The sequence below is a fragment of the Gymnogyps californianus genome, chromosome 21 (assembly GCF_018139145.2).
Source record: "Gymnogyps californianus isolate 813 chromosome 21, ASM1813914v2, whole genome shotgun sequence".
In the NCBI taxonomy this organism is placed as follows: domain Eukaryota; kingdom Metazoa; phylum Chordata; class Aves; order Accipitriformes; family Cathartidae; genus Gymnogyps; species Gymnogyps californianus.
The window spans coordinates 9,132,025-9,254,506 of NC_059491.1; the positions used below are offsets into that span (position 1 = coordinate 9,132,025).

At 54.2% G+C, this 122,482-nt stretch overlaps 1 protein-coding gene across 1 annotated transcript; it reads left to right on the plus strand.

The window, feature by feature from the left end:
- Positions 1–43,287: 43,287 nt before the first annotated feature.
- Positions 43,288–94,693, plus strand: EPHA8 (EPH receptor A8). Its single transcript, XM_050909280.1, has 17 exons — positions 43,288–43,408; positions 55,610–55,674; positions 65,414–66,077; positions 79,942–80,097; positions 81,186–81,521; positions 83,854–83,978; positions 84,162–84,324; positions 84,802–84,898; positions 85,559–85,626; positions 86,169–86,294; positions 87,158–87,343; positions 87,965–88,026; positions 88,421–88,630; positions 91,054–91,203; positions 92,398–92,588; positions 92,991–93,146; positions 94,579–94,693. The coding sequence occupies exons 1-17, from the start codon at positions 43,324–43,326 to the stop codon at positions 94,691–94,693; spliced, it is 2,955 nt and encodes a 984-aa protein (XP_050765237.1). The 5' UTR covers positions 43,288–43,323.
- The last annotated feature ends 27,789 nt before the right edge of the window (positions 94,694–122,482 follow it).

The following is a 122,482-nucleotide window of genomic DNA, read 5'->3' on the forward strand; positions in this document are numbered from 1 at the left end:
CACAAGAGCGTGCCAAGGTGGTTGTGCCAGTGAGATAGTTTGTCGTTCCTGTTACAACTTGGAGAGAAGTGAACAGCAAGAGGTGCTCCCAAGAGAGGGGCTTGGTGGAGCTAATGTTCTGCATGGCGTTTTGCGTGTGTGTGTGGCAGCAAGCGTATGACCCTGTTGAAGTGTTGCACATGTCTTGAAGGGCTCCCACCTTTCTCTTCCTCGGTTGCATGCACGGTTTGTCCCCCAGGCTTTGCTGTGATGGTGAAATGGAGGAAGCATGAGGTTAAGTTGCCACTGAATCCAGGAGTGACCAGGAGATGGTGCTCAAGGTCTTGAGGATTAGTGCTAATGGCCAGGTGCCTCTGCACCTTTGCTGAAGCTCCTCTTAGCCTTCCCAGGCCTTCCCCAGCTCCTGGGCTGGCAGATGTGGAGAGCCCTTGAGCCATCGCAAAGCTGAAGCACAACTCCAAGCCCTGGACAGGACACCTCCAAACCCTGGATATCGCTGCTTAAAGAAGAGCCTGAAACTGGGCCGTGGCCACCTGTGGAGAGGGTAAAATACATCTGTTACTGAGGTGAAGCGGTGAAAAAGCCTGGGACCCCCCTTGGCCAGGAGGAGAGCAGAGGGGGAACTGCTGGAGACCATCTCATGCCTTCCTGGACACAGAAGAGCTGTGCATGGTGCTTAGGATGAGCACGGGGATAATGACAGAACAACCAAGTACGTCTTGATGGTCTCAGAGCAGATGTGTTGGGAGGTAAGCGGTGGATTTTGTCCCACAGGCTGGTGGAGATGGAAACTGTTCCCCCTTTTCTCACTCCGTGGCGGCTGGGAGCTGTGGAGATCCTGCACAGGCTGCGTGAGTGCTCTGGAGCAGGGGATGAATTGTCTAGGCGATGCTTTGCGGATGTCCTAGCCTTTGTTTGGGAGCCAATATCTGCAGGGATCGCTAGGTGAAGCTGATCTCCCTTTGTTCCTGAAAAACTCTGGAGGAAGAGTAAAGGTTTAGCAGGGTTTGGGGAGAAGTTACCTTATTTATAGCCCTCTCTTAAGGCAGAGGGAGCTTAGCTAGGGAAGGGCGTGCAAGCGATGCGTTTTGGCTTTGATCTGTTTGGTCCCCGTTGACTGAGTATTGTCACAGTTGAAGGGGGACGGTGTAGATCACACATCAGGTGCAGTTCAGGCTCACGTCTCCTGTTTAGGAGGAGCCTAAACTCCTGCCTTTGTGCCCTGCAAGAGCCTGCATGGACGTATCCTCGGCAGAGTCCTGCCAACAGTATACACCCAGTAAGAGCTCTGCAGCTGTGCAGAGACCATCAAGCATCTCCCGTATCATTATGAGGAGATGATAACTCAGATCCCCCCTTTCCACTTCCTTCTTGATGAATGAAATATGCACATCAGAGCAAACTGCAGTGTTAGCAACACCTATGTCCTACCCAGAAGGAAGATGCGTTTCCTAGGGTGCGTCCTGGGCTGGTGTGCACAACGCTGAAGATGCTGATCACTAGTGATTTCTTGTTATGCTGCATATTCTTTTTTTCTCTGTAAAAATAAAACATGGAGAATGAAAGATGTAGCTACAGAGTGTCATGTGAAGCAATTGATTGGAAGGAAAAATCCTTGTTTCTGAAAATGTGATTTTTGCAGGTCTTCTCCCGGGTGCTGGGTGACCCAGTGGGTTTTGTGGGGTCCTGTGCCTGTCTTGACCTTGGTGCCGTCCTCCATAAGGAAGCGGAGGAGCTATTGTCAGGTCAGGCTGGAGCACGGGACAGTCCTGCCCTTTGCTGTGTCCTCCTGTTGCAGGTGCCAGATGCTTTTGGAAAAAGGGCAGAGTTCCCTGTAACAGAAGCCTGGGGAGTAACATCCCATGGAGGATGTTAGATCAGTTAATGATTTCTATGTCTCCATGCATTAATTGGTGCTATTTAGGGTGCAGGACTAAACTTGTGACTGTGAGGAAATGCCTGTTTTCTGCACAACTTTCATTCTGACCTGGTGCCTGGTCCTGTTCACTGAAGGATCCTTCGGAAAAAGGCAGGGTGCCGCTGGGTAGGGCAACGGCTGTGAGCAGCCCTCACTTGGCATTTCCCAATGCAAAGTGTAGTTTTGCAGCCCCAAGGTGTTATTTTAACACAGTATATGCAAATTCTGTGCTCTGGGCTTTGTTTTTGGTTTGTTTTTTGGTTGGGTTTTTTTTTAGGTTTTTTTTTTAAATCCAACCCATCTGGGATTAGGTGCAAAGATGCTGCTGCCTTGCCCAGGAGCAAGGGATGGAGGTGGCAGGAGCACGGAGGGAGCTCAGACCTTGCTTGAAGCCTGTCCTGGGGGAGAGGAGGAGGAGAGCAGGTACCAGCAGTCTGCAAACCCTCCGTGTGAGTTGGGCAAGCCCTGGCAGCCTCTACGCCCCGGCTGATGCTGATGTCTTGGCAGATTTCATTATCTGTCTGGCAGGCTGCCAGCACGTCCCCAGCGAATTCAAGCCCTGGAAAAGGGAAGCGATGCTTTCGACGGCCTCCAGCTCGGCAAACGCCAAGCGGCGTTTCGCAGGGCAGAGATGAGATGCTTCGGCAGCCAGAGGGAATTCCCTCTCCCGAATATCGGTGGTTTGCTGCAGACGGTGCGAGCCGAGGCGCTTCCCCGGGAGATGGGCTTAGTAACCTTTTGTAATGGGGAGGAGCAGGGCTGGCTAATGGAGGGGGCTCGGCTGCCTCTCCGGCATCAGTTAATGCATCTAATCCCCCAGCAGAGTCAGCTGTACGGTGCCTCGTTGCAGTAAGTCACCACGATTCCTCATTTCCTGCGTTAAAACAGTAATTCCTTTTATCGGGTCTCCAGCCAGCCTTTCGCACACGATGCGAGCACAAGCAGAAGCTCTCGCTTTGCCTTTCCTGCACCATTTATGATCACTCAAAGCAGGAAATCTGCCCAGATTTCTAATCATATTTAAGCAAACCTGATAAAGTGTAGCTCTTAGTCCATTTAATACGAGACACATGGATGCTGTGTAGCGCCTGCTGTTGCTATATATAGCTCTCGTCTACAAAAGGGAGTGCGGCTGGGAAGCACCCATGGGTCGGACCATGGCACCCGTTTCTGTCACCTGCAAGGAAACAAAGTCCTTGCCGGCAAAGCGCGTGGGCAAGACAGAGGCTGGAGGAGCAATAAGGAGCAGTGGGGATCCAAATTGCCTGGCACACGGGCGCAGTCGAGCTGCGTGCATCTTACACAGCCTGACATTTAGCAATGTTATCTGGGAAGAGGTGATGCTGGCCGTGCGGAGAGAGGAGGGGACTGTGGTCAGGATGTCTGAAAGCATCCTGAGGTCTGCCGGTTGTAACCGGAGGCGTGCGGAGCCGTGAGCGATGTTTGGGGGCTTTGGTAGCTGGTTTTGGCAGAAGTCGGGAGGTGTTTACTGCTGCCCCCTGCTCTGAGCATTGCTGCAACTAGATGTCATTCCCATGCAGCTGCTCAGCCACAGCAGCGTATGACAAGTAAATGACAAATTGAAGGCTCTGCAGGAAACAACTACCGGCACAAGTCAAGAGCTGGAAAATCTGCCTTATTGCACGCGAGCGAAGGAGCTCTAATTGCTCGGTGTGGCTAAGGAGTGACCGGGTGGCAGCCTTCCCCCCCCTCTATGCTGGGGGACTGTGTTCACTCCCGTCTCTGTACTCTAGCAAAGGGAAAGTGCTGAAGGGCATCAATGCTAGTAACGGTCCATCTGTACAGAGCACAAATGTTTAGATTTGCCTTATTTCCCTTCCCCTCTTGGACACCCTTGAGATGCTCAGCGTTGAGGGCAGTCCAGACAGTGACCTTTTCACTTTGAACAGGAGCAGTCAGTCCCTGTCTTGTTCCTGGGGAGCTGAGGGTCAAGTTTTTTGGCCGGTATTTCCTTCATCCCCCGGATCAGGGATACTTAGAGCCCTGCAGCATATGGGAAGCCTGGTCTGGGCAGGCTCTCTGCTTGTGTTTTTTCTCTGCGCTTCCCAGACCTTCTCCCACTGGCCCCAGAGCCTCTTGCAGATGGGGAGGGCTGGCCAGGATGGGTCTGTTGTACACATCCTCGCTTGGAGCGCACAGTAGCTGCCAACAAATGGGTCTGTCCAGATAGATTAGATCTAGCTTGGTGCCGTGCAAAATCATCTTGGCCCACAGGTCTTCCGGCCACTGGAGGCTTCCTGCCAGAGATGGAGTTTGTTCTCCTCTTGGCTGTAATAAGGTGAGCAGAGCCCTGCCTCAGGTTTCAGACTGCCTGTGGAGATAATCCGTGCCCCTCCAGCTGTGCTGAACCTGCTAACGGGCATGATGATGGCTTTCCCTGACGTGTGAATCTGGCTTTGTCTGCCCAAGGAGGCCAAGGCCATATGCCACCTACTCCATGGCATTGGCCTTCTTGGCGAGCACTTTGGTAGGGACAAGTTGAGCTCCAGTCCTTGCCAGCCACCCTCATCCCTCCACTCTGCTGTGCTTCACCTGGACAAGGTCTCTCTGCAGGTTCACCCCAGCCCTCCACCCACCTTCACCTGGTCTGTCATCACCCAGAGCATCTTCCCCAAAGCTCATCCCATGGAGATGGTGCATCTCAACATACGCTTGCTGTGAGCTGAGCCCCGTACAGGGCTTTGCTGTCTGTAGAGACTACACATGGATGCACATCTGGAAAGTCTCCAGTTGCTGGTAAATAACTCCCATTCTGGCCTTCTGCAGGAGTCGCAAGGAGGGCTCTGTGCTGAGCGGAAGATGGGTGGGATGGCTGGAAGGACCCCTTGGCAATTACAGACATGTGGGTCGTTGCCTTTATCCAACTTGTGTTGTTTTCATTTCTTCCAGCTCAGAGGCTACAATTGAGACAGTATTTAGAGCAGGGCTGCCCTGTCAGTTGATACTTAATGCCGTAATAATATTACATTTGTTTAGCCCATTGCACTTCAAACCTTAAGTTGTTTCTTTTGTCTCTGAGCATTTAATAGCTGTTGTTATTGAGCTGTCCAGTGACACGCAGGGCTTTTTCTAGCGTGGTTATAGATGATAGTGAATTTGGCGATACGCAGGAGTAGGTCAGATGATCCCTATGGCATGCGTGAACTTCCATTTATCAACACTACGTTTCCCTTGCAGCGAAACTGGTCTCTGTTAGCAGTGAATTCCCTCTGCAGCTCCCTACAGCCTCTCTCATCGACTAACCCAGATAATCCTCTGCTATCTGCCACATCTCAGTAGATCTATTAAACACACAAAAGTTCTGGTGTCCTTGTGCGTAACCAGGGTAGGTTGCAAGATTTTAAATCCCCCAGTGCAGGATACTGTCAAAGTCTTATTGAAAGTCTAAATAAATAAACCACTTTTACTCATCCATTTCTGAGTGGTTCGAGTGGGCTTTTCTTTTTTAGAGGTGAGGCATTGCTGTTCGCTTGATGGGCTAGTTCAGATTATCGGTGATACAGCTGACCAGGAGTTGATGCAGCTGATGGGACCCTGTGGTAGGCGATTGGATGTGGGATCCCAGGAGCTTTGCACAGTTGGGGTTGGGTCTGCCTACAGCTCTAGTGGAGGATGAGGACAGGTAGGACTTGCTTCGGGGCTTCACAGTGACTTACTTTCACGCTGAAGAAACCAAACCATCAGCCCTGCTGTGTGTCCAAACTCTCTTTGCCTGTGTCCCTCTGGGACATGCGCAGGCGACTGCCAAGCTTTTGCAGGCTCTGTCCCCACCTCCGCTTAGTCTTAGGAGGGCCAGCAGAGCAGGCAGCACAGAGGCAGCGTTACTGCTGGTACTTCTCGTTGCTTGTGTGTCGGTACCTGTCCCCCGCTTCCCGTTTCTCACTGCAAAAGGCTCTACTGCTCCTGCATGCCTAATGCAAACATTGCAGAAGGATGATTCAGCACTTGGCGGAGGATTGCAAATGCCTGAGAGGTTATTTTGAGCATCTTGGAGCAGCTCTGGGAAGCGACGGGGTGATCGGGGTCCCTGCGCTCCTCCATGTGTCAGCCACGTCCCCAGGCGGCCGCATGCCCGAGCAGACACGGGACGCAGCCCTGGGACAGCCTGGCACGCTGCCGACTGCTACGTTCCTGCCTCTGCAGCCTGCCTGGCTGCTTTCCCCCTGCCAAAGCTCTGCAGCTCCGGCAGGGACTCTGAGCTCCCCTTTCCCCTCCGGGGAGCAGGCAGCTCACCTTGCCAAAGCGATCGAACACAATTTCCTTTTTCCGTGTCACGAGCCCATTCCTGGGGCTGTGCTCATGCCAGGTGCTTGCAGGGAGAGGTCTCCTGTTGGGAACAATCCCTTCCCCTGGGCTGGGGAGGGGGATTACTCAGACCTGTAATTTGAGGGGGGACTAATTGGTGTTGGTTTAACCGTGAAAGCAGGCGGGCTGTCTCCTGTGATGGGAAGCAGAAAGAATCTGAAAGCAGCTGGGATCAGTGGCTGCAGGTCAGGGGGCTGAATGCAGCCCCTAGCTGGTGATGGGCTTCAGCAGGGGCTGTAGGACCTGCCTGACCCTTGGGGCCGCTGGCTGGGCCCTTGGGGCTCGGACATAGGCATCTCCAGTGCTCCCTGATTCCCCCAGAGCACCTCTGCTGGCTTGGCCCTTTGCCCTCCCTGAGCCTGCTGCACCGTACTGCGGGGCCGACGGGTAGTGTCTTGGGGGAAAAACATGCTGCTGGTGCTCTGGAGACCCCAAACAAGCCTTTGGGGGCTGGAGCCTGGCAGTTTAACCTCCAGAAGCTGTTTGGCTTGGGGTCCCTGTGATGAGGGCTGAGGGGAGTCTCCCTCCCTGCACTGCGAGGAGCCGTCCCCATCCTCTGGTCTCGTTTGTTTGGGGCAGGTCTCTGCTCATCGGTGGGTTGCTCCTTTTTCTTCTGGCCCTGCCTGCCGTGCCGTGTCCCTCCCTGCCTTCAGTGAGCTCTCTTTTTGTGGGTCTTCCTCCATGCTCTGTACACGAGGCTGCATGGGCTGGGCAGACCTGGACTAGGTTTCCCCTCCCAACCCTGTGCAAGCGTGGCCAGAAGAATTGTCTGCTGAGACCCAGTGCCTCCTGCCTTGTCCTGGCATCGCCGGCCAGCCCCGTTGGTGCCGAGCACAGGGGAACCAGCCTGGAAACTCTCCCCTGGAGGCAACAGGGAGGTGGTGGTGGGGGACCAGGGTCTTCCAGCTGCCTGCCCAAGGGATGGTCTAGAAGGGCATCTCACAGGCATGCATGGGTGCCCTGGTCCACCCACCTGCTCTGCTCTAGATGGCTCCAGGAGGAAAGGGGGAGTGCAGGGGGGTGCTCACATGAGGCTGCATCGGTGCCTGGTCTTGTAGGAGGAGCAGTGGCAGAGCAGAGCGGCTGTTGCTGGGCAGGATGATGGAAGAAGAGGATTATGACAAACAGTATTACCAGGGAGCGCTTTCCCCCCTGCTTTTTTTTTTTCTCCCAAGCTCAGATAATGCAGAACACATCCACGGAGATTTCGTCTCAGTTTTCCCCAAAAAACCTTTTGTCTGTGATGAAGGCTGAGACATCTCCAGCACAGAGAATTCTTTTTTTTTTTTTTAAGTTGTTAACGCCTGGAAAGAGGGGTTTAGGAGAGAACGACCTTCGGTGTTGGTTATAATCTCACTGCACGAGTCTCTAATATCCCTTGCTCACACGAATATATACACCCAGCTTCCTCCAGAGCATCCTTCAAGAAAATCGATGAGGAAACAGGATTTGCCACGCTGGTCTGGCTCGCTCAGGGTCCTCTCTTCAGAAGCGACCGGTCTCATGCTCCAAAGGTGAAAATCCTCTGCCACCCACACAAACACTTCTGCAGCAGCCTGATGGGGAAAGAAACCCCTTTGGAGCACTGCAGCCCCCTCAGCTTTTAAGTCAATGTTTTGGTCATCCCTGTTGGAGTGCCAAACCCCGTTACACTACTGCAAAGCCTATGAGTGTTGTCCAGGTTGAAATTAATTTAGGGATCAGTTGGCAGGACTTGCTCCAGGCCCCTCGTGTCCAGGGGACCAGCACTGGACATATATTCTCCAGGATGCTCCACCTGTGAAGTCATGGCCTCGAACATGGTGAAGCAGAAGTCATATCTGACGGGCATTGTTGATGGTCACCCATAGAAGGATGCTGGCTGAGTGTCCTGCGGTGCCTCTGTGTGCTGTTAAACCCTGCGGTGTGAACCATCTACACCAGCGTGGCATCTCCAAGTGCTTTGTGCTGTTGCCAGGAAAAAGGCACAGCAAGGATTTGAGCAGGGGGGGTTGAACTAGATGCTCTCCAGAGGTCCTGTCCAACCTCAGCTACTCTGCGATTCCGTGATTGCAATTTTTTTGCAGATCTCTCCAATTTTTCCCCCAAGGATTGAGTCCATGGCTTTGGCTGGGCTTCCCTACTGCAGCACAGAGCAGTATCAAGCAAACCCTAAACTCAAGAGTGCTGCGTCCATTTTCCTGCTAGAGAAAAAACGGACCAAACCCAAGACACCTTTGGTGTGGGCTTCAGTGCAATCCTAGTGCCAAGATGGGATGGAGCAGGACAACTCAGGGTGGAAAATTTGTCTCACCTGGCTCCTGGGGGAAGAATATCTGACTCCCAGTTATGCCGTGGACCCAGAAAGACTGGTGCATGGTACTTTGACCTGCTCTTTCCAGAGCCAGGGAGGTTTCCTGTGGTTCAGGTGGCCGTTTGGCAGCTCTGTGCCCACTGCGATAGCCCCATGGCAGAACTGTTACAACTGCTCCTACTTTTGTGAAGAAATGAAGGGGCAATTTCTGACCTCTGCCACTTCCTACAGGTCCCATCAGCTGTATCTTACTGTGAATGTGATTTTGACCCAGCTCTGGAAGTACCAAAATGATAGGTCCCTCCGTCCTGGACCACACTGCTCTCTTGGCCCTGTGATATTAATCAGACCTTGCCCTTTCCATGAGTACCCAGACATCTGGCTGGATGGCAGCCCCATCCTGCCAGTATTGCAGTTTTGGAGCCTCAGGCTTGTTGTCACAGTGCAAGACACCCCAAGGTAGGTCCTACAAGCAGTGGGACCACGCACCTGAGCAGCGCATCACGGTGAACACCCTAACTGGGGGCAGGCAGAGATACCAGCACCTCTCTCTTTGTGTCCAGCCTCCGTGCTGGCCGTGGCTGTTTGCCAGCCTGATGCTGTCCTTCCAGGGGTTTCCTTTCTTTGAGGAAGCTGGTCTTACTTGGTAACGCTTGACGCCTGTCCCCGTTTCCCCTGGCAGCGCCAACCATCCTCCCCCTCGTGCTGTTGCTGCGGCTCCAAGCCACATGCTCCATCTGTGCCGGGGACACGGTGTCTCTTGCTGCCTGCAGGCACGTCCCAGCATTTGCAGAGTTGTTTTAACTTTGCCCTTCTGCCTTCTGTTCACCAGCTTCCAGATCTGCCCTTTCTGATTTTCTCCACGCTGCTGTCTCCAGGGCCTCTCCAGCTCCAGGATGGTATCTGGCCTCGTAGACAGGACATTCCCGCTCTGGGCTAGCTCCAGTCTGTCCTCAGCAGGGCTGGAGAAAACTCTCGTGGTACCAGGGCAAGCAGCCTGGTGGTGTTCACTTTGAAAACCCCTCGCTCGTCCAAGCTGTAATGCGCTCAGGTCACCGTTATTCCTACCCAGGAACCATGCAGCGGGTTAGCTTGACTTTATTTCTTTTAGCAATCACTCTGCTTAAAGCGCAGGAACCACCAAGGGTGCTGACTCATTGTCCATCACAAAACAGGGCTGCAAAAACCAGCCCCTCGTGTCCCACCGCTGCTGCGGTACTCATGGCCGCACCTCCAGTGGGCAAATCCAGTCCACTTGCAAGATTTCCTCTCCCGCTGAGCACACAGAGACATGCAGATCTTTTAATGACAGCTGAGATTTGTGAGTATTGACTTCATTATTCAGCGATTAAAATATTCCAACTTCATGGCGACGCAGGGGTGCATTAATGATTTATAATATTGCATTTTGATTCGACACCTTAGCAAACTTTAAAAGCGGCTCATGCCATGGATTCTGCTGAAATCTGGAAATTAAATCTGAACATTTAGTAGTTCATTGGCTTGAAAGATAGGAAAATGAGCTAGATGCACCATGGAGAAAAAAATTCTTAAAAAGTCTTTGAAAAGTGATGGTAGCCCAGACCGGCGCATAGAAGCACCCGCTGCCCGAGGAGGTGGCGCTGGCCCTGGGGGGGGACGGCATCCATCTCTACACATGACAGGAGGCTGGTGCGTGGCTTGGCTGCTCTGACCCTCTGTCATTCTTCTCGAGGCAGCTTTTGCAGCGTTTTAAGTCTCTTACAATGTGATGGGTCCTGGGAGCAGGGGGGCTTCCAGGAGCGTTTCTGGGCCATGGGGGCTCCTTGCCCAGCACCTCTCTTCATGCCGCTGTCCCACCTCCCCGTGGGACACTGCCCTGTGACCATCTGTCCCAGCAGACCATCCCAACCCTTTCTCTTGCTCCTCTGGTGTAGGAGGCTGGGAGTGAGACACAGTCGTGTCTTTGCTGTCCCTGCAGGGAATCCAGCATCACTGAGCATCCGTCTCCATCCTCTGCCTCACCTGCTATTATCAGCAAACACTCTGAGACCTGTTTGTCTGAATATCTTGTACACGGTGGGGTTCCCCATCGATCGCTTTATTTCTTACCTCTGCTCTTAGGAGACCCCTGGGGCTGTGTCTTTTCATCTTGCCTGCGTCCTGAGACAAGCAGGAGGGACAGCGAGGCGGGGAGCGTGACCTGCTCTGGATAAAGGGTGTTTCAGAGGTATGAAGGAGAGGAGGGATGTTTCACTCCAGACATTCCTGTTGCAGGATTTGCCCCTTGAACTGATGGCTACGGCAGCCTCAGCCCCTGGGGACCCCCAGGTCCCCTTTGGGTGTGTTGTCCCCATCCCCTTTTATCCCCACTCCCTTCACAGCCCAATTAGCTGTTTGCTTAAGGTACTGCAAACCTCACTTGATAAGTTTACCTAATTGCTTCACTTAAGTTAATTACTTCTTGGCTGAACAAGAAAGCAACATAATTGATGTCAAGGCATATTTGTCACTTCGATTAATGTCCCGGGAGCGGGGAACTTGGCACTCCCCCCCTGCACTCTTCTTTCCCGGCTGCTGCCACGGAGGTGGCCGGCACCGCTCTGCTCCCTGCGGCTCCCGACTGTTGCAGGAGAGCGGAGGTGGGTGCTGCACATCAGGCAGCCCTGCCACGCATGTGTGCCCTCCTGGGGCAGGCTACAGTATGCTAGCGACGCTGCCTCCTGCCCCCACCTCTTGCTGGACCCTGGGAGCAGGCAGCAGCTTCCAGGCACTGGCGATAAATCCCGTTATATGGCACTGCCTGCCTGATGCCCGAGCAGGGGAGGTGAAGACAGGGAGGCTGCCAGTGCATCGGTAATCAGAGCAATTACCCGTGGTCCGGGCAGCAAGCACCTTTTGCATTAACCTATCGATGGGGAAAGAGATGACCCTCATGGCTCCAGCCTGCCCTGCGTGGGGAGCGGCTTCGTGGGGACAGCCAGCGGCCAGAGCCAAACCATACCCCGCACGAGACTAAATTCAGCCCGTGCTCTGGCTGCGTGCAGGCTGGGGCTGGGGTCAGGACACAGCCCCGGGTGACTTCTTCGAGTCCTGGCTGTTTGCTGAGAGTTAGGATAGCTGGCGGGATGCTGGGCTGAGGTCTCTCCTGCTAAATGAGGCTGGCAGCGATTGTCAGGGAGTTTGCACCCGCTTCTTTCTTTCAGAGGGTTTTTTTTTCTCTTCCCTTTGCATCTGAAAGGATTTGAGGCAGTAGGTTAGCTCATAAAAAGCTTTCCCTGGGAGCGGCTGCCTGCCGGACTTGGGGTGAATGCCCCGGAGAAAACGCCTCCCACTCCAGTGAAATCTTCCTCCCGTGACCTGCACCAGGAGGTGAACTTTTGTGCAAGAGAAAGATAATCCCCTTTGCTCACCGGGACTGAAGGCTCTGTGATAAAAGCTTTATTCAAGATCAAAGACATATGCTGCCTTTTTTTTTTTTTTTTTTTTTTAACTACTACCTTAAACAAAAAGTTTGGTTTATGCCGCATTGAAGCTCCAAGCGGTGACAGCTCCAGAGCTCATCTTCCCAGCCGGTGCCGGCGGGGAGCGGGACAGCGCAGGGATGTAAGACACCGTGACCATTATCCCGGCACAAAGAGGGTTCGGGGGCTCAGCTCCGTTTCCCGTTGCACGAAACCACTCAGGGTTCAGGTTCCCTTTCAGTCTGGGGGATTATCCAGGCAGCTGGAGGAGGCGGGGGGGAGCCTGGGGAATGGTTCACGTTTGATCTTGCTCAGCAGTTTCGTCTGCACGAGTGTCCGGCGGGGGCTTTGCTCAGGGGTCCGGGAAACCTCCTGCGATGGAGGTGACACAAAGGGCTGTGGGCTTTTCTCGGCAGTGAGCTGGTCAATGGGGGGTGTTGTGCTGGTTTGCACTTCAAAAGCCATGAGATGGGCTTCCAAAACTGTGAGCTCAGCTACAAATTGCAGGGTTGTTTCTTCATTATCGGAGCCCCAGCGCTGGGACCCTTTTTGTTGCTTTCTTCCCAGCTGCAGACTTTTCCCTGCAGCCAGCCAGGCTGGTACCTAATAAAAATCAAGCTACAGTGCCTCTTTTCAGGGTGCTGGGTGTCCTCTATCAACACCCACATCCTCAGGACGTCCCACGCTGTGGGGTAGCCTGTATCTGAGGACACCTTGTGTCATTGGGTATATCACAGGGCACCCAACTGCAGGACTCCCCACATCATGGGACACCCCCAACACCTGCACCCTGTGTCTCCGGACACCCTTTTGTGTAAGACACCCCATACCCCGTCCTGCAGTACAGAAGGGCAGCTATAACATGAGAAGCTCAATTGCCAGGACCACACATTTCAGACAGTGAAACAACTCCCACATAACCCTGCTTTCACCCCCGGTACTTATTTTCACATCACAGCCAAGTCCTCCTGTGTGTAAAATGGCAGAGGGTCTCTCACTTCCACTGCTACATCCTTTCCGTGTTCAGCCCTTTGTAAAATGAGGGATCACAGGTCGAACTGTGTGCTCAGGATAACTCCTCTGAAGCTAATGGACTTATTATGGTCCCTCATTTCAGAGCTAAGCTCAGCAAACCTGGTCTCAGTGGAGGGAAAAAAAAAATCTCTCCAGGAATGAAATTCACTCTGTCAAGTGCGACACATTTTGCATAGAGATAAACCTCACTGCTCTGTGTGGCTTCTGCATGGACCGGTCCCTCAGCTGTCCTCCTCGGCTCTCCAGGCACTGCTGGGCAGGCAGCCCACGAGCCCAGTCCCGGCTCTGCTGCACCCAGACCTGGAGCAAAGTGGGTCCCACTTGTGCTGAGCGAGGGATGTCAGATGATGTTTGCCAGCTTGTTCTGGTGAAAATCTGTCAGTCCACAGGCCAGGGCATTGGGAAAGACCAACTTGCCTTACACTGTTAGAGAAATAAAACCATTTAGAGAATCAGGTTTGACCCTGATGTATCTGCTCTCCAGCATCCCTCCAGCTGGCTCGGGCGCAACTGCCTCACCAGATCAGCATTAGGCTGGGAGAAAATCATTCCCGGCAGGACCAAGGAGCCAGGAAGGGTGGAAAAGCAGCTGTATGGCTGATAAGATGTCACCACCTGCAGTCTGAAGCCTCCTTTACCTTCTGCTCCAGCTACACAACCTTCCCCTGCACCCACAAGCAGATGCCAACTTGGATGTGTCACTGAGAAGATGGCTACTGAGGTTGAAATGAGGGAAGGAGGAAGCCCAGGGGACTGGCTGAGTTTGGGATCTCATGGTCCAAGCAGAGAGAAGGGGTTAGCCCACACAGATTTAGGAAAGGGGGACAACTTTCCCTGTGCAGCCCATGAAGACCATGGCCATATCGTAGGCTGCTACCAACAAATGAGTTTGGAGAGGCTGAGATAGGGATTGCTCCTGATCCCTGGTGGGCACAGGTCAGCAAACTCTTCACTGAGACTCACCACAGAGCGGAGTGGAATATCAGTACAACATCCTTATACATCTCTCCAGAGCCAGGGGTGATACGGACACTTGGTCCCACTGAGGTGTTGCAGGGCTCTACCTTGCAGCTTGAGGTCTGTTTTTAATTAAAGGAGGGCAATGGAGTTGGGATAGTTCCCAGAGCTTGGGGAGGATTTTCCTTCCCTGGAAAGAAGATGCAGGAGGTTTGTAAGGTGGGGAAGAGCTTCCCCTGAGGGCTGGGCCAACACCGAGCTCTTCTGCTCTGTCTTCTGTGGTGGAGCAATGTCCCCCTCCATGCTGTGCAGCAGCTTGTACCAGTGTGGCTGCCAAGGATGTGGCCACGAGCCATGCAGAGCTGTCTGAGAACAGTCAGGGAAGAGGTGGGCAGAGGAGAGGGGCACAGCCCAGACCTCTTCCAAGGGAAATTGTCCTTTTCTTTAGAGTCAAAGCTCCACCGTTGAAGGGGTCATTCTGGACACGGGGGAACCAGCAGCACAGCAGCTGATGGAAGTGCACTCTCACTGGGTAATCCAAGAACTCTAATGATCTGCCTTTGATCTCCTGTTCAACGGGGAGATTTATTACAGCTTTCATTTCAAGTCAGAACTGATGAATTTCAGTGGACCTGTCGAGTGGCTACAATCTGGAGGCATTTATCTTTCAGGAGGAAGAGACAGTCTCCTCTCTTTGTCTCTTTGAAATGATGGGGGGACACATGGTACCCAGCTAGTGAGGGTCAAATAATACCTGCTGCATGGTAGCAAGGTCCGCCTTGCTCAGGACAGGCTCCCTGCTCCAGCTGTGGCACAGCAGTTGCTTCAGTGGCCTTTCTACTCTGGCACAAAATTAATCTGCTTAATACATGTTGCTCTCCCTCTTCCCAGCTTTTGCAGACAGCTCAGAGGGGCTGAGATCCAGCATCACAGGACAGGGCTCCAGGGCTCTTTCCTTGGAGCCAAGCACTGCTCTGGATCTGGAAGATGCCTCTGCTTCTTGAGCAGAAGGTGGCCTGGAAACGTGGTGTCCAAAACCGTCTCTTCTCACTTGGGTTGTGCAAGGGACCTCTGTTGCATTTAAACTATTTTCTGCAATTTCACCAGAATCAACACATTTTGCTTCTGACTGCTCAAGGATGCTGGGGGGAGCCTGTTTCAGACTTTCCTGTGTAGGTGCAGTTTAGCTGTCCCGTCTAACAGTATTTTCACTTGATACCTCTCCACTGAAGCAGGTTTGCAGCAGCAGATCCCTTATACGAACACCGGGATGGCCTGTGCCATCCTGTGGCACATGGAAAAGCTGGGGATCTTTGCTAAATAATAACAATTTTATGATTGCTAAGAGCCACAGAAGAGCTCTCAGGCATTATTTGCAGCCTCTTATCAGTTTGAAGGCTGCTCCTCGGCAGGGCCTGCTCTGGGCACCTCTTTGTGCTGTCGCTGCTGCTCCCTGCCTGCACCCACCAGCAGCAATGGCAGGAGTGTATTTTCTGTTACATATTGGTACTGGTTTGGGATTTGGCTTGGACTGAGACATGCGTCCCAACATTTAGCATCTGCAGCTATTTCTTCCAGTCTCCAGAGCTGGTCCCATTGCTTTGGTTCACCCTCTACCCCATCTTGTCCTCATCTCTCCCACCGAGGAAGAGGCTTTCACTTGGTCAGAGACTGCACCTTCCCGACGCTCTGTCTCAGTGCTGCAACGTTTGTCCTGGGAGCACTGCACCGGTGAGAACAGCATCTTTGCAAGCTCCCACCACTGTCCTGACCATACCAGTCATCTTGGCCCTGCACCGTGCCAGTGTGGTCCCACTGTGCAGCTCTGCATCATATCCCGGCAAGCTCTGCACTGGCAGTGGCACCTCCACGGGGCCGTCATGCTCCCTCCCATCAGCAGACAACAAAGAGGCTCCGACGTGCTTCTGCTCTTGAGCAGGGATGGGCTCTCCTGGGACAGGCTTGGCTGCCTTCCCTGGCTCATCTCCGCTTCACGCGCGGTTGTCTGAGTACGCTGCCAGCCCTGCGGACTCTGTGTCAAGCCCTTGGTCCTTTGCTCCAGCGGGACCTGTGGTGACAGCGGGAGATCTTTTTTTTTGCATGGAGAAGAGCTGGGTACCAAGCACTGGTGCAGCCAGGGGCAGGAGAGATGCGTGTGGTCCATGCAAACAAAGTGCAAGTGCTGTGGAGAGGTGGCACCATCCCAAAGGGCCTTTTGAGGAACCAGGGTGCATCTAGAGTGCTGGAGTTACCCAGATCCATTGCGCAATGGGATGGACATGGGACTTTCTGGGGACAATGCCTGGCCCAGCTGGCTGCATCTGTGTAGCTTTGGTTTGTTGTAAGGGGTTCGTTGGTTTGGGCTCTGCAGCAAGACAAGTTAAGCCAATTTAAACCCAGGGTGCTGAGCTAAAACCTTTTCTGGCTCCTGACCACGATGCCTGCTTCCTGGTGTTCATCTGCCTCCCGCTGACAGTGGGATTGCACATGACTTGCGTGGATGGATGCTGGTGGCATCATGCCGTGAGCCCTCTGCCATGTGCCCAGGGCTGCTCTGCTGGCCCAGCATGGCAGCGGTTGTGGGTTGTCCCGCTGTGCCGTGCAGTGTCCAGGGAGCACGTGGTGCCCCGTGGGGCCTTGGGATCAGGGGGGCCCTGTGAAAGCCCACGCTGTCCTCCAGCACATCCCCGAGCCGCACACGTGCGGGTGTAAAGCTGCGTGCACGGGATGTGTGACCTGGTCCCTGTGCCTCATCCCCATCTATTTCCAGGCTGCCCTGCTGCAGCCGTGCAGCACAGCTGCAATTTGTATGTGTGGGTGGCAGCGGCGGGGGGAAGAGCCTCCCGTTGTCAGTCTGTCCTCTAATCCATCCTGCAGACGAGTGGCTGCCTGCCTGCCTGGCAGATAACGCTGGGAGGGCTGTTGCTCCCTGCCAGGGATTGCTAAAGAGCAGCCACCGTATTGATTGGCCCTGTCACCGCTTGAGGGATGTATTCTTGTGAACAGCCTCCAGCATTAGGCAGTCTGCTCGCATGTTGGCTACATCAAGGGCCACCAAGGTCTCCATCCCCAGCAGGTGCAGCAGGGACAGGGCTAGGGCTCGTGGCCGCACTCGGCAACTCCTGCCCCAGAAGGCCAGACCACGAGGATGGCTTGAGGTAGCCCTCAGCAGTGCAGGAGGGGGGAAGGAGAAGGCCAAGATGGTTTTGTGTCCAGGGATTCAGGAGATGAGGAGATGCTTGGTGAGCACATCTGGTGAGCTCACCATGGGCACACAGTAGAGGTGTGGATCCTTCCAGCTCGTGCTTTGTGCCTGCTGGATTTGATAGGCTTCAACATCTTCAGTGGGATCAAGGATGCAGGAGGATGACTGGGGCTGGACATCGCTTTTTTTTTTCCCCACAGAAAATGCTCATTTGCTAATCTCAAAGCCATTAGTATGAAATGGCTGGCTTGGGCAAAAATACCTCTTTGGAAAAAATAGGATTCAGGAGTCTCCAAATTTCTAAAGTGACCCCTTTTGGATGCTGTCAGATTGGAGAAGCTCAGGATCTCTTCGTTCAGAACTGGTCTGTGCTTTGACAGGTAAATGGTGATTCCTCTTCTCTTGGCTGGAGATGCAAAACTCGTTCACAGTCCTCAATGTGCTTGTGGGAACTGGGGCGTGTTTGCTGGGCCCGTGCTGTTTGCAGATGTTATTTCTGCTTCTGGAAGGAAAACAGTGACCCCGTATATGCAAGAAGAGTTGTGATGTGCTGCACCAGCCTATCTATATGGCATCAGGCTCTGCACCAGCCTTTCCGAACTCTGCTTGCTTGCGTTAGTGGGTTGTTTATTTATCTCTTGAATGGGCAAATAAGATATATGTAGTTTTCTTTTTCATCTGCCCCCTCATTAACATAATGCTGAGCAGGAGAGCAGGTCTGAGTGGTGCTGTCAGACTTCATTACAGGGATCCAGCCCAAAGAGACACGTAGCTCCGGGAGCTTGCTGCAAGGCCATCCGTCAAGCCAGACCCAACTGTCCCTAGGCAGACAAAATGTCAGACCCCCAGCAGAGAGAGGCGAAGCACGTGATTCCCTCTGCCCAGCACAGACTGAGCTACTCTTGCCATTAATCCTTCCGGAGAACGTGGCTCCTTTCCTGGGTAGCATTAAAGAGACCTTTGTTTTCTAGTTACATATCTGCATTCGTGGTGCAGTCACCCAATTTCTGCCTCTCAAGCTGCCCCAGTGGACCCTGGGTTATTCACCACCAGACACCAAGGCTGATGCCAGACACGAATGGATGATAAAGCTTTTCATGAACACTATGAAACTATGTTTGCCTCTCCGACAAATCCTTTCTTTGAGCAAGATGTTGAAGGGATGCTCTCTACAGGTTGTGCGTGTTGGTTTGAAGGCCCCCGTTGGAGCAGCAGATGGTAAATCCTCCCCAGCCTGCAGAAATTCGGACTAGTTTTTCCTTCCCCACGGGGCACAGACCAGACCCCCCCAGCAAACAGCCCATGACCTGGGCTTCTCCCTCCATACCCGTCCTGCAAAACCGGCCCTTCTGCCCTGCCCTGGGGAACAGCCCCAGCAGAGGAGGTTAGTTGAGCTAGTCCTGGGGAAGACCTCCAGAAGGAAGGCTGTAGCTGTAGACATGCAGAACGAGGACACAAAGAAGCACAAATGAAGAAATGGGCAGCAGCCTGGCCCACGATCTGCGAGGGCTGAAGTAAGCAAGATCCTGAGGGGAGACATCACCCTGTAATCACCGTTGCCTCCCAAAGGGTGTTAAAGCCAGTTTGTTATCACTAGTACTGGAGATATAGGATCATTGACTGACGTCCTGTGTCCCCTGTGTCACGAAAAGTGATCCTGGCCAGACCACTTGGACACTCGTGTGGGTGCTGGGGGTGAGTGGACGAGGTCATCTTGGAAATGGCACTAAATAAAATCCCCTTCCCATTCATGCAGTATCCCACTGAGGTTTTTACATCAATTTCCTGCATTTTGAGCTTATCAATGGGATCTTTTCTGGTAAAAACAAGTATGTTTAAATGGAGAAGTCTCAAGATTACTTCCTGTTGAGTGTGACGTTGTGGCCATCGCACTGGTCCCTGGACTGACACCGTGTCCGTGCCTGGGACGTGCAGTCCCTGCTCCCTCCTCCAGCCCACTTCTTGACCCCATGTGTTCCCACGGGGAAACGATCCCACCTTTCTCACGAGCTTGCCAAATCACTGAGGAAAGGTCCTGAAAAGGGACTCCCACCACATGCAAGGCTCTTTGGGCTCAGTGAAAGGGGATATTTGGGGAGCTGACACCCTGGCTGGTGGGAGCCTGTGCATTTTTGCAATCCGCACGTGCAAGGGCTGAGCTGGAAACCTCCCCAGGCTTGGGCTTGCAATGCAAGGACTACTTGGCACGTGGCTGCCTCTTAGGTCATTAAAGCAGAAAATGGTGACGTTTAAAGCCTTTCTCCCTAAGAGGAAGTGGCAGACGCAATGAAAAGTTAATGACGGTTGCTGTGCCTTGCCGAGTCCAGGCTCTTCCCTTCCCTGCCATCCTCTCCACTCTCCAATTAACACCCCGGCTGGATGGCCGGGCCAGGGCACGTTTGCCAAGACAGGAGGTGGCGGGGCAGGGATGGATCGGAGGAGGCACCAGCTGCTTCTCTCATCGCATGGAGCAGATGAAAGGAGCAATCCTCCGTGTGTTTGATACGGGAACAGAGGCCCCTGCACTGCCTCCTCCTCTCCTGTTGCAGCCGGTGTCTCGGGAGCCGAGCATTACAATGGCAGCAATAAGGAGCACAGCAGCTATTGTTTTTCATGCCTGGTGGGTTTTGGTGCTCGGGGTGAGTGATGGAGATGTCTGCCCCAGTTGGGGCAGGATGCTGCTGCCCTTGCCCCAGGTGCACACTCGCTGGCACTGCTGGTGCCTGCAGAGGGACGGTGAGCTGCTGTGGGAAAAGCAAAGCAATCGGAGCCTGCAGCATCCCAGCCTCTGGCATCATCTTAGAGACGGGGAAATTAACAGTCCCGAGCTGCAAGAAATTTGTTTCTGGCATGGCTTTCTGGCCGTCCTACTGCTTTCCTGTCCAGGCTGCTGGCAGCCAAAGCGACAGGGTTTCTGGGGGAATGCAAGGGGATGAGGTGAGACACTGAAAACCAGGATCGGACATTTGAACCTCCAGCTCAGGCAGCACCTTGCCCAAGGTGACCAGGATGTGATAGCACCAGTTGCAGACCAGCTGGCCACCTGCTTGCCAAAAGCAACAGTGGTGGACGTGCCCAGTGATCCCTGGGCACTGCTCCTGCTTCCAAGTTGGAGGCTGATGATCCTCGGCAAACTGCAGTTGCTGCTTCAAGCCCCTCTCTCGCCCAGTGGATTTTGAGTGGCACGGCAGAACCACATGCTCGTAACCCTGGCACCGGCTTCCCTGCTTGCTGCTCTTGCCTGGGAGACTGGGGTGGTGGGCTATACACAGCACAGTCTGCATGACCCCCAGAGAGTCCCCACCCCATCCAGACAATTTGGTGTTGGACCCAACCAAGGCTGGGAAATGCAGCTAAACGCCACGAACTAACCGAGATGGTGGAGAAAAAAAACTTCTCACTATGCACCCTGATGATGTATTTGTTAGCTTGGATCCGTGTCTCCTTGTGCCCCTTTGTCAGAAATCCAGGGCAAATCCACAGTAAGCAGCTAACAGTTTGGAAGAGATATTCAGCCCTGGACTGTAGCGACCTTTCTAACAAAACCTGCAGCAAAAGCCTCTGCTCAGCAAGTGCCATGTGTGGTCGCGATGGCTGGAGCTCATCTCTCCGTCTGTGTTGGTGCAATTTGCATTAGCCCAGGAAAATATCACAGGTTACACGCTCTGGGGCAAATTCTGCTCTGTCTTCTCCTGCAGTTCAGGGGGGAATTGGCCACACTTCCCGCCTCTGACCCTCTCCCAACCCCTCTCAGAGCCGCATGAAATCTGCAGCCGATAGGTCTTGGCTCGAAGACATTATGTGCAAAGACGCAGGAGTGTAACTAGTGCCACTCAAAATCCCATCACATCAGCTCGGTAATGAAAGAAACAGCTCTATCCAAAAGCAGCTGACATCTCAAGGTTTCGGGCTGACAGGGAAACCTCTGCTTAGAGATTCAGGGCAGGCGGAGGAAACTGGATGCCCTGGGCTAGCGGGGCTGGGGAAAGAGACAACAGTGGCTGTCTGCCTCCTGGGTGGGCAGCAATGCTGTGCCCAGCCCCTCGGGAGAGGGGAGGATGGTGTGGTGCAAAGAGGGTGCAAAGAGAAGAGGGTTGGTACTCATCCTAAGGGCCATTATTTCTGGGCAAATGCCTGGGTTGGACTGAACTGGAGCTGGATGTCAACCCAATTTTGTCCGTGTTGAGAAATACTCACTAATGGGAGATGCTACAGCTGTTCTCGGGGCCATTGGCCACCGCCTCACTGTGGCCAGCCACTGGTTTCCAGTGTCTCGGTGTGCTTCCCTTAGCTCTTTGGCTCATGAGGACCTTGGAGGCCATGAACACCTGCGCTTATCTCCGACAGGCACTTTTGAGATGCAAGGCACGTGGGTTTCGGGTTAGGAGGAGCCACTACCAGGACTGACCTTCTTTTTCAGAGCAGTGCCAAATGATCAGAGGTTGTCTGTCCTGGGCTCCCACTGGCTCTGCTGCAGCTTCCCAGGGATGGTCTGGGGGTCTCCAGGACCCTTCCTTGGGGCTCAGCTACCTCTGAGACAGTGGGATGCTGACTCCGGTCTGTCTGGAAGGTGCTGGAAGAAAGCACAGTGTGGAAAAAGCCAGCATTCAGGGGACCAGACCTGCTTTCATGGGACTGATCCTGGCTCTGCATCCCTCCCCGAGGAGTGCTGTGATGAGCCGCACATCCTGAACATCACATCACCTCTGGGAACTGCTGGTCCCTGGATTGGGACTGGAGATGGCCCCTCTCCCCTTGTCACTAAGCTGGCTCTGCTAACAAGACAGCTCCTTATTTGCATGGGCTTGCCATGCTGCGGCCGGGAGGTTGGCTCCGAGGGCACGAACGCGGGGACAGCACTGACCTGTCTTTGCCGTCTTCTCTCTGAGTGCCAGCCCGTCCCCCTTAATGGGGAGCTTTGAAATGACTCGTTCATTTATCCTAATGCAATAAGAGCCCGATTTGAGTGCGGTCTTTGTGCAGGAGCAAACTGTCTCTGCTCCCTGGAAAGGCAGTATTATGCTGTCTCTCGCACTCCAATATGCTAATACACCAACTCCCTGCAATTTCATTTTCAACAGGGACTAATTTAAAAGAAATGACCAGCCTGCCAGTGGACTTCAAAGATATCTTTTGATGAGTTTTAGCAGCTTCAGCAAAACTCTAATTTGAATTTCAGTGGCTGCCGTGTGATTTTCTCGGTGACAGTTAAGAGAGATGATAGCGCCAGCTCCATCTGTCATTGGAGCCTCTTCTCTTCCCTCTTTTCACTGATTTGTTACAGAGGGGGGGAAAGGAGAGAGAGGAAAAGTTGAAAGAGAGGGTGGCTAAATTCTGGCGCCCTTGTGCAGAGGCGCACAAAGGGGAAATGTGGAGCTGGGAGGTGGGAGGAGGCGATGGGGGGCTGCCGGGCAGCATCCCTGCCAGCACAGGCAGTGCGCTCGGCAGCTCCGGGGGTTTTGACAAAACGGTGTGATGGCTCAGGCAATCGGGGTTAAACTGATAACGGCACAGAAAACGCTTTCACCGGGAAATTAGCAAGTGTTTTCTGTCCGAGTTGGCTGCCCAGGCTGGCAGCCCAGGGAAGATGAGCTCTTGCAGCAGGGGAAAATGGCAGGCAGGTTTTGGGCTCGTCTCTCAACAACTGCCCCCCTGCAATCCTGCACCCTGGGTGCTGCGATCCCCTTCGTGGTTCAGTGCATTTCATTCGGGGTCGCAGCAATAGATGGCAAGCTCCAGCAGCTGGAGTCTGCAAGTTGCAGCACGGCCAGGACTGGGGCAACACGTCACCCCGTCCCGGTGCCGGTGAAAGACAGGGGACAGAGCACCACCAGGCAGTGGGGCCAATGCAGGGACTGTCTCCATCTCATATGCTGGTCCTCTTCCCCACCACCGCATCCACTGCTTTCTACAAAGGCGGCAGAGCCTCCTGGGTGGATGCAGCACAGCTCCTGCTCCCCCTCTCACGTCTGGAGCTGCCCCTGTTATGGTTGTCACCCGTGATTTCATGCTCCCTCTTACATCTTTAGTTTCCCTTGTCAGAGACAGCTTCATCGCTGGCTCCCCTGCGCCTTGGGGAGTCCTCTCACGCTGAGCTGGCAGCTTTGGGGGCAGAGGCGCCGCAGCCTTTTGTTCCTAGAGACCCAGATTTACATCCTCCATCTGATGCCCGTGGACAGAGCCACGGCCGGGCACGTCTAAGCACCAGTCCCAGCATCCGAGCTTGCCCTCTTCTCGCAGGGAAGCCCTGGCCCGGATGACAGGAGCCACTCAGGACTGCTCTGGCTGGCCGGGGCATCCGGGTGGTGTGGGAGCGGCTGTCAATCCCACCGTAAGCCCCAGGCAAGCTGATCAGGACCTGTTTAGCTCATGTAAAATCTGGGATTAGAGACTGGTGTGAGTGCCCCATGTTCCCGATTACAGCTGCTCCCAGAGACCTAGGCCAGGAGTCACACTGGCAAAGCCTTGTTTCATGCATGCTGTCTGGCACCCTGCATTGCTAGCTCGTCCCTGGGAATGGGATTCTCCCAGTTCAGGTTTCTTAGTGGTGAGCATCCCGCTAGTGCTCTGCCCCACACTGATGCCAGGCTGGGCCCCTGCCCTGGCAGAAGAGCCCGGAGAAGGAAAGTACGTGCCCCATGCACACACACACATCCCAGCAAAGTACTGCCCGTGCACCCTGGAGCTGTGCACTCCCAAATCTCTGGGAGCCCAGCACTGCAGGGGTCAGTGCCAGGAGGTGCTCGTGTGGGGCATGCCATGCTGCCAGAGCGGGCAACAGGACCCCGAGAGCTGGAAGTGGTATCTCTCTGCGGGGCCTGGATGCAGAATGTCCTGGGGATGAGATGGGGAGCATCCTTGGCTGGAATGGGCTGCACGGATGCCCTGCCAGCTTTGCAGGGGTCTTTGCACCATATGAGAAAATGACACAGCAAGGAATTAGACAGGAGCAGCGAGGAAACCCTGAAAAAAAGACAAGGAGAGCAGGCAGGTGAGAGCATCCTGGAAGGCAGCTGTGAGGCAAAGGAAGGGTCGTACCCTGTGCCTGCTGAGCCCAGGAGCTATTGGGGCCAGGGCTGCCAGAACTGATGGTAGAGGCAATGACGCTGGCCCATGTTTCCAAGCATGCCCCTCTTTTCAGGTTAGCGAAGCTGATCCTACTACTAAGGACGGCTAATGAATACAGCGCTCGCCCATCCCACCCCTCAGGTGACACCCCAGGAGTACGCGCGGGCTGGCGACCCCCTGCAAAGCATCCCTGCTGCTTCCATTGTCTCCTGCAGCAAAAAGCCGGGGTCAGTTGCCGTCTGAGCCTGTCTGACAGTGCTGCCGAGGCTCCACGGTAGAGACCTCAGCTCCCGGAGTCAGCCTGCCGCTCTGAGATCTGCCGTGAAATCGCTCCGACATTAGGCACTTCCTAATAAAGCTGTCACAGACACCCCCATTATCTCTCGGCTCAGCCCCCTGCCCTCTGTTTAACCAGATAATCTGCTTTTTAAAAATACATTTTCCTCTGGCTCAGTGGAAGCTCAGGTCTGTCCCAGTTCCTTGTCACTGAGGCGCGCTGAGGAATTATCAGCACGCAGGCCTTTTTTATTTTTCTTTGTCATTGTGTGATACTGAAAAGTCTATTTTGTGGCTAATTATGCTGGCATCTGCGTGCCTCCCTCGGTGTGCATTTGAGTTTGTCCCCGCTGCAGTGGAACAGCCTGTGTGGGGAGGCATCTCTTTCCATTAGACATGCAGAGATCAGACCTGAAATTTGCCCCAGCCCTATGCACAATGCTGATGTTCGGGGTCCTCATCCATCCTTTTGTCCTCGACCCTGGGAAATTCCCATTTCTCTACCACAGCCTGGGGGATGAGTGGGTTTTCCCTCCAGCAGCAAGGTCTGCCACCCGACGGTGGCTGTGGGATGTGTCAGGATTTGAGAAGGTTCCTGGGATCAGTCTGCAAATGTTGAACATGGGACCATGGTCATCCCTTCCTTTCCTTCAGTCTGGGCATGTCCCACTCTGCCCCTGCCAGGACCCGGTGCCTCAGTGGCCGTGGGTCTGCGGGTAGAGCCAGCGTGGCCCCATGCTGCTCCCCTGCCCATGGCCCCGAGCGGGCTGGCCAAGTGGGGCAACGCTACTGCAGATGTCACTGCCCCTTACACTCACCCCAAGGACCACGGTGTGAATCTGTTCACCTTCTCCACTGTGCCCAGCCCAGGTACTTGCCCATGACGCTTGTAGGGTTAGGCATGGGGGGACTGATGGGGACAAAGAGCACAGCTGTCTAGGTTGTTTCCACAGCCGTTAGGCATGGGGGGACTGATGGGGACAAAGAGCACAGCTGTCTAGGTTGTTTCCACAGCCGTCTAGGTTGTTTCCAAAGCCGTCTAGGTTGTTTGTTTCCACCATGTGGAGACATGGGGCAAGCATTAGGCTCGTTTATCACCCGTGAATCACCCCACTGTAAGGTCTGCCCTTCAGAAAGGCTCCCCGAGCCCAGCAAGCGTTCGGGCAGAGCAGCATCTCCCTGGACTGTCCTCAAGGCTGGCACTTTCTCTCTGCTTTGGTCAGCTAGCGGTGGCCCTTTTGTTACCTGACCTGGCTCTACAGGAAAGGGACAGGGTGGAAAGGGTTAATCAGTCCTTCAGTTCTGGTTTCAGTAAGGGTTAATCAATCCTTAATCATTCTTCAGTTTTGCTGAGAGGTAGGGGAGTGGCAGGGGGAGCCACCGTGAGCCCCAGCATTTCCAGGCTCTGCTGGTGATGCTGGTCAGGCTTGGTGTGACACGTGGTCCTAATCTGGAGACCACACTCAATAATCATTTGGCCACGAACTGGAAGGCCCCAAAGACCAGCTGCGATTGCTCATGCTTTGGTTAGTCACAGGGGAAACGTGGTGTAAAGCCTTGCACCATGCTCTGGGGGTCATGTGAAAAAGGTGACATATCAGCCTAGAGAAGAGGCTGATTTATATTCCAGGACTGAGCTGCCATCTCACGGGAGGATGATGTGTCTAATCCCACTAACCTTGCTGAGACAGAGCACCTGTAACACCTACAGACCTCGCGGAGCTGGAGGCAGCTCCGGATATAATTACTGAAGTTCACACCAACGTGTCCGGGGTTAAATTACTGCTTTGGAGAACCACTGGAGCAACACTTCGGATTTGTGTCAGATAAGAAGTGTGGCATTGTTTTGCAGAATAAAAAAGAGCCTTATCAGGAACGTGCCAGCCCGAGTGTTTGTTCAGCTCTGCAAGCAGCTGACTCTGCAAGCGGTCAGGTTGGCTGTGGCTGGGGAAGGCTGCCTGCTGTATCGCAGATGGGAGAGCTGCTGCCTTGCAGTGGAGATGATGGGTCCCAACACTGCTCCGTTGAGTGTAATGGAGAGGCTGATCCAGGCAGCGTGAGCCTGGCCTGAAGAAAGTACTATTAGCATGATGCTGTCAGTTCTCTGATGGCTGAGACGGGAGCACGCCATGCGTGACCCACAGGTGGAAATGCCTCTGAGCTGCTGCGCTCAGCCTTGATATACAGGAGCAAATTGGTGGGGAACCATGGAGAGACACGTGGTGCATCTTCTTATACTGGCATGAGGGGATGAAAAGAAGGAAATTAAAGAGGGCAATGCAACAGCTAAGAAGAGGATCATCTGAAGCTGGGAACAAGAGCCTCACAATGTGTTTCTGGTGCCCCTGCATCAACACAGGGCCTGGGAATCGCAGCAATGAGCTCTCACTGGGGGATGGTATCGCCACTAAAAGGGAAGAAATGAGTTTTTCCACATGCATTAAGACAAGACACGCCAGCGTGAAGGAAGATGTTCCACGTGCCCAGAAATGCACGGGGAACTGCTGCGTCCTGGTGTCTCATCACAGAGGATACAGCAAAAAGTGAAATCATGAAAATGATAATGGGTGGAGAACGATTTCCACATGAGAAGAGAGAAGAAAGGAGCTATTTAGTTTGAGAGGGGATGAATGAGAGAGAACACTGAGAGATAGAGATAATAATGAATGGGACAGGGACGATGGATCCACCAGTCAGCCTCGATAAAGCAAGAGGTGCCTGGGGAACTGAAAGGGTCCTTCTTGCAAATGGATGCATGAAAGTGCTTTCTGGCAGAGTTCAAGTGATCTGTCCATGGGATCCAGGGCAGCAGGAAGCAGAGGGCAAAGTACCAGCTCATTTCTGCTGGAGCTGCCTGCATCTGCCTCCATCTCCCTCCACCTTCCTGCCAGCATCAAGCAGGGCAGGATCTCTGATCTGCTCTGTTTGCTCCCTGAAATGGCAGTGATCCCCAGGAGCTTGCAAGTGTGGTGTTTCCCTCTGGTGTCGCGCCAAGCAGCTTGCGGCTGTGGCTGCTCGTGGGCACAAAGGCCATGGTGATGGCCACAGGGCTCTGACACGCTGCAGGTGAGTTGGCCAGGTATGAAATGCCTGGATTCCCTCTGGCAGCAGCTCTCAGACAGTGTGGGGCATCAAATGCCTTCTGAAATGACTCCATGCCCAAGACACGGTGGACACAGCCACGGGGACTGGAGTGCCCCCACCCCAGCTGCACGTGCCCACCTTATCATGTTGCACGCCAAGGCAGTGAATGCAAGTTGGGCTGAGTTCAGAGGTAGTCCCCTGCTGAGTCCTGGCCACTCAGTGCATGTGTGACTGGGCAAGGGGCTCTGGAAATTGGAAAGTACTGCCTCAGATGGTGTTGGGTACTCCAAATTAAAAGTGGTGGGTGATGGGGAGCCGGCTGTGGGGGAACTGCATTGCATGGAGGCTCAGAGGAGGGCATGATGTGGGCATCGATATCCAGAGGAACCCCGTAGGATTTAGGAGTGGTCAGAAGGGAGTTACCCACCCAGAGCGAACGGGGAAGGAAAGCAGTGTTAACACCATCTTTTTGCATGTCCCTTCTGTCACCTTTCCCCAGTGTCAGAAAGCAATGTGGCTCCTGGGGCTTCACGGTGGGATGGGGGATTCGCTCTGTCCTGTCCCTGCGGAGAGGGGAGCCACCAGGTCTCTGCGCCCTGTCCCTGGGGCGCTGCTCTGCTGGGCACACTGGGCATACTGGAAGCTGGTCTCAGGCTGCTGGAAGAGCCAGTCCACAGCCCTGTACCCCCAAACCTGCACGGTGACAGTGACAGTAGCAGTGGCTGGTGATGCTGTGGACAGTGCCGTGGTGCGTATGCGATGCGTGCTGCTCCCACAGAGCTTCGTTGGGATCATTTTGTTTTTTTTTCCTGGGGCCGCTGGCGTGACACTCCAAAAGGCTCTGCCACCGCGGGGAGGTGCTTTGCAGCGCATTTCCATCCCAATTCGTGTCCCCTGCCTCGCCATCCACGGTTGGGCCAGACGGAGCAGGTAGGGACGGAAAAGACCTGAGGGCTGCTTCTCCTCGCTGCATCCCCATGGCATCCCCTAAGGTTTTCCTAGCCACGCTCAGCTAAACAACACTGCCTTGTTGTCTCACCTCGCTGCAAAGCATCTTCCCTGCCCCATGGCCTGGCTGGGGCACGGGCAGTGGGGCCGGGTGGCTGTGGACGGTGGCAGGGGCAGGTCCCTGCCAGCAGCCCGTCAGCACCGAGGAGCGAGGCTTGCAGAGAGCTCAGGGTGAGCTGTGGGGAAGCCTCACTTGCTGCTGCCTTCAAAGCTGTGTCTCCCCAGGATGAAGCGGGTGGATCAGAGTTCAGCTTTTCTGCCAGGTCTGAAAACAGTGCTTTTAAACCAACACCTGGGACCAATCCAGAATAATACTGGCTTTTTTTTGTCTTTTTTTTTTTTCTTTCTCCCCCCCCAGCGTTTCCCACAAATCAAAAAGTCAGAAAGAAGTTGCTTTTAGGGTGAAGTGAGTGATTTTTGGGCTTCAGCATCATTTAAGGCTCAGGGGCCACAGGAAAAAGGATGCACAAGGAGGGAGCTGGGGTTGAGTTTTAAAGGCTATGGACTTTGCAGGTGCCTTGCCAGAGGGAAGGAGAGCACACACTCAGAAAGTTTCATGTAGCAGGCGATGCAAGGGGATGCGTTGCATTTGCTTGCCAGCCGCAGCCTGCTGCATGTCATCTCTTTAACCAAGGAGATCTGCACTGGTGCTCCTCTCTGGTGACTCCCAAGTGCTCCTCTGGATCCACCACCAGGCTGGGGCTTGGCCAGCACATGGCTCGGAGGACTCTTGCCAGCCCCTCATATGCATCGATCGGGAGGGCAGGACTCTGCGGTCCGGCGCATCCCTGTGCTTTCCAGCCTGGAGCGCCTCCACATCCCGACACTGACGGGGTAATTGCAATATTGTCATGACATATAGAAGATCAAAGGCTGGGTGCAGGGGAGGTGGCAGTGGTGGTAAGAATGACATGCAGTTTGCATTTAGAAAGCACTTAAGAAGCAATTATCCAGTGCTGGGAGCCCTGGCCAGAGAGTGTGGCTCATGTATTTTAATGCATATTTCAAAGAGTTGAAGATTGGTGCCCAGCGGGAGGCCTGGCAGTCGTGGAGCAGCTGTGTGCAGCTTGCTCCGGGCCAGGCTGCACTGCAGTGGCCTCACGCGAAGCTGCGGGCTGCCTGCACACGGGCAGGCGCACAGGCAGCTTGCCCTCATCCTCTGCCCCTTGCCGCTCTGCTGCATCGAGCCGTCTCTCCCTCTCCCTGCAGTGCTGTCCTGCGGGCGGGTGGACAAGGGGTGAGGAGGAGAAGGGAGTCTTGGCATTGCCGCTCCGGGGCGGCTCCTTGTTCCTGGAGAGGGAGGTAGGTGCTGTTTTGGATGGGATGCTGGGCTCATGCTCTGGTTGCAGCAGCCAGCTGCAGCAATGCCAGCTTTGCTGCTCTGGCACGGGGGCTCAGGACCTCCCTGGCATGCTTGCGCCAGCCGCCGACCGTGTCGGTGATGGGATGGGCCTGTCTCAGCCTCTCCTGTTTGCAAATCCCAAAGCAGCTGCGCATCCCTTTGCAATGAAATTCGGTACCTCCTGTGCACCCCTCCGATGCAGTGCACAGTCCTGCTGATGGCTTCCCTCAGCCAGAATCCCCCTGCCGCCTCCCCAGCTCATCAGCACTGCATCGCTGGGCTGTGGGATGACAGTAGTCCTGCCGGCTCCCTTTCTGCTTAGCAGCGGGCATTGCTAATGGAAAAGCCTCTTTAGGGAAAGAGACCACCTAGGAGAGGTGGTCTGCTCCTTGTTTTCTAATTAGGAGCAGGCTTAGACAGACTAAACGGGTTAACCAGTAATGAATAAATTATCGCTTGTAATTATCTTCTTCATTGCTGGCTGGAGCAGCAAAGAGCACAAGGGATAACCCCCTAACCTGAGCTGGAGACCTGTCGTCTTTGAGGGAGCATCCCACGAAGACCTCCCAGCTCCTGGGCTGCCCCAGGATGGGCAGCCAGCAACGCCCTGGGGCAAACCCATCGGTGGGTTGACGCTGAGCTGGACCTTCAGCATCTGTGTGTGAGGAGGTGAAGGACAGCGAGAGGGCAAGCGGGTGCAGCTGGCATCACACCACGGATGGGGTTGGGAGCATCCCCGGTGCCTGGGCACCCCTCTGCGAGGCACCTCATCCCCTCTGTGGGACCAGATGGAGCTTGTCTTTCAGTGAGTGCAGGCGTGTCCGGACGGGGCTGCCGGCATCACCCCCAGCCCGTGCTACGGCTTGATGGGCTGCTGACAGCCCTGGGCGGGCGTTCCCCAGCCATGGGGCCGGCAAAGGCAGGCTTGCAGCCCCGGAACGATGCTGGCGCACACCCCGGGAGGTCTGCCCCCCGCATCCACACCAGCGCCTGTCCGTCAGGCCATCCCCGGGGGGCTTCGCCGCCCTGACCTGCCGCCGGAGCCCGCTGCCTTTGACAAGCCTCTCCAGTGGAGGTCTGACAGCCCGTTTCAGGGGAAGGGGTTGCGGGGGGGGCCACGGCATCTCACCGCAGTGCTTGAAATACTTGTCCGCATCCCACTTGGGCCCCCGACCCCCCACCTTGCTGAGTCCAAGGGGGTGCTGTGAGCTGAGCTCAGCACCCACAGCACGACTCGGCGGACCCCGAGCAAACCCCCAGCGAGGCCAGCCTGCCTGGTGTGCTGCTTTCTCCTCCCATCATCACCTCCTCCGCTCACCAGGGACCTCGGGTTTCTGGAAACACTTTGCTCTGAGCGCTGGGGGTGCTGCTCTGCTTTCCCGGGGGGCTCAGAAGAGCTGGAGGGGTGTCTCCAGAGAGCCCCAGCAGCCCCTGTCCTTGCTCGCCTCCGCCTGTCGGAGCGGGGAATGCCTTTGTGGGAAGGTCAACGGATTTGTGCCAAAGTGGAACAGGCTGAAGATAATCCCAGAGCTACAGGGATATTCATACTGATTCCAAATCACAATTCTGACTTCAGTCTAAAGCTGTTTGCTTTCTGTTGCTGTTCCCATGCACAGTAACAGCCACTGCAGTGCCTTCACGCTGCCCCAGGATGATAACGGGGGGGGATGCTGGCATCAGCTCTGCTGGCGGGAAGGAAATGTGATCAGTGGATCCATCAGGCTCATGCATATCATTCCTGGCCCAGTCCTTGACTTCACCCATTGATTTCTGAGCGTTTTCCTTGACGATGTGTACGTCTTATCCACATTTACTAAATGATTTAGACAGGAGAAATGTTCCTGCTTAGGTTTAGGACCTATCTCCTCAGGCATGGCCATTCAGGAGGTTGTCCCCTGCGTGGGAGACCCTGGTGCAATTCCCCCTGTGCCAGGCTGGAGCCCAGGCTTTAGGACATCTGCCATCCCCAGACATGGGTTGTCCTCAGCTCCTCTCTTCTGCTGCATGTAAAGTACTTGCAAAGTCTTTGGAAGCATGTAAGATGATTTTCCAAACCCATGGGTCAGATGTCGCCCAAAGGGCAGGACAAGGGCATTGCATTTAATGTGCACGTGGAAGAACTTGAGAGATGGTAGCCCGGCCAGGAAATCTGCCTGCCTGGGCTTTAAGGCAAGGCAAGACTTGGGGTGTAAACCTGCAAGCAAAGGAGAGAACAGGACCCAGGTCTCCATCTGCTGTGCAAAGGCAGTCCTGTCCTCTCTGTCCTGTTCCCTCCTCTTTGGTGCACTTAGATCTTCAATCACTTTATTTAATAGCTTCTGGAGCAGCAGGATTTTCTTCTGGGTAGAGGAGAAAAATGGTCTGGAAATCCTGAGCCTTGGTCATGTTGCGGATGCTCTGCTGTGAAAGACTGAGCTTCCCAAATAAGCAGGGAGATACAATTTTTACTTGGCTGGTTAGAGCCTATTACACTTCACTTCGAAGCACCTCAGCCATGTAGGCAACATCTTTAGTGGGATTTTGGCACCACAAAACCAGCCTTCTTGGTGCAATCCACCTTCCCAGTCCAAGGCACCTGATATAATGCTGAGACAGACTGGAGACTTCTGGAGCTTGGGAAAAGCTGAGGAGCCAAAATTTCCACTCTCTGTAAGGTTGGGGCGCACCTCTCAGATACGATCCCAACTCCAGAGCCATCTTCTGAGTTTGGTCTCCATGCCTGACCTCTCAGGGACCTCACTGGGATAAAATCTGTCTCTCCAAGCCCTGCAGGAGGCTGATCTGCTGCAAGAGGCTCTGTATTCAGGGCTCACATCTGTACATGCAAGCACTGACCAAGGGGTGCCCAGCCATGCACCCTGGGAGAAAGATCTCCTGCCGAAGGTTGGGGCACAATCTGGAGAGGCAAAAGGTGAGGTTTTAATCCTCTTGGGAAGAGGGAGGTGTGGTGCTTCTGTCCCATACCACGGGTGAGTTTGCTGGTCGCTTGTGCTGCTGTATAACAGGAGTGTTTCTCCTCTTGCCCTGCTCCTCCAGCTGCTCGGGTGCAGACTGGTCCATGGGAGGATGCTAGAGCTCCTCTGGAGCTGGACTTCCCCAGCATGGTGAAGGAGCTTCAAGAAGCTTTTCTCACAGCCACTGTAAGCAATAGGTTGCAATAAAAAGGAAGGTGTCAAGGCAGCAGCCTTATGTTTGACACTGGCTGGTTTTGAAGCATTTGATTTCTCTGGTAGCTTTCAGTTGACTGAGGCCGAGGAAGCTAATTACGGAAGTGCGGCACAGAAATCCGAGGCACGTGGGAACACCATGGAAAGAAATGGAACATATAAAAGACATGGTTTAATCAGAGAGGATTGAAAGAAAGAGAAATCTCAGAAGAGGTAGTGACTGATCTGTGGCTGCAGAACAGGCAACTGAGAGAGAGACAGAGGCAGCGAGAGAGGTCTGGTTGCAGGGCTAACTCCAGGCAGTGCAATTAGAATTTGCCAGGCAGCAGAAGTCACTCTGTCCAGAGTGACAACTTTGAAGGGTGAGTAGCGTGTAGCCTTCATACGCACGGTTGAAAACACTTGACACCACCAGAGTGACCCGCAGCAGAGATGAGAGCAGATCTGAAAGCAGGAATGGAGCCAGCACAGCACCTGGATGCTGCATGTACTGTGATAAGCGGTGAAAGCAAAGCGCCCTGCGTATTGGGGAGAGGCAGCAAATGCAGGAGTCTGCAAGCACTGGCAGATGCACGGGAAGGATAAAGAAGAAGGTGACCATGCTATTAGCTCAGATGATTTCTTCAAAGGAGCGAAGACCAGTGCTGCAGCAGAAGGCAAATGGACTCTAAATCGCCAGGCCAAGGCAACTTGCTTTACTTTGAATATATTTATTTGAGAGAAAGCCAGAAAGTATCTCTACAAAAGGAGCAGCCTCTGACAGTGGTGAAGAGACTTCTATCTGCTACATGTGGACATCACCTGAGTGTACTACTGACCAGATAAGAACCTATTTCTGCTAATGTCATCACCCAGTCAAATGTTCCGAGACATGAGTGCTGTAACTGGAGGACCAAGATATTAGGGGATGTCCTCCTGCGTGGCCAGATGAGAGGAACAAGGGGCATGGACTCTACCGCAAAGCTTTTAGTGGCTAGATTAGGATGGGGATGAGAGACCCCCAGGGCATGGCACGGTCAGGACAAGTGCAACTGGCAGCAGAGCTGCCTTCAAAGGGAGCCTATTGCCTAAATAGTCTCTTAGGGCACCTCGAGACCCCAGCCACCGTGTTACGAAGGTAATGACTAGCTTGTTGAGAAGGGTTTCTAAAGATAGCTTGGAAAGAAGATACAGTCCTAGGGGTGGTGCCTTGGCGGGCTGAGATGCCCAAGCAGGAGACAGTGTCTTGCTTTGCAGGCAGACCAAAGCCCTGGACGGTCTCTTGCCAGTGCCTGGTGCCCCATGGGACCTCAGACAACACAACAGGGCCCGTGCGGGGGCTGCTAGCAATGGGTGAGGAGCTTTGCTGCAGTGTCCTCAGGATGGGGTACTGGAGAGGAGAACAACCCATGGGGAAGCTGGAGTGATTAAATCAGCTCCACTTGGGGCTCTTTTTACTTTGCCTTATGGAGACACTGTTTCCAAAGAGAGAATGGGAAAAACTGTATATATTTAAAAATTAGAGACAGCTTGCTGTCAGTCGGAGCAAGAGGAAGATGATTGTCTGTCCTGTCAATTCCTGGGCACTTGTCTCAGGCCCTGTAATATCTGGGGTTTGATGAAGCTCCCTTCTGAAGCCGCTTCACTTCAATTTAGCCCAAATTCCGCAAACCAGAGGACAAAAAAACTTCACCCATGCTGGGGGCTAGGTAAATCTCATGATGTTTGAAAAAGTGGCGTAGGGAAAAGTGATGCCAGAATCTGGCAACGTGACCTCTTGCCCCTGACTTGCCTGCTGGTGCCCCTGTCTTCAGATGAGCAGGCAGCAGCATAACACATTTTGGGCAAGCCCTTGAAGACTATCCAGGGGCAAAGCTGAGATTTAAACCCAGAGCTGTGAGATGACACAGCAGCATCGTGGCTGGTTTAGCTGTAAAGAGGCTGTGGGTTGGCAGCCAGAGCTGTTCGGTGATGCTGTATGCTGCCAGCCTTGGCTTCTCTGAAGAACAGCGGCTGTGTTAAACAGCTCCTTGCTCCTCTGTGCGGCTTGGACTTGCACGCACTGACCTTTGGGAGCAGCAAACAGCCTCCTGCTGACCCTGAGCAAGCGAGGCTCTGGAAGAGAGATGTGGCTTCTCCGCTGCCTCCGGCTGCAATGAGGACATGGTCATGCGTGGTCCTTCCTGCAGCGATGCCTCAGCTCCCGGCGAAAGGCTGGGTTTTGTCTACATCTGGTTCCCAGATCTCAGTCCTTCTCTCCGCGTGAAACACATAATGTGTCCTCCCTGACCCTTCACCACCTACCCTTGAAACATAGATTATATTCCTGACAATTTCCAAGTGAATCTGTTAATTAGTTCCTGAGACAGTGTTAATTAAATACACACTCTTTACAAATTTTCAATTTGTTTGTTCATCTTCTGCTGACCCTTGAACTAATGAAGGGCTTTTCACTGACCCCTCACACCCCACAGGGAGTTAAATCTCAGTGAAATAAGGTGGAGAGGTGGATGTTTGGAGAAATTAGGCTGCAATTCTACAAGGTTACCCAAGGTAACCAAGTTATTTATAACTTTGTATAATAGCCAGGGCAGGGTGGGTAGCTCCAGTTCTTCCTAAATAGTCCTACGTCCAACATCCCACACGAAGGAACACGGCTCCTGGGCAGGAGGCAGGCTCCAAACTGTGTACACAGAGAGCTATGCTGGGTAATAAATAGTCCCAGCTGGTGGCATGGTCACTGATACAGCTGGACTTCATCATCAAAAAGAGCAAATATTAAACCTGAAACTGCAGCTGGGGATCCTGGGATGTGTGACCGAAACTGGAAGGGAAGATTTTGGCTTGGGACCGTCCTTTGCCGTTGCCAACCCCACCTTTGCATGCTGGTGGCCTGTTCCCAGATTTCCTAAGGTGATAAATGATAAAGGCAGAGCCCAGCTCTGTGAAAGCATAGCCCAAGCCAGCGGGACCCGGGTACCGCTGGCAGGGAGCCGATATGCTGGCAGCTCATGCCTGACCGGTGCCCCTCTCTGCAAAGGGGCACCCCTGGCTGAGCTCTGAAGTGGCTGCGGGTGTTCCCATTTGTTTCACTATTGTTCCCCAATCACTCACCCCATTTTAAATGGAGCTTTGTTTGGTTATTTTTACAGCATCAAAATTAATTTTGAAAAGCATCTCATTGTAAGCTTTCAAAAGGATTACGACTGTGTCTGCCCAGCTCTATAATTAAGTCTCTTTGAGATTTCCACTTCCAGCAGAAACAATGCGCTTGAAATAAAGCCGGCAGTTTGGGCAGCTATCAGTGCTTTTTGTAGGCAGTGGAAAGGGTGCCTGAGATGGGGCTGGAGGTATTTTCTGCCCGTCTTGTGGCTATGCCGTTAGCACCAGCGGTTTGGGGCCACGCAGAGATCTTTTGCTTGGGATGGCAGAGGCTGGGGATGCTGGAGGGTGCTGTAATGTACTTCCAAGGCAGGCTGCAGGACTCTGGAGGTGGCTGGTGTGCGTTGTTCTGCTTTCCATCTCGTTGCCAGTGTCCGGAGACAGGCTTGACTTTTGTTCTGGGAATTGCAAGAAGAAACAACCATGGAAGTGCTCCCTCTGATCCTGTGGAGGGTTTGTATCCCATAGCACAACTAATGTGGGTTTTGGGTGCCTTGGACAGCACTCGACTTGTTGCTACTGGAGAAGCCTGATGGTGCAGGCAGGGTAAAGATGAAGCTGGTATCAGGGAGCAAAGCAGTGACCGGCTGTGCAAACAGAGGAGGTGGCGGTGGGTGGCAGGGGATGGGGACTGAGGTGCCACCGCCATCTGGCAGACACAAAGCAGTTCATCTGTCCATGCGGGATAAAGCCCCGGAGACAGGAGAGAACAAGCCATGCACAAGAAAAGAGAGACCGAGGACAGAGGGGAGTGAAGAAAAAGGCGTGGAATAAACTGGGAGGAAAGAAGAACAGGCTGGGTTCAAGAAATGCAAGGGATGCCCCAGAGCAGGATGATGCCAGGATCCTGTGTGGCGGAGGGGTAGCGAATTGCGTTGCAGGCTCAGCTGTCCTGCAGGGACCCTGTGTTTTCCCAAAGTCTAAGCATTTCAAACCACTTGCTTAGCCCACAAAGCCATTCCCTTCGGCAATATCAGAGCTGCTGTGCTCTGGAGACTGGGATTAAATACACGCAGCACTGCCTGGGCTAGTGGCGGCCCCTGTTTTATTAGCTCCAGCTAATTTCTGTTTGTTTGTACCAGCCTTTCCTGAGAGAGCACCGGGGCTGTCCCTGTGTCCCTTCCTTTTCCAAATGCATGTACATTGGATGGGGAGAGGGGACTGCCTTCCTCCGTGGTTGCTGACTCTCACAATACCATGGGCAGCCTTGTGTTATTTTTGGATGCTTTCAAGCCCCAGCTCCTGGAGGTGTATGGTTATAACAGCAAAGCCTTTGGCCTCTGTGACTGTGCAGAACAGAGCCACATGCATGCCAAGGTTAGAAACTGGAAGGCAAAGGAGAGATACTAAGAGTGGTGAGATATATTTGTGGCTCTCGTGCCATTTTAGCACCTGATTCATGGATTTTGTTTCCTGAGGTGTCTTTGAAGTGCTTGGACTTGACTGTGTTGCATCTCTGCTTCTTCAGCCAGCAAAGCATCACTGCTTGGGCTGTCTGCAGAGAAATCCAGAGGCTGTCACAGCTTGTCTGGGTGTCAGAGCTGCGAGTGTGGGCTGGAGCTCCTGCAAGCGTTCAGCTGGCCACGCCAGCACTGCAGCCAGGCTGGAGGCCCTCTGCAGAGCACCCCAAAGCCTCTGCTGTGGACCCTGTGTGGCCCCAGCCCTGCTGTGTCCTCATACTGTGGCAGTATGTGCTATGATGGCTTTCCTCCAATGCTCCCCATAGCAACATCCCCATTTGGGAAGCTGAGGGATGGTCCCTGAGTTCATTACAGCACTGGATGCAGAGTGGGGCAGAGATGTTCCCCAGACCTCCCTTCAAACAGGGCACAGAAGCATTTTTTGAGATGCCTGGAGATGCCTGGGGATCACCAGGACTTACTGCCATATCCATTTCAAAGGGGCAGCCCATCCCTCACCATCCCTTGCGATAAGGGCTGCGCTATTGCCAGGCTTGCAGGTGATGCTTCCAGCCTGGGCCTGGGGCTATTGTGGTGATTTCGCTTGGGCTAAACTTCTTCTGACTGCTCATCCCCTCTTCTTCTCAGGGCCAGACTGCCCCGTCAAGCCATGAGCTTGTATCTCCTTTTGGGCAGCATGGATGTGGTGGGGCTTGGAGATGCGGGTACCAAAAAAATGGTCCCTGGGAGACTCTTGCTGTGCATCTCTATACAATCCTGGTCCCTAACAGCTTCACAGCAATGGTGCACCCACCTTAGGGAGCAGAGACTTAGTTCCACTTCAGCAAGACAGAAAATAGGCAAGAAGGCAAGCACAACCCCAGCACTCTTGGATAAAAGAACATTAATGTCGTTAATATCCAGCAATCAGAATTTCTCAGAGAGAGAACAGTGCTGCATCCCCTTCCCTCCTGCTCATCCCCTGCTTGTTTAATGAAAATCAGAGACAGCCATTAAAGAGCTGCTTAGCATTTCAATACGTTTAATATCCTCACTGATAAGGGAACGATGGATATTACCAAAAGGCCTTTCTTAAACTCTCCCCTTCTGCAGTCGGTGCTCCTGGCTTGTGTTTGTCTCAATTCCAATTCCGAACCATCTCCTTCAACAAGGAAAAATTATGATGAGATTATTTTTTTTAATATAAAGGATATTGATACACAGCATTTCTGATAATGACAAGGAGGAAAGGCATGCCAGGCCTCCCCAGCCTTGACCTGAATTAATCGGGTGCTGATTCCTCAGCTGGCCAAGGGCCTCCCACACTCATACCTCGTCACAACTGATGCCAAGGGCTGACCATCTCCACTGGCATTAATGGAAGAAACTGGGCACCCGCCTGCGGTAACGAGGAGGGAAGCAGCATCCTCCACCTGGCCATGGTGAAGGGCTAGGCGAGACTTTTGGCCGTGGCATCTCGTGAAAGATGCTGGCTCGATGGACGCTCTGCCGAGGAAGAGGCCAGGTGGTGATGGGGATACTGGTGAGTATTGGGGCAAGCAGGGAAGGCACCACTCCGCCTGCTCCTCAGGGCAGGCACCTTGCCAAAAAAGGGACAAGACACATTAGGAAAAGAAAAACCCCAGGGCGCTGGAGAGGGAAAAGAGCCTGGTGCAGGCTGTCCAGGAGGCAGGGAAGAGGTGAGATGTGGTCCCTGTGATGCTCGACCTTGCTGCCGAGCAATCTGTCCCAGCCCCGATATAGCACGAGGAATTACAGTGATACTGATGTAGCACCCGTATTGCTCCAGATGAATGGTTATATTGATGCAGCTAACTTGTCGGCATGTTTATATATTAGATGCCAGTTTAAAGGGCTGTCCACATGCATCGTTACATGGGGTACGCTGAAGTTCACTGGGAATTACTGCTAACAGCTCAGGCTGGGGCACCAAATGCAAGTTTTTCTGATGGATGCCACAGCCATGTGAAAGTGCGGGGGGGGGATGTACAACCTGCATGGGTCCAGCACCCCCCTCCTGTCCTGCTACCCCCAGGGCTTTGCTGGGGAGGCCAGGGCAGAAGGGTCAGGGAAGGGTGGGGAAGGCAGTAGGAGCCCGACTTGCTTAATCCCAGTTTTAAAAGATCCTTGGATTCAGGGCTGTTGCCTGTGCAAGAGATGGAGGGGGCACTGTGCATGGCCATTTGTGTGGGGAAAGCCCCCTCAGAACTCCTGTCCCCGCACCCGCAGGGGGGTACTCCTTCGCCAGGAGGATCCCGGACCTCTGTGCAGCGTTGTCTGTGCTTGGGGACCCGCTCAGCTCATCCTCCTCCTCCTCCCCCAGACACCTTCTGAGTGGGACAGGGATGCACACTGGGCTTGGGAGAGGGCACCCACACCCCATCATCTCTTGGCACTCCTCCTCCTGGGAAAGGGATGTACAGCGGGGGACAGACGGATGGACAGGTGTCAGGGGGTTACAGGGACCTGCAGCATGGCTCTGCTCCTTGCCCTCAGCATCCCTTCCTCCACAGGGGTTGGAGTGGGGGTCCTGGGTCTGCTGGTGGCCTGACACGGAGTAGCATGGGTCCTGGAGATGGTGCTGCTCCCTTAATGACTGCCACCCATGCTGCCTGCACCAGCCCTGACCCGGAGGTGCCTGGCCCTGCAAATGCTGCAGGAGAGCAGAAGTGCCTGGACGTTGCTATCCTGACCCAGGAGGAGCAGGGGCACCGGAGGCAGGCAGGGCTGCCCTCCCCGCTAGCCCAGGCACAGATTCGTTCTTGCAGGGCTGTGATGGGCAATCCTTGGGTGCAAAGCTGGGTGAAAAGGGCAACAGCTACTCAGGTCTGAGCTGCTGAGTTAGCGAGGAGGTTGTGGTCTCCCTGGTAAATGCACAATGACCTGGGTTGTGCTAAAAGGGGATATAGCCAGGCCTGGCTCCCCTCCTTTGCTGATCCTCCCTGTCTGAGCTGCGCTCTCCTCTCTCCGCAGCTTCTATAAATATCCTCCCCATCTCTGTGACAGCCAGGTGCGGGACCACGTCTGAGGGACGTGGCGACGGCAAGAGACTCGCCGAGGAGCGGAGGCAGCAGCACGCAGTGAAATGGGGGAGGCAGCCGGCAGGCACGCGTCGTGCCCCATCCAGATCAAGCCAGGGAGAGGTGATTGGGAGCCTGGGGAGGGATGCGGGTGGGGAGAAGGGCCGGGGATCCTGGCATGATGCCGCCCATGTGTCTGGTTCCTGGGCTGTTTGGGGTTCCTGGGATGCCTTGTGACCGTGTCCGCGGCTGCATGTGGATCCTGGTATGAAAAGGGTCTGCATTTCCAGACAGAAGCATCCCAGGCTCTTTCTCAAGTGTTTGCATCCTGTACCAGCTCGCACACTCCTGACAGTGCCCAGCCTCCAGGCACATGCACTGATTATGCACATGAGGCACATCCTGACCGCAAAACCAAGGTGCAATATCTGGCAGCCCTGGGCACCACTGCAAGACCTGGAGGACCCACATTCCTGGGACACGTGGGGCTGGGATGGCACCAGGGGACTGGAGAGCCCACGTGGGTGCCTGGGTTGTGTTGGAGGTCTGCAGGGTTAACCCCCTGCGTTAGAGCATCACACTGGGAGCAGGCATCACTCAGTACTGCAAGGCCAAAGCTGGCTTCTGCTTCCCCAGAGGTTCATTTCCAGAGCTTGGGGCTGAGATGGTGGCGGTGTGGATGGTGTCCCTCTGGCATGCCTGGCTTCTACTTGGGCACTGGGTGACAGAGTTGAGGAATTCAGCACAGAGCTGTGACATGCCCTTTCAGAACAAGGAGATTGCTGGGTTGGAGTAGCAATGCGATAGCTGGCAGAAAACCAGCTCTCCCACCAGCTGCAGGGGTGCAACCGTCACGGCACCAGCACTGCTCTGGGGCTTCCTGGTGGCTTGGTGCTATTCAGGAAACCATCAGCCCTGACCCCTTTGCTCCAAGGTCCACTGCAAAGACCACTGCTTAGCTGCACCCCGGGCCTGACAGCACTGCTCAGCCTCTGCCAGCTGCCTTGGGAACTGCTGGAGTCCTCCCTGAGCCGTGGCTGTGTCCCTGCCTGAGCCACTCTGCAAGCCCATCTCGTGATACCACTGATGACAGGATCTCTCCAGCGCTGTCTCCGGATGGATGGCTTCCCAGGCAGGCAGAGCAAATAACCTGGAGGGACCTGACACCCTGGGCCGTTCCCAGGTCCTGGTGATGAGTGGTGCAGACATGTCCCTGCAGGCACAATCCTCATCCGTTCTGAATGGGGAATTGTTGCCACCACGTGCTGTGAGACGGGCAGGGAGCCCCTCTCACCCCAGCACGTAGGAAGCTGCTGGCAGCACCGTGGGGTGCCCCCGCATGGGGTCCAGCATCTCCAGGGAACACGCTGGGATCCAGGGTGGGATGGAGGGTGTGTGACACTCCCCCCGCTGCCCCGAGCCCACTGAGCAAGTCTGGGATGAGCTTTATCCAAGGGATGGCCTGACAGTCAACAGAGAGAGATGCCCGTCCTCCCTCATGTGCCTTTTCCTGGGGTGAGTTGCTGGGGGCAGGGGAGGGCTGCAACCGCACATCGATCGCCTGGCCACGAGCGCATGGAAGAGTGAATAACCCCACCGCACATGGCATAGGTGGGAGTCAGCATCTGTGGTTACCATGGGCAGGTATTAGTGATTGTTCAGCATTTAGATGGGGAAACAGTCGTGGCCGCTGTAGGGGGTCTGTTGACAGATGCTGAGTGTTTAATGCTGAGCAAGGTACTCACCCGACTCGGCAATTCTGGCAGCTCCAAGCAAGAGGGATGCAGAGGCTTCCTTGGCAGGGCTGTGGGGAAGATGCTCTGTGCTCCCAAGGCAGCCCTGACCCCTGTCACAGGGTACCCTTGCCCAGCGCCTGGCCTTGCCCGCCCCGGGACAACTGCTGCATCCTCCCAAACTCTGCTTTTGAAGGAGTTGGCCCTCTCTCAGGCAGCCAACGGACTGGGTGTTGTCAGCCCTGGCTGTGTTGTCCCCTGCTCCTGCTGCCCCAGCTCAAGGGTGAGCGGAGAGTGTCTACCCCAGGACAATGTGGCATGAAAAGCATCAAGGTCTGTGGGTTCTACCTGTCTTCCCCGGCCCTAGACATGCAAGGGGAGCATGTGCAAGGGGTTTTCCTCTCCGTGCACACCAGGACTGAAGGGCAACCCCATCCCCTTCACGCCTGACCCCGACTGAGTGCAGAGCTCCCTGCCGGGCCACGGCTCAGGCTGCAAGTTTGGCTCTCGCAGCAGCCGGACGAGAACAGCGGAGAGGGATGGGGAGCGCGAGAAACAGTGGGGGCTGCTCGAGCATCACGAGGGAGGGAGGACGGACGGCAGCGGGGAGCGGGAGCCTGCCGTCCGGATGCTCGGGCTGGGTACAGCGTGCGCGTGTGGCGCGGGAAGGGGGGCTCGCTGCAGAGCCCACCCACCCCATTGGCTTGCGAGCGGTGACAGGCAGGCTGCTCCCTCCCTGCCGAGCCGCTCGCCTGTGTGGATGCGAGCAATGTGCGCAAAGTGCCTTTGCATTAGCCGGCGTGTGCCGTAGCTCCGGGCGCTCGCTCGCAGAGGTGCTGGGACGACTGAGGTGGCCCTGTCCCGTGCCTGGTGGCCCCGCCGGACCATGGCATGGGCACAGGGGGATCTGACATCCTCGCTCTCCATCATCATCGCTTTGGCTGCCTGCCTCTCTGCCACCACCAGTGAAGGTAGGAACCGGGGTGGCCCTGGCGTGATGGGTCAGTATTGGGGGGACCTGCAGGATCTCTGCGGCTGTTTGGATGCGTCCGCATGGGCTTGCTCGCTCTGCCGGGCTTAGCTTCTCCCTCCTCCCAGGGGAGCGCAGCTCCGGGTTCCTGCCTGCCTGAGTTTGCTGATCCTGGAGCTTTTGCACTGGAGGCTAAACTTCTGAGCTGGGCAGGAGGACTTGATTTCTGCAGCAATGCCTGCCAGCTCTGCCCAGCCTCCCCTGCAAGGGCTCCGCTGCAGCATGCAGGGGTGGCTGCAGAGGGGACAGGGACACAGCCACCAGCTCAGCCATGGCAATCCCCATCACCAGAGCTGGCTGGGCAGCGTGGGCTGCGATGGAGCGAGCGGGTGGGCACGGGAAGACGTGCAGAGGATGCGGGGAGCTGGAAGGGCACTCAGGTAGGAAACTTGTGGCGAGGGAAAGGGCTGGAAACTTCTGAAGGGGAAAGAAGGGTGCAGCCAGGGACCCTCTCCCAACATCTCGGTGTCAGCCACGTCAGGCCTGCTCCCTCCGCCTGGCCTCTCTACCCTGCTGCCGGCTGCACTCATCCCCGGCCCTTGTTGGCAGTGCAACCCTGCTCCGGCGTCTCGGGCCCCCCTCGGCTTCGGCAGCGCTGCTTCCGCTGCCTGCCACCCACCCGCTTGCCTGCCTCCTTCCGCACTGGCAGTGGCGGCACGGCTGCTTCCCAGGTCTACTGATCTTCATCATCCGGAGATCTGCCGTTCCCGCTCCCGAGCATGTCCTTGGCACTGGCAGCAGCATCCTTCCTCCCTTCTGCTATGCTTGAGAGCCGCGGCCAGCATGGCGCAGCCCTCTGCAGCGAGCCCCGGTGCCGGTGTCCCTACCCGGTGGCGGCAGTGGCATCCCTCCCTTCTCCTGCCCCTGCATCCCTGCCATCCTTCCGGCATGCCGAGGCCCACGGGCTGGCACCGCGATGCCTCGTGCACTTTGCGGCACCCCGCCAGGCCGGATCCTTGTGCCTACTGCCATCTTCCAACACCCACCCGCACCTCCCCTCCCACCCAGCCTGTCTTCCTCACCTGTATTACCCATTTCCAGCTATTTGCTGGTCCTAAACCTGTTTTCTGCCAGCTGTCCGCTTCCTGGCACTCCTTCTGCTCCTTTCCCCACCAGCTTTCCTGCCCTTGCAGGGGGGATGCATTGGGCTCTCACTGATGGGGACGGGCTGTGTGGGTGCAGGATGGGACCCCAGCACCCCAATACCCTCAGCCCTTGCTCGCCCTCCACTCCGTGGTGCAGCAGCTGCCCCATTCCCCGAGCCCTGGGCGGAGTGCAGTGCAGGGTGCTGCCCGCGCTGCCCCGGGCTCTCAGCGCTGCAGCCCTGCAAAGCCAAGCAGCCCTGCCTGAACTCGGCCAACCCTGGGCATGGACAAGTGAGGCTGGGGCCTCTTTGCTTTCCTCTGCGGAGGAGATCGCTGGCTGCTGGGGTGGGTTTTGTGGCATCTGGATGGACAGCCAGGCCCTGGACTGCTGTCTGCCTGTCCCCGGCTGGGAAAGACCTGGGTTTCCCACAAGACTTTTTGGAAAGGGAAGCTAGTCTCAATATCAGCCTTGGCCAGGGGGATGTGTGGGGCTGGGGATGAGCCAGGCTCTGAGGAAGACCAGGCGGGCTGGATCTGGGTTAGACGGGTCAGAAGGTGCTGGGTGGCATCATGACAAAATGTGGGACCCTGCAGAAAGCTGGTGGTGCTCCGTCCACTGCCCCCAAGGATGCTCGTGCCTCCGCGGGTACTGGGGCACTGCTCTGCAGTGGCACGGGGCAGCTCAGTGCCAGCCGGGCCCCGTGATACGGGCAGTGGAGCTGGGGATGTGGCTGCAGGCTCCTGCCAGCACCCGGCATCTCAGGGTGCTGGGATGGGCTGGTGGCAGCATCCGTGCCAGGGCGGTTGCAGTGCTGGTCGTTGAGCGCCCTGGCATGGGGATGGGACTAGAAACGTGGAGAGATGTTGCAAAGTGCAGCCCAGCCCTGGTGTCTCCTGCACTCCGGTTGTGCTGGGCTTTGCTACCCCATTTCTACAGCGTGTGGCACGTGCGGGCACGGTGTGAGGGTGTAGCCGTGGTGCACAAAGGTGCCCCGCTGCTGCTGACTGTGACCTCTCCCTGCTGCCACCGCCACAGTCTGCTTCTTGCTGTGCCTCTCTGGCCATGCTACCCAGCAAAGCCAATCCTCGTTTAAGAGCTGCAGGGTAGAAAATTACAGCCACAAAGCAAATTTGAGGCCAGTGTGTGCTGCACTCTGTGTGTGCGTATTGGGAGGCAATTGGTATATAAAGACGTGTATTAACCTGAAGAAACGGCTTCAGTCTGATTTTCTTCCCCTTCCAAGAGCTCCCAGTGCCTTTCGCTTTCCTGAAAGATTCATTCCAAGAAGTTTTGAGCTTATATTTTTTATTTCTTTCAGTCTTGTGTGCAGTGGGTGCTCTGGAAATGGGAGGAAAAGGGAATCGCCGTTCCCTGGGAAATCCCCACTTTTCAGCGCGGCAGCCATTGCAAAATGCACTGAAAGCCAAAATTCAGATTTTTTCTAGATGGGTGAAAATTTGCAGGATGTGGAAGATTTTCATTTGGAGCACTGAAAAAATTTTGTCTGAAATTGTTAAATTGCTTTAGAGCAGGGAGGTAGAAAAGTTATTTTCAATAGTATGAAGATAGTGTGATAGACTAAAATATTTACACTATTACACACCGAGTTGCATAGGCAAAAATATTAAAGCGGATATTTTATATGACACCATGAACTGAAGTTAAATAATAAAATATGAAATATCTTTGTTGTATTGAAAGAAAATCAGATGAGCAGAAATTACCACATTTGGGGCTTGGGCAGGGGGTGACAAAATTGTATTTTCTGCCAGAAAATGGCACTTCAAATGCTGCTGCTGGGGTCTAGTCCCTCCCAGGTGATGCCTCCGGCTCAGCTCTGCCCTCCGTCCGTGAGGTGGGCGACCTTCCTCCCCATCACAGCATGGACCCCATGGCCCGTGGGTGAGCTTGGGTGGTACCTTGGTGGGGAACAGGGTGCAGCAGGGAAGGGGGACCTGGGGACATCTCCCCCAGCATTTCAGGGCATGTACGGATGGCCGAGGCAAACAGCAGGTGACGGGGATAGGGTGATGTACAGGGAGCGTACTGGGGAGGATGCAGAGCGGATGACACAGGGATGCTCGCCTTTTCCCCGCACCATGGGGTTGGTGATGGAGACGTTTTGTTCCTCCCCGCAACAGGGATGGGGTGCGGGAGAGTACCAGGGTCCTTGGGAAAACCCAGCAGCTTGCTGCACTGCCGAAACAGGGGCCAGAGGAAGGGTTTGTGGCAATCTCCCCCGCTAATCTCTCGATTGTAATCTCATTAATTGCCCCTCTGCTCAAACAGAAAAAGAGGTAAAAACTCATCTGCGCGTTTATTCAACGCTACTTCTGCAGCAATGCCAAAGTCGGGGCTGCGGGAGAAGCAAAGCTCTGAAAGGGAGAGGAAATAGCTTTTTCAGTTGTAAAAAGGCTGTGAGAATGCCGTGTTCCTCCGTAAGAATAGGAAACGAGGTTTTAGGTATACAGACTTTTGGTGAAGGGGGGATGGAGAGGCATTAGTTTAAAACAGGGAGTCGATTTGGGCTACATTTGCAAAAAAAAAAAATCAATTTTGAGATGTGTAATTTTTTGATTGCTCACAAAATGCTGATATAAAGCAAATACTTGCATGATTTTAGGTAGGTTCATGGGGATATGCTTCTGGTCTCATCTTCATTTCCATCCTTCTTGTATTAATAGCTTATAAAACTTCTGGAAAATCAACCCCCCAAATTTGCAGAAAAATAACACAACGGCACACACAATGCACCTACTCTGTGGGCTTTTTTTCATTCTCCTTGAATTCTTGTTTCCTGAAATTGTGAGGGGTTTATTTGCAGTGAAAATAAATGGGCACCCATTTTGGTGATGGTGGAAATAGATCTGATGAATCCAAATTTAAGTACAACTGAAAACCCGATGAATTGTTACAGGGAAGAAGGAATTCCCTATTTTTTTCGATTGCTGAGAAATGATTAGAAAAATATTTTACCCAAAAGAAAAAAAAAACAAAACCCAAACCAACGAACCCCAGCCCCAAAAGATGCTCAGCCAGGGAGGGAGGGAGAGCGGCTTATCCCACGCATCCCACCGGGGTCGGCGCGCGTGGGTCCTGGCGGGCAAGACTCCGAGGAGTACCGGTTTCATCAAGACATCCTGACACCTCCGCTCTTTGTTTCGGTTGGGTCCTGTGTTTTGTACGTCCCCGCTTGCCTTGCTGGCAGCCTTCGGTGCTGCCTTTATCTCCAGGGGCAAATCCATTCATGTGATAACTCTATTCATACCCTGACAGTTCTTGATAGTTCATTCTCCTAACCCTAGCATGTTTGCATGACCAACACTCAAAATTATTCCTCTGTCACAGAGGAACGATTAACCCCTTCGGCCCTGGTAGTTCAAAAGTGAGTGGCAGGATCATGCAGCTGTATTTCCTTCAAAAAGAAACAAAAAAACACCGTGTCCTGCCCGTGTAGATATGCGGTACTCGGGGTCATAAATAACCGCATAAAGGATGTAACTCTTTTATGGATCAGTTCCAGCCACACCAATAAAGCCTAATGAACTGTGTTTGGCCCAGGGATACCATCCAGAAAGGTATTCAACATTTATCTGAAGACATCGGCAAAGGCAGACCCATCCCTGCCTTTAATAATTCGTTCCAATGGCTCATCAGCCTCAGCCTTAAAAAATTGGACCCCTCTTTTCCCTAATACAAATTTGCCTGGCTTCACCTTCCAGCCATTTGTTCTTGTTAGGCTTTTCTTGCTAGGTTAAAGAGCCTATATTTTTCTGCCGTGAAAGTACGCTGAGTGCAACCGAGTGCCTCGCACCCCTCGTGGGCACAAGCAGATTGGGCTCTGCAGGTTCCTCTCACTCATAGTTTTTTTCCTCCAGCCCTGGTATCATGGTTGTGCCTGTGGTATCTTCTGCTCTATCTACAATTTCTCATATTTAAAATGCCTTAACCAAGTGAGTGAGTGGCAACAGCGCTGGCTGCAGCTGGATAGACCAGCTTCATCCCAGCATCAAGGGCGCGCACAAGTCGCTGGATCCTTCCTTGGATGAAATATCTTTTCTGTTATGTGCCTCCCATACAATTTTTAAGGACTCTCGTGGTATTTCATTACCGGTGGCATGAGATATTCAGCCTGTCCCCTCAAACGTTTTTAGTATTGGTATTTTTGTCCGTGAAAACGTTCCGTTTTTGAAAGCTATTTTTAAGAGAGCAAAGTAATTGCCTTTAAAAGAAATTAACTTGCTTTAAAAATGTCACTGGGGTACAAACAGCTAAGCATGGTTTAGGGTGGCCAACTGGTGTGAGAGCAAAAGACGTCCTCAGAGAAATTAGGGAAAAAGCATCCGACAGCCTGAAAAACTGCCATCCAAAGCCCCTTCAGATAATCCAGATAAGTGAGTGGAATAATCCAGTGGAAGCGCTGAGATGCTCCTGGATAAGGACCTGGGATGGCGTTAGGGGCTTGCCTGGTGTAAGCTTCGAATCCCAAAAAAGGCAGCCGAAGTTGGAAACCTCAGCGGCTAATGCTGAAAATGCGTTCATGTCTATTTTGCTATACCCAACAAATGTGAGAAAATAGAAGAGGGAGTCAGGACTGGTGTGAGGACACTGGCACAAACCCCTCTGGAGAGGGCTCCCGTTTCTCCGAGTCTGTACCACGCAGGTTTTGCTTACCGCAAGCAGAAGAGATGTGTTTTGTGTTAGAAAACTCTCCTGTATAATTTTTAAAGACTGTTACAATATTGCATTACTGGTGACATGAGACATTCCGCCTGTCCCTGAACCTGGGACTGCAGCTTGGTGGTAAGTGGAAGTCCTGGTCCGGGTGCAGGTCCATTGCCTGTTCTTCGAGCTTCTGGGTTTGGGGACGCTGGTCAGGGATGCAAGATCTTTTGATGGTGTGTGGGTTGAACGGATTAGCTCTCGCAGGGCTTTAGCCAAACGAGATGCTAAGGGGTGGCTGTAGGAGATGCACGGGCTTCTCTCTGCTGATGGACAGGTCCATGTCAGCTCGCCGTCCCTTAGGCTGGGGACATTGTGATAGAAGGGACTTGCATGACTCCCAGATGGCCAAATCCAGACCTGGGGATACCAGGTCTGCAGAGCCCTCCTTCCGGGGCTGCAGGGACCCCTGAGCTGCCCTCGATGCTCCCCAGTGCCTGGCTGCCCCCTCCCCAGCCTCGCCGCGGTCCTGCTCCTTCCCCTGCTCACATCGGATGTTTCCATGGAATTTCTTGCCTCCCTGACCTTTCTCACCCCCCCCATCCCCAGAGCCTTCCCACCTCCTCCTCTGGCTTCTGCCCTGAATTACAACGAGCCCAGCGGCCCCTTGAGCCCGAAATAGCTCCTTCCCCACCGGCAGGAGCTCCTGGACCGGGGACGTGGAAACGTGTGCTCACCCTCACTCTCAGCCTTGGGTCTGGCCCCATACATCCCGTCCCCAAGCCCTTGGACAGCTCGTGGTTTTTTAACATTTCCAGTCAGTTATTTATGTCCAGCTCTGACCATGCACTGTTTGCACCAAAACCTGTGTGTGCCACGATGCGGGGATGCACACCAGTACTATAACACCCTGCCCGGCGGTGGGGAGTGTGTGTGCTTTAATTTGGGTCGCCGAAGGCAGCATGCCCAATTTGCCCTGGCTGTCCCACCGCACATGAGCATCAGGAGTCTCAAAAAGGGTAGGAAACACGAGCATTTTACATCTATATTTTCTCACCTATATTTCTGAAAGGGAACATTTTTTTTTTGTTTGGCTTTTGATGTGGTTTTTTTTCTGGGGAAAAAACATACTGCCCGGTAATTTCAAGGTTTTTAGCCTTGGAAATACTTTATTCAGCGTGTTTTATTTTGTTTTGTTTCATTTTTTACATTATTTCACGACACCTCAGTCCTACCACAGGTTATGCTCTTGCGCTGCCCATTATCTTACATGATATCATGCAGGGTCTGGAAGGATCAGGTTGATCATTTTATTTTTAAAACCTGAACTGCGGGTTTTTGTTAGCACTGATTGAACAAACAAGCTTTCTTCCTACATCAAAGTATCTTCTGCTTCTGGTATACTGAAAAGGAGTGACCCTCTGGGCAGTCCTTATGGGCATTACCGCTCCTGATGCATTACAAAACGATATAAAATTAAATACAGAAAGTTCACAGCAACAATCTGGAGGTCTGAGAAGAAATCCTGAAATGGGAATTAGGGCACGCAAAAAAAGCAGCACTGCTTTTTCACGGCAATTGTTTGAAAATGTTTCTTTTTAATAGTCTTTTTTTTTTTCAGCCTGATTCTGGCATTTCCAGAAATGTGGAAATCCCACATCCTGCCGGATTTGGTGACAGCTTTTATACCTACCCGCAATGCTTTCCTAAATTTCCGCTCTGGGCAGCCGAGGCCAGCGGGTGCCGATGCGAGCACCATCCCCGCTGTGTCCTTAGTACGTGCAGCCTCGTGGACAGGCAGCTGCTCGACAAAGCCTGCCTGGATCCGGCCGCTCGTGCAGCAGAGCACTGGTGTGCAGTACCCCACTGCTGCGGTGCTGACCGGGATCCGTGGGGCACATCCCCTGCGTGCAGCTCCCGAATGGGAAGAGCTGACCTACCCTCCAGGCTTGCTGCTTTTACCTCGAAGCCCCAACGGTTGGCCTCGTGTGTCGGTGAATAAATGACTATTTTTCTTTCTTTAAAGATAAATATTGTCCCGGGGAGGGGGAAGCTGAAAACGAAGCATCCCGTCCTGTCCCCCTGCGATGCTCCGAGGCCAGTAAGACACAGCTTTGTTGCTCGGCTTTGCCTCCCGAGTTGGAAAGGTCGCGGCTGGCTATTCAGCATGCCCCTGGATTAAACGGTGGGACACAAATAGCTGACCCACCCCGGCCCCACCTGCCCCTTCAAAGTCCTGCCTGAGCTTACGGGAAATGAATGGCACTGGCTCTTGTTCCCCTCCTCTCAGGGAGCCTCTCCCTGCCCCTTTCCCATATGCCGACGCTCTCTTCCCGCTGCGGATAACCCTCCCCGTGTTGTTCCCCCACCAAGTGGGGCTGGGGCTGTGGGGCCAGCATGGGGTGTGCAGACCCGCATGGGGCTGCAGGGGCTGCGCCTACTGGTCTTTGGGTAGCAAGGAGCAGGAGCGCCTAACCATGCAGATAAGAGTTTAATTATCGATGCAAAGGGCGTTTTTGCATGGGGGGGAGCCTTGCTGTGAATCTTGGGAGGCCTTTGAAGTTGTGATGGAGAGGAACTGAAGCCCAAGGGAACAGGGCTGCTCCCACTGACCCTTCCTCCCGACGCCTGTGCTACAAAGCCCCTGCCTGGGAGGGAGACAGCGGAGTAATTAGAGTGAGGACCGCAGTGGGTTAACAATTAGCGAGGGAGCTCAGAGCCCTCTTTGGTCCCCCACTGCTCTTCTAGAGGCTGGGGCTCAAGCGCATCCCCCAGCGTGTCACCCCCGGGCTTGTCCCACCACCCCACCATGCACCCCTAGGCAGGCTGAGGGTCCACAGGCTCCCCTGAGCTGGGCAGCCGTGGCTCCCATGGCACTGTTCCTGAGCCTGGGATGCTTGGATGTGGGACTCCAAGGCGCCCGCGCCTCTGTTTGTAGGGATGTAATACATCCCTGCAGCAGCTGCGGCCACCAGCACAAGTGTTGGGAAGGGTTTCTGAGCGCTCACTGTTTATAGATACAGATACATGGCAAGAGATATATGGACCCAGGCAAAACGCACATCCTCTCGATGCTAGTCCCTGCCTCGGCTTCCTCACTCATCCCAAGTGGTGTTTAGAATTTGGTAGATGTGGGTATGGATACGGATACGGGTATGGATACAGATATAGATATAGATATAGATATAGATATAGATATAAAAATAAAGATGTAGGTATAAATAAATGATACATATACATACAGCTAGTCTTCGACTCCTGCATAATCTGCATCTATGAGATTGCAATGTGCACTACTCGCGCAACATTACGTGATGCAACTTTATAAAGGAGCAAGTAGGTCTGCCTTGCATGAGACTCCGTCTCAAGACCCCAGTTGGTGCTGGGGAAGCGACCTGCTCACTCCTAGGTGCTTCCATTTGAATGGGCAATCAGGCTTGACAGCTTTTCCACCAGTGCGAGAATTTCCCCTGACACCTCCTGGTGTTTTGGCTCAATACGCCGAGTCAAGGCCAAGGCACAGAATAGGGAAAATACAAAATGGTGCTCAGGAAAACAAAATGGAGCTCGCAGTTTGAGACTGATACGTGCAGACAGTCCATAACATCAAACAGAATTGTCCAGCTGTAGGAGAGAGTTCTCCCAAACCAGCATGTTTTCTGAGAAACGTTTCAGCTGAAAGGGGTCCTTTGTGGCGGTCTCGCTTGCCCTCTGGCATCAAGGGTGGGCTCTTTCTGAGCATCACCCCCTGAGAAGCGACGCAGCTGGGAGATCACCTGCAAGGGGCCGGACGGGGCACTTGCTGCATGCGATGCGGCGGGTTCCCTTTGGTGTTGGTCTGTAGCCTTTCCGTGAAATGGACAGTTGGGTTTCGGGAGAGTATTGGTCTCCCCATATCCCAGCACAGCATGTAATAGTGCTGCTAGATGGATGCTCATGTCCACAGACATGTGTGCTATACCATGAGTTAACGCAAGAGCTCTTGGATACGCAACGCCTTTGTGTTTGTGCAATGTCCATTGCAGCGGGCTTAATGTGTAGGGCTCCTATGCACTTGGCTGAAATGCTTGCTAAGGAATAAAAGAAATAACTTGGCCCTCTTCCTGCAAAGAGGCACGAGCAACCTGCTCCACAGGCGTGTTGCAGGGAATGCAAGCTTGTGTACTTGTTTGTGCACCGAAGCACCTGCAAGGAGACGGCTCCTTCATCTATATGAGGTTGGGTGACAACCATATGGTCCACATGGTGGGATGGGGTGTAGCAAACTGGCTCCAGGTCCCACACATCGCTGTGCGGACAAGCCTGGGGTACGTTCCACCATGCCTGCTCTGATCTCAGCATCGTTCCCCACGGCGCGATGCTCCAGCTGGACCCCAGTCCATGCAGGCTCCTCATGCTGCCTGGAGAGCAGCGAGAGGCAGCCATATCCATCTCTGAACATCTCACCGTGGGAAAGAGGGTGCAGAGACCACGGTGGGGGGCAGAGAGGGTCTGCGAAAGTGGTCCCCTCTCCACAGCCTGCCTGCTGAGGGTCACCGGGACTGTGCTCCTGCACTGTGAGTGGGGAAACTCCTGAGCCCGGGCTCCTGCTGGGTGAATTACCCAGGGAAAATAGGCAGAAAATCTTCAGATTAACAATAACAAATAAAAATGGATTTGAGATCTCCGAGGTAATTACTCCGTGCTGAGGGCAAGGGGCCTCTTTAGCAGTGGGAGCAGCACCGTGCGGGGAGTGGAGGGGCTCGGCCTGCTGTTGGGCCAATGGAGTCACACAAGAAACCCTGGAAATTCTTTCAAATTGTTCTGCTAACATTAATAAACGCCTCAAAAGCTCCTAATCTGCTCTGTCAGGAGCATGACGTCCGGGCGTTTCACAGCCAGCTCACGTCTCTGCTCCTCTCTCCCCCCCCCCCCCACTCCTTCCCTGCCTGGTAATAGTAAATGAAAGTGGCACCCGTTCCTCTGGCTGCTGGGACCGGCATCATGCTGAGCCCAGCCTCTGCCAGGGCTGGAGCTGCTGTCCTGACATGCCCCATTCCCGCCGTGACAAGCTGGTGCCTTGCGCCGAGACCACCACCCCTCCAGAGCCCAGGGACCAGCCGAGACCCGGTGCTGCAGCAGGGATGCTGTGCCAAGTTGCCTCGAGGTCCAGTTTGATGCTGCTCGAGGGTGAGGAAAAGCAGCCAGCATGGACGCAGCATCCAGCGTGAGCTTGACCTTACTGGGTGGCTGCAGGGCAAAGCGGGCTGGGGAAAGCTGGAGACGCTGGAGGTCCCTGAGGGAGCCTGGTGCTGATGAGGGGTGACGAGGCATGGGTGTGCTGGTGCCGGTGGCCGCTGCACTCACTCTTGAGGGCCAGGGCACCTTCCTGACGCCCTCTCCCAAGCCTCCATCCCTCTGGATCTGTACCCTGGAGCTGGGGCTTGGGCTCCTTCCCCAGGTGCTGAGCAAGTCGGGGGATTTGCTGCCTGATGCTGTGGGATCTGGGTGTGGGGCTCACGGGCAGCGGATGACACTCAGGGGCAGCTCACCCTGTGCACGCAGCAATGCTGTGGCATCCGGCTTTCCGCTGCCTGCTGATACTGCACAGGTTTCCACGGGAAGCTCCTGAGCACGTTCAAAGGCGTCCTCGCCTCTCCCCCTGCAGAAGCTGCCCCCCGTCTCCTTGCAGATTTGCCTGTGTCTCCTCGTTAAGCCAGGCTCCCGGTGGTGGCAGGGCTTTTGAAGGGTTGGCTTTGATGGGCCTCCTCATGCAGCCTGTCCCCCACGGTCTGGCCACTCCAGTGGGGTGTCAGCCAGGACCATGGGGGGTCACTTTGTGCTGGAGCTGGGCACCGCGGTGTGTAATTACAGCGGCTGCTGGAGCGCAGACTTCAAACCGGTGATGCTGGGAGGGATGTGAGCCTGAAGGGCTCAGCGGAGCCTCCGGAGGACAAGTGTCCAAGCAAGGAACGATGTTCCGGTTGCGTCAGTGTTGGCCCAGGGTGGGACTGGTGGACAACCTGATGCTTGGAGTTTGTTTCCCCAGCTCCCCCTTGCTTTGCAACTCCTCTGACCTGCTCTGCATCCCCTCCGACCTGCTGTTTGCAGCCCCCTCTCCTCCAGAAGGACATGTTGCTCTCAGTCCTATGGCCAGGACTGGTATGGCCCCACCCCAACTCTACCCTGAACCAACATCTCTGGGGAGCATCATTTGTTGCCATCCCCTTGCTCCATATCTGCCTCAGCTGCAGCCAGGCAGGTCCCTGGCAGCAGCCCCATGGACTGATGGGCACAGGGGACAATCAAGCGAGTGGGGCGCGAGGAGGGGTTGTTTTGTGGTGGCTCGGTTCCTCGCCCCTCGGGGACGGGGAGAAAGCTTTCTAACTCAGTGTTTTGCTCCTGTGTTTTCCAGTGAACTTGCTAGACACCTCGACAATCCCGGGGGACTGGGGCTGGATGACTTATCCTTCGCACGGGGTAAGTATGAAGCGGCTGTTGGCACGTGGGGGACCCCAGTGGGCCGGGTCACCATGGGTCCCCGTGGGCAGGGTGGATGGACATCTCAGCCCCAGGTTGGTGCCTTGGTCAGTGCTGATGGGGCAAAGAGACCATGTCTGTTGGGAAAATACCAGCCTGAAACACTAGCAGTGGGATGCGGCCAGTTTGGAAATGCTGTTTAACTTTCCGTGTCCCCTGGTAGGGACCAGGTTGTCACCAGGTCCTGAGCTTTGAGGGAATTTAAGAGCTGGGTCGCCCCATGGGCACTCATGCTCAGAAGCATCTCATTCCTCACTGCACTGGGGGAGCGTCAGGAGGAACAGCCCAAAATGACTGGGAAGCTCTCAACTGCCTGTAATCAGAGGAATTTGCTGTGGGAACTGGGCAATCCCCTGCGGATGGTTTCTTACGGGGAATGGGGATGTAAATGCACAGCCCTGCGGCGTGGCTGGGAGGAATGTAGGGGTGGTGGCCCCTATGTGAGCCTGCCATCTCTACTGGCTGGATCCTCTCCGCACGCTCCCTTCACTTGCATTTCCACGTCCAGGTTTTCCTGCCGCAGCAGCTTTCTGGAAATTGTGAGTTTCAGATGGCAGCGGTGACCTGGCTGTAAGGATTTTGCTCATTCATTTAGTGAACAGAAACAATCCCATAAATACACACAGGACCTACTGCAAGGCACAGTGGGGCTTGCTGCATGCACAAAATGTGCAAAATTGGGGTGCCTACCTGGCTTTCGGTGCTGTGTTGATTTTTCATGTCCACTCTTTTTCATCCCCTCTCTGAACTAAACGGTCCTAATCTTTTCAATTCTGCCTCCTACAGAAATCTTCCCAGGCCTCTAATCATTTTCATTGATCTGTTGCTTGAGACTTTCAGTCCCCACGCTGTTTGAGCAGGAGTGATCAGAACTGTGAATTCATAATAATAACAATGATCAGATTTATATCAGACATTATCATATATGTAAATATATTAAATCATTAACTCAGCTCTAATTTTAGCAGTTAGCTGTTGCAATGATGACTCTCCTGGAAATGTAATACATCCAGAGGTCAGAGGGGACTGCAGAGCTAATGTGATGTGATCTCCTGCATAAATACAGGCCTTCAGACCTGTCAATTCACTTGCATCTCAGAAAAGCCCAGCTTTTAGAAAAAAACATCCTTGACAATTTTGTAAAATTGCCAGTGGTGGTAAATCTTCCAGGTCCTTGTAGTGACGTTGTTAACAGGTCACTGTTAAAAACCCATTGCTACGTGGGTTTGCCTGGCTTTGGTTTCCAGCCACCGGCCCTTCTTCTGCCATTGCCTGGATAAGGGAGATGTTGTCCTCTTCATGGTCGTGCACAGGCTGCCCTTGGTTGTGTGGATCCCTGTCCTGTCACCCTGCTGCTGCCATCTCATCCTGGCTCTGCTGCCAAATCCTGGCATCCTGGAGGGGCCCCATGCACGTTCAGGGGATCAGGGACCAGGGCTTCCTCTGCTCCCCTGGGAGGGAGGATGTTTCTGGGAGTGAGGTCTGTTTTCCTTTGTCCACTTCCACTGCTCTGCCCTTCACCGCATCCTAAGCAATTCCTCCCCATAGTCAGACCCACCACCGCCTGCAGACTGCCCAAGACCCTCCTTCTTCTGGGTCCTCCACCATGAGTCCAGCTCTCCAGACGCCTGTGTGACCACATCCCCAGGCCCATTGCTAGCTGTCAGACATGCAGATGGGATCCATCACATCACCTAGGTGACCTGGATGAAGATGAATCCACCTGAGCTGGCTGTCCTGGGAACACATGGGCATGACTGGGCAGGACCTTGCACTCCCAAAGCAGACAAGGGATTGAGCGTACAGGTGCCTCTTTCTCACCACATCAGGCACTTCCAAGACCGGTTAAGGTGCAGCATCCTGTATTGTACATCTGCAAATCCAGGGGATGAATCCTGGGTCCCGATCCATTAGGGCTGTCAAGTGTAATGCGTTACATGACCATAGGGTGCTGGGGCTGGCTCGCAGGGCAGTCACTGCTGTGCTGCTCTCTTGCACTACAGCAGATGCCCAGCAGCCTTTCACCAGCAGACCAGGAACTCCTGAACCCTAATACATGTCTGAAGTCTCCACCTTATGAGTGGTGTTTATTAAGAATATTTAATACTGGATGCCAAAAAAGAAAAAGGAAAACAAAAAGACTTGTATAACACCAAACACCAAAGCCACCTCTTGGACATGCTGCTGTGTCCTCCTACAAGACCTAGGTAAGTCATGGAGTAACACCACTCTTCGCTTACCCTGTGCTTTTGCCCAACTCGTGGCCTTGTTACCGAGAGGACGACCATACAGCTGTGTGAAAACTGCCTTGAACACCTTCAAGGAGTGTGCCTGGGTTTCGATGTGATGTTCTTGCACAAACAACTTTGCATATCTTTTTCCAGCTGGATGTTTTAATGCCTCCTCTGAACACTTGTCTGGACTGCGGTTCTTCCTCCATGGGCCATTGCACTGCATCATCCTGAAAGAGCATCTCATTCCTTTACCCTCATTCCTTTACCCTCCTGCTGATCCTTCAGCTCCAGGTGCTTTTTGACTAGTAAATTTGCACTTGGATCCAGTTGCCATCAATGGAAAGGAGGTGGGATAGGGTGCTGGTGCCTCAGAGAAGCTGCTGTAGGATACTTGCTCTCAGTGCCAATGGTTTGGCACCGAGCAGATGCCTCCTGAGCAGCCCCTACAGCAAAGTTCAGATACAGGTGGAAGAGATCACACCAGGCTTGGTAGCTTGGGTCCACATAGCTCCAAGCCTGATGTGATCTCTGCTCCGGGAAAGGGACTGAGTTTGCTGGTCACCATCTCAGGAGAACTGCTGGTGTCCCTGGGACTGTCCCTGCCCACTGTGGCATGCTGTGACTCTGGCAGCCTGGGGCTGGGTGGAGCCCAGTTGCTGGTGTAGTATGGAGGTGGTGTACTGTGAAGCCAGATTTTATTTGAGGCCCCTTATTTTTGCTGCTGTTTCCTTAATTCAGATAGTCTCGCTGGAAAAAAGGTGGCAGTGCCCCCCGCCCTGTGCCATCCTCCCTTGCTGCCTGCTGGCTGTCCTGCCTGAGCTGCGGCTGGACCGTGCGCTGGGTGCCAGAGGGTGCAGGATTTCCCCGCAGCGTCTCTGCTCTGTCCATGGACAGACACATCCATCACAGCATCCTCCTGCCAAGGGACAGCGTTGCTGACCCTGGCTCCCCAGCTGCAGTCACGTTTGTTTTTGCTTTACCCACGTCTCCATTCCCCTGCCCTGCGTGAGCTCGGGGCCACTGCATGGGTGACAGTGGGGAGGTGGGTAGCTCTGGCTGGGTCTTTGCATGGCACTAAACAGCACACAGCTCCAGTCTCTAGCCTGAAGAGCTTAAGAAGGGGACTTGTGTCCGCTAGCTTAGTCCCTAGTGCCCTACGGCTTGCTTTTCCAACACCTGCAGAGCCTGTCCCACCTCGCTGGGGCTCCTGGGGATGCCAGAGGAAAGGCAGCAGTCTCAGAGGTTTCCTCTTCTGGACTGGGAGATCCCAGAGCTGCCCGCACAGCCAGGACAATAGTCCAAGGCATCAGCAGTGCAAAACTGGAAGGGTATCACTTTCGAAGTCCTGATGTTATCATCACACCTGTGGGCAAGGTGAACTTGCCTCACAGGAAGGTTTTTTTCCTCTCTGGGTTTGCTGTGGCCAGCAAGAGCAGAGGAGCAGGGGGCTGGGAGCAATGGGCACAGTGGGGGTCAGCAGCACCATCAGCCCTGGGGAGTGTCAAGCCATCAGGGAGGCATGTGTGGCCTGTTTTGACATTTCCTCTTGCCAGACAATTAACTGAGGGGTAATTGGCTGTAATTGCCGCTCAGGGGTTTAATTGCATTCCCCCCTCACCTCCACCCCGGGGACACGGAGACACGTGCAGGAAGCGGAAGGGTCACTGGGAGCATCCCTGTCCCGCAGGCTGCGGCTCCTCTCAATTATAACTTCAAAGGGCTCCCAGGAGCTTTGCAGCTCGCTCCATCCCCAGAACAATTCCCTTTGCATTGAAAATTAAACTCTTATCAGTGCCGTCAAAGAGGCTGCCCCTTCCCCTTCTGTGCCTCTGGTTTCCCAGCTCTCCCCAGCAAAATGCCCCAGTGCCCCAGTGCCCTTCTCTCCCCTCTCCTTGCTCAGCATGTGACCTGCTGGATCAGAGGGAGCCTGATCGGCCCCTTTGCAAATTGCTTTTCTACTGACTAATTAAAACGCTGATGAGATAAGTCAACATATTATTAATAATTATTGTATCGTCTACTTTGATTTACAAAGTCAAACAGGAAATGATTTTGTTCAGACACAGGGTATCTAAGGAGCTTGAATGACGCCTTGCAAAAGCTAATTATAATGGGAGCACCTTGAGTGCCGGAGAAAGGCCCCCCATGCTGCCCACGACCTCCTGGTCTGCCCCCCCCCAGCACCTCCGTGGTCTGGCCCCACAGCATCCACCACGCTGCATGGGCTGACCCCAGCCCAGAGAGCTGGTGGGCATCTGCCACCCAGGCAGCTGCCCCAATGCCTGGCATGCTCCATGTTGGCTTTGCTGGTGGGAGCACCAGGAAAGACCTTCAGAGGTGGTTTGCACCTCCCCATCTCTGCGCCTTCGCTCCTGGTAAAGGGATGTATCCTGAGGCCCCTGGGCACGATTAGCCAAGAGTGCTCTTCCTTCCTTCTGCAGTAGCTCAGAGAGAAAACTGGCAGAAAGGCACCAGATTTGCTTAAACAACCAGCTGAGAGCACAGACGACACATTTCTGCCCATAGGACGGCCTCTCAGCAGTGTTTGTGCATCAGGGATGGGGATTTCATGCTGATGTACGGTGCTGCTGTAAACGCCCCGGGACTGAACTGTTTGCAGAGCAAAGCCTATGCAGCAGGGGACTTTTTTTGCCTGGCTCTGGTCCTGCAGCCGACAACCAGTTCATGGTTTGGATGAACCCCGTCTGACATGCCAGCTCTTTTACAGAGCAGAGTGTCCCTTTGCCCCAAGCCCACCCTGCAAAAACCCTGTCCCCAGTCTGAGCTGTGCTGTGTGCTGGCCATTTCAACCCCCTTCAGGGTCATGCCTTTCTCCTCGGAGCACCAAAAGATATTGGGGCTCTCCCATCTGCCCAGGCCATGTCTTATGCCCTCCATCACTTTGATGTCCTTGTGCCATTTCTTGGGTTTCTCTTCCAATCCGGAGTCTCTGCCTGGATCCAGGAATACCAGCAAGTTACAGGGCAAGCTGCGGCAAAACTGATTTTCTTTGAAAAAAAGAGATGGGTAGGAATGGAGCATTGGAAAATAAAGATTTAGACTAGTAATTGAGATAAAAGCTCATCTTCCAGTGCTTGTTCAGTAAATGCTGGGTTATTGCTAATTCCCCAGACACTGGTCACTACCAGGAGTTAATCACCTGCAGTGAAGCTCAGGGTAGTTAACTGCCTGACAAATCCCTCCTTAGCCACAGCAGTGACTGATTTCTTGGGGATTATCTCCATTAATGCCTCCCATCTAATGATTTATAGCTGCAATAACATCCCTCTCTTTTTTTTTCTCTCCCAGTGACAGTGGTGTGAGGGACCTGGTAGCTCATGAGGAGGTGCCGTAGCTCGGTGCTTGCTCTTGGGAGGAAGGAAAGTGCTGGATATCTCAGTGGCAGCAAAAGCTTTGCTATGCCAGGCAGACCTGGCATCCCTCCTGGAAGCCATACCAGGGCTGGGGAGACCTCGTCCCTTGGCTCCCTCCGTGGGCACCGCAAGGGTGGTGGGAGGCTGAGCTGCTGCTCCAGGGGGATGTGGTCTCTCCTTGTGTGTTCGCCCCCTCCGCGCCTCCTCCTCCTCCTTCTCCCCGCTCTGCTGAGCCACACAGGCCCTGGGAGACTTCTAAGACCTTGCTCAGCCGCCCAGATATCTGGTGTTTGCATCTTTCGCCTTTCATAATCTGGCAAATTTTTTTATAACTGGTGTTGACTTTAATTTAAACTATTAGGCAAGCCCCTGAATACAGATGCAATCATGTCCCCCCCCCAACGCGTGCGCTCACCACGTTAATTATGATGTCCTCATTTCCGTCTCACTAGGGGATCTTATCGCAATGACGGGGGCCGGGCTGAGCTTCGTTTAATAAAAGCCACTTCAAACCGTCAGCCGAGAGCAGGCGATGCTGGGAGGCTGGGTGCGTGCACAGTGCCTGTGCTCTTGAACTGATGCTACCCAGCGTCAGAGGCTTCTCTCCCTGGCCATAAGAGCCTGTAATTAAGGTGAAACAGAAAACCCCTTCAAGTCATGGGGATTCCTGAAGCAGGTCCCTCCATCCCAAATGCCCAGCACGTCCTGGGACCTGGCAGAGCTCGTGGGATGTGTGTTGCCTTGTGGCACACTGGGAATATGCACCTGCGGCATCTGAGCCACCGGTTCAGGTGGCTTGCCTTCCCTCCATGCATTTCCACCGATGGCAGAGCACTTGCCCTGTAGGCCAGCGGTACAGGTGTGGTGTTTTGGGCTAGTCTCAGACTGGGATCCCAAGGCGCTGTGTATGACCCTGGGAAAGAGCTGACAGTCCAGCCGCTGTGCAAAAAAGCACCAGGTTTGAAAGAGTGATGCTGCAAATGCAAACCCTCCAAGTTCTCCCCTGTGGTTGATGTCGACCATTGCTGGTGCTTGGAGATGGGCATTTAGCTCCCTGCCCGCTGCCAGCGGTGAGGACGCTGCCAGCTCTGGCAGTACCACAGGGGTGTGGGGACACCGCAGTCATGAGCACCATCTCCTCTGCCAGATTTGGGAGAGAAGTGAATGTCTGGAGACCTAAAGCAACTGCACTAGCTGGAGGCCAAGGCATTTTGGTGCACAAAATAACCCCGTATTTCCCTTGCTGGACACTCGTGGAGAGCCCCGAGCCCCAAGCCCCGCAGACAGTGCAGAGGCGAGCTGGCTGAGCATTGCGGGGAGCATCCCTGCTCGCCACCCTCAGCTCTGCCCTTGCCCTGCGTGTCTCCTCCCGTGCGCAGCTCTGCCTCACTTCCCCCTGGGGAACTCAGCAGGGAAAAGACAGGAAACAGATGTTGTGTTAATTTGTGCTCGATTAATTTCGACAACGACTTCCACACCCTCCGCAGCACCGCAGTGCATGCACATGTTGATGGAGGAGTGGGGAGCTGGCTGGCTCCTGCCAGCCCCGGTGCAGGGGTGTGTAGGGAACTGTGCTGTGCCTGCTGCTGCACACACTTCAGGGCACCCCTGTATCCCTTGGCCAAGCAGCAGGAGTGTATCCTGGGTGTCACAGCACTTTCTACAGGCTCATCTCTGTGGTTGGGGAAGCTGAGGCATAATAAGAGGGGTGCTGCCGCTCACCCCTCCAGCAAAACACACAGGTAGCCTGGCCCCTTTCCATGTTGTCTACCTGAGTGCCGGGGTGCAGAGCAGGTCCTCAGTGATCCTAGGAACTAGGACAAACCTCAGCATTTCTGGAATTCAAAGGACAATTTTTTTAAAAGAACCAGAAATATTTTTCTCTCCTGGAAGTGCCTTGACTTTCACACCCTTTGCCAGCATATTCCTCCCTGAATAAGCTTTTGTTGAAGTCTGCACCTGGAGCTGCTGCCTTTTCCAGGTTGCTTTGAGCTCTTTAGGAGTGAGGAGCAGAGTTTTCTAAAGGCAAGATGCTGGGGGAGTTTTGAAGATGTACATCATCGAACTGACTGCTCTGACCACCCTAGCACTAGCAGAAGGCGCAGGAACGCCTCCTCCACAGGAGCTGCAGGTTGAGGACGTTAAATGAGGAAGGACTTTCCCATCTGAGAGGGGAGAAGGCAGCAGGCTGTTTTACAGGTATCACTGGTAACCTCTCTTACGGTCTGGAGGTGGGATGCCCTCCCCGAGCTGTGTCCTGTCGCTGCAGTGCTGGCAGCCACATAGTGAGGCTCTCGGGTGCCTGTCCTGGCAGACCTGCATCCTCGCCAACTCCCACAGTCACTGGGGTGAAGTCTTCAGGCTCACACCCTACTCTGAGATGAGCATCAGGCTCCTTCTCTCTGGGCTGCTGTCGGTTTTGCATCTGTAATGAACCACGGGTCACTACTCGCATAAGAAAACACCATTTTTGCCCCGTCAGAGCAAGCCCAGAGGTTTATTTTAATGTCCTTGCAATGCCACTTAAAAGACTTCTTTTCCTGCTCTGTACACCACTGCTGGAGCTTTGCTTGGCTCCCCCAGCCCTCTCCAGACAGCACAAAGACCGCCAAGGTGGGGGGCTGCTCCCCGCTGGCTGCCTTCGGTGGTGCAGGCAGAGCCGGCAGCCCGAGGGAGGGGGGATGCTGAGGCTGTGGGGGCAAAGGTTTGTCAGGCAGGGCAGCGAGTGCTGCAGGAATGCCAGTACCTTCCCCAGCTTCTGCAGGGCTGCTGGAGAGGTGCCGCGTCTGGGGCTGCCCCTCAGAGCTGGGCTCGGTCACAGTGGTGGGACTCAGGCATCTTCAAAGCCTGTTGCTGAGACCAGGGAAAAGTCAGAAGGTCTGAAGTCCTCCTCTGCTGCTCTTCCTCCTCCTCCTCCTTCTCCTCTAAGAAGAATTCAGGTGTCCCAGACCCCTCCGTGGGGGATGTGATGGGGGTGCCTGGTTTGGACAGGGACGTGGGCTGAAGAGGTGGTGGGAAGCCCCCAGAGAAGGGAAGGCCTGTGGGTCCTGGTGAGGGGTTGGGGGGGTTGGAGAGGGTGGAGAGGCAGACATGTGAGGCAAGAGTGAGCCCCTAGAAGTGCCTGTAGCCCTCAACACCTAAGTTCAACTTGTCCCTCAACTACTGAGCTCATTTGTATCCAAAATCTCATTCCTTCTCACTTCAAGTCGGTCAAAACACTTAGCACCCCTTCCTTGGATGACACAAATGTCCCTCTCCCTTCCTAACTCACCCAGTGACTCCCCAGACCACCCCTCCATCACAGTCCTGCTCACTGCAGCCTGCTTTTGCCCAGCATCCCCTCCCCAAGCTCACCCTGCTGCTACATGGAATTTTAACCCCAGAGCTGTCAAGCTGTAAGCCCCCCAGGTTCCCAGAGCCAGCCCCCCAGTCCAGCCTCTCAGCTGGGCTCACACCGAGGAGCCACACTGACCTCACCTTGCCTGGGAAGAAGGGGGCTCTGAGCCCCCGTGGACCCCCGTTTCTTGCTGGAAGTCCTGTGTTCACTGCATGCTTCCTGTTCACCCTGTGGTGTGCACCCCGAAACTCATTCTCCAGCTGGAAAGCGGCTTGTTTAGTTTGTGCGTGGAGATTGCATGAGCCAGAAGAGACCCAGGTGAGCGCCACGCAGGTGCCTTCCTGCTGCTGCTGCGAATGGCAGGCTGAGCACCAAGAAAAGGGACTTGCAGACATGGTCTGGAGGGTTTGGAGCCCTCCCAAACACACACTGCCATCAGTTTCTGCCGTCAGATCAGACTCGTGCAAGCACTCCTGTCTGCGAACAGGGGTGCACTTCACCCAGCTCTGCATCAGGGTGGGCTGTGAGAGTTACTGCCCAAATTAGTCCTGGGTAAAGTCTGCTTATCCTCATTTTCCTTTGGCCTGTGGCAGCAGTGATCTTTCGTCCAGACACAGCTGCAGGAGCAGAGGGAGTTCATCCCGGGGTGGGTGATGGCACAGACTCCTGCATGCCCCATGCTCGCCTGGTGTTCGGGGATATCTGGAATGACCCGTTCTCTCTCTGTCCCACAGTGGGATTCGATCAATGAAATGGATGAGTTTTTCAGCCCCATCCACACCTACCAGGTCTGTAATGTCATGACCCCCAACCAGAACAACTGGCTACGGACCAACTGGGTTCAACGGGACGGCGCGCGGCGGGTCTATGCAGAGATTAAATTCACGCTGCGGGACTGTAACAGCATGCCGGGTGTGCTGGGCACCTGCAAGGAGACTTTCAACCTCTACTACTTGGAGTCCGACCGGGACCTGGGCTCCAGCACCCGGGAGAGCCAGTTTATGAAGATCGACACCATCGCAGCTGATGAGAGCTTCACCAACGTGGACCTGGGGGTGAGGCGCCTGAAGCTGAACACGGAGGTGCGGGGCGTGGGGCCACTGAGCAAGAGGGGTTTCTACTTGGCCTTCCAGGACATAGGCGCTTGCATCGCCATCGTTTCGGTGCGGGTGTACTACAAGAAGTGCCCGGCAATGGTGAGGAACTTGGCGTCCTTCTCCGAGGCTGTGACTGGGGCGGACTCGTCCTCCTTGGTGGAAGTGCGGGGAGAGTGCGTGGGCCATTCAGAGGAGAGGGACACCCCCAAAATGTACTGCAGTGCTGAGGGAGAATGGTTGGTGCCCATCGGGAAGTGTGTGTGCAGTGCTGGCTACGAAGAGCGGCGGGATTCCTGCATGGGTGAGTCCCTGCTTCTTGCTAGTGGTGCCTGCAAGGGGAGGGATGGCTGCAAAGGGGCTCTTGCCTCTTTGGGGAAGGGTTGAGGGCAGAAGCCTGCTTGCAAAAACTTGGAAAGCCAGCCTCTGTGAAGGCCAAGGGCTGCCCAAGCCTTTGCTGGCTGGCTTCGTGCTTCCAAAATGTGTCGCTGGTACCACTGGCAAGCTCCTTGGGAGCTCCCGTGAGCCTGACATTGACAGGTCCTGCTGCACAGGGCATGGCTTTGGGATGGGGACTGGCATCGGGACAGGGGCTGCCCTGGCTCCATGTTTCCCTACCATGGAGTGTGTGGCCCGGGGATCCCAGCCCGGTGCCCCCAGCAGCTCTGGTTGGTGCTGAGATCTCTGCTGGTGCATTCCAGCAAAGCACAACTTGGCCTCTCCAAAATGCCCCACTGCTCGCTTCCCTTTGGCAGGGGGTTTGAAAGCGAGGAAAGCAAAAAGAAAAACAGCAAGCGTTTATGAAACAAGGTTATTGCATCCATCCATCACCCCTCCCCGGGGCTGCTGCAGAGCCCTCTCGTCCGGGGGTGCGGAGCGCCTTCCCGGGGGCCCTCTGTGCCGCTGGGCAGACTTCAAGCTGCCGACTGTACAAACTGTGATAAGGAAGCGGGATGACCAGCAGCAGCTGTGCACCAGGCACGGGGATGTGTGTGTACAGAGCACGGCGCTCGGGGCTCCCTGTGAGAGCCCTCTGCACAGATTTGTTTGCTCTCGGTTTCTTTATGGGATGTGTTTAGGGGAGCAGCACAAATAAGAGTGTGGGGCCTTTGTTTGAGTTTCGTGGAAACGTCAAGTGGAGCATTTGTCTTAGGGAGACTTGACACAAGGTTAGGACGTCCGACGCCGGACTGGAACAGATCCAAGTGCTGCTGGGACCCGCGCCGGCCCCGGAGGGTCCCCAGCTACGCAGAATGGGAAGGACGGGCAGAATAAATGCTTATATCCGAAACTCCTCCTGTCTGCGACCATTGATTTGAAAGTCATCCTGGGATAGATCTGATAATTCAGAAAGGGTCGTCTTCTCCCACGTTAAAGAGTGGGTGCAAAGTGTGCATGGGGCCAGGCACATGCTACCATGGGAGGGGGCACTGGCATGGGCTGCCTGGACGGCTGGGTCCCAGCCCCACGACTGCAAGGAGCTGCGAGTTGGAGGTTTGGTTCAGAAGGGCCAAACACCCCTTCCCTGTAATCCCCTCCTGCAGTCCCGTACAGCAGACTCTGCCCCAGGAGATCACCACCCCAAAGCCTGGAGGCAGAAGGAAGCCCCAGGGTCTGTGTTGTGCTCAGCCCGCCTCATTTTCCTGTGTTTCCTTGGACATGTTTGTCTCTGTCCTGGGAGCAAAGCTGTGGGAGAGCTCCTTCTCTGCCCTCCTGCCCTTTTCTGGTGGGATTGCCCCTACACATAGGCACGGCACAGGAGGAAGCGTGGTCCAGCTTGCCTCCCCAGATGGGGTGGACACAGGCAGAAGCTGGCCCTTCTGCATGCAGACGGACTCAGAGCCATGCTGCTCAACCAGCAATGCTCTCTGCTGAAGCTCTCCAGGGTTTGTGGCATCAGAAACAGGACAAAAATGTCACTGGACTCTCTCCGACCTCAGTGTCATCTCGCCCTCCTGCCTTCCCTGTCCCATTTATCCAGCTCCTAGCACGGAGAGTTTGATAGCCCAGCATCAAGCGAGCAGGGGCAGCACCTCCTTCCCAGCATCTCCTTTGGTGGGTGGGTGTGGAGCAGGAGTACATATATTTACACACAAAAGCAAACAGATGCAAATCTCTGATCTAAGCTTCTTGTGTTTGATCGGGGCAGAGTTCATTTTTCACGGTGAAAAGTGCCTTTCCGGAATGATTTATAACCCCAGCAGATCTGTCAGAGTTGGAAATTAGCCGTTTTAATTGTCAGGCGGACAAAAGCAGGATTCCAGTGGCTGTCGCCCCAGCAATTTTTCATTCTCCATCACAGGGATGAAATGGTATAAATCACTCCTTGTGGCCCTAATAATCTTTCTATAAATATCAGGGAAATTCATTTTTTGCTTGGGGGGAAAAAAATTAGAGAGAAGATACTTTGCCTCTATGGCAGTGTTTAAAATGTGATTCCAAATTAATTTCCTTTCGCCTTTCACAGCTGGACGCCTTATTTGTCAAAGCTAAAGATGTTTGAACAGTGGAGGTTTCTCCCCCTCCTCTTTAACGTTCATTTTTCTAAGGACCTGCCAGAGTGATGGAAGACAGCTCAGGAAACCAGATCATGGCCAGAGCTGTTCCCAGCCCTTCGGAGGAGAAGGAAGGCTGTACCACAGAGCTGGGAAGGACGGGGTGAGGTGGGACGTGGTGGAGGATGCGTAGGAACCTGGGCAACTTCTCTGCCTCTCGTCCCCTTTACTGTCAGCCATCACCTTGGATGCCCCTTTGTTTGGGCAGGAGGGTGGTGGCTGGGATCTCTGACTCCTTGCACTTACCCCGGCGGGATCCACACGTTTCATCTTCTTGTGATGTCCTGGTGTTTGCCATAAGGATGTGAGGGGCAGTTTCCATGGGATTGGGGGGCAGATCTCAGCCCAGGGACACTGGGGTCAGGACCACGCTAAGGATGCCAGCCAGCCTGGCATCAGATGTGTCACAGCCCTGCATCGCACGAGACATTTGTCCCCCATGTCTGTGCCTCATGCATCTGCCTGATTTATCGTCAGAGGCACAGGACCCTCTTTTCCAGCTGTGGCTGGGCACGGGTGCTGCAGTGCCTTACTGGGCAGAAACCAGGTTGGAGCATGAATTGCCACAGCTGCTGATGGGGTCCTGGGGTCTGCCAGCTCCTAAAATTCCCAGCTTCTAGTCCTGTGGCATCTTGTGCCACAGCCTCCTCAAGGATGAAACCCCTCGGGGTCTCTCTCCCAGGGTAGCACAGCCCTGCTGCTCCACTTGCTTTTCGCCTCCATTTTCAAGGCTCTGAAGGACTTTGATTCCCTCACCCCCGTCATCCACAGCCAGCCTCGGATGTGCTGCTCTTTCCTCCTTGAAATGCATCAGTCCACAGCAAGACACGTTAGTATCTCTTACACACAGCAAATAGCAACTGCTCTGCCTAAATAGCAGAATAAGCAATAGCATAAGTGAAAAGGATCTGTCCCAGCAATTTATCAGAGAAGACAATGTCATGGTTTAATGCCAGCCGGCAACTAAGCACCACGCAGCCGCTCACTCGTTCCCCCCACCCAGTGGGAGCGGGGAGAGAATCGAAAAAAAGTAAAACTCGTGGGTTGAGATAAAGACAGTTTAATAGGACAGAAAAGAAGAAAATAATAAGAATGCTAATAATGACAATAATAATACTAAAAGAATTAGAATATACAAAACAAGTGATGCACAATGCACTTGCTCACCACTCGCTGACCGATGCCCAGTCAGTTCCCGAGCAGCGATCCACCGTGCCCAGCCAGCTCCCCCCAGTTTATATACTGGGCATGATGGCGTCATATGGTATGGAATATCCCTTTGGCCAGTTTGGGTCAGCTGTCCTGGCTGTGTCCCCTCCCAGCTTCTTGTGCCCCTCCAGCCTTCTTGCTGGCTGGGCATGAGAAGCTGAAAAATCCTTGACTTAGTATAAACACTACTTAGCAACAACTAAAAACATCAGTGTGTTATCAAGATTATTCTCCTACTAAATCCAAACATAACACTATACCAGCTACTGGGAAGAAAATTAGCTCTATCCCAGCTGAAACCAGGACAGACAATCAGCATAATTCACCTTATTTATATGTAGCTGCTGTGCAGGACAAATAGAGACCCATTTCAATAAGGTCAGTGCAATTAGAGAAATGAGAAAGGGGAGCACTTTAACCCCAGTTCTGCTTCTGTGGGAAGGGAAGAAACCCATAAGCCACCTCCTCAAACAGCCGTGAGGCTGAGAGCCAGGACATGCGTACCACGTCCTGTGGACGGATGGAGAGGTGGACAGGGAGGCTCAGGCAGGCGAGGACAGTGGCTCTCCACCCACACCCCTCCTACCAGCCCCGTCCAGGCTCTCTTTGGGGAGGGCTGCCAGGCTCCTGAGCCACCAAGGCTTTGAGTCCATGGTCCTTGCATCAGGGTCAGCCTTTTGAGGCGGATCTGAATTATTCCTTGGGCTGCATCTGTCACCGGCTATCAGTGAGAAAAACTGGAAAGCTGGGCTAAAATCTGTTTAGCTGATTGCAAATTGTACACGCGCAGAGAGTCGGTTTGGAGCATCAGTAGCAGTGCCACGGCTACAGATCACAGTCCTGCTCTCTGGGAGCTGACACAAACCCATCCATCCATCCAGCTGCCAGCCACGGAGATCTCCAGGAGCGCAGAATCTCCCAGGAAGCGTTTTCTTTAACGAACAAATGAAAAAGGGTAAAACAGAAGGGACAGGCCTTCTTCCCTGTTGTCAGAGCGGGTGGATGAGCCTTTGGCAGAAATGCCATTCCCAAAGAGCGTCTTTGTAGTATATCCGACAGACATTTTTGTCTAAAGTTTGGGACCAGGCATCTTAGCCTCCGGGTGTCCTGATTGCTATGGCTGCTTTCCCTCTGCTGTGCTTGGGGGCTTCAGCTTGGCTGTTGCTGTTGGCTGGAAAACAGTGATGAGGGAGCAACAATTAAGCAATTGCTGCTCCATCAGCCTATTTGCACACGAGGACGCGTGTTTGTAGCCTGCCAGGGCTGAGAGAGAACAGCTACCAAAGAGGGGTCTGATGTGTGTGGCTGAACGATGATCTGGCCCTGGGGTAGATTTTACCCAGCTCTGCTTAAGCCAAAAAAATGGCCTGTGTCCTCCAGACAAGAAGAGAGGGAGGCTTTCACTGCCAGGACCCTTTCCCTTCCAGCTCCCAAACTGAAGGAGAGATGGGAATAGAAGAGGGACTGCTGGCCCCTTATGGACAAAATCCTCTGCTGCTGGGCTCTCTCGTGCCTCCTGTGGCACACAGCTGGTGGAAATGGATCTGGAGAGTCTGGTTAGCAATCTGGAAGCCAGTTAATTTTTTCCAGTTGGTGGGATTCATGCTGATGAACCAATCAGCAAATTTAATGTACCTTAAACCTTCCTTGTGGGCAACTTTAATTGAGCAATTAAAGCACCACGGCATTGCTAATTAAGAGGAGAAAATACCCAGCTTGGTAATTATGTGCTTGTGAATACAGTTTTGCATCCATGGACCTTTATGAAGAAAGTCAGTGGAGACTGACTTTCCAGCTGGTGGGGCAAGGGGGGAACAGAGCTATACGGTGTGAGAGGAGGGGAAACCCCATCCAGCTGCACCCCATCACCCATGTACCATGCTGGTGGGCACAGCCCAGGCCATGCAGGGTCAGGGTAAGCCCTAGAAACACCAGGGGACAAAATGACACAGGTGAAGCCATTGGCAGGGGAAGCCAGGTCAGAGACACGGACTCCAGCTGTGCTGGGCTGGGCAATGACCTGCGGCCACAGCAGCAAACCTTTGCAGCTGTGTGAACAGATGTGGTCCAGATGCGGTCCAGATGCTGATGTGGGAAGGGGAGGAAAGGTGGAGGCATGCGACCTGCTCTCCTTGGTCTTGGGCGCGAGGGGATGGGCCCCTTTGCCCAGTGCACTGCAGGGGGGATGCTGCTTGCCCGTGGATACCTACCCTGGGAGACCATGGCCTGTGTTCCCTTCCTTCAGTGCAGAAAGGGTGGAGAACCATGCAGGGGGGAGGAAAGATATGGTAATGGGTTAAGGGAGCCCACCAGAGCCTTGCTCCATTCCCTTCTTTCCCCAGCTCCTTATCCCTTTCTCACTCAGAGTTGTTCTGAGAAGCCTCAGGCTTCTCTTTCCTTTTTCTGCCAACAGTGATTTTTTTTCCACCTGTATAAGAACATCACGCAGCAATGGTGAGCTCCTTGTGTTGTGTCTTCATGTGAAACAGCCGATACAGGCTGCTCTGTTGGAAACAGGACACTGGTCTTGCTGGGCTGACTCCAAGCAAAACCCCTTTTTCCTGGCTCTGAGCTACATGGGGCCCCCAGAAGTGTGTGCAGGGGTCACACGTGCTTCTGTCAACCAGCAAACCTGGGATTTCAGGACACCCGTTACCAGGCTGGGCTCCACCTCCCTTAGGTCCTGCCTGGAAGCATATGTGCTATATATCCAGGCAACAGATAAATGTGCATCAAAATACCCTGTCACTGCAACTCCAAACAAACACGTTGGAATATGTTTCACGTTTCTTTGCAAATCGGTGTGGATTTCAAGGAGACTTTCTGTGCAAGTCCCAGCGCACACATGCCAGCTCCGAGCCGCAGGCTTGGTGGCTGTGTTGCACCTCAGTGACGCCCGCTCAGAGTCTCCCGTGCCTGCTGGCAGAGTACCAGGCTGCCGTACCCAGAGCCAGACTGCACCAATGCCCTGGGTGCCCACCGCAGAGAGCTTCTGCCATGAGTGTACCAAAGTAAACCTTTCAAGGGCAGGAGCAGTGACAGTTTCGAAGATGCGCTATGGGAGTTATGCAAACGTCCTTTCCATGATGCCAGGCAAGAAAATCAAAGAAACTTAGTGACTCACAAGATTTTCATTGTTGGTTTGCAAGCCAGTCAGCTGCTTTGTAAAATAGAGGCAATACCAGCTGGTAAGATTATATCGCCTTCTGTTTATCCCATGCAAAGCCCTGTATCCAAAAAAAAAAAAAAAGAAAAAGAAAACAGTTTGTTTTCCAAACCACATAAGCTAGGACTGTTCAGGATCCAGGTATCAGACTTCAGATGGGAACAGACTGCAAAGAAGATGTGTCAGAGACACAAATTGCTTGCAAGGTTTGGGCTGGACATTAGGAAAAACTTCTTCCCCCAGAGAATTATCCAGCCCTGGATGGGATCCTTGGATTCACATTTGCCTTGTACCAGGACTTCCACCTTATAGTCCCAGACCCGGCTGCTAAACAGACCCTGTCTGTTTGGGTCTCAGGTCTGCTGGGCTGTGTGCGCATGGCTAATTCAGCTCAGCGAGCATGCTGGAAAAGGCAGGGTGCAGGACAAGGTGATCTCAGTATCTCCAGCACCTTCACTCCCTCCTGTAAAACTCCAGCAAGTGGCCAATTGCATTTCCTAGGAAAAAAAACCAAAGCAGCCCCCCCAACACCTAAAACGATTTTTTTTTTTTTTTCTGGTTAAGAACAAACAAAAAGGGCAGAGATGACTGCAGAGCTGCCCTTTCCCCACCAACAGAACAATGTTTTTTGTCCCTGGCTGAATATTTTATTGTTTGCCACTTTTCCTCTGAGTTTGCTGTGTTTAGCCACTGACATAGATGAAGGGTGAGAATGATGCTAGGCTGGAGTTCAGGGTATTGATGGAGATGAAACAAATTTCATTTGTGCTTGGTAGGTCTCTGTAGTCCCTTGTAAGAAGTGCCGAAGAGCAGCTGGACTGTGATGGATGGATCTGGCAGCACTCAAAGGCCTTCACCAGTTTTGGAATGTGGTTTTTTTGGTTTGAACTCTTCTCTTCCACAGAATTTGGCCAGGTTCAGGTCTTGAACACAGGTTGTTGCTTTGGATTACCAATGTGCAGGTGCCTGGGAAGCTGATGTTGGGGAGTTTAGAAACAGGCAGCCTGCAGGAAAGACCTGGCATTTTGCACCAGTACTTACACTGGAGATGGTGTAATGCAGTGGGAGGCTGGGGACCTTAAATTTGCTACCAGCATATTCGGAGGCTTGGTGTGATCGCCTTGCACGGGGAAGATGCTCCTCATCCCACAGAGCTGTAGGACCGTGCCAAAGATTTGTTCTGTACTTGGCACGAGATCCAGATCCCACCCATGTCACTGCTTCTTGTGTGACGATTTCTTCCCCTTCCTGAAAACAAGATGCTGCTGCTGACACTTCCCCGTGAAGAAGAAAGGGATCCAAAAGCTGGTGGTGCTCAGCTGTGCGGGGGCGAGGGCTGTGCTGGCCCCTGTAGTGCTCTTCACTTGCTTCTGCTGGAGTGCTGGGCACGCTTATTTTAAAGCTCAGCCCCTGTATACATCCATAGCCATATGCATGTGGTGAGAGGGCTCACATACCCTCCAAAGCTGCATACTGGTTCCTGCAGGGGCTGGGATTAAGTTCTTGGTATTTTGTACGTCCTTTCTTCATTTATGCACCTCTGCTCCCTGAAGCCTTGCAGCAGGGATGCAGGGTTACCTCCAGCACTGTCATCTGCAGGGGTGGCTCCCATTCAGCCCCGCTCCTTCCTGAACACAGCGTTTTCTGGGTTTGTTTTTGGTCTGGTGGAAACTGTGTTTTTTTTCAGAAGCATTGGATAGTTCTGTCTAAAGCCCTCCAACAAGACTGAGTTTTGGAAACAGCTTTTTTCTAATTCTAGCATTAGGCCGCCTGTTTCCATCCGACTCCTGCAAGCTGTAGCATTTCCCCAGATAAGCTTTATAAAAAAAGCCTTCGCTTCGAGAGCGTGCCAGGCTGTCTCACCTACATAAGTCTGCACGGCGTCACCTCGACCCTGCTCCTGCAGAAGGGTGTCTGCACCAGGCAGCAGGGCAGCACTCACAGCAAACTGGGATTTGGATGTTTCCTGCTTTTTTTTCTTTTTTTTTTTTAAAAAAAAGATGTAGGGAAGAAGAGCAGGACAGAGTCAGGGATGCTTTCAACAGTACTGAATTCAAGGCAAGAGGCAAGACCTGCTGTTTTTTCTGTGGCAGTGCCATGCAGATGTCCAGTTTGGAATGCAGCCAGTTTGGACCACCATGGTTCCAGTTTGCCCAGCACTACAAGTGGAAATACTCCACTTGGAAGAGCAGGGCCCTCCTTATACAACTTGTCCTGGTGGCCGTGAAATCTGGGTGTTGAGCAAGAAGCTGTGCAGGGTGCCCTTTGCTGCATGTGCCATTTGCTTGCAGCCTGATGCGTAGGGTTTTGCTAGCTTTGCAAAATCTTCGTGGGTGAAAATTCCCCGTTCCCCTCTCTGCAACATTTGGGGGTGCGAAGGAGTGTGAGATGGGTTGAATTGTGGGAAGAAGGGCCAAGCAGCGGGGAGGTGATGTGAGGTGGAGTCTGGGGTGATATGAGAGAAGTCCAGGTGTGTAGAGTGGTGTGACAGGTTGTGAGGGGTGGGAAGGGTTGTGAGCTGTGCAAAGGGGCTGCAAGGTGGGAACTGGGCTGTGTGAAGGGCTGTGAGGTGGTCCTCAGGGGCTAGAGGTAAGGCAATGATCGGGTTGTGTGAGACAGTGCAGGGGCAAGCAGCATACAAAGGATGCACGGAGCATCAGCAGGGCTGTGGGGTGTTGCATGATCTAGGGCCCAAGAGTTTGCCTGAGAGACCCAGCCCAGCCAGCCCCCAAAACCCCCTCCAGACCACCGACCAACCTGGGGACAGAGCCTGGGCTGACCTGGGATTGCAGGGAAAGGGGAGCACAGCCTTGCAAAAACACAAGGTTTGGGGCAATGAGGCAGATGCCTCTTTTTAAGACATGACTGTGAATAATGTGCTTCTGTTTCAGTGTCTGTGTCATGTGGGAGCTGAAATTGGAGGCATCATGCTGAAACTGGATTGAAAGGAGCTGGGATTTTCTGTGCTAGCTTCTCCCGCAGCCTGGAGGGCTCTGGGACTGGTGCCTGTCTCTGGCTGTCACAGTGGCTATGACACCCTTATTTCCATCTCTATCTCTTCCCAGCACTGCCAAAGGGAGGTACATGGCTGCTCTTCTGGTGCTTGCTGATGCCCAGCTTTGTTGAAGGGTCAGGGAAGGGGGCAATTGGTGGCACCGGTGCCGCAGAGCTGCCCCATAGCACCCTCTCAACCATGCCCTCACCCTGCCCAGACCTCCTGGGCTGAGGATGGAGCCAAGAGGGAGTGACACGGGGTCGATGCTTGCATTTGCAGCCCCACCGAAGTAGCCCTTGGTGGTCCCACCAGGGCCACCTGCAAGAGCACTAGTCCCAGACGGCGACTTCAGACTGAGAGGAGCGGCTCATTCCCAGCTAGCGTATCCTCGACAGGTTCATCTATCATCTCCCGAGCTCTGCCAGCTTACTAGCAGATGTTGTCCTGTCCCCAGAGGATGGCGAGGGAGGGAAACAAATGGACCACACTACAGATGGCTGGCAGAGCTCTCCCCATGCTCGGTGTTTCTGAGACAAGCCTGCTGCTCCGGGGCCCCTTGGGCAGGCGATGTATGCAAGGGTGGGGCTGGCGGGCTGGGAAAAACAGGCAAGATGTGCTGTGCAGGGTGGGGGGATGAGTGGAAGCCCCGTGGTATTGACCACAACAGGCTGGGGTGATAATTGGGGACCCACCTATGCGACAGAGGGTTGGAGACATGCTCTGCCAACCACAGGTTTAGTGTTGGTTTTTGTAGGCTCTGCTTGTGACACTGGGACCAGCCAGCTGTCTGGGCTGCAAGCCCAGTGTAGATATGCAAGTCTTGAGCTGGGCTGCAGGCAAAGGTCTGCTGCTGTCCCATGTGCACTGCAAAACCACATCGTGAGATTAAACTGCAAGGACAGGCAGCCTCGGCTGGGTTTTGCAGGGGGAAAGGCACTGGGGACAGGAGGAGGACACCAGTAGCAGGACTTCTGGTGGTCCACAAAGACGCAGGACCCAAGATCCTCAGAGACAGAGCAAAGGTATCAACTGCAAAAAAAAAAAATAAAAAAGAAATCTCCACCTTCTACAGGGCTCCTGGGAGGGCGCTTCTGGCAGGTGGCAGTAGCTGTTTGCAGTGAAGACAGCAGGACAACAGTTCTGCACCTCCCTGGTGGGTGGCTTCAGATTTGGGTGACTTCAGTGTGTGCTAGAACCATGGCTGTGGAGCCCTGTAGATTTTAGACCTGATGTGTCTGACTGAATTTTTCTTGCTGGGAACTTCTCTGATGGTTTGCTCTTACCAGAGCTAACCCGGGAGGTCTTGGTCTTCCACATGTCATTGGCCTGGCATGAGAGAGCTCAATCCAGAGCAGGACATGCCTGTCATCCTGTACTGTAGGGATTTCATATCTTGTGCAGGTTCCAAGCTGGTACCCTGCCTCCTGTGCCTGCGAAAGGCTTTGCACGTGTGTCCTGCTTCCGTCTAAAGCAAGCACTGAGATGCACGGAGGTGCATGACCCCATCCAGAGCAGTGCCTGCCCCAGCCCCGGTTGCTCTCCAGGCCTCCTCACGTGCTCGTGCTGTCCAGGTGCCGGGAGGTGGCTCTCAACGGCTCTGCCCTGGTGCACAAATTCACCTGTAATTTGTCATTTAGGATAATTTTCCCCCTGAGTGCATCTAAAATAATTGTGAATCATTGCTACAGGTAATTAACTCTTTTTTTTAACAGCATTAAATGCTAAGTGATTACAATTGCTTGGTGCAAATCTGCTGTGCTTCGTGTTCCCATCCTTCCTGCTGGCCTGTCTCTCCATACCTGATACAGCACTGATTTCTCTGCCCTGAATTAAATATTGGTGGGGGGAACCACTCCAGTGCTTCTTGAATCAAGAGTCCCTGGTTATTGGTTCCTGCATGGGTAGAGATGACAGTGGTTTGCAGGTACAAGGAGGGGTTCACACAAGTTGAAGGCGGCAAATCCTGGCATGCACACTGGCTAGCATGGACTGTGGGGCTGGCTCATCGCTTGGTTCCCATCTGGTAGGCTGTGCTCATGCCGTGTCTTCATCCTTTCCCACACAGAGGAACTGGGAACTTTTCTTTCTTAGAGATTTGGTTTGGTTTTTTTCCCCCAGCTGGCTACCCCCCAAAATTTGTCCCCACCTGAGAACAGGGTGTAACAGCAGTCGTCTCAGGCTTACCCCCAGGAACAAGGGGTTGCAGACCGGAGCATGTTGCAGCGTCAGGCAGAGGGCATTCGGTAAAGGCAGAGAGTCCCTGGCTCTCTTGGTGTGTGGCATAACAAGGACCAGTCAGCACCAGAGCTTGGCAAATGTCCTGGGCTGTCCTTGGTGCGGTTGGCTGGGGACAGCAAACCTCCTCTCCCAGCTCTGCCTCCCCTCTTTTCTCTCCTCTTCTGATGCCCTTGAGGAGATGAAAGGTGTCAAGAGAGCTGGGGACCAAAGCCAGCCCCAAGCTGCTGCAATTTCCTCGTGAGTCACATCTGCCTTCCCTTGCATCCCCAAGTTTGGGCATTCCTGCTCCTTGCTCTGATGCTGTTCGGGGACTGGAGGAGCAGGGATTTGGGAACAAACTCCGGAGCTTCTGGCCTTCGCTTTTCCCAGCCTGCTATACCAACCTGTGATACCAACATCTCTGGCATGTGCAGCACATGTACATCCTGCTGGTGGTATTTCTCCTGTGTCTTTAAAGTAGCATTCAGTGCAAAACTGCCACAGAAACTGGTGACAGAGTCTAAAGGGAGACCAGCAAGCCACCAGGCTGGAGCACAGCCTTCAGCTGCCATTGCTGGAAGTAGCTCAGTTATAAAGAGGCCGTTGTATTACTGTGCAGTGTGTGATACGTGAAATATGTTGGCAGCAATCAGTCCAGGGAGATCTGTGGCAAGGAAAGGAGTGTTATTAATAAGAAAACAAATCAGCACCTAGAAGCAGAACAAACAGCCAGCACGGAGGGACCCAGACCACCAGGGATGCTGGATTGCAAACAAAACCCTTCTACATGCTTGGAAGCAAAAATTGAGGCAGTATGCAGAGGTGGCCATTGGGGGTAAAGACAGGAAAATGAAGGTATTACTACCTCAGTAGGGAAAAACAGAAATGAGTCAGAGCCAAGATTAATGCTTGAATCACTGGAACTGGTCCTAGAAGTACTTGATGAATACGGGGACCCAGACAGAGCCTGTTTTTCCTTACTTGGAATCGAAATCTGCAAGAGAGGACAGATCCTTCCACCCCCAGACAGATACCTGACATGCCACATGTCACTCTTGAGCTAATCGATTTTCCTAACGAGAGACGAGTTGTTTGTTTGTGTGACAAATGATTCACCCGAGGGACTGCTGGGAGAGGTGGGAGTAGGACGGAGCAGACTGATGCCAGCCCCGGCATGGGATGAGTGTGTGCTCCTGTCGCACAGCCTCCAGCACCAGGAGGAGGCAGAGCAACTGAAGGCGGGTTGTGTTGTCAGAAAAAACTCAGGCTGGCTCATTTGGCCTTGCTGTCCCTCTGCAGAGAGCAGGCAGCTTGCATGCACTGCCAGTTTGCCACAACGTGACATGAGAGGGTGTTTTCCCTTTGTTTTGTGCAAGGAAACTTGCTGCTTGGTATAGCAGCACACCAGGGGCTTGCAGAGCGATGTGCACCCTGTCCCAGGTGTGGAGCTTTTAATTCTTGAAACCGCCCACATGGATGCTCTTGGGCACCTGGGCACACCCAGCATGAGTAGTGTGGCAACCACTGTGAAGTGAGGACTGTGCCGTACATTTGCCCCATAAATGATGGTTCTTAGAATAGTTAACACGGTGATTTCCAGTGCTGCGTGGTTTGATCTTTGCAGCGCTCCCTGCCCCGGGGCCAGGCGGTGCCCCAGACGGGTGGCTGCAGTGGGGAGAGCTCTGGGCAGCAGGCACGGGTGCAAGGAGAGCACCTCAAGCTTTGCAGGCAGCTCGCGAAAAGCAAAGGCACCCAAGTCTGCTTGTGAAACAGTGGGGAACACGTACCAGGATGGCATTAAGTACAGCCTGGGGGGAGAGACAAAGGGAGTTTTCACAGAGCCTGGTTTCCAGCTGGTCAGCTGGAGGGGGACTCACCCAGGCGTTGGGGAGAAGAGCTGGTTTCCCATGCACTGGGACGGGGGTGAGAGCGGGGTCCACCTTTGCGCTGGTGGGATTCGCTAAGCCATGGGGTGCTCCTCACCCAGGCGCATCCCTCTGACCTCTGCCCCTTCCCTTCTCTGCAGCCTGCCAGCTGGGATTTTACAAGTCGGCCCCCGGGGACCAGCTGTGTGCAAAGTGCCCCTTGCACAGCCATTCGGAGAGCCGGGCGGCCCGCGTGTGCCGCTGCGACAGCAGCTTCTACAGGGCGGTGCAGGATCCCCCCTCGGCCGCCTGCACGCGTGAGTACCCCGGCTGCCCAGGCGCCCGTCCGTGCTGCAGCGGGGCAGGCGTCGCGTCTTCAGACACAGCAGATGCTCCCTGGCTGAGCCCAGCGTGCACCCTCGCCTCTGTGCATGCTGCCCAAGGGGCTGTAGCAGCCTTTCAACCCTGGGTCTCCCTTCGGCGCATGAGCTGAGACCCCTTAGCTGCACTCCCTCACTGCTCTCTGTCTCATCCTCATCCTGCTGCTCTCCAAACATCCCGGGCCAGAGTCTGCTCCCCTCCCGGGGCTCTCTCCTGTGACGGAGCAGGGTGAGACCGTGGCTCTGCCAGCAAGCTCGCCTGCTCATGCACCAGCCAGCGTGCCAGCCACTTGCTGGCTGCTTTCCTTTGCAGAAATGCCCAGGGTGGTCAGACACCTGGGAGGCCACAGGGCAGCACAAATGTTGCTGTGCTCTCCTTCGCTGTGGATGGACGGCAGCACTAGGGCTTGTCATATGGTTTCAGCTCAGCTCTCTGCAATAGGCTGCTTTGAGGGGCCCAGTGCTATTAAAAGGGGACAAGAACATCCCAGGAGGAGTCCTCCTCTCTGTAGTTGGTCCAGGAGGGCAGAAAGGTGTGGGGCTGCTAGCTGAAGCCAGGGTGAAAGACAGGTCAGCAATATCTGACTTGTGTTTCCCTAGGGGATATCCATCCAAGATTGTTAATTTCCCCAGGAAATGTGAGTTTACCCTTCCCTTTAGATGAGCGGGTCCTGTTCTCCACTGTCCAGCCCATCAGCACCTCGGCTCTTCCCCCAAAATCTTCATGCATCCCCATTGCTTCCTGCTTCCCTCAGAACAAACATCAGCTCTTGCCTGCCTGGCATTTGGCATCCTGATCCAGAGCATCTTACCTCCGTGGCATTTCACCCTGAGACCTGTCTGTGTCTTTGCTGCCTTCTGGTTGGAGCATTCCCTGCTCTGGGCAGCTCTGTATTCCCTGTAGCATCATTTGTACGCGCAGGTGCATGCTGCCCAAGGTGCATCTCTCTGTTGGTCCCATGCTCTGCCAGTCCCAACACACTTCAGCAGCCCCTGCTCTGCCTGAACCTCTGCTTCTTTTCCAGGCCCCCCCTCTGCCCCTGTGAACCTGATCTCCAGTGTAAATGGCACCTCGGTGACACTGGAGTGGGGACCGCCCCTGGACAAGGGGGGACGCGCTGACGTCGTGTACAACGTGGTCTGCAGGCGCTGCGTGGGGGATGCTGGCCAGTGCGAGGCGTGCGGCAGTGGGATTCGCTTCGTGCCCCAGCAGATGAGCCTGGTGCAGGGAGCGCTGACGGTGACCAACCTCCTGGCCCACACCAACTACTCCTTTTGGGTGGAGGCTGTCAACGGTGTCTCCGACCTCAGCCTGGAGTCCAGGAGAGCTGCAGTCGCCAACATCACGACAAACCAGGCAGGTAGGAGGAGCAGACAACCCCCCCCAGGCTTTGCCTGTGTGGGTGATGCTGATGTTGCTCCGACGTTGCTCCAGCCAGTATCTGCAGGAGCCAGAACCTGCCCTAGCAGCCAAGGGCTGGTTTGGTGATGGGCATGGGACCCCCAGGAGATGTGACCCTTATCCTCTCTGCTGCTGGAGATGGGTTCAGGAAGCTGGGGTGGGCTGGATACAAGCTGCTGCCCAAGGCAACTCTTACCCTTCTCTGGTTCATGGTATCTTTTTTCGTCCTCCTTTCCCTCCACTTCAGCGTGCAGCTGCTGGTGGAGGCTCATTTTCTGCAGGAGACAGGGGGCACGGAGAACACTTGTTTATTGACAGGAACACTAAGTGGAGCATGAATCTTTCAGGCTGTTCCTCCAGCCTTCTGTCCCTTCCCAAAGGGCCAAGCAGCAGTTCATGCTCTGCTCTTAGCTCACACCAATGCCAGGCCCTGGCAGGTGACAGCAACGTTTGCTGGGAAAAGTGTCTCTCGTGCATGTCTCATCTTTACAAATCCCTTGCTGTGAAATACTCTTTCCCCAGGAAATACTTCTGAGCAATGCTCTAGCCCAGGTGGGCCAGGACCTTGCTCCAGGGTCACCTAGGCATCTCCCCAGAGGAGAGCCCAGCTAAGCCCCTTTCCCTGGAGCACACTGTAGGCAGAGAGGACAGGGCAGGGGCTGACCCTTCTTGTTAATCCTCCCCGTTGGAAGCGAGCCCGCAGGAACTTCCTGTGATGCTGAGCCCCTTCTGCTCTCATGGCGGTGGTGCCAGCAGGAGAAACCCGGGGAGCCTTGCTGGGTTAGCTCATGGCTGGCAGGAGAACAAGGCACCTTTTGTTACTAGTGCCTGCCCGCAGCACTTCTTCAGCACTCCGCTGAGCCCACCTGGAAATGGCTCAGTCCTGCCGGCTCGTTCTTGCATGATCCCTCCAAGTGCTGACAAGCGGCGCCAGCCTGATGCCTCGGAGGGGGATGCTCTCAGGAAGTGCTGAATATTCCCATTTCAACCTTTCTGCTGGAAAGTGGATGCTGAGCAGGTGCTGCAAAACCAGCGGGGTTGGGAATTTGGTAGTGATTGAAGTTTAGCTGCCATGCCTGCGCGGTGCTCCAGCTGCTGCGCACCACAGAGCATCCCTGCCTGCCAGGAGGGGCTGAGGGACCGCTGCCACACTGCTCGGGGTGGCTTGGTCATGCTGGGTGCTGGTCACTCTAGTCCCCCCAGCCCTGGGCAGCTGAGCAGGGCAGGCGCGGGTGCAGCAGAGATGCCCTGGGGCTGTTTGGAGAGAGAGCATTGCACATGCCTTTGGGGTTTAGCTGATCCACACCATCCCACCCTGTCCCAGCTGCCTGGGGTCCTGTGTCCCAACAGCGATTTCTGCTTCTCAGAGGAGCCAGCTCGAAGATGAACTGAGCTATAACTGTTGCCTTTCAGTCCCTGGGTGCCCCACTGCTGCTGCAGCCCCTGCAGCCTCTTTTGGTCTCTGTGCTGCTCCAGCGACACCCCTGCGCTGCAGCCACGGCAGGCAGCAGCTCCATCTTCCCCAGAGCCGCCACGTCCCGTTTTTCATTCGGCAGTTAGGGTCATAAGGGGTGCCTGACCCCTTCCCACGAGTCGGACCCAATGGCTGCGCCTGGCCATCGCAGCACCCCACCACACTCTCTGGGGTCCTTCCAGGGGAGATTTTCCCAGAGGGAAAAGAAGCCGGTGAGTTGGCTGCTCCGGCTGTGGCAGCTCCAATTCGGTCACGGTAGCTACAGGGATGATTCACAGGCTCCCAACCCAGGCCCAGACAGATGACAAGTATCTCAGGGCAGGAGAGCACCCCTAGGGCACCTTTAGACTGATGCTCAGTCCCTGATCACCCCACTGGACATTTATCATCTCCTCTTTCCCTCTTCCCCTGCCCCTCTTCCCCTTCCCCAGGTGGGGCAGGAAGGGTCAGGGTCCTGCTAGGGATCTCCACGACCTCCAGCCCCGCAGCCCCTTCTCCTTTCTGGCTCCAGATCACAGTGAAGCACCAGTGTCCCCTCCTGCCTGTTCTGGGACAGTGCCCTCCTCTTTCACCTCCTCGGAGCCTGCTCATTCTATGGGAAAGAGATTGAGGCAACTGAAGCGAACAAAAGCCTGTTTGCAAGCCCCTTCATAGCACTCATCTCCACATGGCTTTAATTAAAACAGAAACATGGTTTAAACCAGGGGTCCTGCATGGGACTCCAGTGCCACCCTTCCCTGCTGCTGTGTCCTGCTGCCCTCACCCATGCAGGACCCCCACCAGCAGGCACCTAACACCCTGCCGTCTGTGTCCCCAGCCCCATCCCAGGTGGTGGTGGTCCACCAGGAGAGCACGGGCCAGAACAGCGTCACCTTGCTGTGGCAAGAGCCAGACCAGCCCAACGGCATCATCCTGGAGTACGAGATCAAGTACTATGAGAAGGTAACACTGAGCTTGCTGCCACAATCCGGTCCCAGCATGGTGGATTTAGACAGGGGCATGGCTCGGTTTAAATCCTGCTGGTGCAATTGCTGCTATCAGCCAGCCTTGCACAAAGGACTCTTTTGGAAGACTTTGTGGTTGCTGTGCTGATGCAGCAAGGTTTTTGGTGTTACTTTTCCCCAGGACAAGGAAATGCAGAGCTATTCGACTCTGAAATCCAAGGGCACCACTGCCACCATCTCTGGGCTCAAGCCTGCAACCCGCTACATTTTCCAGGTTCGGGCTCGCACCTCCGCTGGCTGCGGGAGGTTCAGTCAGACCGTGGAGGTGGAAACGGGGAAGCTAGGTGAGTGTGTGCAGTTGTGGGATGTGGGAAGTGTGGGGCAGGGAGCAAGGGGGAAGGTGATGCCCTTCTCCGTGGCCATTGTTCCTCTGCCACACAGGGAGGGAGGTTGGAGGCACATCTCCTGGGGTTTCAGCCTGCAGGGCTTGCTTGAGGTTCCCCTCCTGAGATGTGCTTATACATTAGAAAGAAGAGGGAGGAAGGACATAGCAGTTAGGGCAGGGAAGACCTGGTGAGATCCTGAGGCTCCAGACTCCTCTCTGTGCTGGTTTGCTGTATCACCATGGCTTTCCCAGATCTGTGCTTGGTTTCCCCATGTGTAAATGGTCCCTGTACACTGGGAGAGCCCCAAAGCTGGGGCTGGATGGGGGATGGTGCTTTATCTTTGAAGACCATGACCCCATTGGGGTAGGTAAGTTTCTGAGCTCAGCAGAGTGCTCCCCACTCCAGCTCGCCTCCTTCCTACCCCGCTTCTTCCAGTCTCTCTCCGGTACGACACAATGACGATTGTCTGGATCTGCCTGACACTCATCACTGGCCTCGTCGCGTTGCTGGTGGTCCTAATCTGCAAGAAGAGGTAAGTGTTTTCTGGAGGTCAGTGCGGCTTGTCACCAAGCGGGGCAGGAGGGATGGGAGACCTTGGGCGCAACTTTTCTCATCTCAGTTTGTCCAGAGCATCCATAGGTCAGGGGTTAATAAGCAACCAAGAGACTTCATTTTGGAGTCACTGCCTCCACTTTCCCTGAGGCAGAGCCAGTCTCCAGACCTTCTCCTCATGCTAGCAGGCTAAATAGCAGTAGCAGTAGCAATAGCAATAGCGATAGCCATAGCCAGAGCAATACCAGTGCCAGTACCACTACCAGTACGAGGGCTGACTGGATGGGCTAGGGGGTAGCTCTTCTCCATCAGAAAGGCCCAAGGGGGACTGTGTCTGCTACATCTCACCATGGCTGAGCCAAGCATGTGGAGCACACATGCTGCTGCCCAGAGGAGACAAAAGGGCTGCAGCTTTTAGCACTGCCAAGCCTTGGAAAGCACCTGGAAAGAACCTTGCTCCAGGCCAAAGTGTCAGTCCCGCAAGACGCAGGGATGCAGCTGGTGGAGGGCCAAGTGTTAGCTCCAGCTCCTCCTGGGCTGCCTACAGCCCTGGCACGCACTGCCTTCCGCCCTGCCTTTGGGCTGCTTGTGGGAGCGAGGGACAGGAGCACCTCTTCTGATCCTTGTGTCCCCGTGGCAGGCACTGCGGGTACAGCAAGGCTTTCCAGGACTCCGATGAGGAGAAGATGCATTATCAGAATGGGCAAGGTAGGACCCTCCCTGCTGCTGCCCCTGGGGTGTGAAGGACCTCAGCCCTGTGGATGGGCAGGGACCTGGACCATTACCCCCTGGCACTGCTGCGGTTCCCAGGGGGAAGGGTTTTGACCATTGCCTGCTTCTGGGGATGTGTCTAGGAGAGCTGAGTGGGGGCTCTGATCCCAGGGGCATCCTGGTAATGGGGTTGAAGGGTTGCACAGCGTGAGATGGGACTGCGGCAGGTTCATCCCGGAGAGCAGCAGGCCAGAAGAGTAGAAAACTCATCACAGGCGAGGGGTGGAGGTGGGGGGTGATGGAGGGGGTCAATCACATGAAGGAGACCTGGGCAGCCAGGTCCCGGACTGCTCTGAGGACACTGCTATGCCAAAGAGTGCCTTAGGTTTCTTTGGGGCTGCAACCTATGTGGCTCCTCAGCATGTCAACCCAAGAAGTCCTGCCCCTGCCCATCCTCTGCCTGGCTGCTGGGTGCCCCTACTTCTCAGCAGGGCTGCCTGAAAGAGCTTATCTCCTCTCTCCCCTTTGAAACCTGGCAGTGAAGTTCCCTGAGTCCAAGTTCTACGTGGATCCCCACACGTACGAGGACCCCTGCCAAGCCGTGCATGAGTTCACCCGTGAAATTGAGGCCTCCCGGATCAAGATTGAGAAGGTCATCGGGTCTGGTGAGTCCCCGGGCCAGGCTGCCTCTTTGCATCGCCTCTGCTCAGGGAAATTCACAGTCTGAGGTTGTGCCATCTCTGTGGCCTGCTAGGACCACAGCAGGCTGTGCAGCACTGGCACAGTGCTCAGCCAGGGCTTCATCTGCTCCTTATCCTTTTGAGATCAAAATCATGGATAGAGCAGGGGTTTTTTTGGTGCATGAAATAAAGTTTTTGGAGGCAGCCTGGTGTGGAGGGTTGCTGTTAAGCCGGCATGGCACCGACGGCTCAGGCTGACACAGCAGATGGCTCAGCCTGTCCCACGTGGGTGCTCCAACGCGGCCACCCTGCTTTCAAACCTCAGAGCAAGTGTCTGAGGTGACAAGATGCAAATGAAATTGCAAGCAAAATGGTAAATTTTCAGAACAAAAGGAATTTTTGCTTAGGAACAGGGGCTTGCAGGGAAGCATGGGGCAGAGACAGAGCTGGAACTTCACCTGCAGCACCCCAAGGGCTTACCCCAGAGCAGCATTAGGAAGCCTGGCTGAGAGACATCCCTGCTGCTCTAAGAGACTCCCAAATTCGTTCATTAAAAGTGGTAAAGCAAGTGCCACTGTAATCACTACTCTTGGCCCATCGCCTTCAGTAAAAGGCATCAGAGAGAGGTGGTTTCTGATATTTCTGCCCAGTTCCCGGAGGTGGCACTGGAAGCCGGAGGTGGGCAATCCTTTCTGTACTCAGAGGCAGTGATGCACAAAGAGCCCGGGAGTCCTGAGGGGCTGGAGAACGCTGTGAGCGTGCCGGCAGACTGGGTGATCCCTGGTGCTGGTGGGTCGGTGCAAGAAGCTGAGGAGCTCCCCATGCCCTCACCTTCCCTTGCCTTGCAGGGGAGTCCGGAGAGGTGTGCTACGGCCGCCTGAAGCTGCCAGGGAAGAGGGAGATTCCTGTGGCCATCAAGGCACTGAAAGCAGGCTACACGGAGAAGCAGAGACGGGACTTCCTGAGCGAAGCCAGCATCATGGCGCAGTTCGACCACCCCAACGTCATCCATCTGGAGGGGGTGGTGACCAGGAGTATGTGGCTGGTGGGGATGGGACCCTATGGTGGGGCAGAGCTGGGATGTATCTCCCTGTGGGCGCCCTGGGAGATGGGGGTCAGGGATCACTTTGGGTGCACTCCATCCTTTGGCTGCCCTGGTTCCTCGCTTGTCAGATGTCCATTCACGCGGGGTCCCCTCCATCCCACTGATGCCTTCTCTTACAGGACAAACTTTCCATGTGGCAGTTCCCCACCTTGCTCCACAGTGCGCCCTAGGTCAGGGTTATTGGTTTAGGAGATTTCCTACCCATTAGCGTTTATTTTAAAGGCTGCCTGTATTGAATCATAATTTGAAGTCTTCCTTCAAAAAGGCACATTCTGATGCAAAGCATTATGCTAATGGCATGCAAATTTCAGCGGGATAACGAAGCTGACCTAGCCACATCAATAGCACCTGGAGGGAGGGGTAAGTGTTGGGGTTATTGCCACATCCCCACCATTGTGCCTGTCCTGTGCGGTGCATGGGTGAGACCACTCTGTGGGGCTGCAGGAGATCCACAGGCCTGGATTCGTGTCTCTCCCAGTAAAAACCTGGCACTGGGCTTCCCGGAGGAAGGTGACTTCTCTGCTAACTTGACCTCCCTTGTCTTCTGCAGGCAAATTGGTAATGATTGTTACTGAATACATGGAGAACGGCTCACTAGACACCTTCCTCAGGGTAAGGAGCTCTTTCATATTTTTATTCATTGCACATCCCCCTGCGCTGAGTGACTGGAGGAGAGGCTGGTTCCTGCTCCTCAGCCTCATGGTCACTGCAACGCCTGTGCGAGAGTGGTGTGCTCTGGGCTCTCACCTCTCCAGCAGACACCAGCTCCAGGGCATCACAGTTGGCTCCCCAGAGCGGCACTGCAAAGACAGGGACACTTGCCTGAGTGGCGTGTCAGAGGCGCTGGGAGGGTAGGAAGTGGGCTGGGGGGACAAGGGGGAGGCACTGGGATTAGAGGAGGTACTAAGCCAAAGATGAGAGGTACTAGGGGGTTAGTTTAATGAGAGCAGCATCAATAGGATGCTGGTGAAAACCACGAATGAACTCTGGGTTATTTCCTTTCCAGAAACATGATGGGCAGTTCACCATCATCCAGCTGGTGGGCATGTTGCGCGGCATCGGAGCGGGCATGAGGTACCTGTCTGACCTGGGCTACGTGCACCGGGACCTGGCTGCCCGCAACATCCTGGTGAACAGCAACCTGGTCTGCAAAGTGTCTGATTTTGGCCTCTCACGCATCCTGGAGGATGACCCCGATGCTGCGTACACCACCACGGTGCGTGGCTCCTAGCATTGCAGTCTTGTTGATCCTTACTGATGGTGATTGCCCTGGGCCACTGACAGATGGAAAAGTTAGACACTCTCAAGTCAAGATAGGCAGGGCAGGAAAGGAGATAGTCACCTCACTACTGATATCTGGACCAAGAGCATGAACCCAAAGGGCTTCTGAGCCTTAATGCATTGTCCTTCGTACAGGGACATCCCAGAGCTGAAGTGTGCAGTGAACAAAGAGAAACAGGGTGGGAGAGCAGGGAGCTGATCAAACCTCCCCAGCCAACAGCTCCTGTGGGCATGCGTGGCCCACTGCACAGGGACACTCCCATGCCCCCATTGGAGTCCTTCCCTAGACTGTGTAGCTCCATCCACTCCTTCAGTTGTCCTAGAGCCACCGGTCAGTAGGTGGGTGTTACAGTACACTCTTCAGTAGCGTGGCCACACACTAGTTTTTCCATGTGACTCTGCCTCATTCAGGGGTGTGGCAAGGGTGGGAATTGGCTTTGCAACCTAGGTGATTTTGTCTTAATGCAGAACACTTGCCTATGAAGCCATTTTAAGATTTTTCTGGCCAACCTGACAGCTCTGGAGCTTGATGTGCTCCTCCACTGGAGGTCATCAGAGGCAAAATGAAATACATTGAGGGAATGTGCTCTTTTTGCTCTTCTCTGGACATGAAAGAAATTAGTGTGCTCCCCAGGCACACCTCTGGCTGGGAAAATGTGGTGGATAGACAGTTCCCGATGGAGGCCAGTTTGGAGCTGCAGCTGAGGAGTCTGAGCATCATTTTTCAGAAGGACCAAGACTAGAGAAGCAGAAGGAGCTTCAGGTTACTTTGGGGTAGCTGTCGGCAATGCAGAGCATAGCCCAAAGTGGTTGCAGCTCTGAGGGATGAGTGCACAGTGGCCCAGCCTGGAGAACATGGCCTTCACGCTCTCAGCTTGGCTTCAGCCAAGTGGAGAACTGAGCCAGAATGTGTCCTCTGCGTGTCTTTGTGTTCAGCTGCTCCCTTTGGTATCTCAAGAAATAACTTGATATTCCAGATCCTTTAATTCTGGGGAAAGTTCCTGCTGCTTGGCTCAAGTACAGCATCTTCTGCATCTGGGCTTTGGGACTCTCAGAGGAAGGGTAGCAAGGGGCCCAAGATCAGCTAGGGCTTCCTGATGTCAGAGCAGCCCTTCTCCTTGTCCATAGCCTACAGACACACACATAGCCTGGCCTTCCTCCCACTGAGCCAGTCTCTGAGCTTTCCCCCAGTGCTTTTAATCTTCGTGAATAAGTTTCCAGAGACAGTATGTCAGTGACCACACTGGGTCAGGAATGTGACCTGAGTGACCAGAGCTCATGTATGGACCTACCTGCTGACCCTTTCCAATCTTGCCCAGTTTCTAGAGACACTGTCTCATGTCCCCAGTATGAATGCAAGCAGGGAGGTCACTAGAGGACGGAGCAGCCACCGGGAATGTCACAAGCAGAGGCTTTGAGGCATCTTGGCACAGTGAAACCCACCAGAGCTGATTGCTCTGGAGGAAGACTAGGTGCATAGTCTGGGTAGAGCTGAACCACAAGGATGCAGTGACAGGATCAGGAGCATGAGATCTCAGTCAGGGTATCCTGAAAATGAGGATGCTTTCTTGTTCTGAAACTTGTGATAAGACGGTATCCTGTGTTCCTCCTCTATTGTCCTCGACCTGCTCAGAAGATCACTTCCCCAAAGGGACTCTCCCAAAGGACACAACATTCATCTTCAGTCCCCATCAAGGAGTGCGCCAGAGCAGGCAGGACTCAGTTGGGTGGAGGCAACTCTCTCTAGACAGGGATACCTGAAAGGTGTTCCCAGGAACATCACTCCTGCCCCAGCTGCTCTGGGAAACCCATCCAACGTTCCCTGCACCACAACTTTCCTATTCAGATGGCTGGCAACCACATTTCCAGTTTAAATGTATTCTTAGCCCATATAGTACTGATTTTTGTCAGCATGGTCCTTTAATTCAACAAGTCCTCCTCTTCAGTGCTTGCCTGCCAAAGCAGTAATGGACAGGGAGCACATGCCATCGCTCTCCTTGTCTGCTCAAGTCAGGCTCTCTGCCTGCGCCCGGGGTCAGCTCCATGCTTTTGTGCTCTGGTAGCCCTCAGCTCCACTTCATCACTTTGAATTCCTCTTTCCTGAACACTGAGGGCCAGAATTGTGCATGAAGAAGACCTTGTAAAACAGCACAGCTTTCTCTTTGCTCTACTGGAAATACCTTGATGTCATCCTTCAGGTACACCTCTAGGCTTATCTGGTGCAGTTTGCCTCCTCAGTCCTTCCCAGAAGATGCCATCCCAACATATCACTTACCTAATCTGCTGTCATAGCTGCAGAGAGGTAGGGATGCCTAAGCCCTGCATGCTCTGAGCCTCCCCTGTTGCTCACTTTTTCAGGGGGGGAAGATCCCCATTCGCTGGACGGCTCCAGAGGCCATCGCATACCGCAAGTTCTCCTCGGCCAGCGATGTGTGGAGCTACGGCATCATTATGTGGGAGGTGCTGGCCTACGGCGAGCGCCCGTACTGGAACATGACCAACCGGGACGTGAGTGGACGCCGGGCAGCATGGTGGCAGCCTGCCTCTCCTCCTGCCCTCACCCAAGCCAGCCTAGCAGGGGGGGCCAGGGAAAAGGGACCCGAAGAGCAGCCCTTGCCTCTCCTCGCATCCCCGCAGGGCTGTGCACAGTGTGCTTGTCCCCTCAGTGGGGACGTCAGTGTGTTGCCCGTCATTGCACCATGCAGGCTTTCCCCTTGCAGTGCCATGGCTCCTGGCTGTGCCTGGTTGTGTGCATGATGGGTCTCCCCATCCCTGTCTGCTGCTCTGTACAAGCCTTTCTGCTGGCTGGAGAGCTTCAGGAGGTGTTGTGCCACCTTTCCCATTCCCTGGAAGGGGTCAGGGCTTCCTTAGGATCACTGCAGCCCCACTGCATTAGCCTGCCAGTCCTTCCTGCACCCAGTGCTGGGGGTCCATCCCTTCCACTGCCCACGTGAGGCTGCTGAGAGCCCCAGGCTTGCACCACCCAGCAGTGAGCTTTGGGCTTGTCCGAGTTATGTGGAGCCACTCTTACCTCAAGAGTAGCATAAAAACTGTAGGGAAATGTAGGTTATATTCCTGACTAAAACCTGGGAGCAAAATTTCCAAAAGGAGGCAATAAAATGAATATTCTGACTCTGCAGAACCCCAGGACTCCTTTTTTCAGCCTATGGGGACTATAAACCTATCTGCCGTCTCCCTGCTCTGGGAGTCCTGAGAGTCCCCTCTCTCTCTAGTGTTTTTATTATTTTAGAAAGTGGCTTTGGTGACAACAGGGCATGGATGCAGTGGCTTACACTACCTCCTTCGCACAGTTCCTTCGAGCAGGGTTTCCTCCAGCCTTGCTGAGCGCTGGCAAACCCTGGTTGTAGAACAACTGAGTGTGAGTGCAGCTCATGTGGCTTGTCTGCTGGAGGGAAGCTGCAATATTTTAGGCCTGTTAGACCACTTGATACATCTGCTGTCATAGCAGTGATTTCTTGTATGTCTGTGGTATCCAGCCTGCTTCCAGCTCTCCACAGAGACTGCACACAGCTCACTGGCAATTCACTTGTTGTTTAGCATGAATCTTGTGTACCCCCCCCACTTCCCCATCTGATGGCCCCAGCAGCTCACGCACCAGGGATCTTCCCTGTGTGCCACCGTCTGGGGTGCTGGGAGTCGGGTGGGGGTGCAGCCCCACTTCGGCATGTGGCTTCCTTCCAGGTCATTAACTCGGTAGAGGAAGGCTACCGCCTGCCTGCCCCCATGGGCTGCCCCACAGCCCTCCACCAGCTCATGCTGGATTGCTGGCAGAAGGACCGCAGCGAGCGGCCACGCTTCTCCCAGATTGTCGGCATCCTGGACAAGCTGATCCGCAACCCTGACAACTTGAAGTGCACAGCCACCGTGAACCGGTAAGGGCTCCCTGAGCTGCCGCGATGAGCAGGGGTTGACAGCTGATGCTGGGCAGAGCATGTGGGTTACAGCGAATAAGGGATATTTCTGCCCAGCTCTAGCAGCAGTGGCTTCCCCTGTGACCATGGACATGCATGGGGCCCATGGGCACATCTTGTGGTGGGCAGTGGGAAGCATCCTGCACTTCACTGCCTCGCTCCCACCGTGGCATCCCCACGCCAGGGTCTGGTCAAGTATGTGCAGCAGTGCCCACGCAGCAGCCTGCCTGCCTTTACCTGCCTGCGAGGGCTCTCTCTGTCCTGCCCTCACCTGCAGGGTCACAGGCTCTTTGAGGTGGACCTCACAGCCTGGCCACCTAGGACCAACACCTCCTGGTCTAACCCCTCCTGTCCTGCTCCCAGGTTCACCCAAACACCCTTCGACAGGGGTCTCCTCGACCTGGCCAGCTGTCTGACAGTGGAGGACTGGCTGGACTCCATCCGGCTGGGGCACTACCGGGACAACTTTGCCATGGCAGGGTACTCCTCCCTAGGCATGGTGATGCGCATGAACGTCGAGTGAGTACCAGAGAGCAAACAGCACCTTCTGGGTTGCCCTGCGCCATCCCACTAGCCCCAAACAGTGACCGTCCTGCCTTGGCTTGCTCGACCTAGTTGGTCCCTGATGCCAGAGACGCACCCTTAAGGAAACGGTGTTGAGACCTGGGACGATGTCCAAGGCTGTGCTGACCCTTGAGAGAAGGTGTGGGAGTTGTACTGAGAGGGTGTGAGTATCAAGTCACCTCTGGTGCTCTGTGGTGGCTCTCCAATGTCACCATAGGTTCATAGGTAATTCGGGTTGTAAGGTGCTTCAGGAGGTCATATAATGCAACCTCCTGATCAAAGCAGGGTCAGATATGAGGTTGCTGTCTCCTTGTACTTGTCACCTTTGTTTCCCCTGCAAAAGGCATGTCTGGACCAGAGTGTGGCTGTGCCATACTGCACAGCTTCTCTGGGATCATTGGGAAACAAAAACGGAGCTGGGGTGCACCTCAGAGCTTCTTCAGACCCCAGTGCACTGGACTGGCTCCCTGCTCAGTGCAGCTAGGCAGGGAGGCACCATCCAGGGCCTCAGTGTGAGTGGAAGGTCATAGCCAAGTGACCAAGACTGGGTTAAGTAAGGAGAGCTGGGGAAGATGTGTCCCAGCACCCATCCTCCTCCTCCTGCTGTAAGGAGCTTGCTCTGCCACCCATCTAGGGGGTCTCTGAGGTGGCTGATGCTCTAAGCGGTACCAGAAAAGACAGCAACTATAGCTGCTCCTACCCTGGACTTACACTCCCCATCCCTTGGCGTTAGCGTTAGTACCAGGGCTGGCAACAACCTCTCCTGCCTCTGAGGAGACTTGTTCCCTGTCAAAAGGCATGGAGATGCCAGATGGTAGTTCCTGTGACTCGGGAAGGGCGTGACGGTTGAAACCTTGGTTGAGGTGTGGCAGGTAGAGAAGGAGCCAGTGAAAGGGAAGATGGAAAGACGCAGGCAGAGGGCTGTCATGTGCATTGATCGGGGGCTGTACTTGGGGCCTTTGCTGTGGGACTGAGCTGATACTGATCCTTGTTTCTCATGCACATCAGGGAAGCTTTTGAGTGGGGAAGGCTCATCATCCATCTGTCTTTCTGACTGGGTTATCTGAGGGCACCTCGCTAAAACTGAACCCAATTTCAGAGCATCGATCTTGTCACCTACTAGCCTGTCAGGAGTGATCCCGCTCCTGCTCCACCTCCCCCCGGGGCTGTCACAGCGACCCTGTCAGGAGGATGTGCCCGAAGGAACAGCAGCCTCCCTGTCCCTGGGACGATGCCCATGGACCCTCAGCAGCAGCAGCCTTGTGCTGATGGGCAAGCGGGGCCCTGGGCTGGTCCATGGGGTGCACAGATGGGGAGGAGCAGTGTCTCTCCGGGGCCTGGCACAGGTCTAGCCCATGGGGTGTCTGACAGTGTCTTCGTTCTCCAGGGATATTCGGAGTCTGGGCATCACGATGATGGGCCACCAGAAGAAGATCTTGAGCAGCATCCAGGCCATGAGATCCCAGCTGCTGAATACAAATGGCCCCAGGAGGCACCTCTGATCACCAGCTTTGCAGACCCGCATCGGGCATTCCTTAACACTTACCCTGGCAAAGGGGCAGCAGGGTGGTGAGCAGGAAAAGGGGCACCAGACCAGGACCTGGAGCCCCGCCAGCATCTCTTTGATTTCAGCGTCAGTGGAAACGTGGCTTTCCAGATGCCTCGATGGTCCTGCTGCCTCCTTCCCCCATCTGAAGGGGGGAGCAGCCTTCCAAGTGGGCTAGGGACATGTCATGCCTCTCTCCATCCTCTACTGTGTCCCTGTGGGACTGGGGGTCCCCACACAACTATGCAGGACAGGTGGTAACCCCTTCACACAGCGGGATGGCCCCAGCTGCACCTGCAGATGGAGGGGTATCAGATGCAACAGCAATACCAGGAGCAGTGGGACTGGGCTTGCCATGGCACACAGCTCCTTTGGATCTGACAACTGGGGAGTTGGGTCTCTGAACTGAGGAGGGCTACACAGACTGCCACACAGCAGACACAACCCTGCTCCCAGTACCTCCCAGTTCCAGTGTACTCCAGCCTGGACCTCCTGAACTGCACCAACCTGCAGGTGACTTCATGGTCCACCTCTACCAAGCCCACGAGGGCAGGGGACAGAGTACAAGGTGGCAGTGTCAGGAACAGCTGGCTCTGCGTGCAGAGGAGACTTCCCCAGCATGGAGGAGAGTTGGCCAGGGTCTGCTATCTGGAGCCTCAAGAAGCCCCAGGGTGCTGCAGGAGGCTCTCCACCTCTTGAACCCACCAGCACTGCTCCTCTCCAGATCCAGCCCAGGCATCCCAGGGCAGCCCAGGCACATTTTCTAGGGCCACAAGCTCAGGTTTCTCCCCTGGCAGAACAACCATCCTGGCCTCCTCCAAAGCCGTACCAGAGCAGAGAGGAGCAGGAGAGTTTGCTCTCATCTCACATGATGGAGGGATAGAGACACTTCTGCCAAACTCTTCTTTGTTCTTATATTGCCCTAGAGAAACCCAAAAGCTGTCCCATTACGACGCTATCTGCCTATGCCCAGGGCTGCCATGTCATCTGCAGAGGAGGGGTCCTGAGCAACATTTCCAGCTGCAATCACACAGTCCTATGGCTGGGGACAGGGGCTCTGGGCAAAGAGGATCTTCAGCACTACCCAGCTGGTGAGCCTGGTGACTGGGAGGTTGCCCTTTCCTCCACAGCTCTCCTCTCCTCCACACGAGCATCTCTTTTGGTGAGCTTGCCTGGTGCGGAGCAGTGGCCTCCAAAGACATGTGGAGCTGGTCTGAAGGGCTGAGCTGGCTGCAGAGATGCAGATGTGCCAGGGAGGGGGGGCAGGCTGTGGGCTGGGAAGGTTCCTCTTGGGTGTAAATACAATTTTCTATGGGTTTGGGAACTGTTTTACTGAAATACGATGTTAAGTACACAAAAATGGTCTCAAAGCACAGAAGCCTCAGTCGTGGGGCTGAACTCACTGCAAAAAAATCTGCTGGGAGCGTGGCTGGGGAGGGGGGCTGCTGGAGAAGGAGAAGTGCTGGAGGGGAGCCACGCTGACTGCCAGGGACCAGCCTGGCCCACAGCATCCTGTCCTTAGCACTGGCACAGTAAATCCAGCATCACTCAAATGCAGGTACTGGTAGGATCTGGCCTGAGGTCTGTTCCTCCCAGTGCTGTTTGGGCACAAGGGGGGTGGGGGGAGGGTTAAAGCCATTTCTCAGCTGCAATAATCCTGGCTAAACTGGCCTTTCTGGGGCTAGCTTAGCTTTCCATCCAGGGCGCTTATGTCCTGATGGATTCTCTGACTGTGGCGGGCACTTTACTTCTTCCTATGGAAGCTCTTTGTAATGGGGGACAGATGCAATGTGTTGTGTAATTTGTATTGCAATTGCACCCTGCGTCCTGCACTCAGACCTGTCACACACCCACCCTGCAGTCAGCATCATGACGGAGGTCAGTCCAAGCCCTGCAGCACAGGATGGTGGGTGCTGGCTGTGTCGTCTCTTCCCAACATTTGGGACTCCCTGGAGGGTGAGTCTATCATGGACAAACTGGGGAGAGCAGAGGTCAGGCCAATGCCACAGACCTGTGTCCTTGGGGTTTGCTGGGCAACCCTGGTAACGTGCGCTGCAGGATCTGAGGTTGGGAGCTGCCAGATGGCCCCTTTCCGGGTGGTTCATGGGTCAGATCCTGCAGCGTGGGGTTGTTGGGCTGCTCCCGGCTGTGGGGATGGCAGGGCAGGGTTTGCCTTTTATGTTCAGAGTGTGCACCTCCTCCTGGAGAATAAAACTTCTTCTTCCCATGGGCCATCTCCTTGCCTGTTATTGTCACTGTGCTGCACAGAGCTGCTTCACCACTTGCAGAGAGCATGGGGGCCTCCATGGCTGCTTCAGAGGCACAGGGGGGCCAGCACTGGGATGCCCAGCTAGCCACCACCTTCTTTTGCTCCAGAAAGCCTCCCACACGTGAAGGTTGCTTCCCTGGGGAGCAGGAATGTCTGTGGGATGGGTCCACAGGTGCCTGGAAAGGCCAAGAGGCTGATTGTTTGTAGGCTCCCTGTGAGAGGGTTGCTGGGAGAAGCCTCCCCAAAACCACCAAGTCATTGCTACATAGGAGCATCTCATGCAGGAGATCATGCAAGCACAGGATATCTTGCATGCAGAGGCTCCTCTGAACCTCGGGGGTCTCTTGTAGGTTTTTCCAGACCCAGGCTTACTCTCTCCTGGAAATTCAGGAATTTTTAAAAAAAGCAAAAAAAACCCCAGTAAAACCTCAACCCTCATCCCCTGAAGTCTGAGCTCTAGTGTCTTGTAAGTGGGCTTGCAAAACCCTTCTTGTAGGCATTTAGCTGTGGTTCCAGCTGCCCTCCAGTGAAGGATTTACCAGCATACAAGTTGCAGGGACGAAGACAACAACAGCATTTGCAGGAAAGAAGCATATTTTTCTTGCCATATAAAACCAAAAGGGCACTACAGCACAGGGTGGGATTGGCTCTATCCGTGTCACTGCCTGCTCGCGTGCCCCCAGCCTTTGCAGCCCTGCAGGGATGGAGGTGACCGTCCCCAGGCAGTGCAGCCCCGCTCCACATCCCTGCTGTGGGGAAAGGCCAGCCTGGTTTCTCTGCAGTGCTGCACAGCCCTCTCCTCCTGGGTGCCCCAGCCCTCCTTGCACCGGCTGTCTACATGCTACAAGTTATCCTGCCAGCGCTGTCCAGAGCCTCCTTCCTCCCAGTCCCCCCCTTTCACCGTTCCCTCTGGTGCCCCCTTTCCCGAAGCACTGGCCCCCAGGCTGGGCAAGCTGCTCCTGGGCAGGCTCCCCAGTGCTGAGGGTTGAGCTCACAAGCCCTGCGCTCTGCATTCCTCCTTACCTACCCCATTTTGGTGTTTGCATTTCCCGTCACTACCACCCACATCATGACTGCAGGATGCCTGTTGCTCCTCCTGTTGCTCCTGACCTGTCCTGTCCCAGACCCTCCTCCTTTCCCCATCACCTCCCAAACGCATCCTTAGGCATCATGTTCCACCTTTCTAGTTTGCTGGAGCCTTCATCTGCCAGAGACTTCAAGAAATATGGTTGGAAGGGACCTCTGAAGGTCACCTCATCCCGCTCCTCCACATGCATGTCCAGTGCACACAGCTGTGCAGGTTCTGCTCAAACCCTCGCCCCGTCACGCAGACAGGGACAGCAACCATGTCACACCTCGCTCACGGTACACCGCTGGCACTGGGCACAGTGGGACAGCCTGGGAATGCTGGGACATGTCAGTGTTCACCGAGGACCCACATTTCACTAATTTATTTCAGTTATGAATAAAGCCAGTATCCACATTGTGCAAAATGTACAAAGTTTTCTTACATTTCTCAGTCCCAAAGCAAACACTTGATCCATGGAAGGATGGATGATGCTGGTGCCTGGCTTCTCCCCCCGGGTATGGGCAGGGAGAGACGCACTCAGCTAGGCTGGTGTGCATTGCTCTGCGTGGGTAGGGGCCCGTATTCAGAGCTGCTCCACAGCTACTACAGCATCACTTTGTGAAAGACTGTGAGGACCATGCCCAGGGCATCACCCCGCTCACAACCCCCAGGAAGACGAGGCACGGTTGTGTCATTTTTAACATGTCATTTCTTCCCCTTCTGGAAGAAATTGCCATGAAATTGCAGTCCTGGCAAGGGCCAGTCATCAGGGGCTCCTCTCCAGGACACAGAGCCACGTTTCCAGACCTCGTGCACTGCTCCATGTTCCCAAAGCTGAGCCCCACCACAGGCAGTTGGTGTCCAGTCCAGCCAGGCTGGGGACAGGGCTGGCACCCAGGGATCCTGATGGCTGAGAGAAGAACCGGCTCAGCAGCAAACCCCTTGTGGAGAGGACTTAGGGAACCTGTCCAGGGGAACGAGCTGGTCAAGAGCCAAACTCTTCTATCCGAGGAAAGGTGATGACAACTCTGGCTTATGTATGACAGCAAATAAACCCCTTCATGTATCAAAATAGCCCTTAGGATTTTCACACCTTCTTAAATGTCTCCCAAGAGACTTTTAGTCCAACTTGCACCTTCGGGAGCTGGTCTTTCCCTAGCAAAACAGCTTTTCTTTCCTAGTCACACCCAATATTACCCCAAGCTACCAATAAGTCACCTCCGAAGCATTTCATTTACAGCAGTCCAGGCCAAATTTGGCTGTGTCATTAGCAAGTGAGGCTCTGCGAACTTCGTGTGCCTGGAGGTGGCAGTCTGGACTTGCAGAGCACCTGCAGTGCCCTGCGTGGAGCCACCCATCTCAGCTCTGCACCCACGCTCAGTTTGTGCCAACTTTATGCAGGTTTGCAGGGGTCAGATGCACTCCGTGGATGGTGTTAACAGATGGTGAACTCTGCTTCGTATTTACTGATATGATTCCTGTCTGATCACATACCAGCTCAGTCTGCCAAGGAAGGCTGTATTCCCAAACCACCTTCTCTCTCTGCTTTCAGCACAGTCGTTTAGCATCATGTCCAAGCAAATTCCTCAGGATAATCTGATGTAAGATAGAAATATCACCCACAGCTGCTGTTTTAACCCTTGGAAGGGTTATGGGTTAAGTTCTGCATGGGTTTTGAAGTATCACATAGGTCACATCTTGGAAACCACTATCAAGGAGTGAGACAGCAGCACAGTTCATCCCAGGGCGAACAGAGGCTGACAGAAGTGCCTGCTCTGCGATCAGGCCAGGGTCTCCCCACCTCGAGCGAGCCAGGCTCGGGGAGGGTTGAGTCAGGACCGCAGCAACCCTAACTTCTGCTGCAGGGGCTGGGAACATGGGACAGGCTTCAGAGCAGAAACACAGGTCTCAGATTAGGAGATCTCCCTCCGAGCAATCAACTGCTGTGCTGAGTGGGAAAAGGAGGAAACGAATGGCACTTCATCACCTGCCCTATGAAGGTGCCTCCCTCTCTCCGTTGGGTATAAAAGGGAACCTGGACTGATGAGCCTGACTTAACCTCCAGCGACGTGACATGTATCCCACCCCTGCACCCAGGGCGGTCCCGCTGGTCCATGGGATGCCACCTAAAGCATCTCACTCAGAGGGGAGTGCCAGGGGATCCTCAGACACACGCAGCCCAGCTCCTCAGGGACCTGTGACCCACCCCCCCACCACCCACACAGCCTGGGATGTGCGGTTGTGCTGTGCAGCACGTGAGCAGGATCCTCAGCTTTCTGCACTCTCGGCAGTTTATGGGTCCCTCATCCAGCAACCCAGGCACAATTACACCTGCTCTTCTGAGCGGGCTGTCAAATATCCACAATATCGAGACAAACAACAAAGCCTTTCAAATTTCCTGGATGAAAACTGCTGGCAGCTATGTCTTGGGAAATCCCAGTGCACAGTTGCTGCATCTCCCGCTTATGCTGGTCCTTCCGGAAGGGAATTGCAGACCACCAGCAAGTGCCAGAAAGATTTCTGCGTGCAAAGCTGGCAACACTTCCCCTACACGCCATGCTGCTTATTCTTGGAAGTAAAAAAAAAAACAAGAATTTTTTTACTGAGTTAAAAAAGACTAAGGGGTTGCACACCACATAGGAAACTTGTGAAAAGGGTAAAGGCATTGAAACCTGTTGATCTAGGCTCCCAGCCACAGCACGTTAGAGATTTTCATTTTGCTGGTGCTGAAAGAAGGTGAAATTGTTCCCAGGTGCTCACTGATGTCTTCCTGACCCCAGAGTCTTTCACTCATATGGATTTCTTATTACTCATCCTATGTTTCATTTCCTCCCCGCCTTCCTATCTTCCCCTCACAAAGTTGTCCTGAAAAGTGGCCCTTGTAGGGAGCGGGCAGTGGGATGGAGAGCGTGGGTGGGGTGGCATTCAGCAGATAACAGCAGATAACACGTCCTTCCCAAACACAGAGAAGGGTGCAAATTGACTGGGTGTATCAAGGAGGAGAGGCGAGGGTATGCGGTGCAGATGATGGTGAGCAGTGGTCTTCGTGCCTGGACAGGAGCTGAGGGAGCATGGGGTGACAGAGGCAGTTTGGGTGGACGTGCTTTGGTGCACTGATGGGGCATGAGCTTGGGGACCGATGTGTGCTGCAACACGGGCAGGGCATGCTCCAAAGGCACCGGGTGAGCTTACACGTCTCAGTGCAGAGGAGAGGAGGTGGAGATGCAGGAGCATCAGGCTTACACCTCCCTGCCCAGTGGGGCTGACCCCATCCCACATGGACACACAGCAGGGAGGGATGAAACCCCATTTAGTGCTGGGCTCCTCTAAACCTGTTATCAAAAGATGAGGTTCCTCATTACAATTCCTTTATTTCTCTCACATTCAGAGCTGCCAGCGAAGGGTCAGCAGCACTTATGAAATTTTCAATTCTCGCAGGTTTTGAATTTACATGTTTTTTTCTGTGTCTGAGCTGGAAGAAGACTATGAATAAAAGATTAAAATTGGAGGTCTCCAATCATTTAAGAGCAATGCAACAAGCATTTATTCCAGGAATGAGCACAAGCCAAACACCGCTGCATGCATACCAAAAATTAGCAGCAAACTTCAAACAGGGCCTAAACAAAAGGCTGTGCTCTTTGATGTGACTCTGCTGGGGTGCAGGGAGGGGCAAACCTGGGGGGCTGGAAACCTCTGGGCTCTGCAGGGTCTTGGGAGCAGAGCAACAGCCTCCTTGACTCCAGATGCTCCAGAAGAGAGACGAGTCCTGCCGGCTCCATCGATGCTTTTCCATTGCTGAGCCCTGCTGAGAGGTATTAGTATCGTACAGGAGCATCTTGTGCAAGCAATGGGGCTCTTCAAGAGAGAATGGAGGGATGGGTGGTGGGAAAAGGAGGGTGACTAGGACAGATCTGGGTGAACTAGGATGTGGCTGAGAGACTTGGGAAGAGCTGAGGCAGGAGGAGGAACTGGGATGAGCTGAGGAGCACAGGGGAGACAAGGTAGGTCTTGGGTGGGGCAGGAGCTGAAATAAGAGGCCAGGACAAGCCATGCCTGGTGTCGAAAAGGGCTTTTCATAACTAGAGGCAATGGCTTATTGAGTATAAGCTTTGCAAAGGAAAAAAAAAGCTCTAGCAAAATCCTTGGCTTCTCTGTTCAGAGAGATGAAAACAGGATGGGACTTGCTGGTGCGTGGCCCCTTCTCTGGGCATGGGCACGTTTCTGTGCATGTTCTCACCATGCAAAAAACCCCATCCCTTGCTCCTATTGATACCTGACCTTCCTCCCTGCATCCTCACTTTTCTGGGCACTTTGGTTTCAGTTCAATTCTTTATCAACACTATGATACTTAAGGGAATAGGCACAGACATGGCTTGTGGTTCCCAGCAGAGCCTCTCTCGGGCTTTGCTGGGATAAGAGACATCCAGCCTGAAGTGTTAGTCTTCTCAGTGCTGTTCCTTGCCTCAGTTTCCCTTGTTCTTCCAGAGCCCTGCTCCCATGCCTAAGCCAGGAGCTTAGATCTCACCCCTCCAGCCCGCGGGTCCTTTGCCCACACCGTGTCTGTGCCGGTGCCACCAGACATCTGTGTTTGCAGTGGCCTGGGATTACCTGTTCAGAGAGCCCCGGTGGCTGGTGCTGGTGGCGGGGGGAGGCAGCAGAAGGGCCTGTGATCAGGAGAGGCTGGCAGGACCCCAGCCACGCACAGCAAGGACACGCCACATCCCTGGAGGCGTCTGAGGGGAACATGGTGCTGTGGGACAACCTGGTCTGTGAGAGGTGACAGCCCCACCGTGAACGTGGTGCTGGACAGGACAACCCGGAGGTCCCTTTCACCAGCCCTGCTGGATCCTGTGAAATTTCCAGGCAGTGAAATATCTCTAAGCAGCAGATCTCATCAATAAATTCTGTACATAAAGCACTAAAATCTTATGATACAGCTTTCCAAGACATTTCCAGGCCTTTAGCCTTTTTTACCAGCAAGGGCTTGGCAACGCAGTCGTAGGCAGCATCCCCCCACAGCCTGTACCTGTCCTGCATCTCTCCTGGAGCAGCGGTGGGTTTCAGCCAAACGTGACAGAGGACAGCAAGCACGGAGGAGCTCGTGTTTCTACAGGCTTTACGGAAATAGATGACAACCAGAGAAAGAGCGTGCGATGTAGCAGTGCCCCCGCAGACAAGACGGTGGCAGCCTCAGCTTGTGTCTACATATGTCCAGGAGAAGGCATGAAAGAGGGACCTGTGACAGCTCCCTGTAGGCAAAGCTTTGCTTCAAGCTTGCAATGAGCCTTGAGACACTGTCCTGAAGGAAAGTGCCCCCGAGACTACTTGTAGCTCATGTGCTCTGGTTTTCCATACTTTACCCTTGTCCTCTGCTCTCCTGATACTGTGTCTTCAGCTGCTCCCTGAAAGCATCCCACCACCTCTCCTTCACCTTCCTCCCGGGTCCCCCGGGCTGGTCCCGCAGCCTGCTGAGGGCAATGGGCAGGGTGGTGAAGCATCCTTGGTGGTGAGGGGGTCTTGTGGTGCTCATAACCATGGATTACGCCGGGTTTCACCTCCCTGCCTATGGCCTTTGAGCAGGGCAGTGCCTGAGGAGGACAGCTGTGATGGGGACAATGCATTGTCTGCAAGAAGGTGGCAAGACAGAGCTCCTTCCTGGGAAGAACAGAGTTGCAGCCTCTTTGAAATGCCCCGCACACGCATCCCGGGGAGTCAGGAGGGGCACTGAGCTGGGGGGAGCCTGGGTTTTTGTTTTCTCTCTGCAGAGTGCCTGTCAGAGATGCCCACCCCCCGGGAGGCCAGGATGGACAGATGGACGTGGCTGGGCTGAGCAATGCTTGTGGTGGGCTGCTGGGAGCTCCCTGTGCTTTGATAAGCCCTCCAGCATCAGTGCTGACAGCCGTGGCCACCGACTCTCTGTCCTCGCAAAGCAGTGCCTTCAGTTTGATCCTCTCCCAGGACTGCTCTCACCACTGACAAAATCTCTTCCTCAGCTTTTACACATCCTCATTTTAGCAGCCAAGCCCCCAACACCTCTCCTTTGGCACAGGGACTCATTCCTGCCCTCAGGGCAGAGCCCTCCTTGCCCGCCCTGCTCTTGTTGAGCATCCCCAGGCTGCTGGTCCCACTCTGTTTCAGGGCTCTGGTGCAGCCTGGCAAAAACTTTAGTCTCACAGCCTATATAACTGTGGGAGAAGGGCTGGGGGTGATGAGCAAGCTGTTAGTGGCGAAATGAAGCAGCTCAAGGATGAGCCGCACCTGGTCCACCTCCAGTTCTCCACCAGCCTGGTGAAACACCCCTGGGAAGATGAGTGGGTCTGTGCCAGCTGCGTCTCTCCAGTGTCCTGCATCCTCTTGTTCTCGCTTGATTTTCCAAGCCTACTACCACGTCTATATTCACATTTACTTTTCAAGCCTCTCTGAAATCCCAGTGCACTGCAAGGTGGGGAATGGGACTCAATGGCACACGCCGCTTGAGGTACACAGGGTTGGCACCTGGGACTGGTTTTCAAGGGCTAGCATTACAGCTGGGGTGAGATTCCCCAGTTTTTTAAGGATGTTCAGTGTCCATGGGAGGCATTTGTGATAACTGCCCACAGCTCTTGCTTCTGCCAAATGGCTGTCTCGCTGAACCTGTGTTTTTGTGTAGGTGCTGGGAGCTAGAGCGTGGGACAAGAGAGCAGATCCAGGCAGACATGTCATGAATTTACAGACTTGACAGTAAGAGGAGGTAGGCAGGGCTCCATCTGGAAGTGCTGTGCAGGAAATTGCTAGCATTTTTGTTTGTTTGCCCCAAACCTTTCTTTTCCCTGTTGTGGTTTCAGTATCTTCCCTTGTGGGCAGAGGAGGGGATGCAAACCTGTAGCTTGTGGGGGCCAAGACAGGTACGTCCTGCCCTGGGTCACGTCCAGGAGATTGGGTTTGCCCTCAAGTGAGCCCCTTGCTGCTGTAGGCTACGTGTGGTCCACGGGTCCAGACCCCTCCTTGTCCACCGGTCCCACCGTGGGACCTGCTGCCCACACACTGCTGCGCAGGCTGAGCGGTGCAGGATGCTGCCTTACACCCCAGCCCTGCGGGAGACCCGGAGCCTGTTGGGTTCAGTCAGTGTCTCACCCTTTCGATCATTAGCCCAGAACGTTTTAACATCCTCTGTGGCCCTGGGAGGAGGATGAGGGGTGCCACAGCCTCATGGCAATCCCTGACCAGCCCCAGCCTCAGCGACTGCTGCTGCCAGTCTCTCCTTTACTCTTCCTCCACAGTGGCATTGCTCTGCTTCTGCACGGCTCAGTTACCCCTGAGCCTGAATTAGCCATGTTCCTGCCTCCACAACTTCCTGGGGTAGGACAGGTCTGCTTTGGGGAGGAGGTGTCTTCCCTGCTAGTGACCCTCCTGGCACCACACAGCTGGGGGGAGCTGCCTGGGAATGCCTCCAGACCTCTTTATTTGATGCTGAAGTGTCTCACCAGTTTTAGATGGAAAGTTTTGGGAGTCCAGGAGACAGCTTCTGGCTGAAAGCAGGGTGCAGTGCAGGCAGTCCCAGGGAGCCAGCAGTCTCTGCTGCCTGCAGGGGGGTGCAGGGGCCCCCAGATTTTTCACTGGCATCTGCCTGCACTCTGCTCCTGGAGCCTGCACCACCGGTCTGGCCACAGCAGGCAGCCGGTGCCCTCCTGGAGTGCAGCCCGAGCGGTCAGGACAACTGGCCTGCAGCCAAGCCATGCTTCATGGAGGGCAGGACCCACCAGCTGCCACTGAACCGCGTAAGAATCTCTGAACTGCTGCTATTTTTTGTGCTCCTGACAAAGCTGATGGGCTCAGAGGAGGGGTGGAAGCAAGGCAGGGAGGGAAGGGTGGTCGGATGGATGGAATGTCCTGCAGACACCCATAGTTGCTCTGAGCCAGCACCAGTGGTATCTCCACCAAAACCAGTTACTTCTCCATGCTGGGTCCCTGAGCCACGTGAAAGGCCAAAGCAGAGTGCTATTGGGAGATGGAAACCCGACACAGGGAAGGGAAAGGCAGCAGGCTCTCCCCAGTGACAGGCTCACCAGTTGCTGCCAGCTGCTGTACTGGTCTGGGCATGCTGGGGATGGGCACCAGTAAAGGGCCAAGTCTCTGGAGCTAAAATGGGAGTTTCCTGTCTTGGTCCTCTGTCAGAGCTGCAAGAGGAGTGGAGATGGCTGCCCGCCCATTTGTCTAACTCCCAGCTTGCCTGTCCTTTAATCCTATTTTTATCTCTTCCTGCTTATCAGTCTTGATCATGGGCTCCATCAGCCTTCCCTTCCCTGCACGCCTCCCTCCACCGTCCCTGCTGGGAGCTTTGCAGCAAAGTACCCCACGCAGCTGCTCACATCCCCTCGCTGTCGCAGCAGAGACCTTGGTTCAGCTCCTGCCGTAGGCTGAGGATCCTGCCTGCAATCTGCCTCTCCTACACTTGCAGTAGCTCTGTGCAGCCTGCTGATGGGATCTGTGCCCCACACTCCCCACCCCACAGCAGCAGGGTCTTTAGAGTCTCTTGCAGACAAGGGCAAAGCCCCTAAAGAGATGCTTTTGGGGGGCAACCAGACCCTAGTCACTGTCTGCCATGGGTGCTGTCTTCTCCTCATCTTGCCAGCCATGACCGGCTTGGGCTTCCCTGGGCACCAACCCACCAGTAGCAGCACTGAGGAGAAACTGCCCCACAACCAGGGGCCAAGAAAAGCCTCCAGTAGCCATGGAAGAGACGGAGCAAAGCCCCGTGCAACCTACGTGCTTTGCTGACCTTCAGAGGCCAGAACCTGAAAGCTGGTGAGCACTGACTTGAGCTTACCCGAGACATCACCGACTCGCTGGCAAGTCCCAGCCACCCTCCCATACCCCGGCTCCAGCCCATGTGCAGCTCAGCCCTTGGTTCCCCTCTCCCCTGGCCTCCCGCCGTGGTCCTGGGGTCCTACCTATGCCGGGAAGGGCTCTCCCACCTTTTGCACTGGCCTTTGTCTTGCTGAAGTGGAGCAAAGCATGAAATATGAAAGAGCTGCCGTGGCCTGTCGCGTGCTGCTAGGCTGGACTGTGATTCGATTAGCACTGATGTTTCTTTCATGAGCGAGAGGCTTTCTCCTCTCTGGAGCTCTTTGCTGCAAATGCCGAGCTCAGTCACGGAAGCAGACGGCTGATTAACCACCCGCTGCCTGCCGCTGCTCCTGCCTGCTGCTCCTGCCTGCCTGCCAGCCGTCCTCTCCCTTCCCTCCTGTCCCTGTCCCTGCCCGCTGCTGTCCCCCGCCACCTCCTACCACTCTGGAGCAAGCCCCGCTGCCTGCAGCCTGCTCTCGCCGCTGCTGCTGATGCCAGCATCTGGCTTTCTCCCTCTTCCTAGGCTGGCATTCGCCACGGGTCCTTCCTATGCCAAATGCAGAGTTGTTTTCACGATATGATGGGGCTGGGTATTTCCGAACACGGAGCAGCACTGCTAAGGGAAGAGGTGGTTGGACCCTGCCCGGTGCGGAGGCAACAGTTCAAGGTGTGCAACCAGGTACCTCCTGCACGAAGGACACAGCTTCTGCTTCTGCTCTGGAGACGCAGGATCGGCTCCTGAACAGGCTGATAAATGCTCGCTCTTCAGCAAGATCTTGATGATTTTCCTAATGACCAGGCCTGCAAAATAAGCCTGGCTCCTGAGAATTCAGCTGGATTATTTCAGGCAGCTAATTGTACCTAGCAAGGACGTTCCTACTGTTCAAATTTTTCAGTTATCTGGGACAACGTGAGCGCTAACGGGCTTCCCCAGAGCTGCTCTGTGGGGCAGGGAGAAGGGGACATAGCAAAGATCGTAGTGCATCTGTCTCTCTCTGTCCCTATGCTTTTGTAAGGTAACCTTGAAGCTGATATGTACCATTGGCTTTAAAACTTTGTGCATCCCAACTTGCCTCAGCTTTCTTTGTGCAAGAACAGCCATTCCTCCCCGGCTCCACCTGCACACATGAGCACGTGGCTTACGCTCGGCAGGATCTTGGTTGTCCTTTTCCCACACAATCAGGTGCAGGAGGCGTCAAAGGCACCAGAACTTTGCACAAAATTAAATGCTTGAGTATCTGGAGAGGGTTGGGTAATTTTGTGGCTGAAAACTTTCCCTCTGCCTTTTGCATCCCTGAATTGCATCTGTGCTGTTAATCATGTGCACACGTAAAATTTCCCAGGCCATACTTGTGGGGGCCAAAAAATCTCCATCTGTGAAGATTTTCAGCTCTCAGTTGGCCAAGGGCAACCTGATCTGACTTTGAAGTCAGCCGTGCTTGGAGGTGGGGGCTGGACTGCATACCTCCAGAGAGCCCTTCCAACCTAAATCTTTGGTTGAGCCTCGTTTCATGACAGGCCTGGCAACTCAGACCCTCTGGGCTGTGTGGTTTTGCTCTTTCCCTGCTGGAACAATCCAGTCCATCCTCTCTAGTGTTATTTTGCTCTGGGAAAAGCTCTGTCCTTTCTTACACGTGGATTTCGATCGCAGCCACGCACCACCAGCTCTGTTCCCACCCAGAGACTCATTGACCTTCAACGGGTGCAATTCAGGAGACGGCGCAATTAGCTCCAGAGTTAATTTTTCTGTCTGCCCACACGTGGTGTGACTTCTTGGGTGCAGTTTGAGAAATGGTAGTGGCACCATTAACGTGGGTGGATCACATACGCCAGCTCACCATGCCTCCTCTGCGCTGCCCCGTAGCCAAGGGCACAGGGGTTTCCATGCTCTTCTGCCCACGCTCCGAGGGGAGGCAACGTGACGGAGCAGGAATGACCTCCAACGCACGACAGGTATAAGCCAGTCTGCTGAAATAAATGGAGCAGCGACAGGACAAGAGCTGAGATGCCGTAAAGCAGCCTAAATGCACTGACTTCAGCACTTCAGCCTCCGAAGGACTGACCCAGTTCTTACCCCCAAATCCCACCGCCGCCCCTGTCCTGGGGTGGCTGGTTTTGGGAGCACGTCACTGGTTCAGAAGAGTCTGGGCTGTGCCCAGGGATGCAGCCTTTCCCCGGCAGCAGCCTTTGCTGCCTCCCTGCCCAGCGGGTGGGCTGCCTGCTGGGATGCCGCTTCCAGACGCTTTCTGGTGCTCTGCCTTTGCCTCCCGCGTGGGGAGGGCAGGGATGGAGGCAGGCGGCAGCGAGCAGCGATCCCGCGGCCCCGGGGAGCACTTGACACGCGATTCCTCTCGCACAGACAGCGCTTTACACGCTATTGCTGGCACAACACAGCGAGCGGCCAGGGGTTTCTCTGACACACACGCTCCTCTGCAGCTCCCTGGGCTTGTCCTTCTCCCAGCCATCATACCAAAGCCACCGGGTGCTGCTCTGGCAGCATGAGTGGTCTCTGCTCGTCAGAGCCCGGGGGAACAGTGGCAGAGCAGGCTTATCACCCTGCCTCTGCTCCCTTTGCTCTGCCTTCCTCTGCCCCTCCACTCCTCACTGCCTGGCTGCCCCAGGCCACTGGTGAAGCCTTGATGGGGATGGGGATGGCTTTCCCCCTACAACATCCACTGCACTGGAGTCACTGGTGGGAGATGCAGGGCAAGCTGACCGTCCCAGCCATAGCAAGCAATTAGCCACCTCACCCCACCAGTCCAGTACGGTTGATAGATTTTTTTTCAAATTGAATTTATTGTTCTTGGCTCTTGTGGCCAGGCTTTATGGTCTGTCTCAGTGTTCTCTCAGCTCCAGCTGACAGTGGTTGGCACTCCTGTGGGCCAAGCTTAGTGGTATAAATCCAGGCCCTTCCTGCGCTGGTTAGAGTGGTCCTGCCCTGGAAGGTCTCCGCTTACCCTGCAGCTCCTCCTGGTCCCTCACCCGTTCTGCTACACCCAGCCTGAGGGGTGACCAGACCCCCATGTCTACCATGGGGTGGTGATAACACCTCCAGCTGTTCCTGAATCCTGGGCCATTTCTCCAGCTCTTGCACTTCAGTTTGGGGCCATTTACATGCACAGAGGGTTCAATATGGTTTTTTCTCTATGCATTTGTCTGTGGTGCAGTTCATCTGCCGTTGCGTCGGCCATGCACCACACTCAGCCAGGTCTCCCCGACAAGCCTAATCTGGGGCTCAAAGCTCCAGGAAAGAGAGACGAGGGCCCTTGGGGGCAGAGTGAGTGACTCTGCCAGTGGACCATCACTAGATGCTACAAGTGCTGGAAGGGAAGGACAGCAGACACGCTGTTGAGGCAATGCCAGCTGTGGACACCCAAGCACAGGAGATGCCCCAGAGGGTCCAGTCCATGTGGGAAATTCAGGGGTTTTGGAACTGGGAATGTCCTAACCAAAGGGGAAGCACTATCGCATGCTGCTGAGATTTGTGTACCAAAGGGTAAATACCTGATGTGTGCAAGAGGATGATGAGGGGGGACCTCTGGTTGCCCATGTTGAGGCTATCAAAGCAGAGATGTTGACCCTGGGGGCATGCAGAAGGATGGTCCCCTGCGCAGAGATGCTCTGTGCCCTGGTGTGGTCCAGTGGGGTGGCTGGCGAGCCCCATGCAGGCTGTGGCTGCAGAGGATGGTGGGCGCGCTCCTCTTCTCCTGGACGTCAGGCTTTGGACTCCATCTACTGTAATAAAAGTGGAATTTCCCCGGCTTGTGCCGAGCTGCCTGTGCTGGGGGAATACGCAGCACTGCTGGTGCTCAGCAGTGAGCAGGAGGAAACTAGGGCAGGCAGGGATGAACTGAGCTGTGGATGCAGCCTTGGGAAGCCTGGGTATTTCCCAGGAAGGCTGAAACCTCCACTCAGCTTGATTAGCAAGGACGCCAGGAGCGGTCTAGCTCAGCAGAAAGAGGACAGAGGCCACTCTGGCTGGTCCTTGCAGCATCGCTCACGTGAGTCAGGGCTTTTTGCTGCATCCCTGTGATACGTGAAAGTTTTCTGTGCAGATGTGCTGCCTGGATGCCCAGTGCCCTGGAGCAGAGGAGCTGCCGCCCCAGTTTCCTAACTGGGGCTGTCCCATCAGGGATGCAGGTCTGTGTGGTCACGCATGCATGGTGGAGGCTGCACTGGAGCATGCACAGGACAGGTCTGCAGGGCTTCAGTGGCAAAAATCTGCTTTCCCTCTTCCTGGTGCTCTCCTCGGGGTGGTCTGGGGCTGTGTCTCTGGATGGAACCCCCTGCTCCTCTGCCCACATCCCAGGGCTGTGTCTGTCCCTGTCCATGCCCCTCACACCCTGCACGTCAGGAGTCTGTAGCCAGCCGTGTTTGCTGCAGAGAGAGGGGGAAACAAAGCCCTCACTTTGGGGCCGGGCTGGATGTGGCTCTGATGCCCAGTGCAGGGCTGTGCAGGACCCATGCTGGCCCTGCCTGCCTCCCTTCTCCTGGCTGCCTGGGGCTGCGGGCTCCCGGCTCTGCTGGCAGGGACGTGTGGGCAGCTCCTGCCCATTTATGTGTGAGGAAAGAGAAAATACAGACTGGTGATTTTCTCTGGGGGGCTGAGCACAGATCAATCTCACTGTGCGCTGTGAAGCCTAAAGGACACCTTGAAAACTTCTTTTGTCAGGAAAGAAGCTGATTTCTCTCTCCCCGGGGCTCCTTGGGGACTTCCCAACAGATTTCCAGCATCTGAGAGAACATCTTCCCTATGCCCACTTCCCCTGACACCCACCGGCAGAGCATGCCCATGGGCTGCCACTGAGCCCTGGGCAGGGGGATCCCCGGGCTGGGATGGGGTGCAGGGGGCACCATTTTTATGAAAGCATGTTTTTCCCCAGGGTTGTTGCAGTCTCTGCTCTTTGTGGCCTCTGCCCAAGAGGCTGCATATCCCTGGATGGGGAATGTGCCTGGGGAGAGAGTTTCATCCCAGTCTTACAGGTCCTGGCACAGGGGCAGAGTTGGGTCTCTGGTGCTCACTCCTTCTTTGGCTCAGCCACACAGGATCAGGCATGCAGACGGCTGCAAGCACTGGGACATCTTTGCAGGACCAGCTCAGCCCTCGCCTGTCCCAGGTGCCAGCCAAGGAAATGTCAGGGAGGAGGGCCAGGTCAGGGCATCGGCAGCATCCCTGCAGCTGGGGCCAGACCCTGCACAGCGGGTGGATTCAGGAGGTTTCCCTGAAACAGGAGTGTCCCTCTCCTCCCTTCCCATCGCGCCTGATCCCTCCATCCCTCCTGGCTCATCTGGCTCCCAAACCTTGCTGTGCCTCAGCCTCTTTGCTTGGCACAGCAGAGGGGACAGAAACCCCCATGGAGAGTGGGGGGCAGAGTTTGGCGGGGGGGCAAGGGACCAACAGAGACCTCACAGACCCCCCCCCATCCCCTTGTCATCCCCCTCAGCTGCTTATGGCAGGCCCAAATTAGGGATGAAAGGTTAACGGGACAAATCTTCATGAAGGCGACAAGCAGCACACTGGCTTTTCCAAGACAGCCGCCACCACTCCTTGCCCCCAACCCTGTGGCAAACTAAGGTCACCCCAGCCCTTACCTTGTTCCAGATGGGAGAGCTCGCCACATGCATGGAAATGTCCCCATGTCCCATAAGCTCCAGTCAGGGCCCCTCGCTTTGATACTGTAATTTAGCAACACGAAAACAGTCGCGTTCTGAAATTAAGCATACAAGGAGCTCTCCTTAAGCTGGGGGAATTATTTCCACATCATTTCAAATTTTCTGCTCTATTAATTTCCCTCTAGTCTGTCATTTTCTTCATTTGTCCCAAGGCTCCCGGGGTTCAGCAGAGCCAGCGCTAGGCATGATGCTTAGTCCCTTCTCCTCGGGCCAAATCCTGGTGGCTGTCTGGCCACCCGGCTTTCCGGATCCCTGGAGCCTCAGTTAGGCCCTGGACTTGCAGGCCAGTGCTGCCCTAGGGTAATGGATGATCCTCTAGCTCAGCATCGGCTCCAGTCATTCAAAAGGAGACCCTGCACTAGGCACAGGGACATGAAGCTGCCTCGGTGCCTGCCTGCATCAGGCATCCCCCAGCAGTGTGTCCCCTCTCAGCAGGCTCCCACCTTTACCTTAGGCTGGAGGGGGCTGGGAGTCTGGGACCGGGATGCCTGGCCTTTCCATAGGGATGCTGTCAGTGGTGAGGGCTGCTGCCACCTCTTGTCCTCTCCTAATACTGCATCTGGTGGCATGGAGGGCTGGTGGTGGCAGGGGGACGCAGCCTGCAGCGAGCAGTTGTGTTCTCGGAGGCCTGCACGTTCAGCTGGCCATAGGGCAGAGCACCCCAAAACCAAAAGCCTTTGCCTCAGCCTCTCCCAGCTCGGGTCCCAGCGCAGTTTAGGAGCACAGCCCCATGCTTCACCCCACTCCTCCACCTTGGAGCTCACATGCACATGCTTGCCCAACAGCATGAGCCCTTAAAAATGGGAATCAGTCTGAAAGGGTTTAAGTGACTTCAGTTCTTGCATTGCATACAAGCTCCAGCCCCTGGTCAGGTTTGTGAGATCTTCTTTGCAATCAAGAGGTGCGTTGGCTTCTCACCTCTGCTTGCATCCTGACCCAGGCTGGTAGACTGCAGCAGCCCAGGGCTGCCCCCTGCTAAACACACAGTGTTTGCTCTGTCAGTGTCTCATCTGCTTTCAAGGGCTTCTTTTTTGGGAATGGGGACGTAGCAGCTGCTCTGCAAAGGGCCATAGCACTGAGATTTTGGGGGCTGAAAGCTTTCCGGATGTGGTGCAATCAGAGGATGGTGCTGCAGGGACATGCATGTGGCCTCCTGTCGAGATGCAGCCCAAAATCCTGCTCTTGGAGCACCACATCAGAAGCACAAGGTAGGAAAGGTCCTCTGCTGCAGCAGGACAGGTTTGCTACCCTGTGTCACTTATCTGGGTGTCCCAGGGAGCTTGTTATTTGTAGTCCATCTGCTTCCTACATGTGTTTGATTTGCACCCTCAGTTGTTCAGCCACTGGGCTAGCCTGGAGAGGGGTGAGCACTGGGGGTTTTTTTTAGCAGTGTTTGGGTGCAGCACCCTACTCACACCCTACAGGGATCCTACTATAGGGACCCCACAGAGCCTGAGTTAGAGATGGTGGCAGTGCCCCCCCACAGTGACATTTTCATCTTTCTGCTGCACTTCCAAGCTCCCAGGTGATCTCAAGTGATAACTTCTGCTATTCAACAGCAATTTGCCTTAAAAAGCTGCCACGACACTAACATTGCATTGCCTTTCCATCAACATCCAGCAGCTAAGTGATGGATGCTGGCAGAGGACTGTGCTTGGCTGCTTCAGCCCTTGTTAACTTATTGTGTAGAAAGTAAAAAGGAAGGTATTTCTGCTAATGTTCTTATGGGAGACGGAGCTTGACCAGTTTCAGCTCTTTTAATTTCAATGAGAGGCTGAATAATACCACATCTTGGTTTGCTCTCCCCTGCAGCCTCTGCTTTATTAGTAAACAACAGGTGCCTGGAGAGCGGTAGGCAGAGGAAGCTCTTTGCCTTTCCATGGGGTGTCATCTGTGTCGGAGCTGATGGGGGACATGGGGGATGTTCAGCACACGTAAACATCCTGCAAAGTTGTTTCCAGTGTCTGCCTTCAGGTGCTGCCCTGCGGCTGGTCTCTTCCAAGTGGTGCTCAGCAGAAAGTGCTTGGAGGCCTCCCGGCAGTGCCCACACTCCCTGGGCACTCAGAGGAGAGCAGTGAAGCAGAGGCAGCTCAAAAGACCATCGTCATGCCGCTCTTGCCTCCTGACAAATGAACACAACCCCAGAAGGCTGTTCCTGTAACCTGTCCTCCGACTGGTCCCATGGCTGGAGTAGAGCACTTCCCACCCAGCATCCACCACAGCTACTGCTGTGACATGCTAGGAGTATGTACGCTCGTATGTGGAATAACAATTTCCCATTCCCAAAGTTTTTTTCTGGTCACCTGAAAACCAGGGTTATTATTACTTTTTGCCCCTCCACCCCGGTCTGTTGTATTCTGTCAATGCGGAGGGTTAAACCTGGAGCTGTAAAGCTGGTGACAGCCCTGCAGAGCTGGTGGAGCAGATGGCCTGTGTGCTCCCGTTCAACAGCAGGCCACCTCCCTACCTGCTTCAGGGTCTCAGCTGAGCTGGGAGGTCGGTGATCCCCCATGCCAGATGTTGCAAGTCCCACCCGCCAGCTTGCCTCCTGCTACCCGGGGCTGGCTCTCCAGCCCTGTCCCCTCTGTCTCCTTCCTTGTTCCTGAGATCTCAGAGCTGCTCACGTTGTCTCCTGGCTCTAGTACTCGTATCCTTCCAGCCCCTCATGGTTTATAGTGACTCTTGCAGACCTCTCATTTCAGGACTGATGCCCTGCTTGGCTGGAGAGCATGGGCTCTGCCCCTGTGCTACAGGTGAGCACTGGAAGCAGGATGATCTCCAGTGTTAGGGGCTGGATTAATCCTCCTCCTCCCCAGTCTTCATACATTTACTTCCCCATGGTGGTCCCTCATTAGCATCCCACTGCTGTCCTCCAGCTGCTTTCCCTGTTTACACCATTTCCAAGACTCTGGTAGACTTTATGAATCATTTATCTTAAGCAGCAATTACTGTACAAACAAGTTATTAATACTGTGGCTATCAGCTTGCTCTGAACATCAGAGACAAAGCGTGAGGCATAAACATCACAGAAGATGGATTGAGAGAAGGATTGTTTTGATTATGTGAGCACCCCCATCCTCTCCCCACTCACACGAGCAATTTCAGGGACGCCCGTGGGGTACCTGGTCTGAGCAGCTCTCCAGCATCAGGCTCAAAGGCAAGAACAGTCTGGCAGGAACGGGGCAGCAATGAACAGGCAAAGTGACCATCCTGCAGCCCAGGGCATGCAGCTGAGCACGATGTCATGCCATATATACTGGAGTTTTTGCAGGGCAGCCCAGGAGAGGGGTCAGCCAGAGGAGCAGTGCCAGGCAGCCTCCTCCCAAACATGCCCAGTTGCCTTCTGCAGTGGTAACTGAGCCTCGGGACCTCGGGAGGCTGCGAGACACCTTCGGCTGGCCAGGCTGAGCGGCTTCTGCAGCACCATCTCAGGGAGCAGGACCCACGTACTTGGATGGGTGCCTGCAGGGGCGAGGGGCTAGGAGGCTTCAAAAGTTGTTGGGCAGGATCTGAGGAGGGCGATGCTCCAGCATGGCGTATTCCAGGGAAACCTGCAAGAAAGAGAAATGCCAAGCTGTCTGTAAAACGATGCCTTTCTGCAGGAGGGTAAACAACACAACCCTCAGCATCTGGTCAGTGGGGAAAACTTCAAAGCTGAAAACAAAGCCAATTCAGTCACAGCTGCAAATCCTGCCAGGATAAATTGTGTTTGCACAACCTCAATTACTTCAGTTAATTTGCGATATAATATACAAGGTTTCCTGGTGACAACTGGCACGGCAGCATCGCTCTGCCCCATCCAGCACCCGTCAGCCATGATCTGCTCTGAGCCCTGGGGAAGCACAGGAGTGGCCTAAACTGTCCCTGGGAGCAGCCAGCACCCTGCAGGGGCACCCAGAGTCAGGCTGGTTTGTGCTTTGCTGGGACCAGTTGCCAGAGGATAGACCAGCCCCTGGGACTCATCAGCCTTGTCCTGGCCATGCTGGATGAAACAAGGAGTGCTTCAGTGCATGAAAACATCGCAGGGGCTGGGTTCCAACATGTGAGACAAGCACGTGCAATGTGCAGTGGGGAGTGAGGGGCTTCATCTCACCTTGCAAGGAAGAGATGCAGGGCTGGGAGGGTTGAAGCCCCTTGGAGAATATGCTGGTGTCAGGTCCAGGTGGAGAAATCAAGCCCACATGCACTTGATGCATGTCAGCTTCTCCCCACCCACCTTTGGAGAGGAGAAAGATGGATTTTGGCGCTGCTGAGTGCGCACTGCCGTGCAAGCAACCCCTGCGTGCAGGCAGGGCAGCTCTGCCTGCTGGCAGCCAGGCACGTGGCTAATCGAAGCTGAAAGCATCATCTCCTGTGGTTGCCCAAGCCATCCCCAGCACCAGCACGTGCGGCACATGCTGGCCTCTCTCTGCAGCCCCCTCGGGGAGCGTCCCCCTCCTTGCAGCCCCTCGGAGGGAACTCGGCGCAGCTGAGGGTGTGGTTTGCAGTTGCGAGAGTCGCAGGAAAGCTTTTTTAGCGACTTCTTCAAAGCCGGCGTGTTTGAGGCTGGGGTCACAGCGAGGCCATTCCCTGGCACTTCTCCGTGAGCTCGTCCCCCAAACACACAAAGCTGTTTTCAAACGAATTGAAATGAATCACCTCTACTCCACAGACAAACTTTTCTCCCCCTCGTTCTCCTTTGAAGATGCTCACAACATGTTGGACTTATCAAGACTAATTTTAGAGAAAAACAGAAAAAAAATATGCAAACTACAGATTCAGGCCCCTGAAGGCTAAAGCACTGTCTAAGAGCTCTTCTAAGGAGTGCAGATGCAATGAGGCTGCCTTATCTTGGAGTCAGCGCTGGAGTAGAGAGCCACGTAACGAGGGACTATTTCCCATCTGCTGCATAAATCTAAAGTTACTTCAGGCAGAATGAGGAATCAGAAGATACTTCAAAGGCATTTGAGCTCTGTATCTGTGTCAAACCGCAGCTCTAAGCACTCTGTGTTGCCCTCCTATTAAAGATGAACTTTTGTACTCTGTTAGACATCTTAAAAAGCATAAAACATAAGTTCATTTGCTTTTCAAGTACTCCCACCCCCACACCACGCTCGGCTCCTTTGCAAAATAGGAGGCTGTTAGGATATTTGTGAACAAACAACCCTGGTTTTGCTGCAGAGGTTTCATCTTCCCCGTCAACACAGGAGGGCTCGGCTGGGTGCAGCTGCAGTTCTCCAGCCTTGCCCAGCACCGAGGGGAAATGTCATCGCGGTGTCAGTAGCAGGATGGGATCGGGCACCCGCTTCCCACAGACACATCTCCAGCATCTTCTGGGCTGAAAATGTTTGTGCCAGGGGAGATGCAGCTCTGCCCTGCCAGAGACCCGGGGGGTTTGCTTGGGAGGAGAGCAAATAAGGCTGACTGTCAAGATAACCCTTTTCCTTGTGGAGTTTGTGGCTTTATCAGCATTTTTTGCAAAATGAGATGAAACGTGGAGGGTTTTCAGCTGTGAAAATTAATTACTTCATTTTACGCTAGCACTAAGCCCCATGGCCTAGGGGGTCCTCATGGGATGCTGTGGCATCCCCACGCAGGTCAGTGGCCACGTTACTCTGCAGGACTCCACGCATCAGTGCCACGAGCGCTGTGGGAGATGCTGGCTGGGTGGTGGTGAAGGGAGAACAGCGCAGGAGGCTCTTGGCTAGAATCAATTTATGGCATAGAAACAAAACAAAGGGCTTTTCTGTTTCCCAGATCCACTGTGCATTTGCCAGCAGATCATCTGCCTAGAGTTTGGCCTGTTCTTTGCATGGTATTTCTTGACAGGGCTGTAGCTCTGCTTCTTTAATGAGCAGCAGTCCCATTACTGATGGGGCAGCCGGGAGGGAGGATGGCCCTGAAGAGATGCACGTAACCAGGAGCTGGGGAGGATGGGAGAGCTGAGGCCAAGCAAAGCCTTCAAAACCTCCAGGGTCTGAAGGGAATATTTGTCAGGGGCAGTGGGGAGGAAGGGTATGAGAAGGAGAAAGTGTTAGGAAGAAAGAGAAGAAGACACGGGTAGGGCATTTTACAGAGAGATCAGAGGCAGGGAGCACAGTGGGAGTAATTAGGGGTTTGTGATTCAGGTGTGAGACAAAAGGAGGGGAGCGTCCACAGGGGAAGAGGAAACAGAGAACAAGGAGGAATTCAGAGCCCGGCAGCAGACGGGCAGGAGGGGATTAGTGCAAATGCAGGGAGAGAAGAGCTAGAGGACCAGCAAAGGAGGACACAGGTATGGTATTGCAGGCATGCAAATGGCTGCGACAGTGAATTTCTGCACTGTCTTCCTTGGAGTGAAGTACCTGGCAAAGTCAGCGGGGATGAGATGGGGTGTCGGATAATGCAAACCAGGGGTCACGAGCACAGCCAGCCACAGTAGCATCCCTATCGCATCACATTTGGGAGAGCCAAGAGGCTGGGTGGGGATGGGGTACAGCTGGCAGAAGCGATGGAAATGAGGAGCACAAAAGATAGGAGCTTTCAAATTAGGAAAGAAAATAACGCTAGCAGCTGTGTCTTAAATGTGTGATTTCTATTTCTTAGCTGGAGCTGCTGCCTACATGGCTGCACAGACCCAGAGATGGGGGCAGGATTAGGGCAGGTTTGTACAGACCATTGGAGCTGCCCAAGTTTGGGAGCACCTCCTGTGCTACACGTGCACCTTGCCCTGAGCAGCTCAGGGTCTGTGGGCACAGCATTGACAGGATGTGTCTTCTCCTGCTGCATCCTCCTGGCTTGTGTCTCATTGGGGTGGGCCCTGGCCCCAGGGGAGATCATGATCCACGTGCTGAAGGAGGTCCTGGAGGGACCTATTTCCAGCCTGCGAGAAGTTGTCCTGTGCTAGCAGCGACTCAGCTTGGATCAGACCACTCTCATGTGGAGTCCTGCAAACATATTTGCCAGTCTAGGTTGACGCTAATGTGCCCCCAAAGTTACCCAAAGGGGAATGGAGGCTGGCTGCGTGGACTTGGAAACCTCCATCAAATCAAATGCAGAAGAAATCAGACCTTCTCTCCTGACTTGTTAGCGATTTACAAGCCGCTCTCTAGTTTTCGTTATCAGCAGCAAATGAGCAGTTCAGGGAAACAATTTTCTAGCAAACTCAGTGGATGGATTTGGCCTGGACTGTTGCCTGCTCATGGCATATGTTTTCCCAGTCCCTTTCCAACTCGTGGTGGGGCATCTGAGATGCTGTACCTGCCTGCCCAACCCGTCTCACATGAAGCAGTGGTGCAGATCGAGCCCTGGACCAGCACGGAGCCAACTGGGCTCTGCATGGCATGGGGACTGGTGGTGCACACTGCAGGTAGCCTGCAGCAGCACAGCAATCCACAGGACAAGGACACCCAGAGCCAGCCCACCACCTTTGGCAGAGCTGTCCTCCAGAAACACATCCCTTCCCGTTTCCAACTCCCAGCCCTTCATCATCCTACACCTGGCAGGACTGCACAGATCTCCATTGCATCCCTCTCACTCTCATCTTCCCGGACTGAACAGCCCTAATCCATTCAGTCTCTCTTCGTATAGCTGTTCTGTCTCTCCCACCATCCCACCCCTCTCCTTTGGCCCTGTTTCTAGTTGTAAGACATAATTTTTGGGGTGCAAAGGCCAGAACTGCCCATGCTGTTCAACTCACGGGAGCTGTACCAAAGTTCCTGTGTTGTTCTCAATACTTTTCTTAATAAATTTGCCTTTCTCTTTGCTGCTGGGCGTAGTTTCAAGGTACTATCAGGGAGCTCCATGTGGCTGCAAGATCCTTTCTGTGTGGTCATGGCTAATTTGGAGCCCATTATCATGTACAGCTTGGGGTTTTTTTTCCATCATCTCAATTACTTTGTGTCTTTTGGCATGGACTCAGGGTGCCATTTTATCTCCCAGCCAGTCATCCTTTTGACTTTTTTTGCAGTTCTTCATGGTCACTTTCAGACCTCAACATTTTGAATAGATTTGCATTGCTGCCTCAGCTTTCACCATCTCTTCTGGGTGTTACAAACATGCTAACAAGCCTAGGACTCTGCCTAAATCCCTGGGCCTCTGACCATGAGCTCTTCCGTCATGAATACTGGACATGTATTCCTAACTTTTGTTTTCTCTCGTTTGAGCTGGTTGTCAGTCCGCAGGACTGAACCATGGCACCTTAGCATCGATTATATACCTTAGCATCTCAGCCTTTGCTGAGGTACCTTAGGCACAGCCTTTTGAGATCCAGGTACATGATGTTGACCATATAGTCCTTCTCCATGTCCTTTTTGACCTCTTCAAAGATCTCTCCAAAGTCTGAGAGACCTGATTTCCCTTTACAGAAAATCTCAGGGCACTTGCTTAATAAATTACATTTATCCATGTATCTGTTAAGTCTGTTCCTCACTGTAGTTTGCCCCAATTGCTTGGTGTGGCATTCAGACCCGCTGGCCATATGCTGTCCGGATGGCCACAGAGATTTTTGTATGGATTGGTGTCACACCTGTCACCTTCCACACCAATCTGAGGTTACACATTGGAGTTTGTAGCTGATCCGATTCTTCTGAGTCCCATATAGTCCTGGCCGTTTGCGACTCTTCAGGCACTCGCTTTGCTCTAACACCTCCCCTGACTCCTCTTTTTGAGGCAATTTTTCAGGTTTATCCCCTGGAAAAGCCCTTGTGCTGTGGGAACCTCCTTGATCATAGATGCGCAAAACGCCACTGCAAAGGTTTGTTTTTATTTTTCTGTGGAGCTATGTGCTTCTCCTGTCCTCCTTTAATACATTGTCGTCTATGAGAGATGACAGCCTCCTGATGATCTGGCCTCCTAAAGTGTGGGAAAAGTTGCATTCTTAGCTTTTAAGCTGCTAGCAAGTTGCTCTTAAAAAATATTTAATCTGATTCATTATGGTTTGGCACTTAATTTGCCAGGGTCTGAGCACATTTCTGTTTTCTGCATTTGGACACTGCTTTCTTTTTGTTCCTAAGAAACTGGTTCACTTTGCAGTTTAACCATAGTAGACTTTTAAAACCCAGCAATGCTCTTGTACAGGGCTTAAAAGAGCATTTCTCCAGCTTAATATACAGCTGATGGCAATGCAGAAGTTTTACAAATTTTTAAACACTACTTACATTTTTAGGTTTTTGCAAAGTAGTCTAGTACTGCCCTAAAAGTATGGTTTAACATATTGGAAGATAGCAGAGGCAGTTATGGACTAACAAGCGTGACCAAGACCCCAAAATGGATTTACCTCATTTGAGAGGCTTTTCCATTAATTTGTTTCACTCCAGGCAAATTATACGTGCCTCTCAAATCAGGCTTAGTGAAGATCTTTTAGTCACAAACAATTGGTCTCAAACCTCAGAGATCAAGGGTAGTTGATATCTCTTTTTTCTCTAATCTAATTTGATTCCCAATAGTCTGTGGCTAATGCGGGCACACAATGCACCAGACAGAGCATTTGCAGCAGAGACAGGGACGTACAAGGCGGTGTTAAGATCTTACTTACATTATTATCTACAGCTACGGCAGTTGCCAGCAGTGCTGGGAGGATTTGGGGAGTGGAGGAGCACAGAGACCTTGGCCTGACGCAACCAGGGTCGAGAAAGGAGATCATGATCTTTTAAATATGGAAAGGGATTATCCGATTTCAGTGACAATTCTGTTAGCACATAAAATCTGCATAAACTGCCTGTGACCACATCGACACGGAAAATAAAGAGATTCATAAACACACAAAGGGGAATAGTTTCCCAAGCAGGGAGAAGGGGACAAAGAGGCTTGGGATTAATACCGTAGCAAAGGGTCAAGGCAGGAGTGAACCTGGTGTTGGAAATGCAGGTCTGCATCACGAGTATTTGTGCAGCCAGAATAACAGCATCCCCCAGAGAGGCTGAAAAGGATGCTCCATCACTGCCTGCAAG

What these genes read in the sequence shown, in the direction of transcription:
- EPHA8 (XM_050909280.1), top strand. Translation starts at nt 43,324, where the DNA reads ATGGCATGGGCACAGGGGGATCTGACATCCTCGCTCTCCATCATCATC. An exon ending in GCGGCGGGATTCCTGCATGG is followed by an intron (nt 66,078 to 79,941) that starts GTGAGTCCCTGC and finishes CCTTCTCTGCAG; the next exon opens with CCTGCCAGCTGGGATTTTAC. An exon ending in CACTAGACACCTTCCTCAGG is followed by an intron (nt 88,027 to 88,420) that starts GTAAGGAGCTCT and finishes TTTCCTTTCCAG; the next exon opens with AAACATGATGGGCAGTTCAC.